At 62.8% G+C, this 126,970-nt stretch overlaps 16 non-coding genes across 16 annotated transcripts; all 16 read left to right on the top strand.

Annotated features, from left to right (window-relative positions):
• Positions 1-4,420: 4,420 nt before the first annotated feature.
• LOC131869363 (5S ribosomal RNA) lies at positions 4,421-4,539 on the top strand. The gene has a single exon (XR_009367747.1). It is a non-coding gene; the product is annotated as a 5S ribosomal RNA (ribosomal RNA).
• A 7,804-nt stretch (positions 4,540-12,343) lies between these two features.
• Positions 12,344-12,462, top strand: LOC131869362 (5S ribosomal RNA). The gene has a single exon (XR_009367746.1). It is a non-coding gene; the product is annotated as a 5S ribosomal RNA (ribosomal RNA).
• A 7,804-nt stretch (positions 12,463-20,266) lies between these two features.
• LOC131869360 (5S ribosomal RNA) lies at positions 20,267-20,385 on the top strand. The gene has a single exon (XR_009367744.1). It is a non-coding gene; the product is annotated as a 5S ribosomal RNA (ribosomal RNA).
• Positions 20,386-28,190: 7,805 nt separating this feature from the next.
• On the top strand, positions 28,191-28,309 carry LOC131869359 (5S ribosomal RNA). The gene has a single exon (XR_009367743.1). It is a non-coding gene; the product is annotated as a 5S ribosomal RNA (ribosomal RNA).
• A 7,806-nt stretch (positions 28,310-36,115) lies between these two features.
• On the top strand, positions 36,116-36,234 carry LOC131869358 (5S ribosomal RNA). The gene has a single exon (XR_009367742.1). It is a non-coding gene; the product is annotated as a 5S ribosomal RNA (ribosomal RNA).
• A 7,804-nt stretch (positions 36,235-44,038) lies between these two features.
• On the top strand, positions 44,039-44,157 carry LOC131869357 (5S ribosomal RNA). The gene has a single exon (XR_009367741.1). It is a non-coding gene; the product is annotated as a 5S ribosomal RNA (ribosomal RNA).
• Positions 44,158-51,961: 7,804 nt separating this feature from the next.
• Positions 51,962-52,080, top strand: LOC131869356 (5S ribosomal RNA). The gene has a single exon (XR_009367740.1). It is a non-coding gene; the product is annotated as a 5S ribosomal RNA (ribosomal RNA).
• A 7,730-nt stretch (positions 52,081-59,810) lies between these two features.
• Positions 59,811-59,929, top strand: LOC131869355 (5S ribosomal RNA). Its single transcript, XR_009367739.1, has one exon. It is a non-coding gene; the product is annotated as a 5S ribosomal RNA (ribosomal RNA).
• A 7,804-nt stretch (positions 59,930-67,733) lies between these two features.
• On the top strand, positions 67,734-67,852 carry LOC131869354 (5S ribosomal RNA). Its single transcript, XR_009367738.1, has one exon. It is a non-coding gene; the product is annotated as a 5S ribosomal RNA (ribosomal RNA).
• Positions 67,853-75,656: 7,804 nt separating this feature from the next.
• LOC131869353 (5S ribosomal RNA) lies at positions 75,657-75,775 on the top strand. Its single transcript, XR_009367737.1, has one exon. It is a non-coding gene; the product is annotated as a 5S ribosomal RNA (ribosomal RNA).
• A 7,804-nt stretch (positions 75,776-83,579) lies between these two features.
• Positions 83,580-83,698, top strand: LOC131869352 (5S ribosomal RNA). The gene has a single exon (XR_009367736.1). It is a non-coding gene; the product is annotated as a 5S ribosomal RNA (ribosomal RNA).
• Positions 83,699-91,428: 7,730 nt separating this feature from the next.
• Positions 91,429-91,547, top strand: LOC131869351 (5S ribosomal RNA). The gene has a single exon (XR_009367735.1). It is a non-coding gene; the product is annotated as a 5S ribosomal RNA (ribosomal RNA).
• Positions 91,548-99,351: 7,804 nt separating this feature from the next.
• On the top strand, positions 99,352-99,470 carry LOC131869382 (5S ribosomal RNA). Its single transcript, XR_009367765.1, has one exon. It is a non-coding gene; the product is annotated as a 5S ribosomal RNA (ribosomal RNA).
• Positions 99,471-107,275: 7,805 nt separating this feature from the next.
• Positions 107,276-107,394, top strand: LOC131869381 (5S ribosomal RNA). The gene has a single exon (XR_009367764.1). It is a non-coding gene; the product is annotated as a 5S ribosomal RNA (ribosomal RNA).
• A 7,807-nt stretch (positions 107,395-115,201) lies between these two features.
• Positions 115,202-115,320, top strand: LOC131869373 (5S ribosomal RNA). The gene has a single exon (XR_009367756.1). It is a non-coding gene; the product is annotated as a 5S ribosomal RNA (ribosomal RNA).
• A 7,839-nt stretch (positions 115,321-123,159) lies between these two features.
• LOC131869361 (5S ribosomal RNA) lies at positions 123,160-123,278 on the top strand. The gene has a single exon (XR_009367745.1). It is a non-coding gene; the product is annotated as a 5S ribosomal RNA (ribosomal RNA).
• The last annotated feature ends 3,692 nt before the right edge of the window (positions 123,279-126,970 follow it).

Here is a 126,970-nt window from a genome sequence, read left to right as displayed (position 1 = left end):
GGAGCACACTTCGGAGCGCTCCTTGGTGCGCACCATGGTGCCCACCAGGGCGCGCAACCCAGCCAAGGTCTGCACACTAAGGTGCCCACCCCGGCGAAGGTGCACGCGAGGTGCGCACCCGGGGCAAACCGGGCTCCGACTTCGTGCACGCCATGGTGCCCACCGCGGCGAAGGTGCACGCGAGGTGCGCACCCGGGGCAAACCGGGCTCCGACTTCGTGCACGCCGCACCTTGGAGCACACTTCGGAGCGCTCCTTGGTGCGCACCATGGTGCCCACCAGGGCGCGCAACCCAGCCAAGGTGTGCGCACCAAGGTGCACGCGAGGTGCGCACCCGGGGCAAACCGGGGTCCGACTTCGTGCACGCCGCACCTTGGAGCACACATCGGAGCGCTCCCAGGTTCGCACCAGCGTTGCGCACCTTTGATGCGCTGCCTTCACTAATTTCCAGAAAAGGCAAAAAAAAACGATATTTTAAAATTTCCGTTCTGAAAGATAGTGAAAAAAACGGAACGCGGGTGCCATCTTGAGCCCTTCCTGGTGCGCAGCCCAGGCAAGTTGTGCGCACCAAGGTGCCCACCCTGGCGGAGGTGCGCGCCCGGGGCAAACCGGGCTCCGACTTCGTGCACTGCATGGTGCCCACCAAGGCGCGCAACCCAGCCAAGGTGCCCACCGCAGCGAAGGTGCACGCGAGGTGCACACCCGGGGCAAACCGGGCTCCGACTTCGTGCACGCCGCACCTTGGAGCACACTTCAGAGCGCTCCTTGGTGCGCACCAGGGCGCGCAACCCAGCCGAGGTGCCCACCCCGGCGAAGGTGCACGCGAGGTGCGCACCCGGGGCAAACCGGGCTCCGACTTCGTGCACGCCATGGTGCCCACCGCGGCGAAGGTGCGCACCCGGGGCAAACCGGGCTCCGACTTCGTGCACGCCGCACCTTGGAGCACACTTCGGAGCGCTCCTTGGTGCGCACCATGGTGCCCACCAGGCCGCGCAACCCAGCCAAGGTGTGCGCACCAAGGTGCACGCGAGGTGCGCACCCGGGGCAAACCGGGGTCCGACTTCGTGCACGCCGCACCTTGGAGCACACATCGGGGCGCTCCCGGGTTCGCACCGGCGTTGCGCACCGTGGTGGGCACCTCGGAGCACACCAAGGTGGGCAGCGAGGTGCGCACCTTTGATGCGATGCCTTCACTAATTTCCATAAAAGGCAAAAAAAAAACGAGATTTTAAAATTTCCGTTTTGAAAGATAGTGAGAAAAAGGGAATGCTGGTGCCATCTTGAGCCCGCCCTGGTGCGCAGCCCAGCCAAGGTTTGCGCACCAAGGTGCCCACCCTGGCGAAGGTGCGCGCCCGGGCAATTAACCCAACTTCCAACTTCGCGCGCGCCAGGGTGGGAGCGCACCCAACAACCGGGCCTGGGAAGAGCCAATGCGAGAAACCCCACCAAACTCTCTGACAAAAAAAGAGGGGGCGCTCCAGTAACCCCGCTTCGGAGCGCACCCTGGGCAAACCCAGCCAAGGTGCCCACCCCGGCCAAGGTGCAGGCGAGGTGCGCACCCGGGGCAAACCGGGCTCCGACAACGTGCACGCCGCACCTTGGAGCACACTTCGTAGCGCTCCCGGGTGCGCACCTCAGAGCACACCAAGGTGGGCAGCGAGGTGCGCACCTTTGATGCGCTGCCTTCACTAATTTCCAGAAAAGGCAAAAAAAAAAGGAGATTTTAAAATTTCCGTTTTGAAAGATAGTGAAAAAAACGGAACGCGCGTGCCATCTTGAGCCCGCCCTGGTGCGCAGCCCAGGTAAGGTGCCACCCTGGCAAAGGTGCGCACCCGGGCAATTAACCCTACTTCCGACTTCGTGCGCGCCAGGGTGGCAACCGGGCCTCGGAAGAGCCAATGCGAGAAACCCCACCAAACGCTCCGACAAAAAAAGAGGCGGCGCTCCAATAACCCCGCTTCGGAGCGCAGCCGGGGCAAACCAAGCCAAGGTGCCCACCCCGACGAAGGTGCACGCGAGGTGCGCACCCGGGGCAAACCGGGCTCCGACAACGTGCACGCAGCACCTTGGAGCACACTTCGAAGCACTCCCGGGTGCCCACCGGCGTTGCGCACCGTGGTGGGCAGCGAGGTGCGCACCTTTGATGCGCTGCCTTCACTAATTTCCAGAAAAAGGCAAAAAAAAATGAGATTTTAAAATTTCCGTTTTGAAAGATAGTGAAAAAAAAGGAACGCGGGTGCCATCTTGAGCCCGCCCTGGTGCGCAGCCCAGGCAAGGCATGCGCACCAAGGTGCCCACCCGAGGTGCACACCCGGGGCAAACCGGGCTCCGACTTCGTGCAGGCCGCACCTTGGAGCACACTTCGGAGCGCTCCTTGGTGCGCACCATGGTGCCCACCAGGGCGCACCCGAGGCAAACCGGGCTCCGACTTCGTGCACGCCGCACCTTGGAGCACACATCGGAGCGCTCCCAGGTTCGCACCAGCGTTGCGCACCTTTGATGCGCTGCCTTCACTAATTTCCAGAAAAGGCAAAAAAAAACGATATTTTAAAATTTCCGTTCTGAAAGATAGTGAAAAAAACGGAACGCGGGTGCCATCTTGAGCCCTTCCTGATGCGCAGCCCAGGCAAGTTGTGCGCACCAAGGTGCCCACCCTGGCGGAGGTGCGCGCCCGGGGCAAACCGGGCTCCGACTTCGTGCACTGCATGGTGCCCACCAAGGCGCGCAACCCAGCCAAGGTGCCCACCGCAGCGAAGGTTCACGCGAGGTGCGCACCCGAGGTGCACACCCGGGGCAAACCGGGCTCCGACTTCGTGCACGCCGCACCTTGGAGCACACTTCAGAGCGCTCCTTGGTACGCACCAGGGCGCGCAACCCAGCCAAGGTGCTCACCCCGGCGAAGGTGCACGCGAGGTGCGCACCCGGGGCAAACCGGGCTCGGACTTCGTGCACGCCGCACCTTGGAGCACACATCGGAGCGCTCCCGGGTTCGCACCAGCATTGCGCACCTTTGATGCGCTGCCTTCACTAATTTCCAGAAAAGGCAAAAAAAAGAAAAAAATGAGATTTTAAAATTTCCGTTTTGAAAGATAGTGAAAAAAACGGAACGCGGGTGCCATCTTGAGCCCGCCCTGGTGTGCAGCCCAGGCAAGTTGTGCGCACCAAGGCACCCACCCTGGCCAAGGTGGGTCACGGGGTGGGTCCTAGGGTGGGTAACGGGGTGGGTACTAAGGTGCGTGCCAAGGTGGGTCATAGGGTGGGTGCCAAGGTGGGCACCAGGGTGGGTGTGCACCAACCCTAGCCAGGGTAGGTCACGGGGTGGTTGTCGGGGTGGGCGTCAAGGAGCCAAGGTGGGTGGCAAGTAGCCAAGTTGCGTGCCAAGGTGGGTGTCGGGGTGGGTGCCAAGGATCCAAGGTGGGTGCCAAGGAACCAAGGTGGGTGTCTGGGTGGGTGCCGAGGTGGGAGCCAGGGTGGGTCCCAAGGTGAGTGCAAAGGTGGGTGCCAGGGTCAAGGTGAGTGCCAATGTGGGTTCCAAGGTGCCAGGGTCAGGGTGAGTGCCAATGTGGGTTCAAAGGTGCTAAGTTGGGTGCGAGGTTGGGTGCGAGGGTGGGTGGGTGCCAAGGTGTGCTAGGTGGAAGCCCGGGTGGGTCGGCATCCCATGGGTGTCGAGTTGGGTGCCTGATGGGTGCTTCTTGTCAAGTTTTAGTCGTCGGGACTCATTTCGAGCCTTAGAGGTCGTTTCTTGTCCGGTTGCCCTGTCTTCGACCTGGGAACCCAATTTTGGTCCTCGGGTCCCATTTTTTTTTGTCTCGCATCCCACTTTTGGCCTGTGGCCTTTTCGGGGTCGATTCTCGTTTTGGGCATCAGAGCATGTTTCTTCTCCTAAAACCCAATATTTGTTTATTAAGTCTCGGAACACATTTTTGTTCTCGTGGACCCATCATGGGTCTTGGAACGCATTTGTGGTCCTTGGGTCCCATTTTGCATCCCGAAACTTGTGTTTTGGTGCTTGATCCCTATTTTGGGTGCCCACCTTGCACCAAGTGCGCACCCGGGGCAAACCGAGCGCCTTGGTGCACCGGGGCAAGATCGAGCGTGCACCCGAGGCGCCCCGAACATGCACCAAGGTGCACTCGGCCCACATGTGAGCGCAGGTCGTTGCGCCCGAGGTGGTGTGTGGGCACCGCGTTGCAGACGGGACACTGCACGCACACGACGCCCCCTCCAGGTGCACGCACGTAGGCCGGGCCGGGTGCACACCCGACGCCCTAGCAAGGTGCGCGCACCCGGGCAGGGCTCACACTTGGCGAACGGGGCGCACTTCGCGAGGGAGGGTGTGCACCTCGACGGGGGTGGGTGGCCGGGGTGGATTCGCACGTGGGTCGCGGTTTGCTAAGTACACACTGCGACAAGCTCATAACGGGTGCGATCATACCAGCGTTAGTGCACCGGATCCCATCAGAACTCCGCAGTTAAGCGCGCTTGGGCCGGAGTAGTACTGGGATGGGTGACCTCCCGGGAAGTCCCGGTGTTGCACCCTTTTTTAGTTTTTCGCCGGGCGTCGCAATGCTATTTGAATAAACCTTTTGCCCGTTTGCGTTCTCGTCGGGGCCGGGCCGGGCCGGGGTGCGCTGCCCGCACTACCGCGCGCGCGGGGGCGACACCGAGCGCGCACCCGAGGCGCCCCGAGCACACAGGCCACGGTGCAACCCGGGCGTTGTGCGCGCACCCCGGTGCGCCCGAGGTGCTGCGCGCGCACCCAGGTGAAATCGGTGTGCACCTCGGCCAGTGCGCGCTCGGTCGAGTCGCGCACGTTGGCCAAGGTGCACGGTGATGTTTCTTACTCTAAGGTTCCGCACCAGACGCCCGGGACAGGTGAGCGAAGCTGGGCGGGGCCGGGTGCGCGGCCGGGGCAGGTGCACGCAGCTGGAGAGAGCTTTGGAGCACACTTCGGAGCGCACCAATGATGCGCTCCATTCAAAAGTTTCCTGAAAAGGCAAAAAAAGTTGAGATTATAGAATTTCCCACTTGAGAGATTGTAAAAAAAAAAAATTTAAAATGAAGGAAACGCGGGTGCCAAGGTGTGCGCAGCCCAGCCAAGGTGTGCGCACCAAGGCGCCCACCCTGGCGAAGGTGCACGCAAGGTGCGCACCCGAGGCAAACCGGACAATTAACCCAACTTTCGACTTCGCGCGCACCTTGGAGCGCACTTCGGAGCGCTCCTTGGTGCGCACCAATCTTGGGCACCTCGGAGTGCACCATGGCGCCCACCAAGGTGCGCACCCGGGGCAAACCGAGCTCCGACTTCGTGCGCACCTTGGAGCGCACGAAAGGTGCGCACCATGGCGCCCACCAAGGTGCGCAGCCCAGCCAAGGCGTGCGCATCAAGGTGCGCACCCTGGCGAAGGTGCGCACCCGGGGCAAACCGAGCTCCGACTTCGTGCGCACCTTGGAGCGCACAAAAGGTGCGCAACCCAGCCAAGGTGTGCGCACCCCGGTCAAACCGAGCTCCGAATCGTGCGCACCAGAGGTGCACGCCATCGTGCGCACCTTGGAGCACACTTCGGAGCCCTCCTTGGTGCGCGCCGATGTTGCGCACCTCGGAGCGCACCCGGGGAAAACAATGCAATTAACCCGACTTTCGACTTCGTGGGCACCTCGGAGCGCTCTCGGGTTCGCACCTCGGAGCACACCGAGGTGCGCACCTTTGATGCGCTGCCTTCACCAATTTCCAGAAAAGGCAAGAAAACATTGAGAAGGTGTGCGCACCGAGGTGCCCACCCTGGCGAAGGTGCACGCGAGGTGCGCACCCGGGGCAAACCGGGCTCCGACTTCGTGCACGCCGCACCTTGGAGCACACTTCGGAGCGCTCCTTGGTGCGCACCAGGGCGCGCAACCCAGCCGAGGTGCCCACCCCGGCGAAGGTGCACGCGAGGTGCGCACCCGGGGCAAACCGGGCTCCGACTTCGTGCACGCCATGGTGCCCACCGCGGCGAAGGTGCACGCGAGGTGCGCACCCGGGGCAAACCGGGCTCCGACTTCGTGCACGCCGCACCTTGGAGCACACTTCGGAGCGCTCCTTGGTGCGCACCATGGTGCCCACCAGGGCGCGCAACCCCGCCGAAGGTGCACGCGAGGTGCGCACCCGGGGCAAACCGGGCTCCGACTTCGTGCACGCCGCACCTTGGAGCACACTTCGGAGCGCTCCTTGGTGCGCACCATGGTGCCCACCAGGGCGCGCAACCCCGCCGAAGGTGCACGCGAGGTGCGCACCCGGGGCAAACCGGGCTCCGACTTCGTGCACGCCATGGTGCGCACCGCGGCGAAGGTGCGCACCCGGGGCAAACCGGGCTCCGACTTCGTGCACGCCGCACCTTGGAGCACACTTCGGAGCGCTCCTTGGTGCGCACCAGGGCACGCAACCCAGCCGAGGTGCCCACCCCGGCGAAGGTGCACGCGAGGTGCGTACCCGGGGCAAACCGGGCTCCGACTTCGTGCACGCCGCACCTTGGAGCACACTTCGGAGCGCTCCTTGGTGCGCACCATGGTGCCCACCAGGCCGCGCAACCCAGCCAAGGTGTGCGCACCAAGGTGCACGCGAGGTGCGCACCCGGGGCAAACCGGGGTCCGACTTCGTGCACGCCGCACCTTGGAGCACACATCGGGGCGCTCCCGGGTTCGCACCGGCGTTGCGCACCGTGGTGGGCACCTCGGAGCACACCAAGGTGGGCAGCGAGGTGCGCACCTTTGATGCGATGCCTTCACTAATTTCCATAAAAGGCAAAAAAAAAACGAGATTTTAAAATTTCCGTTTTGAAAGATAGTGAGAAAAAGGGAATGCTGGTGCCATCTTGAGCCCGCCCTGGTGCGCAGCCCAGCCAAGGTGTGCGCACCAAGGTGCCCACCCTGGCGAAGGTGCGCGCCCGGGCAATTAACCCAACTTCCAACTTCGCGCGCGCCAGGGTGGGAGCGCACCCAACAACCGGGCCTGGGAAGAGCCAATGCGAGAAACCCCACCAAACGCTCTGACAAAAAAAGAGGGGGCGCTCCAGTAACCCCGCTTCGGAGCGCACCCTGGGCAAACCCAGCCAAGGTGCCCACCCCGGCCAAGGTGCAGGCGAGGTGCGCACCCGGGGCAAACCGGGCTCCGACAACGTGCACGCCGCACCTTGGAGCACACTTCGTAGCGCTCCCGGGTGCGCACCTCAGAGCACACCAAGGTGGGCAGCGAGGTGCGCACCTTTGATGCGCTGCCTTCACTAATTTCCAGAAAAGGCAAAAAAAAAAGGAGATTTTAAAATTTCCGTTTTGAAAGATAGTGAAAAAAACGGAACGCGCGTGCCATCTTGAGCCCGCCCTGGTGCGCAGCCCAGGTAAGGTGCCCACCCTGGCAAAGGTGCGCACCCGGGCAATTAACCCTACTTCCGACTTCGTGCGCGCCAGGGTGGCAACCGGGCCTCGGAAGAGCCAATGCGAGAAACCCCACCAAACGCTCCGACAAAAAAAGAGGCGGCGCTCCAATAACCCCGCTTCGGAGCGCAGCCGGGGCAAACCCAGCCAAGGTGCCCACCCCGACGAAGGTGCACGCGAGGTGCGCACCCGGGGCAAACCGGGCTCCGACAACGTGCACGCAGCACCTTGGAGCACACTTCGAAGCACTCCCGGGTGCCCACCGGCGTTGCGCACCGTGGTGGGCAGCGAGGTGCGCACCTTTGATGCGCTGCCTTCACTAATTTCCAGAAAAAGGCAAAAAAAAATGAGATTTTAAAATTTCCGTTTTGAAAGATAGTGAAAAAAAAGGAACGCGGGTGCCATCTTGAGCCCGCCCTGGTGCGCAGCCCAGGCAAGGCATGCGCACCAAGGTGCCCACCCGAGGTGCACACCCGGGGCAAACCGGGCTCCGACTTCGTGCAGGCCGCACCTTGGAGCACACTTCGGAGCGCTCCTTGGTGCGCACCATGGTGCCCACCAGGGCGCGCAACCCAGCCAAGGTCTGCACACTAAGGTGCCCACCCCGGCGAAGGTGCACGCGAGGTGCGCACCCGGGGCAAACCGGGCTCCGACTTCGTGCACGCCATGGTGCCCACCGCGGCGAAGGTGCACGCGAGGTGCGCACCCGGGGCAAACCGGGCTCCGACTTCGTGCACGCCGCACCTTGGAGCACACTTCGGAGCGCTCCTTGGTGCGCACCATGGTGCCCACCAGGGCGCGCAACCCAGCCAAGGTGTGCGCACCAAGGTGCACGCGAGGTGCGCACCCGGGGCAAACCGGGGTCCGACTTCGTGCACGCCGCACCTTGGAGCACACATCGGAGCGCTCCCAGGTTCGCACCAGCGTTGCGCACCTTTGATGCGCTGCCTTCACTAATTTCCAGAAAAGGCAAAAAAAAACGATATTTTAAAATTTCCGTTCTGAAAGATAGTGAAAAAAACGGAACGCGGGTGCCATCTTGAGCCCTTCCTGGTGCGCAGCCCAGGCAAGTTGTGCGCACCAAGGTGCCCACCCTGGCGGAGGTGCGCGCCCGGGGCAAACCGGGCTCCGACTTCGTGCACTGCATGGTGCCCACCAAGGCGCGCAACCCAGCCAAGGTGCCCACCGCAGCGAAGGTGCACGCGAGGTGCACACCCGGGGCAAACCGGGCTCCGACTTCGTGCACGCCGCACCTTGGAGCACACTTCAGAGCGCTCCTTGGTGCGCACCAGGGCGCGCAACCCAGCCGAGGTGCCCACCCCGGCGAAGGTGCACGCGAGGTGCGCACCCGGGGCAAACCGGGCTCCGACTTCGTGCACGCCATGGTGCCCACCGCGGCGAAGGTGCGCACCCGGGGCAAACCGGGCTCCGACTTCGTGCACGCCGCACCTTGGAGCACACTTCGGAGCGCTCCTTGGTGCGCACCATGGTGCCCACCAGGCCGCGCAACCCAGCCAAGGTGTGCGCACCAAGGTGCACGCGAGGTGCGCACCCGGGGCAAACCGGGGTCCGACTTCGTGCACGCCGCACCTTGGAGCACACATCGGGGCGCTCCCGGGTTCGCACCGGCGTTGCGCACCGTGGTGGGCACCTCGGAGCACACCAAGGTGGGCAGCGAGGTGCGCACCTTTGATGCGATGCCTTCACTAATTTCCATAAAAGGCAAAAAAAAAACGAGATTTTAAAATTTCCGTTTTGAAAGATAGTGAGAAAAAGGGAATGCTGGTGCCATCTTGAGCCCGCCCTGGTGCGCAGCCCAGCCAAGGTTTGCGCACCAAGGTGCCCACCCTGGCGAAGGTGCGCGCCCGGGCAATTAACCCAACTTCCAACTTCGCGCGCGCCAGGGTGGGAGCGCACCCAACAACCGGGCCTGGGAAGAGCCAATGCGAGAAACCCCACCAAACTCTCTGACAAAAAAAGAGGGGGCGCTCCAGTAACCCCGCTTCGGAGCGCACCCTGGGCAAACCCAGCCAAGGTGCCCACCCCGGCCAAGGTGCAGGCGAGGTGCGCACCCGGGGCAAACCGGGCTCCGACAACGTGCACGCCGCACCTTGGAGCACACTTCGTAGCGCTCCCGGGTGCGCACCTCAGAGCACACCAAGGTGGGCAGCGAGGTGCGCACCTTTGATGCGCTGCCTTCACTAATTTCCAGAAAAGGCAAAAAAAAAAGGAGATTTTAAAATTTCCGTTTTGAAAGATAGTGAAAAAAACGGAACGCGCGTGCCATCTTGAGCCCGCCCTGGTGCGCAGCCCAGGTAAGGTGCCACCCTGGCAAAGGTGCGCACCCGGGCAATTAACCCTACTTCCGACTTCGTGCGCGCCAGGGTGGCAACCGGGCCTCGGAAGAGCCAATGCGAGAAACCCCACCAAACGCTCCGACAAAAAAAGAGGCGGCGCTCCAATAACCCCGCTTCGGAGCGCAGCCGGGGCAAACCAAGCCAAGGTGCCCACCCCGACGAAGGTGCACGCGAGGTGCGCACCCGGGGCAAACCGGGCTCCGACAACGTGCACGCAGCACCTTGGAGCACACTTCGAAGCACTCCCGGGTGCCCACCGGCGTTGCGCACCGTGGTGGGCAGCGAGGTGCGCACCTTTGATGCGCTGCCTTCACTAATTTCCAGAAAAAGGCAAAAAAAAATGAGATTTTAAAATTTCCGTTTTGAAAGATAGTGAAAAAAAAGGAACGCGGGTGCCATCTTGAGCCCGCCCTGGTGCGCAGCCCAGGCAAGGCATGCGCACCAAGGTGCCCACCCGAGGTGCACACCCGGGGCAAACCGGGCTCCGACTTCGTGCAGGCCGCACCTTGGAGCACACTTCGGAGCGCTCCTTGGTGCGCACCATGGTGCCCACCAGGGCGCACCCGAGGCAAACCGGGCTCCGACTTCGTGCACGCCGCACCTTGGAGCACACATCGGAGCGCTCCCAGGTTCGCACCAGCGTTGCGCACCTTTGATGCGCTGCCTTCACTAATTTCCAGAAAAGGCAAAAAAAAACGATATTTTAAAATTTCCGTTCTGAAAGATAGTGAAAAAAACGGAACGCGGGTGCCATCTTGAGCCCTTCCTGATGCGCAGCCCAGGCAAGTTGTGCGCACCAAGGTGCCCACCCTGGCGGAGGTGCGCGCCCGGGGCAAACCGGGCTCCGACTTCGTGCACTGCATGGTGCCCACCAAGGCGCGCAACCCAGCCAAGGTGCCCACCGCAGCGAAGGTGCACGCGAGGTGCGCACCCGAGGTGCACACCCGGGGCAAACCGGGCTCCGACTTCGTGCACGCCGCACCTTGGAGCACACTTCAGAGCGCTCCTTGGTACGCACCAGGGCGCGCAACCCAGCCAAGGTGCTCACCCCGGCGAAGGTGCACGCGAGGTGCGCACCCGGGGCAAACCGGGCTCGGACTTCGTGCACGCCGCACCTTGGAGCACACATCGGAGCGCTCCCGGGTTCGCACCAGCATTGCGCACCTTTGATGCGCTGCCTTCACTAATTTCCAGAAAAGGCAAAAAAAAGAAAAAAATGAGATTTTAAAATTTCCGTTTTGAAAGATAGTGAAAAAAACGGAACGCGGGTGCCATCTTGAGCCCGCCCTGGTGTGCAGCCCAGGCAAGTTGTGCGCACCAAGGCACCCACCCTGGCCAAGGTGGGTCACGGGGTGGGTCCTAGGGTGGGTAACGGGGTGGGTACTAAGGTGCGTGCCAAGGTGGGTCATAGGGTGGGTGCCAAGGTGGGCACCAGGGTGGGTGTGCACCAACCCTAGCCAGGGTAGGTCACGGGGTGGTTGTCGGGGTGGGCGTCAAGGAGCCAAGGTGGGTGGCAAGTAGCCAAGTTGCGTGCCAAGGTGGGTGTCGGGGTGGGTGCCAAGGATCCAAGGTGGGTGCCAAGGAACCAAGGTGGGTGTCTGGGTGGGTGCCGAGGTGGGAGCCAGGGTGGGTCCCAAGGTGAGTGCAAAGGTGGGTGCCAGGGTCAAGGTGAGTGCCAATGTGGGTTCCAAGGTGCCAGGGTCAGGGTGAGTGCCAATGTGGGTTCAAAGGTGCTAAGTTGGGTGCGAGGTTGGGTGCGAGGGTGGGTGGGTGCCAAGGTGTGCTAGGTGGAAGCCCGGGTGGGTCGGCATCCCATGGGTGTCGAGTTGGGTGCCTGATGGGTGCTTCTTGTCAAGTTTTAGTCGTCGGGACTCATTTCGAGCCTTAGAGGTCGTTTCTTGTCCGGTTGCCCTGTCTTCGACCTGGGAACCCAATTTTGGTCCTCGGGTCCCATTTTTTTTTGTCTCGCATCCCACTTTTGGCCTGTGGCCTTTTCGGGGTCGATTCTCGTTTTGGGCATCAGAGCATGTTTCTTCTCCTAAAACCCAATATTTGTTTATTAAGTCTCGGAACACATTTTTGTTCTCGTGGACCCATCATGGGTCTTGGAACGCATTTGTGGTCCTTGGGTCCCATTTTGCATCCCGAAACTTGTGTTTTGGTGCTTGATCCCTATTTTGGGTGCCCACCTTGCACCAAGTGCGCACCCGGGGCAAACCGAGCGCCTTGGTGCACCGGGGCAAGATCGAGCGTGCACCCGAGGCGCCCCGAACATGCACCAAGGTGCACTCGGCCCACATGTGAGCGCAGGTCGTTGCGCCCGAGGTGGTGTGTGGGCACCGCGTTGCAGACGGGACACTGCACGCACACGACGCCCCCTCCAGGTGCACGCACGTAGGCCGGGCCGGGTGCACACCCGACGCCCTAGCAAGGTGCGCGCACCCGGGCAGGGCTCACACTTGGCGAACGGGGCGCACTTCGCGAGGGAGGGTGTGCACCTCGACGGGGGTGGGTGGCCGGGGTGGATTCGCACGTGGGTCGCGGTTTGCTAAGTACACACTGCGACAAGCTCATAACGGGTGCGATCATACCAGCGTTAGTGCACCGGATCCCATCAGAACTCCGCAGTTAAGCGCGCTTGGGCCGGAGTAGTACTGGGATGGGTGACCTCCCGGGAAGTCCCGGTGTTGCACCCTTTTTTAGTTTTTCGCCGGGCGTCGCAATGCTATTTGAATAAACCTTTTGCCCGTTTGCGTTCTCGTCGGGGCCGGGCCGGGCCGGGGTGCGCTGCCCGCACTACCGCGCGCGCGGGGGCGACACCGAGCGCGCACCCGAGGCGCCCCGAGCACACAGGCCACGGTGCAACCCGGGCGTTGTGCGCGCACCCCGGTGCGCCCGAGGTGCTGCGCGCGCACCCAGGTGAAATCGGTGTGCACCTCGGCCAGTGCGCGCTCGGTCGAGTCGCGCACGTTGGCCAAGGTGCACGGTGATGTTTCTTACTCTAAGGTTCCGCACCAGACGCCCGGGACAGGTGAGCGAAGCTGGGCGGGGCCGGGTGCGCGGCCGGGGCAGGTGCACGCAGCTGGAGAGAGCTTTGGAGCACACTTCGGAGCGCACCAATGATGCGCTCCATTCAAAAGTTTCCTGAAAAGGCAAAAAAAGTTGAGATTATAGAATTTCCCACTTGAGAGATTGTAAAAAAAAAAAATTTAAAATGAAGGAAACGCGGGTGCCAAGGTGTGCGCAGCCCAGCCAAGGTGTGCGCACCAAGGCGCCCACCCTGGCGAAGGTGCACGCAAGGTGCGCACCCGAGGCAAACCGGACAATTAACCCAACTTTCGACTTCGCGCGCACCTTGGAGCGCACTTCGGAGCGCTCCTTGGTGCGCACCAATCTTGGGCACCTCGGAGTGCACCATGGCGCCCACCAAGGTGCGCACCCGGGGCAAACCGAGCTCCGACTTCGTGCGCACCTTGGAGCGCACGAAAGGTGCGCACCATGGCGCCCACCAAGGTGCGCAGCCCAGCCAAGGCGTGCGCATCAAGGTGCGCACCCTGGCGAAGGTGCGCACCCGGGGCAAACCGAGCTCCGACTTCGTGCGCACCTTGGAGCGCACAAAAGGTGCGCAACCCAGCCAAGGTGTGCGCACCCCGGTCAAACCGAGCTCCGAATCGTGCGCACCAGAGGTGCACGCCATCGTGCGCACCTTGGAGCACACTTCGGAGCCCTCCTTGGTGCGCGCCGATGTTGCGCACCTCGGAGCGCACCCGGGGAAAACAATGCAATTAACCCGACTTTCGACTTCGTGGGCACCTCGGAGCGCTCTCGGGTTCGCACCTCGGAGCACACCGAGGTGCGCACCTTTGATGCGCTGCCTTCACCAATTTCCAGAAAAGGCAAGAAAACATTGAGAAGGTGTGCGCACCGAGGTGCCCACCCTGGCGAAGGTGCACGCGAGGTGCGCACCCGGGGCAAACCGGGCTCCGACTTCGTGCACGCCGCACCTTGGAGCACACTTCGGAGCGCTCCTTGGTGCGCACCAGGGCGCGCAACCCAGCCGAGGTGCCCACCCCGGCGAAGGTGCACGCGAGGTGCGCACCCGGGGCAAACCGGGCTCCGACTTCGTGCACGCCATGGTGCCCACCGCGGCGAAGGTGCACGCGAGGTGCGCACCCGGGGCAAACCGGGCTCCGACTTCGTGCACGCCGCACCTTGGAGCACACTTCGGAGCGCTCCTTGGTGCGCACCATGGTGCCCACCAGGGCGCGCAACCCCGCCGAAGGTGCACGCGAGGTGCGCACCCGGGGCAAACCGGGCTCCGACTTCGTGCACGCCGCACCTTGGAGCACACTTCGGAGCGCTCCTTGGTGCGCACCATGGTGCCCACCAGGGCGCGCAACCCCGCCGAAGGTGCACGCGAGGTGCGCACCCGGGGCAAACCGGGCTCCGACTTCGTGCACGCCATGGTGCGCACCGCGGCGAAGGTGCGCACCCGGGGCAAACCGGGCTCCGACTTCGTGCACGCCGCACCTTGGAGCACACTTCGGAGCGCTCCTTGGTGCGCACCAGGGCGCGCAACCCAGCCGAGGTGCCCACCCCGGCGAAGGTGCACGCGAGGTGCGTACCCGGGGCAAACCGGGCTCCGACTTCGTGCACGCCGCACCTTGGAGCACACTTCGGAGCGCTCCTTGGTGCGCACCATGGTGCCCACCAGGCCGCGCAACCCAGCCAAGGTGTGCGCACCAAGGTGCACGCGAGGTGCGCACCCGGGGCAAACCGGGGTCCGACTTCGTGCACGCCGCACCTTGGAGCACACATCGGGGCGCTCCCGGGTTCGCACCGGCGTTGCGCACCGTGGTGGGCACCTCGGAGCACACCAAGGTGGGCAGCGAGGTGCGCACCTTTGATGCGATGCCTTCACTAATTTCCATAAAAGGCAAAAAAAAAACGAGATTTTAAAATTTCCGTTTTGAAAGATAGTGAGAAAAAGGGAATGCTGGTGCCATCTTGAGCCCGCCCTGGTGCGCAGCCCAGCCAAGGTGTGCGCACCAAGGTGCCCACCCTGGCGAAGGTGCGCGCCCGGGCAATTAACCCAACTTCCAACTTCGCGCGCGCCAGGGTGGGAGCGCACCCAACAACCGGGCCTGGGAAGAGCCAATGCGAGAAACCCCACCAAACGCTCTGACAAAAAAAGAGGGGGCGCTCCAGTAACCCCGCTTCGGAGCGCACCCTGGGCAAACCCAGCCAAGGTGCCCACCCCGGCCAAGGTGCAGGCGAGGTGCGCACCCGGGGCAAACCGGGCTCCGACAACGTGCACGCCGCACCTTGGAGCACACTTCGTAGCGCTCCCGGGTGCGCACCTCAGAGCACACCAAGGTGGGCAGCGAGGTGCGCACCTTTGATGCGCTGCCTTCACTAATTTCCAGAAAAGGCAAAAAAAAAAGGAGATTTTAAAATTTCCGTTTTGAAAGATAGTGAAAAAAACGGAACGCGCGTGCCATCTTGAGCCCGCCCTGGTGCGCAGCCCAGGTAAGGTGCCCACCCTGGCAAAGGTGCGCACCCGGGCAATTAACCCTACTTCCGACTTCGTGCGCGCCAGGGTGGCAACCGGGCCTCGGAAGAGCCAATGCGAGAAACCCCACCAAACGCTCCGACAAAAAAAGAGGCGGCGCTCCAATAACCCCGCTTCGGAGCGCAGCCGGGGCAAACCCAGCCAAGGTGCCCACCCCGACGAAGGTGCACGCGAGGTGCGCACCCGGGGCAAACCGGGCTCCGACAACGTGCACGCAGCACCTTGGAGCACACTTCGAAGCACTCCCGGGTGCCCACCGGCGTTGCGCACCGTGGTGGGCAGCGAGGTGCGCACCTTTGATGCGCTGCCTTCACTAATTTCCAGAAAAAGGCAAAAAAAAATGAGATTTTAAAATTTCCGTTTTGAAAGATAGTGAAAAAAAAGGAACGCGGGTGCCATCTTGAGCCCGCCCTGGTGCGCAGCCCAGGCAAGGCATGCGCACCAAGGTGCCCACCCGAGGTGCACACCCGGGGCAAACCGGGCTCCGACTTCGTGCAGGCCGCACCTTGGAGCACACTTCGGAGCGCTCCTTGGTGCGCACCATGGTGCCCACCAGGGCGCGCAACCCAGCCAAGGTCTGCACACTAAGGTGCCCACCCCGGCGAAGGTGCACGCGAGGTGCGCACCCGGGGCAAACCGGGCTCCGACTTCGTGCACGCCATGGTGCCCACCGCGGCGAAGGTGCACGCGAGGTGCGCACCCGGGGCAAACCGGGCTCCGACTTCGTGCACGCCGCACCTTGGAGCACACTTCGGAGCGCTCCTTGGTGCGCACCATGGTGCCCACCAGGGCGCGCAACCCAGCCAAGGTGTGCGCACCAAGGTGCACGCGAGGTGCGCACCCGGGGCAAACCGGGGTCCGACTTCGTGCACGCCGCACCTTGGAGCACACATCGGAGCGCTCCCAGGTTCGCACCAGCGTTGCGCACCTTTGATGCGCTGCCTTCACTAATTTCCAGAAAAGGCAAAAAAAAACGATATTTTAAAATTTCCGTTCTGAAAGATAGTGAAAAAAACGGAACGCGGGTGCCATCTTGAGCCCTTCCTGGTGCGCAGCCCAGGCAAGTTGTGCGCACCAAGGTGCCCACCCTGGCGGAGGTGCGCGCCCGGGGCAAACCGGGCTCCGACTTCGTGCACTGCATGGTGCCCACCAAGGCGCGCAACCCAGCCAAGGTGCCCACCGCAGCGAAGGTGCACGCGAGGTGCACACCCGGGGCAAACCGGGCTCCGACTTCGTGCACGCCGCACCTTGGAGCACACTTCAGAGCGCTCCTTGGTGCGCACCAGGGCGCGCAACCCAGCCGAGGTGCCCACCCCGGCGAAGGTGCACGCGAGGTGCGCACCCGGGGCAAACCGGGCTCCGACTTCGTGCACGCCATGGTGCCCACCGCGGCGAAGGTGCGCACCCGGGGCAAACCGGGCTCCGACTTCGTGCACGCCGCACCTTGGAGCACACTTCGGAGCGCTCCTTGGTGCGCACCATGGTGCCCACCAGGCCGCGCAACCCAGCCAAGGTGTGCGCACCAAGGTGCACGCGAGGTGCGCACCCGGGGCAAACCGGGGTCCGACTTCGTGCACGCCGCACCTTGGAGCACACATCGGGGCGCTCCCGGGTTCGCACCGGCGTTGCGCACCGTGGTGGGCACCTCGGAGCACACCAAGGTGGGCAGCGAGGTGCGCACCTTTGATGCGATGCCTTCACTAATTTCCATAAAAGGCAAAAAAAAAACGAGATTTTAAAATTTCCGTTTTGAAAGATAGTGAGAAAAAGGGAATGCTGGTGCCATCTTGAGCCCGCCCTGGTGCGCAGCCCAGCCAAGGTTTGCGCACCAAGGTGCCCACCCTGGCGAAGGTGCGCGCCCGGGCAATTAACCCAACTTCCAACTTCGCGCGCGCCAGGGTGGGAGCGCACCCAACAACCGGGCCTGGGAAGAGCCAATGCGAGAAACCCCACCAAACTCTCTGACAAAAAAAGAGGGGGCGCTCCAGTAACCCCGCTTCGGAGCGCACCCTGGGCAAACCCAGCCAAGGTGCCCACCCCGGCCAAGGTGCAGGCGAGGTGCGCACCCGGGGCAAACCGGGCTCCGACAACGTGCACGCCGCACCTTGGAGCACACTTCGTAGCGCTCCCGGGTGCGCACCTCAGAGCACACCAAGGTGGGCAGCGAGGTGCGCACCTTTGATGCGCTGCCTTCACTAATTTCCAGAAAAGGCAAAAAAAAAAGGAGATTTTAAAATTTCCGTTTTGAAAGATAGTGAAAAAAACGGAACGCGCGTGCCATCTTGAGCCCGCCCTGGTGCGCAGCCCAGGTAAGGTGCCACCCTGGCAAAGGTGCGCACCCGGGCAATTAACCCTACTTCCGACTTCGTGCGCGCCAGGGTGGCAACCGGGCCTCGGAAGAGCCAATGCGAGAAACCCCACCAAACGCTCCGACAAAAAAAGAGGCGGCGCTCCAATAACCCCGCTTCGGAGCGCAGCCGGGGCAAACCAAGCCAAGGTGCCCACCCCGACGAAGGTGCACGCGAGGTGCGCACCCGGGGCAAACCGGGCTCCGACAACGTGCACGCAGCACCTTGGAGCACACTTCGAAGCACTCCCGGGTGCCCACCGGCGTTGCGCACCGTGGTGGGCAGCGAGGTGCGCACCTTTGATGCGCTGCCTTCACTAATTTCCAGAAAAAGGCAAAAAAAAATGAGATTTTAAAATTTCCGTTTTGAAAGATAGTGAAAAAAAAGGAACGCGGGTGCCATCTTGAGCCCGCCCTGGTGCGCAGCCCAGGCAAGGCATGCGCACCAAGGTGCCCACCCGAGGTGCACACCCGGGGCAAACCGGGCTCCGACTTCGTGCAGGCCGCACCTTGGAGCACACTTCGGAGCGCTCCTTGGTGCGCACCATGGTGCCCACCAGGGCGCACCCGAGGCAAACCGGGCTCCGACTTCGTGCACGCCGCACCTTGGAGCACACATCGGAGCGCTCCCAGGTTCGCACCAGCGTTGCGCACCTTTGATGCGCTGCCTTCACTAATTTCCAGAAAAGGCAAAAAAAAACGATATTTTAAAATTTCCGTTCTGAAAGATAGTGAAAAAAACGGAACGCGGGTGCCATCTTGAGCCCTTCCTGATGCGCAGCCCAGGCAAGTTGTGCGCACCAAGGTGCCCACCCTGGCGGAGGTGCGCGCCCGGGGCAAACCGGGCTCCGACTTCGTGCACTGCATGGTGCCCACCAAGGCGCGCAACCCAGCCAAGGTGCCCACCGCAGCGAAGGTTCACGCGAGGTGCGCACCCGAGGTGCACACCCGGGGCAAACCGGGCTCCGACTTCGTGCACGCCGCACCTTGGAGCACACTTCAGAGCGCTCCTTGGTACGCACCAGGGCGCGCAACCCAGCCAAGGTGCTCACCCCGGCGAAGGTGCACGCGAGGTGCGCACCCGGGGCAAACCGGGCTCGGACTTCGTGCACGCCGCACCTTGGAGCACACATCGGAGCGCTCCCGGGTTCGCACCAGCATTGCGCACCTTTGATGCGCTGCCTTCACTAATTTCCAGAAAAGGCAAAAAAAAGAAAAAAATGAGATTTTAAAATTTCCGTTTTGAAAGATAGTGAAAAAAACGGAACGCGGGTGCCATCTTGAGCCCGCCCTGGTGTGCAGCCCAGGCAAGTTGTGCGCACCAAGGCACCCACCCTGGCCAAGGTGGGTCACGGGGTGGGTCCTAGGGTGGGTAACGGGGTGGGTACTAAGGTGCGTGCCAAGGTGGGTCATAGGGTGGGTGCCAAGGTGGGCACCAGGGTGGGTGTGCACCAACCCTAGCCAGGGTAGGTCACGGGGTGGTTGTCGGGGTGGGCGTCAAGGAGCCAAGGTGGGTGGCAAGTAGCCAAGTTGCGTGCCAAGGTGGGTGTCGGGGTGGGTGCCAAGGATCCAAGGTGGGTGCCAAGGAACCAAGGTGGGTGTCTGGGTGGGTGCCGAGGTGGGAGCCAGGGTGGGTCCCAAGGTGAGTGCAAAGGTGGGTGCCAGGGTCAAGGTGAGTGCCAATGTGGGTTCCAAGGTGCCAGGGTCAGGGTGAGTGCCAATGTGGGTTCAAAGGTGCTAAGTTGGGTGCGAGGTTGGGTGCGAGGGTGGGTGGGTGCCAAGGTGTGCTAGGTGGAAGCCCGGGTGGGTCGGCATCCCATGGGTGTCGAGTTGGGTGCCTGATGGGTGCTTCTTGTCAAGTTTTAGTCGTCGGGACTCATTTCGAGCCTTAGAGGTCGTTTCTTGTCCGGTTGCCCTGTCTTCGACTTGGGAACCCAATTTTGGTCCTCGGGTCCCATTTTTTTTTGTCTCGCATCCCACTTTTGGCCTGTGGCCTTTTCGGGGTCGATTCTCGTTTTGGGCATCAGAGCATGTTTCTTCTCCTAAAACCCAATATTTGTTTATTAAGTCTCGGAACACATTTTTGTTCTCGTGGACCCATCATGGGTCTTGGAACGCATTTGTGGTCCTTGGGTCCCATTTTGCATCCCGAAACTTGTGTTTTGGTGCTTGATCCCTATTTTGGGTGCCCACCTTGCACCAAGTGCGCACCCGGGGCAAACCGAGCGCCTTGGTGCACCGGGGCAAGATCGAGCGTGCACCCGAGGCGCCCCGAACATGCACCAAGGTGCACTCGGCCCACATGTGAGCGCAGGTCGTTGCGCCCGAGGTGGTGTGTGGGCACCGCGTTGCAGACGGGACACTGCACGCACACGACGCCCCCTCCAGGTGCACGCACGTAGGCCGGGCCGGGTGCACACCCGACGCCCTAGCAAGGTGCGCGCACCCGGGCAGGGCTCACACTTGGCGAACGGGGCGCACTTCGCGAGGGAGGGTGTGCACCTCGACGGGGGTGGGTGGCCGGGGTGGATTCGCACGTGGGTCGCGGTTTGCTAAGTACACACTGCGACAAGCTCATAACGGGTGCGATCATACCAGCGTTAGTGCACCGGATCCCATCAGAACTCCGCAGTTAAGCGCGCTTGGGCCGGAGTAGTACTGGGATGGGTGACCTCCCGGGAAGTCCCGGTGTTGCACCCTTTTTTAGTTTTTCGCCGGGCGTCGCAATGCTATTTGAATAAACCTTTTGCCCGTTTGCGTTCTCGTCGGGGCCGGGCCGGGCCGGGGTGCGCTGCCCGCACTACCGCGCGCGCGGGGGGCGACACCGAGCGCGCACCCGAGGCGCCCCGAGCACACAGGCCACGGTGCAACCCGGGCGTTGTGCGCGCACCCCGGTGCGCCCGAGGTGCTGCGCGCGCACCCAGGTGAAATCGGTGTGCACCTCGGCCAGTGCGCGCTCGGTCGAGTCGCGCACGTTGGCCAAGGTGCACGGTGATGTTTCTTACTCTAAGGTTCCGCACCAGACGCCCGGGACAGGTGAGCGAAGCTGGGCGGGGCCGGGTGCGCGGCCGGGGCAGGTGCACGCAGCTGGAGAGAGCTTTGGAGCACACTTCGGAGCGCACCAATGATGCGCTCCATTCAAAAGTTTCCTGAAAAGGCAAAAAAAGTTGAGATTATAGAATTTCCCACTTGAGAGATTGTAAAAAAAAAAAATTTAAAATGAAGGAAACGCGGGTGCCAAGGTGTGCGCAGCCCAGCCAAGGTGTGCGCACCAAGGCGCCCACCCTGGCGAAGGTGCACGCAAGGTGCGCACCCGAGGCAAACCGGACAATTAACCCAACTTTCGACTTCGCGCGCACCTTGGAGCGCACTTCGGAGCGCTCCTTGGTGCGCACCAATCTTGGGCACCTCGGAGTGCACCATGGCGCCCACCAAGGTGCGCACCCGGGGCAAACCGAGCTCCGACTTCGTGCGCACCTTGGAGCGCACGAAAGGTGCGCACCATGGCGCCCACCAAGGTGCGCAGCCCAGCCAAGGCGTGCGCATCAAGGTGCGCACCCTGGCGAAGGTGCGCACCCGGGGCAAACCGAGCTCCGACTTCGTGCGCACCTTGGAGCGCACAAAAGGTGCGCAACCCAGCCAAGGTGTGCGCACCCCGGTCAAACCGAGCTCCGAATCGTGCGCACCAGAGGTGCACGCCATCGTGCGCACCTTGGAGCACACTTCGGAGCCCTCCTTGGTGCGCGCCGATGTTGCGCACCTCGGAGCGCACCCGGGGAAAACAATGCAATTAACCCGACTTTCGACTTCGTGGGCACCTCGGAGCGCTCTCGGGTTCGCACCTCGGAGCACACCGAGGTGCGCACCTTTGATGCGCTGCCTTCACCAATTTCCAGAAAAGGCAAGAAAACATTGAGAAGGTGTGCGCACCGAGGTGCCCACCCTGGCGAAGGTGCACGCGAGGTGCGCACCCGGGGCAAACCGGGCTCCGACTTCGTGCACGCCGCACCTTGGAGCACACTTCGGAGCGCTCCTTGGTGCGCACCAGGGCGCGCAACCCAGCCGAGGTGCCCACCCCGGCGAAGGTGCACGCGAGGTGCGCACCCGGGGCAAACCGGGCTCCGACTTCGTGCACGCCATGGTGCCCACCGCGGCGAAGGTGCACGCGAGGTGCGCACCCGGGGCAAACCGGGCTCCGACTTCGTGCACGCCGCACCTTGGAGCACACTTCGGAGCGCTCCTTGGTGCGCACCATGGTGCCCACCAGGGCGCGCAACCCCGCCGAAGGTGCACGCGAGGTGCGCACCCGGGGCAAACCGGGCTCCGACTTCGTGCACGCCGCACCTTGGAGCACACTTCGGAGCGCTCCTTGGTGCGCACCATGGTGCCCACCAGGGCGCGCAACCCCGCCGAAGGTGCACGCGAGGTGCGCACCCGGGGCAAACCGGGCTCCGACTTCGTGCACGCCATGGTGCGCACCGCGGCGAAGGTGCGCACCCGGGGCAAACCGGGCTCCGACTTCGTGCACGCCGCACCTTGGAGCACACTTCGGAGCGCTCCTTGGTGCGCACCAGGGCGCGCAACCCAGCCGAGGTGCCCACCCCGGCGAAGGTGCACGCGAGGTGCGTACCCGGGGCAAACCGGGCTCCGACTTCGTGCACGCCGCACCTTGGAGCACACTTCGGAGCGCTCCTTGGTGCGCACCATGGTGCCCACCAGGCCGCGCAACCCAGCCAAGGTGTGCGCACCAAGGTGCACGCGAGGTGCGCACCCGGGGCAAACCGGGGTCCGACTTCGTGCACGCCGCACCTTGGAGCACACATCGGGGCGCTCCCGGGTTCGCACCGGCGTTGCGCACCGTGGTGGGCACCTCGGAGCACACCAAGGTGGGCAGCGAGGTGCGCACCTTTGATGCGATGCCTTCACTAATTTCCATAAAAGGCAAAAAAAAAACGAGATTTTAAAATTTCCGTTTTGAAAGATAGTGAGAAAAAGGGAATGCTGGTGCCATCTTGAGCCCGCCCTGGTGCGCAGCCCAGCCAAGGTGTGCGCACCAAGGTGCCCACCCTGGCGAAGGTGCGCGCCCGGGCAATTAACCCAACTTCCAACTTCGCGCGCGCCAGGGTGGGAGCGCACCCAACAACCGGGCCTGGGAAGAGCCAATGCGAGAAACCCCACCAAACGCTCTGACAAAAAAAGAGGGGGCGCTCCAGTAACCCCGCTTCGGAGCGCACCCTGGGCAAACCCAGCCAAGGTGCCCACCCCGGCCAAGGTGCAGGCGAGGTGCGCACCCGGGGCAAACCGGGCTCCGACAACGTGCACGCCGCACCTTGGAGCACACTTCGTAGCGCTCCCGGGTGCGCACCTCAGAGCACACCAAGGTGGGCAGCGAGGTGCGCACCTTTGATGCGCTGCCTTCACTAATTTCCAGAAAAGGCAAAAAAAAAAGGAGATTTTAAAATTTCCGTTTTGAAAGATAGTGAAAAAAACGGAACGCGCGTGCCATCTTGAGCCCGCCCTGGTGCGCAGCCCAGGTAAGGTGCCCACCCTGGCAAAGGTGCGCACCCGGGCAATTAACCCTACTTCCGACTTCGTGCGCGCCAGGGTGGCAACCGGGCCTCGGAAGAGCCAATGCGAGAAACCCCACCAAACGCTCCGACAAAAAAAGAGGCGGCGCTCCAATAACCCCGCTTCGGAGCGCAGCCGGGGCAAACCCAGCCAAGGTGCCCACCCCGACGAAGGTGCACGCGAGGTGCGCACCCGGGGCAAACCGGGCTCCGACAACGTGCACGCAGCACCTTGGAGCACACTTCGAAGCACTCCCGGGTGCCCACCGGCGTTGCGCACCGTGGTGGGCAGCGAGGTGCGCACCTTTGATGCGCTGCCTTCACTAATTTCCAGAAAAAGGCAAAAAAAAATGAGATTTTAAAATTTCCGTTTTGAAAGATAGTGAAAAAAAAGGAACGCGGGTGCCATCTTGAGCCCGCCCTGGTGCGCAGCCCAGGCAAGGCATGCGCACCAAGGTGCCCACCCGAGGTGCACACCCGGGGCAAACCGGGCTCCGACTTCGTGCAGGCCGCACCTTGGAGCACACTTCGGAGCGCTCCTTGGTGCGCACCATGGTGCCCACCAGGGCGCGCAACCCAGCCAAGGTCTGCACACTAAGGTGCCCACCCCGGCGAAGGTGCACGCGAGGTGCGCACCCGGGGCAAACCGGGCTCCGACTTCGTGCACGCCATGGTGCCCACCGCGGCGAAGGTGCACGCGAGGTGCGCACCCGGGGCAAACCGGGCTCCGACTTCGTGCACGCCGCACCTTGGAGCACACTTCGGAGCGCTCCTTGGTGCGCACCATGGTGCCCACCAGGGCGCGCAACCCAGCCAAGGTGTGCGCACCAAGGTGCACGCGAGGTGCGCACCCGGGGCAAACCGGGGTCCGACTTCGTGCACGCCGCACCTTGGAGCACACATCGGAGCGCTCCCAGGTTCGCACCAGCGTTGCGCACCTTTGATGCGCTGCCTTCACTAATTTCCAGAAAAGGCAAAAAAAAACGATATTTTAAAATTTCCGTTCTGAAAGATAGTGAAAAAAACGGAACGCGGGTGCCATCTTGAGCCCTTCCTGGTGCGCAGCCCAGGCAAGTTGTGCGCACCAAGGTGCCCACCCTGGCGGAGGTGCGCGCCCGGGGCAAACCGGGCTCCGACTTCGTGCACTGCATGGTGCCCACCAAGGCGCGCAACCCAGCCAAGGTGCCCACCGCAGCGAAGGTGCACGCGAGGTGCACACCCGGGGCAAACCGGGCTCCGACTTCGTGCACGCCGCACCTTGGAGCACACTTCAGAGCGCTCCTTGGTGCGCACCAGGGCGCGCAACCCAGCCGAGGTGCCCACCCCGGCGAAGGTGCACGCGAGGTGCGCACCCGGGGCAAACCGGGCTCCGACTTCGTGCACGCCATGGTGCCCACCGCGGCGAAGGTGCGCACCCGGGGCAAACCGGGCTCCGACTTCGTGCACGCCGCACCTTGGAGCACACTTCGGAGCGCTCCTTGGTGCGCACCATGGTGCCCACCAGGCCGCGCAACCCAGCCAAGGTGTGCGCACCAAGGTGCACGCGAGGTGCGCACCCGGGGCAAACCGGGGTCCGACTTCGTGCACGCCGCACCTTGGAGCACACATCGGGGCGCTCCCGGGTTCGCACCGGCGTTGCGCACCGTGGTGGGCACCTCGGAGCACACCAAGGTGGGCAGCGAGGTGCGCACCTTTGATGCGATGCCTTCACTAATTTCCATAAAAGGCAAAAAAAAAACGAGATTTTAAAATTTCCGTTTTGAAAGATAGTGAGAAAAAGGGAATGCTGGTGCCATCTTGAGCCCGCCCTGGTGCGCAGCCCAGCCAAGGTTTGCGCACCAAGGTGCCCACCCTGGCGAAGGTGCGCGCCCGGGCAATTAACCCAACTTCCAACTTCGCGCGCGCCAGGGTGGGAGCGCACCCAACAACCGGGCCTGGGAAGAGCCAATGCGAGAAACCCCACCAAACTCTCTGACAAAAAAAGAGGGGGCGCTCCAGTAACCCCGCTTCGGAGCGCACCCTGGGCAAACCCAGCCAAGGTGCCCACCCCGGCCAAGGTGCAGGCGAGGTGCGCACCCGGGGCAAACCGGGCTCCGACAACGTGCACGCCGCACCTTGGAGCACACTTCGTAGCGCTCCCGGGTGCGCACCTCAGAGCACACCAAGGTGGGCAGCGAGGTGCGCACCTTTGATGCGCTGCCTTCACTAATTTCCAGAAAAGGCAAAAAAAAAAGGAGATTTTAAAATTTCCGTTTTGAAAGATAGTGAAAAAAACGGAACGCGCGTGCCATCTTGAGCCCGCCCTGGTGCGCAGCCCAGGTAAGGTGCCACCCTGGCAAAGGTGCGCACCCGGGCAATTAACCCTACTTCCGACTTCGTGCGCGCCAGGGTGGCAACCGGGCCTCGGAAGAGCCAATGCGAGAAACCCCACCAAACGCTCCGACAAAAAAAGAGGCGGCGCTCCAATAACCCCGCTTCGGAGCGCAGCCGGGGCAAACCAAGCCAAGGTGCCCACCCCGACGAAGGTGCACGCGAGGTGCGCACCCGGGGCAAACCGGGCTCCGACAACGTGCACGCAGCACCTTGGAGCACACTTCGAAGCACTCCCGGGTGCCCACCGGCGTTGCGCACCGTGGTGGGCAGCGAGGTGCGCACCTTTGATGCGCTGCCTTCACTAATTTCCAGAAAAAGGCAAAAAAAAATGAGATTTTAAAATTTCCGTTTTGAAAGATAGTGAAAAAAAAGGAACGCGGGTGCCATCTTGAGCCCGCCCTGGTGCGCAGCCCAGGCAAGGCATGCGCACCAAGGTGCCCACCCGAGGTGCACACCCGGGGCAAACCGGGCTCCGACTTCGTGCAGGCCGCACCTTGGAGCACACTTCGGAGCGCTCCTTGGTGCGCACCATGGTGCCCACCAGGGCGCACCCGAGGCAAACCGGGCTCCGACTTCGTGCACGCCGCACCTTGGAGCACACATCGGAGCGCTCCCAGGTTCGCACCAGCGTTGCGCACCTTTGATGCGCTGCCTTCACTAATTTCCAGAAAAGGCAAAAAAAAACGATATTTTAAAATTTCCGTTCTGAAAGATAGTGAAAAAAACGGAACGCGGGTGCCATCTTGAGCCCTTCCTGATGCGCAGCCCAGGCAAGTTGTGCGCACCAAGGTGCCCACCCTGGCGGAGGTGCGCGCCCGGGGCAAACCGGGCTCCGACTTCGTGCACTGCATGGTGCCCACCAAGGCGCGCAACCCAGCCAAGGTGCCCACCGCAGCGAAGGTGCACGCGAGGTGCGCACCCGAGGTGCACACCCGGGGCAAACCGGGCTCCGACTTCGTGCACGCCGCACCTTGGAGCACACTTCAGAGCGCTCCTTGGTACGCACCAGGGCGCGCAACCCAGCCAAGGTGCTCACCCCGGCGAAGGTGCACGCGAGGTGCGCACCCGGGGCAAACCGGGCTCGGACTTCGTGCACGCCGCACCTTGGAGCACACATCGGAGCGCTCCCGGGTTCGCACCAGCATTGCGCACCTTTGATGCGCTGCCTTCACTAATTTCCAGAAAAGGCAAAAAAAAGAAAAAAATGAGATTTTAAAATTTCCGTTTTGAAAGATAGTGAAAAAAACGGAACGCGGGTGCCATCTTGAGCCCGCCCTGGTGTGCAGCCCAGGCAAGTTGTGCGCACCAAGGCACCCACCCTGGCCAAGGTGGGTCACGGGGTGGGTCCTAGGGTGGGTAACGGGGTGGGTACTAAGGTGCGTGCCAAGGTGGGTCATAGGGTGGGTGCCAAGGTGGGCACCAGGGTGGGTGTGCACCAACCCTAGCCAGGGTAGGTCACGGGGTGGTTGTCGGGGTGGGCGTCAAGGAGCCAAGGTGGGTGGCAAGTAGCCAAGTTGCGTGCCAAGGTGGGTGTCGGGGTGGGTGCCAAGGATCCAAGGTGGGTGCCAAGGAACCAAGGTGGGTGTCTGGGTGGGTGCCGAGGTGGGAGCCAGGGTGGGTCCCAAGGTGAGTGCAAAGGTGGGTGCCAGGGTCAAGGTGAGTGCCAATGTGGGTTCCAAGGTGCCAGGGTCAGGGTGAGTGCCAATGTGGGTTCAAAGGTGCTAAGTTGGGTGCGAGGTTGGGTGCGAGGGTGGGTGGGTGCCAAGGTGTGCTAGGTGGAAGCCCGGGTGGGTCGGCATCCCATGGGTGTCGAGTTGGGTGCCTGATGGGTGCTTCTTGTCAAGTTTTAGTCGTCGGGACTCATTTCGAGCCTTAGAGGTCGTTTCTTGTCCGGTTGCCCTGTCTTCGACCTGGGAACCCAATTTTGGTCCTCGGGTCCCATTTTTTTTTGTCTCGCATCCCACTTTTGGCCTGTGGCCTTTTCGGGGTCGATTCTCGTTTTGGGCATCAGAGCATGTTTCTTCTCCTAAAACCCAATATTTGTTTATTAAGTCTCGGAACACATTTTTGTTCTCGTGGACCCATCATGGGTCTTGGAACGCATTTGTGGTCCTTGGGTCCCATTTTGCATCCCGAAACTTGTGTTTTGGTGCTTGATCCCTATTTTGGGTGCCCACCTTGCACCAAGTGCGCACCCGGGGCAAACCGAGCGCCTTGGTGCACCGGGGCAAGATCGAGCGTGCACCCGAGGCGCCCCGAACATGCACCAAGGTGCACTCGGCCCACATGTGAGCGCAGGTCGTTGCGCCCGAGGTGGTGTGTGGGCACCGCGTTGCAGACGGGACACTGCACGCACACGACGCCCCCTCCAGGTGCACGCACGTAGGCCGGGCCGGGTGCACACCCGACGCCCTAGCAAGGTGCGCGCACCCGGGCAGGGCTCACACTTGGCGAACGGGGCGCACTTCGCGAGGGAGGGTGTGCACCTCGACGGGGGTGGGTGGCCGGGGTGGATTCGCACGTGGGTCGCGGTTTGCTAAGTACACACTGCGACAAGCTCATAACGGGTGCGATCATACCAGCGTTAGTGCACCGGATCCCATCAGAACTCCGCAGTTAAGCGCGCTTGGGCCGGAGTAGTACTGGGATGGGTGACCTCCCGGGAAGTCCCGGTGTTGCACCCTTTTTTAGTTTTTCGCCGGGCGTCGCAATGCTATTTGAATAAACCTTTTGCCCGTTTGCGTTCTCGTCGGGGCCGGGCCGGGCCGGGGTGCGCTGCCCGCACTACCGCGCGCGCGGGGGCGACACCGAGCGCGCACCCGAGGCGCCCCGAGCACACAGGCCACGGTGCAACCCGGGCGTTGTGCGCGCACCCCGGTGCGCCCGAGGTGCTGCGCGCGCACCCAGGTGAAATCGGTGTGCACCTCGGCCAGTGCGCGCTCGGTCGAGTCGCGCACGTTGGCCAAGGTGCACGGTGATGTTTCTTACTCTAAGGTTCCGCACCAGACGCCCGGGACAGGTGAGCGAAGCTGGGCGGGGCCGGGTGCGCGGCCGGGGCAGGTGCACGCAGCTGGAGAGAGCTTTGGAGCACACTTCGGAGCGCACCAATGATGCGCTCCATTCAAAAGTTTCCTGAAAAGGCAAAAAAAGTTGAGATTATAGAATTTCCCACTTGAGAGATTGTAAAAAAAAAAAATTTAAAATGAAGGAAACGCGGGTGCCAAGGTGTGCGCAGCCCAGCCAAGGTGTGCGCACCAAGGCGCCCACCCTGGCGAAGGTGCACGCAAGGTGCGCACCCGAGGCAAACCGGACAATTAACCCAACTTTCGACTTCGCGCGCACCTTGGAGCGCACTTCGGAGCGCTCCTTGGTGCGCACCAATCTTGGGCACCTCGGAGTGCACCATGGCGCCCACCAAGGTGCGCACCCGGGGCAAACCGAGCTCCGACTTCGTGCGCACCTTGGAGCGCACGAAAGGTGCGCACCATGGCGCCCACCAAGGTGCGCAGCCCAGCCAAGGCGTGCGCATCAAGGTGCGCACCCTGGCGAAGGTGCGCACCCGGGGCAAACCGAGCTCCGACTTCGTGCGCACCTTGGAGCGCACAAAAGGTGCGCAACCCAGCCAAGGTGTGCGCACCCCGGTCAAACCGAGCTCCGAATCGTGCGCACCAGAGGTGCACGCCATCGTGCGCACCTTGGAGCACACTTCGGAGCCCTCCTTGGTGCGCGCCGATGTTGCGCACCTCGGAGCGCACCCGGGGAAAACAATGCAATTAACCCGACTTTCGACTTCGTGGGCACCTCGGAGCGCTCTCGGGTTCGCACCTCGGAGCACACCGAGGTGCGCACCTTTGATGCGCTGCCTTCACCAATTTCCAGAAAAGGCAAGAAAACATTGAGAAGGTGTGCGCACCGAGGTGCCCACCCTGGCGAAGGTGCACGCGAGGTGCGCACCCGGGGCAAACCGGGCTCCGACTTCGTGCACGCCGCACCTTGGAGCACACTTCGGAGCGCTCCTTGGTGCGCACCAGGGCGCGCAACCCAGCCGAGGTGCCCACCCCGGCGAAGGTGCACGCGAGGTGCGCACCCGGGGCAAACCGGGCTCCGACTTCGTGCACGCCATGGTGCCCACCGCGGCGAAGGTGCACGCGAGGTGCGCACCCGGGGCAAACCGGGCTCCGACTTCGTGCACGCCGCACCTTGGAGCACACTTCGGAGCGCTCCTTGGTGCGCACCATGGTGCCCACCAGGGCGCGCAACCCCGCCGAAGGTGCACGCGAGGTGCGCACCCGGGGCAAACCGGGCTCCGACTTCGTGCACGCCGCACCTTGGAGCACACTTCGGAGCGCTCCTTGGTGCGCACCATGGTGCCCACCAGGGCGCGCAACCCCGCCGAAGGTGCACGCGAGGTGCGCACCCGGGGCAAACCGGGCTCCGACTTCGTGCACGCCATGGTGCGCACCGCGGCGAAGGTGCGCACCCGGGGCAAACCGGGCTCCGACTTCGTGCACGCCGCACCTTGGAGCACACTTCGGAGCGCTCCTTGGTGCGCACCAGGGCGCGCAACCCAGCCGAGGTGCCCACCCCGGCGAAGGTGCACGCGAGGTGCGTACCCGGGGCAAACCGGGCTCCGACTTCGTGCACGCCGCACCTTGGAGCACACTTCGGAGCGCTCCTTGGTGCGCACCATGGTGCCCACCAGGCCGCGCAACCCAGCCAAGGTGTGCGCACCAAGGTGCACGCGAGGTGCGCACCCGGGGCAAACCGGGGTCCGACTTCGTGCACGCCGCACCTTGGAGCACACATCGGGGCGCTCCCGGGTTCGCACCGGCGTTGCGCACCGTGGTGGGCACCTCGGAGCACACCAAGGTGGGCAGCGAGGTGCGCACCTTTGATGCGATGCCTTCACTAATTTCCATAAAAGGCAAAAAAAAAACGAGATTTTAAAATTTCCGTTTTGAAAGATAGTGAGAAAAAGGGAATGCTGGTGCCATCTTGAGCCCGCCCTGGTGCGCAGCCCAGCCAAGGTGTGCGCACCAAGGTGCCCACCCTGGCGAAGGTGCGCGCCCGGGCAATTAACCCAACTTCCAACTTCGCGCGCGCCAGGGTGGGAGCGCACCCAACAACCGGGCCTGGGAAGAGCCAATGCGAGAAACCCCACCAAACGCTCTGACAAAAAAAGAGGGGGCGCTCCAGTAACCCCGCTTCGGAGCGCACCCTGGGCAAACCCAGCCAAGGTGCCCACCCCGGCCAAGGTGCAGGCGAGGTGCGCACCCGGGGCAAACCGGGCTCCGACAACGTGCACGCCGCACCTTGGAGCACACTTCGTAGCGCTCCCGGGTGCGCACCTCAGAGCACACCAAGGTGGGCAGCGAGGTGCGCACCTTTGATGCGCTGCCTTCACTAATTTCCAGAAAAGGCAAAAAAAAAAGGAGATTTTAAAATTTCCGTTTTGAAAGATAGTGAAAAAAACGGAACGCGCGTGCCATCTTGAGCCCGCCCTGGTGCGCAGCCCAGGTAAGGTGCCCACCCTGGCAAAGGTGCGCACCCGGGCAATTAACCCTACTTCCGACTTCGTGTGCGCCAGGGTGGCAACCGGGCCTCGGAAGAGCCAATGCGAGAAACCCCACCAAACGCTCCGACAAAAAAAGAGGCGGCGCTCCAATAACCCCGCTTCGGAGCGCAGCCGGGGCAAACCCAGCCAAGGTGCCCACCCCGACGAAGGTGCACGCGAGGTGCGCACCCGGGGCAAACCGGGCTCCGACAACGTGCACGCAGCACCTTGGAGCACACTTCGAAGCACTCCCGGGTGCCCACCGGCGTTGCGCACCGTGGTGGGCAGCGAGGTGCGCACCTTTGATGCGCTGCCTTCACTAATTTCCAGAAAAAGGCAAAAAAAAATGAGATTTTAAAATTTCCGTTTTGAAAGATAGTGAAAAAAAAGGAACGCGGGTGCCATCTTGAGCCCGCCCTGGTGCGCAGCCCAGGCAAGGCATGCGCACCAAGGTGCCCACCCGAGGTGCACACCCGGGGCAAACCGGGCTCCGACTTCGTGCAGGCCGCACCTTGGAGCACACTTCGGAGCGCTCCTTGGTGCGCACCATGGTGCCCACCAGGGCGCGCAACCCAGCCAAGGTCTGCACACTAAGGTGCCCACCCCGGCGAAGGTGCACGCGAGGTGCGCACCCGGGGCAAACCGGGCTCCGACTTCGTGCACGCCATGGTGCCCACCGCGGCGAAGGTGCACGCGAGGTGCGCACCCGGGGCAAACCGGGCTCCGACTTCGTGCACGCCGCACCTTGGAGCACACTTCGGAGCGCTCCTTGGTGCGCACCATGGTGCCCACCAGGGCGCGCAACCCAGCCAAGGTGTGCGCACCAAGGTGCACGCGAGGTGCGCACCCGGGGCAAACCGGGGTCCGACTTCGTGCACGCCGCACCTTGGAGCACACATCGGAGCGCTCCCAGGTTCGCACCAGCGTTGCGCACCTTTGATGCGCTGCCTTCACTAATTTCCAGAAAAGGCAAAAAAAAACGATATTTTAAAATTTCCGTTCTGAAAGATAGTGAAAAAAACGGAACGCGGGTGCCATCTTGAGCCCTTCCTGGTGCGCAGCCCAGGCAAGTTGTGCGCACCAAGGTGCCCACCCTGGCGGAGGTGCGCGCCCGGGGCAAACCGGGCTCCGACTTCGTGCACTGCATGGTGCCCACCAAGGCGCGCAACCCAGCCAAGGTGCCCACCGCAGCGAAGGTGCACGCGAGGTGCACACCCGGGGCAAACCGGGCTCCGACTTCGTGCACGCCGCACCTTGGAGCACACTTCAGAGCGCTCCTTGGTGCGCACCAGGGCGCGCAACCCAGCCGAGGTGCCCACCCCGGCGAAGGTGCACGCGAGGTGCGCACCCGGGGCAAACCGGGCTCCGACTTCGTGCACGCCATGGTGCCCACCGCGGCGAAGGTGCGCACCCGGGGCAAACCGGGCTCCGACTTCGTGCACGCCGCACCTTGGAGCACACTTCGGAGCGCTCCTTGGTGCGCACCATGGTGCCCACCAGGCCGCGCAACCCAGCCAAGGTGTGCGCACCAAGGTGCACGCGAGGTGCGCACCCGGGGCAAACCGGGGTCCGACTTCGTGCACGCCGCACCTTGGAGCACACATCGGGGCGCTCCCGGGTTCGCACCGGCGTTGCGCACCGTGGTGGGCACCTCGGAGCACACCAAGGTGGGCAGCGAGGTGCGCACCTTTGATGCGATGCCTTCACTAATTTCCATAAAAGGCAAAAAAAAAACGAGATTTTAAAATTTCCGTTTTGAAAGATAGTGAGAAAAAGGGAATGCTGGTGCCATCTTGAGCCCGCCCTGGTGCGCAGCCCAGCCAAGGTTTGCGCACCAAGGTGCCCACCCTGGCGAAGGTGCGCGCCCGGGCAATTAACCCAACTTCCAACTTCGCGCGCGCCAGGGTGGGAGCGCACCCAACAACCGGGCCTGGGAAGAGCCAATGCGAGAAACCCCACCAAACTCTCTGACAAAAAAAGAGGGGGCGCTCCAGTAACCCCGCTTCGGAGCGCACCCTGGGCAAACCCAGCCAAGGTGCCCACCCCGGCCAAGGTGCAGGCGAGGTGCGCACCCGGGGCAAACCGGGCTCCGACAACGTGCACGCCGCACCTTGGAGCACACTTCGTAGCGCTCCCGGGTGCGCACCTCAGAGCACACCAAGGTGGGCAGCGAGGTGCGCACCTTTGATGCGCTGCCTTCACTAATTTCCAGAAAAGGCAAAAAAAAAAGGAGATTTTAAAATTTCCGTTTTGAAAGATAGTGAAAAAAACGGAACGCGCGTGCCATCTTGAGCCCGCCCTGGTGCGCAGCCCAGGTAAGGTGCCACCCTGGCAAAGGTGCGCACCCGGGCAATTAACCCTACTTCCGACTTCGTGCGCGCCAGGGTGGCAACCGGGCCTCGGAAGAGCCAATGCGAGAAACCCCACCAAACGCTCCGACAAAAAAAGAGGCGGCGCTCCAATAACCCCGCTTCGGAGCGCAGCCGGGGCAAACCAAGCCAAGGTGCCCACCCCGACGAAGGTGCACGCGAGGTGCGCACCCGGGGCAAACCGGGCTCCGACAACGTGCACGCAGCACCTTGGAGCACACTTCGAAGCACTCCCGGGTGCCCACCGGCGTTGCGCACCGTGGTGGGCAGCGAGGTGCGCACCTTTGATGCGCTGCCTTCACTAATTTCCAGAAAAAGGCAAAAAAAAATGAGATTTTAAAATTTCCGTTTTGAAAGATAGTGAAAAAAAAGGAACGCGGGTGCCATCTTGAGCCCGCCCTGGTGCGCAGCCCAGGCAAGGCATGCGCACCAAGGTGCCCACCCGAGGTGCACACCCGGGGCAAACCGGGCTCCGACTTCGTGCAGGCCGCACCTTGGAGCACACTTCGGAGCGCTCCTTGGTGCGCACCATGGTGCCCACCAGGGCGCACCCGAGGCAAACCGGGCTCCGACTTCGTGCACGCCGCACCTTGGAGCACACATCGGAGCGCTCCCAGGTTCGCACCAGCGTTGCGCACCTTTGATGCGCTGCCTTCACTAATTTCCAGAAAAGGCAAAAAAAAACGATATTTTAAAATTTCCGTTCTGAAAGATAGTGAAAAAAACGGAACGCGGGTGCCATCTTGAGCCCTTCCTGATGCGCAGCCCAGGCAAGTTGTGCGCACCAAGGTGCCCACCCTGGCGGAGGTGCGCGCCCGGGGCAAACCGGGCTCCGACTTCGTGCACTGCATGGTGCCCACCAAGGCGCGCAACCCAGCCAAGGTGCCCACCGCAGCGAAGGTGCACGCGAGGTGCGCACCCGAGGTGCACACCCGGGGCAAACCGGGCTCCGACTTCGTGCACGCCGCACCTTGGAGCACACTTCAGAGCGCTCCTTGGTACGCACCAGGGCGCGCAACCCAGCCAAGGTGCTCACCCCGGCGAAGGTGCACGCGAGGTGCGCACCCGGGGCAAACCGGGCTCGGACTTCGTGCACGCCGCACCTTGGAGCACACATCGGAGCGCTCCCGGGTTCGCACCAGCATTGCGCACCTTTGATGCGCTGCCTTCACTAATTTCCAGAAAAGGCAAAAAAAAGAAAAAAATGAGATTTTAAAATTTCCGTTTTGAAAGATAGTGAAAAAAACGGAACGCGGGTGCCATCTTGAGCCCGCCCTGGTGTGCAGCCCAGGCAAGTTGTGCGCACCAAGGCACCCACCCTGGCCAAGGTGGGTCACGGGGTGGGTCCTAGGGTGGGTAACGGGGTGGGTACTAAGGTGCGTGCCAAGGTGGGTCATAGGGTGGGTGCCAAGGTGGGCACCAGGGTGGGTGTGCACCAACCCTAGCCAGGGTAGGTCACGGGGTGGTTGTCGGGGTGGGCGTCAAGGAGCCAAGGTGGGTGGCAAGTAGCCAAGTTGCGTGCCAAGGTGGGTGTCGGGGTGGGTGCCAAGGATCCAAGGTGGGTGCCAAGGAACCAAGGTGGGTGTCTGGGTGGGTGCCGAGGTGGGAGCCAGGGTGGGTCCCAAGGTGAGTGCAAAGGTGGGTGCCAGGGTCAAGGTGAGTGCCAATGTGGGTTCCAAGGTGCCAGGGTCAGGGTGAGTGCCAATGTGGGTTCAAAGGTGCTAAGTTGGGTGCGAGGTTGGGTGCGAGGGTGGGTGGGTGCCAAGGTGTGCTAGGTGGAAGCCCGGGTGGGTCGGCATCCCATGGGTGTCGAGTTGGGTGCCTGATGGGTGCTTCTTGTCAAGTTTTAGTCGTCGGGACTCATTTCGAGCCTTAGAGGTCGTTTCTTGTCCGGTTGCCCTGTCTTCGACCTGGGAACCCAATTTTGGTCCTCGGGTCCCATTTTTTTTTGTCTCGCATCCCACTTTTGGCCTGTGGCCTTTTCGGGGTCGATTCTCGTTTTGGGCATCAGAGCATGTTTCTTCTCCTAAAACCCAATATTTGTTTATTAAGTCTCGGAACACATTTTTGTTCTCGTGGACCCATCATGGGTCTTGGAACGCATTTGTGGTCCTTGGGTCCCATTTTGCATCCCGAAACTTGTGTTTTGGTGCTTGATCCCTATTTTGGGTGCCCACCTTGCACCAAGTGCGCACCCGGGGCAAACCGAGCGCCTTGGTGCACCGGGGCAAGATCGAGCGTGCACCCGAGGCGCCCCGAACATGCACCAAGGTGCACTCGGCCCACATGTGAGCGCAGGTCGTTGCGCCCGAGGTGGTGTGTGTGGGCACCGCGTTGCAGACGGGACACTGCACGCACACGACGCCCCCTCCAGGTGCACGCACGTAGGCCGGGCCGGGTGCACACCCGACGCCCTAGCAAGGTGCGCGCACCCGGGCAGGGCTCACACTTGGCGAACGGGGCGCACTTCGCGAGGGAGGGTGTGCACCTCGACGGGGGTGGGTGGCCGGGGTGGATTCGCACGTGGGTCGCGGTTTGCTAAGTACACACTGCGACAAGCTCATAACGGGTGCGATCATACCAGCGTTAGTGCACCGGATCCCATCAGAACTCCGCAGTTAAGCGCGCTTGGGCCGGAGTAGTACTGGGATGGGTGACCTCCCGGGAAGTCCCGGTGTTGCACCCTTTTTTAGTTTTTCGCCGGGCGTCGCAATGCTATTTGAATAAACCTTTTGCCCGTTTGCGTTCTCGTCGGGGCCGGGCCGGGCCGGGGTGCGCTGCCCGCACTACCGCGCGCGCGGGGGCGACACCGAGCGCGCACCCGAGGCGCCCCGAGCACACAGGCCACGGTGCAACCCGGGCGTTGTGCGCGCACCCCGGTGCGCCCGAGGTGCTGCGCGCGCACCCAGGTGAAATCGGTGTGCACCTCGGCCAGTGCGCGCTCGGTCGAGTCGCGCACGTTGGCCAAGGTGCACGGTGATGTTTCTTACTCTAAGGTTCCGCACCAGACGCCCGGGACAGGTGAGCGAAGCTGGGCGGGGCCGGGTGCGCGGCCGGGGCAGGTGCACGCAGCTGGAGAGAGCTTTGGAGCACACTTCGGAGCGCACCAATGATGCGCTCCATTCAAAAGTTTCCTGAAAAGGCAAAAAAAGTTGAGATTATAGAATTTCCCACTTGAGAGATTGTAAAAAAAAAAAATTTAAAATGAAGGAAACGCGGGTGCCAAGGTGTGCGCAGCCCAGCCAAGGTGTGCGCACCAAGGCGCCCACCCTGGCGAAGGTGCACGCAAGGTGCGCACCCGAGGCAAACCGGACAATTAACCCAACTTTCGACTTCGCGCGCACCTTGGAGCGCACTTCGGAGCGCTCCTTGGTGCGCACCAATCTTGGGCACCTCGGAGTGCACCATGGCGCCCACCAAGGTGCGCACCCGGGGCAAACCGAGCTCCGACTTCGTGCGCACCTTGGAGCGCACGAAAGGTGCGCACCATGGCGCCCACCAAGGTGCGCAGCCCAGCCAAGGCGTGCGCATCAAGGTGCGCACCCTGGCGAAGGTGCGCACCCGGGGCAAACCGAGCTCCGACTTCGTGCGCACCTTGGAGCGCACAAAAGGTGCGCAACCCAGCCAAGGTGTGCGCACCCCGGTCAAACCGAGCTCCGAATCGTGCGCACCAGAGGTGCACGCCATCGTGCGCACCTTGGAGCACACTTCGGAGCCCTCCTTGGTGCGCGCCGATGTTGCGCACCTCGGAGCGCACCCGGGGAAAACAATGCAATTAACCCGACTTTCGACTTCGTGGGCACCTCGGAGCGCTCTCGGGTTCGCACCTCGGAGCACACCGAGGTGCGCACCTTTGATGCGCTGCCTTCACCAATTTCCAGAAAAGGCAAGAAAACATTGAGAAGGTGTGCGCACCGAGGTGCCCACCCTGGCGAAGGTGCACGCGAGGTGCGCACCCGGGGCAAACCGGGCTCCGACTTCGTGCACGCCGCACCTTGGAGCACACTTCGGAGCGCTCCTTGGTGCGCACCAGGGCGCGCAACCCAGCCGAGGTGCCCACCCCGGCGAAGGTGCACGCGAGGTGCGCACCCGGGGCAAACCGGGCTCCGACTTCGTGCACGCCATGGTGCCCACCGCGGCGAAGGTGCACGCGAGGTGCGCACCCGGGGCAAACCGGGCTCCGACTTCGTGCACGCCGCACCTTGGAGCACACTTCGGAGCGCTCCTTGGTGCGCACCATGGTGCCCACCAGGGCGCGCAACCCCGCCGAAGGTGCACGCGAGGTGCGCACCCGGGGCAAACCGGGCTCCGACTTCGTGCACGCCGCACCTTGGAGCACACTTCGGAGCGCTCCTTGGTGCGCACCATGGTGCCCACCAGGGCGCGCAACCCCGCCGAAGGTGCACGCGAGGTGCGCACCCGGGGCAAACCGGGCTCCGACTTCGTGCACGCCATGGTGCGCACCGCGGCGAAGGTGCGCACCCGGGGCAAACCGGGCTCCGACTTCGTGCACGCCGCACCTTGGAGCACACTTCGGAGCGCTCCTTGGTGCGCACCAGGGCGCGCAACCCAGCCGAGGTGCCCACCCCGGCGAAGGTGCACGCGAGGTGCGTACCCGGGGCAAACCGGGCTCCGACTTCGTGCACGCCGCACCTTGGAGCACACTTCGGAGCGCTCCTTGGTGCGCACCATGGTGCCCACCAGGCCGCGCAACCCAGCCAAGGTGTGCGCACCAAGGTGCACGCGAGGTGCGCACCCGGGGCAAACCGGGGTCCGACTTCGTGCACGCCGCACCTTGGAGCACACATCGGGGCGCTCCCGGGTTCGCACCGGCGTTGCGCACCGTGGTGGGCACCTCGGAGCACACCAAGGTGGGCAGCGAGGTGCGCACCTTTGATGCGATGCCTTCACTAATTTCCATAAAAGGCAAAAAAAAAACGAGATTTTAAAATTTCCGTTTTGAAAGATAGTGAGAAAAAGGGAATGCTGGTGCCATCTTGAGCCCGCCCTGGTGCGCAGCCCAGCCAAGGTGTGCGCACCAAGGTGCCCACCCTGGCGAAGGTGCGCGCCCGGGCAATTAACCCAACTTCCAACTTCGCGCGCGCCAGGGTGGGAGCGCACCCAACAACCGGGCCTGGGAAGAGCCAATGCGAGAAACCCCACCAAACGCTCTGACAAAAAAAGAGGGGGCGCTCCAGTAACCCCGCTTCGGAGCGCACCCTGGGCAAACCCAGCCAAGGTGCCCACCCCGGCCAAGGTGCAGGCGAGGTGCGCACCCGGGGCAAACCGGGCTCCGACAACGTGCACGCCGCACCTTGGAGCACACTTCGTAGCGCTCCCGGGTGCGCACCTCAGAGCACACCAAGGTGGGCAGCGAGGTGCGCACCTTTGATGCGCTGCCTTCACTAATTTCCAGAAAAGGCAAAAAAAAAAGGAGATTTTAAAATTTCCGTTTTGAAAGATAGTGAAAAAAACGGAACGCGCGTGCCATCTTGAGCCCGCCCTGGTGCGCAGCCCAGGTAAGGTGCCCACCCTGGCAAAGGTGCGCACCCGGGCAATTAACCCTACTTCCGACTTCGTGCGCGCCAGGGTGGCAACCGGGCCTCGGAAGAGCCAATGCGAGAAACCCCACCAAACGCTCCGACAAAAAAAGAGGCGGCGCTCCAATAACCCCGCTTCGGAGCGCAGCCGGGGCAAACCCAGCCAAGGTGCCCACCCCGACGAAGGTGCACGCGAGGTGCGCACCCGGGGCAAACCGGGCTCCGACAACGTGCACGCAGCACCTTGGAGCACACTTCGAAGCACTCCCGGGTGCCCACCGGCGTTGCGCACCGTGGTGGGCAGCGAGGTGCGCACCTTTGATGCGCTGCCTTCACTAATTTCCAGAAAAAGGCAAAAAAAAATGAGATTTTAAAATTTCCGTTTTGAAAGATAGTGAAAAAAAAGGAACGCGGGTGCCATCTTGAGCCCGCCCTGGTGCGCAGCCCAGGCAAGGCATGCGCACCAAGGTGCCCACCCGAGGTGCACACCCGGGGCAAACCGGGCTCCGACTTCGTGCAGGCCGCACCTTGGAGCACACTTCGGAGCGCTCCTTGGTGCGCACCATGGTGCCCACCAGGGCGCGCAACCCAGCCAAGGTCTGCACACTAAGGTGCCCACCCCGGCGAAGGTGCACGCGAGGTGCGCACCCGGGGCAAACCGGGCTCCGACTTCGTGCACGCCATGGTGCCCACCGCGGCGAAGGTGCACGCGAGGTGCGCACCCGGGGCAAACCGGGCTCCGACTTCGTGCACGCCGCACCTTGGAGCACACTTCGGAGCGCTCCTTGGTGCGCACCATGGTGCCCACCAGGGCGCGCAACCCAGCCAAGGTGTGCGCACCAAGGTGCACGCGAGGTGCGCACCCGGGGCAAACCGGGGTCCGACTTCGTGCACGCCGCACCTTGGAGCACACATCGGAGCGCTCCCAGGTTCGCACCAGCGTTGCGCACCTTTGATGCGCTGCCTTCACTAATTTCCAGAAAAGGCAAAAAAAAACGATATTTTAAAATTTCCGTTCTGAAAGATAGTGAAAAAAACGGAACGCGGGTGCCATCTTGAGCCCTTCCTGGTGCGCAGCCCAGGCAAGTTGTGCGCACCAAGGTGCCCACCCTGGCGGAGGTGCGCGCCCGGGGCAAACCGGGCTCCGACTTCGTGCACTGCATGGTGCCCACCAAGGCGCGCAACCCAGCCAAGGTGCCCACCGCAGCGAAGGTGCACGCGAGGTGCACACCCGGGGCAAACCGGGCTCCGACTTCGTGCACGCCGCACCTTGGAGCACACTTCAGAGCGCTCCTTGGTGCGCACCAGGGCGCGCAACCCAGCCGAGGTGCCCACCCCGGCGAAGGTGCACGCGAGGTGCGCACCCGGGGCAAACCGGGCTCCGACTTCGTGCACGCCATGGTGCCCACCGCGGCGAAGGTGCGCACCCGGGGCAAACCGGGCTCCGACTTCGTGCACGCCGCACCTTGGAGCACACTTCGGAGCGCTCCTTGGTGCGCACCATGGTGCCCACCAGGCCGCGCAACCCAGCCAAGGTGTGCGCACCAAGGTGCACGCGAGGTGCGCACCCGGGGCAAACCGGGGTCCGACTTCGTGCACGCCGCACCTTGGAGCACACATCGGGGCGCTCCCGGGTTCGCACCGGCGTTGCGCACCGTGGTGGGCACCTCGGAGCACACCAAGGTGGGCAGCGAGGTGCGCACCTTTGATGCGATGCCTTCACTAATTTCCATAAAAGGCAAAAAAAAAACGAGATTTTAAAATTTCCGTTTTGAAAGATAGTGAGAAAAAGGGAATGCTGGTGCCATCTTGAGCCCGCCCTGGTGCGCAGCCCAGCCAAGGTTTGCGCACCAAGGTGCCCACCCTGGCGAAGGTGCGCGCCCGGGCAATTAACCCAACTTCCAACTTCGCGCGCGCCAGGGTGGGAGCGCACCCAACAACCGGGCCTGGGAAGAGCCAATGCGAGAAACCCCACCAAACTCTCTGACAAAAAAAGAGGGGGCGCTCCAGTAACCCCGCTTCGGAGCGCACCCTGGGCAAACCCAGCCAAGGTGCCCACCCCGGCCAAGGTGCAGGCGAGGTGCGCACCCGGGGCAAACCGGGCTCCGACAACGTGCACGCCGCACCTTGGAGCACACTTCGTAGCGCTCCCGGGTGCGCACCTCAGAGCACACCAAGGTGGGCAGCGAGGTGCGCACCTTTGATGCGCTGCCTTCACTAATTTCCAGAAAAGGCAAAAAAAAAAGGAGATTTTAAAATTTCCGTTTTGAAAGATAGTGAAAAAAACGGAACGCGCGTGCCATCTTGAGCCCGCCCTGGTGCGCAGCCCAGGTAAGGTGCCACCCTGGCAAAGGTGCGCACCCGGGCAATTAACCCTACTTCCGACTTCGTGCGCGCCAGGGTGGCAACCGGGCCTCGGAAGAGCCAATGCGAGAAACCCCACCAAACGCTCCGACAAAAAAAGAGGCGGCGCTCCAATAACCCCGCTTCGGAGCGCAGCCGGGGCAAACCAAGCCAAGGTGCCCACCCCGACGAAGGTGCACGCGAGGTGCGCACCCGGGGCAAACCGGGCTCCGACAACGTGCACGCAGCACCTTGGAGCACACTTCGAAGCACTCCCGGGTGCCCACCGGCGTTGCGCACCGTGGTGGGCAGCGAGGTGCGCACCTTTGATGCGCTGCCTTCACTAATTTCCAGAAAAAGGCAAAAAAAAATGAGATTTTAAAATTTCCGTTTTGAAAGATAGTGAAAAAAAAGGAACGCGGGTGCCATCTTGAGCCCGCCCTGGTGCGCAGCCCAGGCAAGGCATGCGCACCAAGGTGCCCACCCGAGGTGCACACCCGGGGCAAACCGGGCTCCGACTTCGTGCAGGCCGCACCTTGGAGCACACTTCGGAGCGCTCCTTGGTGCGCACCATGGTGCCCACCAGGGCGCACCCGAGGCAAACCGGGCTCCGACTTCGTGCACGCCGCACCTTGGAGCACACATCGGAGCGCTCCCAGGTTCGCACCAGCGTTGCGCACCTTTGATGCGCTGCCTTCACTAATTTCCAGAAAAGGCAAAAAAAAACGATATTTTAAAATTTCCGTTCTGAAAGATAGTGAAAAAAACGGAACGCGGGTGCCATCTTGAGCCCTTCCTGATGCGCAGCCCAGGCAAGTTGTGCGCACCAAGGTGCCCACCCTGGCGGAGGTGCGCGCCCGGGGCAAACCGGGCTCCGACTTCGTGCACTGCATGGTGCCCACCAAGGCGCGCAACCCAGCCAAGGTGCCCACCGCAGCGAAGGTGCACGCGAGGTGCGCACCCGAGGTGCACACCCGGGGCAAACCGGGCTCCGACTTCGTGCACGCCGCACCTTGGAGCACACTTCAGAGCGCTCCTTGGTACGCACCAGGGCGCGCAACCCAGCCAAGGTGCTCACCCCGGCGAAGGTGCACGCGAGGTGCGCACCCGGGGCAAACCGGGCTCGGACTTCGTGCACGCCGCACCTTGGAGCACACATCGGAGCGCTCCCGGGTTCGCACCAGCATTGCGCACCTTTGATGCGCTGCCTTCACTAATTTCCAGAAAAGGCAAAAAAAAGAAAAAAATGAGATTTTAAAATTTCCGTTTTGAAAGATAGTGAAAAAAACGGAACGCGGGTGCCATCTTGAGCCCGCCCTGGTGTGCAGCCCAGGCAAGTTGTGCGCACCAAGGCACCCACCCTGGCCAAGGTGGGTCACGGGGTGGGTCCTAGGGTGGGTAACGGGGTGGGTACTAAGGTGCGTGCCAAGGTGGGTCATAGGGTGGGTGCCAAGGTGGGCACCAGGGTGGGTGTGCACCAACCCTAGCCAGGGTAGGTCACGGGGTGGTTGTCGGGGTGGGCGTCAAGGAGCCAAGGTGGGTGGCAAGTAGCCAAGTTGCGTGCCAAGGTGGGTGTCGGGGTGGGTGCCAAGGATCCAAGGTGGGTGCCAAGGAACCAAGGTGGGTGTCTGGGTGGGTGCCGAGGTGGGAGCCAGGGTGGGTCCCAAGGTGAGTGCAAAGGTGGGTGCCAGGGTCAAGGTGAGTGCCAATGTGGGTTCCAAGGTGCCAGGGTCAGGGTGAGTGCCAATGTGGGTTCAAAGGTGCTAAGTTGGGTGCGAGGTTGGGTGCGAGGGTGGGTGGGTGCCAAGGTGTGCTAGGTGGAAGCCCGGGTGGGTCGGCATCCCATGGGTGTCGAGTTGGGTGCCTGATGGGTGCTTCTTGTCAAGTTTTAGTCGTCGGGACTCATTTCGAGCCTTAGAGGTCGTTTCTTGTCCGGTTGCCCTGTCTTCGACCTGGGAACCCAATTTTGGTCCTCGGGTCCCATTTTTTTTTGTCTCGCATCCCACTTTTGGCCTGTGGCCTTTTCGGGGTCGATTCTCGTTTTGGGCATCAGAGCATGTTTCTTCTCCTAAAACCCAATATTTGTTTATTAAGTCTCGGAACACATTTTTGTTCTCGTGGACCCATCATGGGTCTTGGAACGCATTTGTGGTCCTTGGGTCCCATTTTGCATCCCGAAACTTGTGTTTTGGTGCTTGATCCCTATTTTGGGTGCCCACCTTGCACCAAGTGCGCACCCGGGGCAAACCGAGCGCCTTGGTGCACCGGGGCAAGATCGAGCGTGCACCCGAGGCGCCCCGAACATGCACCAAGGTGCACTCGGCCCACATGTGAGCGCAGGTCGTTGCGCCCGAGGTGGTGTGTGGGCACCGCGTTGCAGACGGGACACTGCACGCACACGACGCCCCCTCCAGGTGCACGCACGTAGGCCGGGCCGGGTGCACACCCGACGCCCTAGCAAGGTGCGCGCACCCGGGCAGGGCTCACACTTGGCGAACGGGGCGCACTTCGCGAGGGAGGGTGTGCACCTCGACGGGGGTGGGTGGCCGGGGTGGATTCGCACGTGGGTCGCGGTTTGCTAAGTACACACTGCGACAAGCTCATAACGGGTGCGATCATACCAGCGTTAGTGCACCGGATCCCATCAGAACTCCGCAGTTAAGCGCGCTTGGGCCGGAGTAGTACTGGGATGGGTGACCTCCCGGGAAGTCCCGGTGTTGCACCCTTTTTTAGTTTTTCGCCGGGCGTCGCAATGCTATTTGAATAAACCTTTTGCCCGTTTGCGTTCTCGTCGGGGCCGGGCCGGGCCGGGGTGCGCTGCCCGCACTACCGCGCGCGCGGGGGCGACACCGAGCGCGCACCCGAGGCGCCCCGAGCACACAGGCCACGGTGCAACCCGGGCGTTGTGCGCGCACCCCGGTGCGCCCGAGGTGCTGCGCGCGCACCCAGGTGAAATCGGTGTGCACCTCGGCCAGTGCGCGCTCGGTCGAGTCGCGCACGTTGGCCAAGGTGCACGGTGATGTTTCTTACTCTAAGGTTCCGCACCAGACGCCCGGGACAGGTGAGCGAAGCTGGGCGGGGCCGGGTGCGCGGCCGGGGCAGGTGCACGCAGCTGGAGAGAGCTTTGGAGCACACTTCGGAGCGCACCAATGATGCGCTCCATTCAAAAGTTTCCTGAAAAGGCAAAAAAAGTTGAGATTATAGAATTTCCCACTTGAGAGATTGTAAAAAAAAAAAATTTAAAATGAAGGAAACGCGGGTGCCAAGGTGTGCGCAGCCCAGCCAAGGTGTGCGCACCAAGGCGCCCACCCTGGCGAAGGTGCACGCAAGGTGCGCACCCGAGGCAAACCGGACAATTAACCCAACTTTCGACTTCGCGCGCACCTTGGAGCGCACTTCGGAGCGCTCCTTGGTGCGCACCAATCTTGGGCACCTCGGAGTGCACCATGGCGCCCACCAAGGTGCGCACCCGGGGCAAACCGAGCTCCGACTTCGTGCGCACCTTGGAGCGCACGAAAGGTGCGCACCATGGCGCCCACCAAGGTGCGCAGCCCAGCCAAGGCGTGCGCATCAAGGTGCGCACCCTGGCGAAGGTGCGCACCCGGGGCAAACCGAGCTCCGACTTCGTGCGCACCTTGGAGCGCACAAAAGGTGCGCAACCCAGCCAAGGTGTGCGCACCCCGGTCAAACCGAGCTCCGAATCGTGCGCACCAGAGGTGCACGCCATCGTGCGCACCTTGGAGCACACTTCGGAGCCCTCCTTGGTGCGCGCCGATGTTGCGCACCTCGGAGCGCACCCGGGGAAAACAATGCAATTAACCCGACTTTCGACTTCGTGGGCACCTCGGAGCGCTCTCGGGTTCGCACCTCGGAGCACACCGAGGTGCGCACCTTTGATGCGCTGCCTTCACCAATTTCCAGAAAAGGCAAGAAAACATTGAGAAGGTGTGCGCACCGAGGTGCCCACCCTGGCGAAGGTGCACGCGAGGTGCGCACCCGGGGCAAACCGGGCTCCGACTTCGTGCACGCCGCACCTTGGAGCACACTTCGGAGCGCTCCTTGGTGCGCACCAGGGCGCGCAACCCAGCCGAGGTGCCCACCCCGGCGAAGGTGCACGCGAGGTGCGCACCCGGGGCAAACCGGGCTCCGACTTCGTGCACGCCATGGTGCCCACCGCGGCGAAGGTGCACGCGAGGTGCGCACCCGGGGCAAACCGGGCTCCGACTTCGTGCACGCCGCACCTTGGAGCACACTTCGGAGCGCTCCTTGGTGCGCACCATGGTGCCCACCAGGGCGCGCAACCCCGCCGAAGGTGCACGCGAGGTGCGCACCCGGGGCAAACCGGGCTCCGACTTCGTGCACGCCGCACCTTGGAGCACACTTCGGAGCGCTCCTTGGTGCGCACCATGGTGCCCACCAGGGCGCGCAACCCCGCCGAAGGTGCACGCGAGGTGCGCACCCGGGGCAAACCGGGCTCCGACTTCGTGCACGCCATGGTGCGCACCGCGGCGAAGGTGCGCACCCGGGGCAAACCGGGCTCCGACTTCGTGCACGCCGCACCTTGGAGCACACTTCGGAGCGCTCCTTGGTGCGCACCAGGGCGCGCAACCCAGCCGAGGTGCCCACCCCGGCGAAGGTGCACGCGAGGTGCGTACCCGGGGCAAACCGGGCTCCGACTTCGTGCACGCCGCACCTTGGAGCACACTTCGGAGCGCTCCTTGGTGCGCACCATGGTGCCCACCAGGCCGCGCAACCCAGCCAAGGTGTGCGCACCAAGGTGCACGCGAGGTGCGCACCCGGGGCAAACCGGGGTCCGACTTCGTGCACGCCGCACCTTGGAGCACACATCGGGGCGCTCCCGGGTTCGCACCGGCGTTGCGCACCGTGGTGGGCACCTCGGAGCACACCAAGGTGGGCAGCGAGGTGCGCACCTTTGATGCGATGCCTTCACTAATTTCCATAAAAGGCAAAAAAAAAACGAGATTTTAAAATTTCCGTTTTGAAAGATAGTGAGAAAAAGGGAATGCTGGTGCCATCTTGAGCCCGCCCTGGTGCGCAGCCCAGCCAAGGTGTGCGCACCAAGGTGCCCACCCTGGCGAAGGTGCGCGCCCGGGCAATTAACCCAACTTCCAACTTCGCGCGCGCCAGGGTGGGAGCGCACCCAACAACCGGGCCTGGGAAGAGCCAATGCGAGAAACCCCACCAAACGCTCTGACAAAAAAAGAGGGGGCGCTCCAGTAACCCCGCTTCGGAGCGCACCCTGGGCAAACCCAGCCAAGGTGCCCACCCCGGCCAAGGTGCAGGCGAGGTGCGCACCCGGGGCAAACCGGGCTCCGACAACGTGCACGCCGCACCTTGGAGCACACTTCGTAGCGCTCCCGGGTGCGCACCTCAGAGCACACCAAGGTGGGCAGCGAGGTGCGCACCTTTGATGCGCTGCCTTCACTAATTTCCAGAAAAGGCAAAAAAAAAAGGAGATTTTAAAATTTCCGTTTTGAAAGATAGTGAAAAAAACGGAACGCGCGTGCCATCTTGAGCCCGCCCTGGTGCGCAGCCCAGGTAAGGTGCCCACCCTGGCAAAGGTGCGCACCCGGGCAATTAACCCTACTTCCGACTTCGTGCGCGCCAGGGTGGCAACCGGGCCTCGGAAGAGCCAATGTGAGAAACCCCACCAAACGCTCCGACAAAAAAAGAGGCGGCGCTCCAATAACCCCGCTTCGGAGCGCAGCCGGGGCAAACCCAGCCAAGGTGCCCACCCCGACGAAGGTGCACGCGAGGTGCGCACCCGGGGCAAACCGGGCTCCGACAACGTGCACGCAGCACCTTGGAGCACACTTCGAAGCACTCCCGGGTGCCCACCGGCGTTGCGCACCGTGGTGGGCAGCGAGGTGCGCACCTTTGATGCGCTGCCTTCACTAATTTCCAGAAAAAGGCAAAAAAAAATGAGATTTTAAAATTTCCGTTTTGAAAGATAGTGAAAAAAAAGGAACGCGGGTGCCATCTTGAGCCCGCCCTGGTGCGCAGCCCAGGCAAGGCATGCGCACCAAGGTGCCCACCCGAGGTGCACACCCGGGGCAAACCGGGCTCCGACTTCGTGCAGGCCGCACCTTGGAGCACACTTCGGAGCGCTCCTTGGTGCGCACCATGGTGCCCACCAGGGCGCGCAACCCAGCCAAGGTCTGCACACTAAGGTGCCCACCCCGGCGAAGGTGCACGCGAGGTGCGCACCCGGGGCAAACCGGGCTCCGACTTCGTGCACGCCATGGTGCCCACCGCGGCGAAGGTGCACGCGAGGTGCGCACCCGGGGCAAACCGGGCTCCGACTTCGTGCACGCCGCACCTTGGAGCACACTTCGGAGCGCTCCTTGGTGCGCACCATGGTGCCCACCAGGGCGCGCAACCCAGCCAAGGTGTGCGCACCAAGGTGCACGCGAGGTGCGCACCCGGGGCAAACCGGGGTCCGACTTCGTGCACGCCGCACCTTGGAGCACACATCGGAGCGCTCCCAGGTTCGCACCAGCGTTGCGCACCTTTGATGCGCTGCCTTCACTAATTTCCAGAAAAGGCAAAAAAAAACGATATTTTAAAATTTCCGTTCTGAAAGATAGTGAAAAAAACGGAACGCGGGTGCCATCTTGAGCCCTTCCTGGTGCGCAGCCCAGGCAAGTTGTGCGCACCAAGGTGCCCACCCTGGCGGAGGTGCGCGCCCGGGGCAAACCGGGCTCCGACTTCGTGCACTGCATGGTGCCCACCAAGGCGCGCAACCCAGCCAAGGTGCCCACCGCAGCGAAGGTGCACGCGAGGTGCACACCCGGGGCAAACCGGGCTCCGACTTCGTGCACGCCGCACCTTGGAGCACACTTCAGAGCGCTCCTTGGTGCGCACCAGGGCGCGCAACCCAGCCGAGGTGCCCACCCCGGCGAAGGTGCACGCGAGGTGCGCACCCGGGGCAAACCGGGCTCCGACTTCGTGCACGCCATGGTGCCCACCGCGGCGAAGGTGCGCACCCGGGGCAAACCGGGCTCCGACTTCGTGCACGCCGCACCTTGGAGCACACTTCGGAGCGCTCCTTGGTGCGCACCATGGTGCCCACCAGGCCGCGCAACCCAGCCAAGGTGTGCGCACCAAGGTGCACGCGAGGTGCGCACCCGGGGCAAACCGGGGTCCGACTTCGTGCACGCCGCACCTTGGAGCACACATCGGGGCGCTCCCGGGTTCGCACCGGCGTTGCGCACCGTGGTGGGCACCTCGGAGCACACCAAGGTGGGCAGCGAGGTGCGCACCTTTGATGCGATGCCTTCACTAATTTCCATAAAAGGCAAAAAAAAAACGAGATTTTAAAATTTCCGTTTTGAAAGATAGTGAGAAAAAGGGAATGCTGGTGCCATCTTGAGCCCGCCCTGGTGCGCAGCCCAGCCAAGGTTTGCGCACCAAGGTGCCCACCCTGGCGAAGGTGCGCGCCCGGGCAATTAACCCAACTTCCAACTTCGCGCGCGCCAGGGTGGGAGCGCACCCAACAACCGGGCCTGGGAAGAGCCAATGCGAGAAACCCCACCAAACTCTCTGACAAAAAAAGAGGGGGCGCTCCAGTAACCCCGCTTCGGAGCGCACCCTGGGCAAACCCAGCCAAGGTGCCCACCCCGGCCAAGGTGCAGGCGAGGTGCGCACCCGGGGCAAACCGGGCTCCGACAACGTGCACGCCGCACCTTGGAGCACACTTCGTAGCGCTCCCGGGTGCGCACCTCAGAGCACACCAAGGTGGGCAGCGAGGTGCGCACCTTTGATGCGCTGCCTTCACTAATTTCCAGAAAAGGCAAAAAAAAAAGGAGATTTTAAAATTTCCGTTTTGAAAGATAGTGAAAAAAACGGAACGCGCGTGCCATCTTGAGCCCGCCCTGGTGCGCAGCCCAGGTAAGGTGCCACCCTGGCAAAGGTGCGCACCCGGGCAATTAACCCTACTTCCGACTTCGTGCGCGCCAGGGTGGCAACCGGGCCTCGGAAGAGCCAATGCGAGAAACCCCACCAAACGCTCCGACAAAAAAAGAGGCGGCGCTCCAATAACCCCGCTTCGGAGCGCAGCCGGGGCAAACCAAGCCAAGGTGCCCACCCCGACGAAGGTGCACGCGAGGTGCGCACCCGGGGCAAACCGGGCTCCGACAACGTGCACGCAGCACCTTGGAGCACACTTCGAAGCACTCCCGGGTGCCCACCGGCGTTGCGCACCGTGGTGGGCAGCGAGGTGCGCACCTTTGATGCGCTGCCTTCACTAATTTCCAGAAAAAGGCAAAAAAAAATGAGATTTTAAAATTTCCGTTTTGAAAGATAGTGAAAAAAAAGGAACGCGGGTGCCATCTTGAGCCCGCCCTGGTGCGCAGCCCAGGCAAGGCATGCGCACCAAGGTGCCCACCCGAGGTGCACACCCGGGGCAAACCGGGCTCCGACTTCGTGCAGGCCGCACCTTGGAGCACACTTCGGAGCGCTCCTTGGTGCGCACCATGGTGCCCACCAGGGCGCACCCGAGGCAAACCGGGCTCCGACTTCGTGCACGCCGCACCTTGGAGCACACATCGGAGCGCTCCCAGGTTCGCACCAGCGTTGCGCACCTTTGATGCGCTGCCTTCACTAATTTCCAGAAAAGGCAAAAAAAAACGATATTTTAAAATTTCCGTTCTGAAAGATAGTGAAAAAAACGGAACGCGGGTGCCATCTTGAGCCCTTCCTGATGCGCAGCCCAGGCAAGTTGTGCGCACCAAGGTGCCCACCCTGGCGGAGGTGCGCGCCCGGGGCAAACCGGGCTCCGACTTCGTGCACTGCATGGTGCCCACCAAGGCGCGCAACCCAGCCAAGGTGCCCACCGCAGCGAAGGTGCACGCGAGGTGCGCACCCGAGGTGCACACCCGGGGCAAACCGGGCTCCGACTTCGTGCACGCCGCACCTTGGAGCACACTTCAGAGCGCTCCTTGGTACGCACCAGGGCGCGCAACCCAGCCAAGGTGCTCACCCCGGCGAAGGTGCACGCGAGGTGCGCACCCGGGGCAAACCGGGCTCGGACTTCGTGCACGCCGCACCTTGGAGCACACATCGGAGCGCTCCCGGGTTCGCACCAGCATTGCGCACCTTTGATGCGCTGCCTTCACTAATTTCCAGAAAAGGCAAAAAAAAGAAAAAAATGAGATTTTAAAATTTCCGTTTTGAAAGATAGTGAAAAAAACGGAACGCGGGTGCCATCTTGAGCCCGCCCTGGTGTGCAGCCCAGGCAAGTTGTGCGCACCAAGGCACCCACCCTGGCCAAGGTGGGTCACGGGGTGGGTCCTAGGGTGGGTAACGGGGTGGGTACTAAGGTGCGTGCCAAGGTGGGTCATAGGGTGGGTGCCAAGGTGGGCACCAGGGTGGGTGTGCACCAACCCTAGCCAGGGTAGGTCACGGGGTGGTTGTCGGGGTGGGCGTCAAGGAGCCAAGGTGGGTGGCAAGTAGCCAAGTTGCGTGCCAAGGTGGGTGTCGGGGTGGGTGCCAAGGATCCAAGGTGGGTGCCAAGGAACCAAGGTGGGTGTCTGGGTGGGTGCCGAGGTGGGAGCCAGGGTGGGTCCCAAGGTGAGTGCAAAGGTGGGTGCCAGGGTCAAGGTGAGTGCCAATGTGGGTTCCAAGGTGCCAGGGTCAGGGTGAGTGCCAATGTGGGTTCAAAGGTGCTAAGTTGGGTGCGAGGTTGGGTGCGAGGGTGGGTGGGTGCCAAGGTGTGCTAGGTGGAAGCCCGGGTGGGTCGGCATCCCATGGGTGTCGAGTTGGGTGCCTGATGGGTGCTTCTTGTCAAGTTTTAGTCGTCGGGACTCATTTCGAGCCTTAGAGGTCGTTTCTTGTCCGGTTGCCCTGTCTTCGACCTGGGAACCCAATTTTGGTCCTCGGGTCCCATTTTTTTTTGTCTCGCATCCCACTTTTGGCCTGTGGCCTTTTCGGGGTCGATTCTCGTTTTGGGCATCAGAGCATGTTTCTTCTCCTAAAACCCAATATTTGTTTATTAAGTCTCGGAACACATTTTTGTTCTCGTGGACCCATCATGGGTCTTGGAACGCATTTGTGGTCCTTGGGTCCCATTTTGCATCCCGAAACTTGTGTTTTGGTGCTTGATCCCTATTTTGGGTGCCCACCTTGCACCAAGTGCGCACCCGGGGCAAACCGAGCGCCTTGGTGCACCGGGGCAAGATCGAGCGTGCACCCGAGGCGCCCCGAACATGCACCAAGGTGCACTCGGCCCACATGTGAGCGCAGGTCGTTGCGCCCGAGGTGGTGTGTGGGCACCGCGTTGCAGACGGGACACTGCACGCACACGACGCCCCCTCCAGGTGCACGCACGTAGGCCGGGCCGGGTGCACACCCGACGCCCTAGCAAGGTGCGCGCACCCGGGCAGGGCTCACACTTGGCGAACGGGGCGCACTTCGCGAGGGAGGGTGTGCACCTCGACGGGGGTGGGTGGCCGGGGTGGATTCGCACGTGGGTCGCGGTTTGCTAAGTACACACTGCGACAAGCTCATAACGGGTGCGATCATACCAGCGTTAGTGCACCGGATCCCATCAGAACTCCGCAGTTAAGCGCGCTTGGGCCGGAGTAGTACTGGGATGGGTGACCTCCCGGGAAGTCCCGGTGTTGCACCCTTTTTTAGTTTTTCGCCGGGCGTCGCAATGCTATTTGAATAAACCTTTTGCCCGTTTGCGTTCTCGTCGGGGCCGGGCCGGGCCGGGGTGCGCTGCCCGCACTACCGCGCGCGCGGGGGCGACACCGAGCGCGCACCCGAGGCGCCCCGAGCACACAGGCCACGGTGCAACCCGGGCGTTGTGCGCGCACCCCGGTGCGCCCGAGGTGCTGCGCGCGCACCCAGGTGAAATCGGTGTGCACCTCGGCCAGTGCGCGCTCGGTCGAGTCGCGCACGTTGGCCAAGGTGCACGGTGATGTTTCTTACTCTAAGGTTCCGCACCAGACGCCCGGGACAGGTGAGCGAAGCTGGGCGGGGCCGGGTGCGCGGCCGGGGCAGGTGCACGCAGCTGGAGAGAGCTTTGGAGCACACTTCGGAGCGCACCAATGATGCGCTCCATTCAAAAGTTTCCTGAAAAGGCAAAAAAAGTTGAGATTATAGAATTTCCCACTTGAGAGATTGTAAAAAAAAAAAATTTAAAATGAAGGAAACGCGGGTGCCAAGGTGTGCGCAGCCCAGCCAAGGTGTGCGCACCAAGGCGCCCACCCTGGCGAAGGTGCACGCAAGGTGCGCACCCGAGGCAAACCGGACAATTAACCCAACTTTCGACTTCGCGCGCACCTTGGAGCGCACTTCGGAGCGCTCCTTGGTGCGCACCAATCTTGGGCACCTCGGAGTGCACCATGGCGCCCACCAAGGTGCGCACCCGGGGCAAACCGAGCTCCGACTTCGTGCGCACCTTGGAGCGCACGAAAGGTGCGCACCATGGCGCCCACCAAGGTGCGCAGCCCAGCCAAGGCGTGCGCATCAAGGTGCGCACCCTGGCGAAGGTGCGCACCCGGGGCAAACCGAGCTCCGACTTCGTGCGCACCTTGGAGCGCACAAAAGGTGCGCAACCCAGCCAAGGTGTGCGCACCCCGGTCAAACCGAGCTCCGAATCGTGCGCACCAGAGGTGCACGCCATCGTGCGCACCTTGGAGCACACTTCGGAGCCCTCCTTGGTGCGCGCCGATGTTGCGCACCTCGGAGCGCACCCGGGGAAAACAATGCAATTAACCCGACTTTCGACTTCGTGGGCACCTCGGAGCGCTCTCGGGTTCGCACCTCGGAGCACACCGAGGTGCGCACCTTTGATGCGCTGCCTTCACCAATTTCCAGAAAAGGCAAGAAAACATTGAGAAGGTGTGCGCACCGAGGTGCCCACCCTGGCGAAGGTGCACGCGAGGTGCGCACCCGGGGCAAACCGGGCTCCGACTTCGTGCACGCCGCACCTTGGAGCACACTTCGGAGCGCTCCTTGGTGCGCACCAGGGCGCGCAACCCAGCCGAGGTGCCCACCCCGGCGAAGGTGCACGCGAGGTGCGCACCCGGGGCAAACCGGGCTCCGACTTCGTGCACGCCATGGTGCCCACCGCGGCGAAGGTGCACGCGAGGTGCGCACCCGGGGCAAACCGGGCTCCGACTTCGTGCACGCCGCACCTTGGAGCACACTTCGGAGCGCTCCTTGGTGCGCACCATGGTGCCCACCAGGGCGCGCAACCCCGCCGAAGGTGCACGCGAGGTGCGCACCCGGGGCAAACCGGGCTCCGACTTCGTGCACGCCGCACCTTGGAGCACACTTCGGAGCGCTCCTTGGTGCGCACCATGGTGCCCACCAGGGCGCGCAACCCCGCCGAAGGTGCACGCGAGGTGCGCACCCGGGGCAAACCGGGCTCCGACTTCGTGCACGCCATGGTGCGCACCGCGGCGAAGGTGCGCACCCGGGGCAAACCGGGCTCCGACTTCGTGCACGCCGCACCTTGGAGCACACTTCGGAGCGCTCCTTGGTGCGCACCAGGGCGCGCAACCCAGCCGAGGTGCCCACCCCGGCGAAGGTGCACGCGAGGTGCGTACCCGGGGCAAACCGGGCTCCGACTTCGTGCACGCCGCACCTTGGAGCACACTTCGGAGCGCTCCTTGGTGCGCACCATGGTGCCCACCAGGCCGCGCAACCCAGCCAAGGTGTGCGCACCAAGGTGCACGCGAGGTGCGCACCCGGGGCAAACCGGGGTCCGACTTCGTGCACGCCGCACCTTGGAGCACACATCGGGGCGCTCCCGGGTTCGCACCGGCGTTGCGCACCGTGGTGGGCACCTCGGAGCACACCAAGGTGGGCAGCGAGGTGCGCACCTTTGATGCGATGCCTTCACTAATTTCCATAAAAGGCAAAAAAAAAACGAGATTTTAAAATTTCCGTTTTGAAAGATAGTGAGAAAAAGGGAATGCTGGTGCCATCTTGAGCCCGCCCTGGTGCGCAGCCCAGCCAAGGTGTGCGCACCAAGGTGCCCACCCTGGCGAAGGTGCGCGCCCGGGCAATTAACCCAACTTCCAACTTCGCGCGCGCCAGGGTGGGAGCGCACCCAACAACCGGGCCTGGGAAGAGCCAATGCGAGAAACCCCACCAAACGCTCTGACAAAAAAAGAGGGGGCGCTCCAGTAACCCCGCTTCGGAGCGCACCCTGGGCAAACCCAGCCAAGGTGCCCACCCCGGCCAAGGTGCAGGCGAGGTGCGCACCCGGGGCAAACCGGGCTCCGACAACGTGCACGCCGCACCTTGGAGCACACTTCGTAGCGCTCCCGGGTGCGCACCTCAGAGCACACCAAGGTGGGCAGCGAGGTGCGCACCTTTGATGCGCTGCCTTCACTAATTTCCAGAAAAGGCAAAAAAAAAAGGAGATTTTAAAATTTCCGTTTTGAAAGATAGTGAAAAAAACGGAACGCGCGTGCCATCTTGAGCCCGCCCTGGTGCGCAGCCCAGGTAAGGTGCCCACCCTGGCAAAGGTGCGCACCCGGGCAATTAACCCTACTTCCGACTTCGTGCGCGCCAGGGTGGCAACCGGGCCTCGGAAGAGCCAATGCGAGAAACCCCACCAAACGCTCCGACAAAAAAAGAGGCGGCGCTCCAATAACCCCGCTTCGGAGCGCAGCCGGGGCAAACCCAGCCAAGGTGCCCACCCCGACGAAGGTGCACGCGAGGTGCGCACCCGGGGCAAACCGGGCTCCGACAACGTGCACGCAGCACCTTGGAGCACACTTCGAAGCACTCCCGGGTGCCCACCGGCGTTGCGCACCGTGGTGGGCAGCGAGGTGCGCACCTTTGATGCGCTGCCTTCACTAATTTCCAGAAAAAGGCAAAAAAAAATGAGATTTTAAAATTTCCGTTTTGAAAGATAGTGAAAAAAAAGGAACGCGGGTGCCATCTTGAGCCCGCCCTGGTGCGCAGCCCAGGCAAGGCATGCGCACCAAGGTGCCCACCCGAGGTGCACACCCGGGGCAAACCGGGCTCCGACTTCGTGCAGGCCGCACCTTGGAGCACACTTCGGAGCGCTCCTTGGTGCGCACCATGGTGCCCACCAGGGCGCGCAACCCAGCCAAGGTCTGCACACTAAGGTGCCCACCGCGGCGAAGGTGCACGCGAGGTGCGCACCCGGGGCAAACCGGGCTCCGACTTCGTGCACGCCGCACCTTGGAGCACACTTCGGAGCGCTCCTTGGTGCGCACCATGGTGCCCACCAGGGCGCGCAACCCAGCCAAGGTGTGCGCACCAAGGTGCACGCGAGGTGCGCACCCGGGGCAAACCGGGGTCCGACTTCGTGCACGCCGCACCTTGGAGCACACATCGGAGCGCTCCCAGGTTCGCACCAGCGTTGCGCACCTTTGATGCGCTGCCTTCACTAATTTCCAGAAAAGGCAAAAAAAAACGATATTTTAAAATTTCCGTTCTGAAAGATAGTGAAAAAAACGGAACGCGGGTGCCATCTTGAGCCCTTCCTGGTGCGCAGCCCAGGCAAGTTGTGCGCACCAAGGTGCCCACCCTGGCGGAGGTGCGCGCCCGGGGCAAACCGGGCTCCGACTTCGTGCACTGCATGGTGCCCACCAAGGCGCGCAACCCAGCCAAGGTGCCCACCGCAGCGAAGGTGCACGCGAGGTGCACACCCGGGGCAAACCGGGCTCCGACTTCGTGCACGCCGCACCTTGGAGCACACTTCAGAGCGCTCCTTGGTGCGCACCAGGGCGCGCAACCCAGCCGAGGTGCCCACCCCGGCGAAGGTGCACGCGAGGTGCGCACCCGGGGCAAACCGGGCTCCGACTTCGTGCACGCCATGGTGCCCACCGCGGCGAAGGTGCGCACCCGGGGCAAACCGGGCTCCGACTTCGTGCACGCCGCACCTTGGAGCACACTTCGGAGCGCTCCTTGGTGCGCACCATGGTGCCCACCAGGCCGCGCAACCCAGCCAAGGTGTGCGCACCAAGGTGCACGCGAGGTGCGCACCCGGGGCAAACCGGGGTCCGACTTCGTGCACGCCGCACCTTGGAGCACACATCGGGGCGCTCCCGGGTTCGCACCGGCGTTGCGCACCGTGGTGGGCACCTCGGAGCACACCAAGGTGGGCAGCGAGGTGCGCACCTTTGATGCGATGCCTTCACTAATTTCCATAAAAGGCAAAAAAAAAACGAGATTTTAAAATTTCCGTTTTGAAAGATAGTGAGAAAAAGGGAATGCTGGTGCCATCTTGAGCCCGCCCTGGTGCGCAGCCCAGCCAAGGTTTGCGCACCAAGGTGCCCACCCTGGCGAAGGTGCGCGCCCGGGCAATTAACCCAACTTCCAACTTCGCGCGCGCCAGGGTGGGAGCGCACCCAACAACCGGGCCTGGGAAGAGCCAATGCGAGAAACCCCACCAAACTCTCTGACAAAAAAAGAGGGGGCGCTCCAGTAACCCCGCTTCGGAGCGCACCCTGGGCAAACCCAGCCAAGGTGCCCACCCCGGCCAAGGTGCAGGCGAGGTGCGCACCCGGGGCAAACCGGGCTCCGACAACGTGCACGCCGCACCTTGGAGCACACTTCGTAGCGCTCCCGGGTGCGCACCTCAGAGCACACCAAGGTGGGCAGCGAGGTGCGCACCTTTGATGCGCTGCCTTCACTAATTTCCAGAAAAGGCAAAAAAAAAAGGAGATTTTAAAATTTCCGTTTTGAAAGATAGTGAAAAAAACGGAACGCGCGTGCCATCTTGAGCCCGCCCTGGTGCGCAGCCCAGGTAAGGTGCCACCCTGGCAAAGGTGCGCACCCGGGCAATTAACCCTACTTCCGACTTCGTGCGCGCCAGGGTGGCAACCGGGCCTCGGAAGAGCCAATGCGAGAAACCCCACCAAACGCTCCGACAAAAAAAGAGGCGGCGCTCCAATAACCCCGCTTCGGAGCGCAGCCGGGGCAAACCAAGCCAAGGTGCCCACCCCGACGAAGGTGCACGCGAGGTGCGCACCCGGGGCAAACCGGGCTCCGACAACGTGCACGCAGCACCTTGGAGCACACTTCGAAGCACTCCCGGGTGCCCACCGGCGTTGCGCACCGTGGTGGGCAGCGAGGTGCGCACCTTTGATGCGCTGCCTTCACTAATTTCCAGAAAAAGGCAAAAAAAAATGAGATTTTAAAATTTCCGTTTTGAAAGATAGTGAAAAAAAAGGAACGCGGGTGCCATCTTGAGCCCGCCCTGGTGCGCAGCCCAGGCAAGGCATGCGCACCAAGGTGCCCACCCGAGGTGCACACCCGGGGCAAACCGGGCTCCGACTTCGTGCAGGCCGCACCTTGGAGCACACTTCGGAGCGCTCCTTGGTGCGCACCATGGTGCCCACCAGGGCGCACCCGAGGCAAACCGGGCTCCGACTTCGTGCACGCCGCACCTTGGAGCACACATCGGAGCGCTCCCAGGTTCGCACCAGCGTTGCGCACCTTTGATGCGCTGCCTTCACTAATTTCCAGAAAAGGCAAAAAAAAACGATATTTTAAAATTTCCGTTCTGAAAGATAGTGAAAAAAACGGAACGCGGGTGCCATCTTGAGCCCTTCCTGATGCGCAGCCCAGGCAAGTTGTGCGCACCAAGGTGCCCACCCTGGCGGAGGTGCGCGCCCGGGGCAAACCGGGCTCCGACTTCGTGCACTGCATGGTGCCCACCAAGGCGCGCAACCCAGCCAAGGTGCCCACCGCAGCGAAGGTGCACGCGAGGTGCGCACCCGAGGTGCACACCCGGGGCAAACCGGGCTCCGACTTCGTGCACGCCGCACCTTGGAGCACACTTCAGAGCGCTCCTTGGTACGCACCAGGGCGCGCAACCCAGCCAAGGTGCTCACCCCGGCGAAGGTGCACGCGAGGTGCGCACCCGGGGCAAACCGGGCTCGGACTTCGTGCACGCCGCACCTTGGAGCACACATCGGAGCGCTCCCGGGTTCGCACCAGCATTGCGCACCTTTGATGCGCTGCCTTCACTAATTTCCAGAAAAGGCAAAAAAAAGAAAAAAATGAGATTTTAAAATTTCCGTTTTGAAAGATAGTGAAAAAAACGGAACGCGGGTGCCATCTTGAGCCCGCCCTGGTGTGCAGCCCAGGCAAGTTGTGCGCACCAAGGCACCCACCCTGGCCAAGGTGGGTCACGGGGTGGGTCCTAGGGTGGGTAACGGGGTGGGTACTAAGGTGCGTGCCAAGGTGGGTCATAGGGTGGGTGCCAAGGTGGGCACCAGGGTGGGTGTGCACCAACCCTAGCCAGGGTAGGTCACGGGGTGGTTGTCGGGGTGGGCGTCAAGGAGCCAAGGTGGGTGGCAAGTAGCCAAGTTGCGTGCCAAGGTGGGTGTCGGGGTGGGTGCCAAGGATCCAAGGTGGGTGCCAAGGAACCAAGGTGGGTGTCTGGGTGGGTGCCGAGGTGGGAGCCAGGGTGGGTCCCAAGGTGAGTGCAAAGGTGGGTGCCAGGGTCAAGGTGAGTGCCAATGTGGGTTCCAAGGTGCCAGGGTCAGGGTGAGTGCCAATGTGGGTTCAAAGGTGCTAAGTTGGGTGCGAGGTTGGGTGCGAGGGTGGGTGGGTGCCAAGGTGTGCTAGGTGGAAGCCCGGGTGGGTCGGCATCCCATGGGTGTCGAGTTGGGTGCCTGATGGGTGCTTCTTGTCAAGTTTTAGTCGTCGGGACTCATTTCGAGCCTTAGAGGTCGTTTCTTGTCCGGTTGCCCTGTCTTCGACCTGGGAACCCAATTTTGGTCCTCGGGTCCCATTTTTTTTTGTCTCGCATCCCACTTTTGGCCTGTGGCCTTTTCGGGGTCGATTCTCGTTTTGGGCATCAGAGCATGTTTCTTCTCCTAAAACCCAATATTTGTTTATTAAGTCTCGGAACACATTTTTGTTCTCGTGGACCCATCATGGGTCTTGGAACGCATTTGTGGTCCTTGGGTCCCATTTTGCATCCCGAAACTTGTGTTTTGGTGCTTGATCCCTATTTTGGGTGCCCACCTTGCACCAAGTGCGCACCCGGGGCAAACCGAGCGCCTTGGTGCACCGGGGCAAGATCGAGCGTGCACCCGAGGCGCCCCGAACATGCACCAAGGTGCACTCGGCCCACATGTGAGCGCAGGTCGTTGCGCCCGAGGTGGTGTGTGGGCACCGCGTTGCAGACGGGACACTGCACGCACACGACGCCCCCTCCAGGTGCACGCACGTAGGCCGGGCCGGGTGCACACCCGACGCCCTAGCAAGGTGCGCGCACCCGGGCAGGGCTCACACTTGGCGAACGGGGCGCACTTCGCGAGGGAGGGTGTGCACCTCGACGGGGGTGGGTGGCCGGGGTGGATTCGCACGTGGGTCGCGGTTTGCTAAGTACACACTGCGACAAGCTCATAACGGGTGCGATCATACCAGCGTTAGTGCACCGGATCCCATCAGAACTCCGCAGTTAAGCGCGCTTGGGCCGGAGTAGTACTGGGATGGGTGACCTCCCGGGAAGTCCCGGTGTTGCACCCTTTTTTAGTTTTTCGCCGGGCGTCGCAATGCTATTTGAATAAACCTTTTGCCCGTTTGCGTTCTCGTCGGGGCCGGGCCGGGCCGGGGTGCGCTGCCCGCACTACCGCGCGCGCGGGGGCGACACCGAGCGCGCACCCGAGGCGCCCCGAGCACACAGGCCACGGTGCAACCCGGGCGTTGTGCGCGCACCCCGGTGCGCCCGAGGTGCTGCGCGCGCACCCAGGTGAAATCGGTGTGCACCTCGGCCAGTGCGCGCTCGGTCGAGTCGCGCACGTTGGCCAAGGTGCACGGTGATGTTTCTTACTCTAAGGTTCCGCACCAGACGCCCGGGACAGGTGAGCGAAGCTGGGCGGGGCCGGGTGCGCGGCCGGGGCAGGTGCACGCAGCTGGAGAGAGCTTTGGAGCACACTTCGGAGCGCACCAATGATGCGCTCCATTCAAAAGTTTCCTGAAAAGGCAAAAAAAGTTGAGATTATAGAATTTCCCACTTGAGAGATTGTAAAAAAAAAAAATTTAAAATGAAGGAAACGCGGGTGCCAAGGTGTGCGCAGCCCAGCCAAGGTGTGCGCACCAAGGCGCCCACCCTGGCGAAGGTGCACGCAAGGTGCGCACCCGAGGCAAACCGGACAATTAACCCAACTTTCGACTTCGCGCGCACCTTGGAGCGCACTTCGGAGCGCTCCTTGGTGCGCACCAATCTTGGGCACCTCGGAGTGCACCATGGCGCCCACCAAGGTGCGCACCCGGGGCAAACCGAGCTCCGACTTCGTGCGCACCTTGGAGCGCACGAAAGGTGCGCACCATGGCGCCCACCAAGGTGCGCAGCCCAGCCAAGGCGTGCGCATCAAGGTGCGCACCCTGGCGAAGGTGCGCACCCGGGGCAAACCGAGCTCCGACTTCGTGCGCACCTTGGAGCGCACAAAAGGTGCGCAACCCAGCCAAGGTGTGCGCACCCCGGTCAAACCGAGCTCCGAATCGTGCGCACCAGAGGTGCACGCCATCGTGCGCACCTTGGAGCACACTTCGGAGCCCTCCTTGGTGCGCGCCGATGTTGCGCACCTCGGAGCGCACCCGGGGAAAACAATGCAATTAACCCGACTTTCGACTTCGTGGGCACCTCGGAGCGCTCTCGGGTTCGCACCTCGGAGCACACCGAGGTGCGCACCTTTGATGCGCTGCCTTCACCAATTTCCAGAAAAGGCAAGAAAACATTGAGAAGGTGTGCGCACCGAGGTGCCCACCCTGGCGAAGGTGCACGCGAGGTGCGCACCCGGGGCAAACCGGGCTCCGACTTCGTGCACGCCGCACCTTGGAGCACACTTCGGAGCGCTCCTTGGTGCGCACCAGGGCGCGCAACCCAGCCGAGGTGCCCACCCCGGCGAAGGTGCACGCGAGGTGCGCACCCGGGGCAAACCGGGCTCCGACTTCGTGCACGCCATGGTGCCCACCGCGGCGAAGGTGCACGCGAGGTGCGCACCCGGGGCAAACCGGGCTCCGACTTCGTGCACGCCGCACCTTGGAGCACACTTCGGAGCGCTCCTTGGTGCGCACCATGGTGCCCACCAGGGCGCGCAACCCCGCCGAAGGTGCACGCGAGGTGCGCACCCGGGGCAAACCGGGCTCCGACTTCGTGCACGCCGCACCTTGGAGCACACTTCGGAGCGCTCCTTGGTGCGCACCATGGTGCCCACCAGGGCGCGCAACCCCGCCGAAGGTGCACGCGAGGTGCGCACCCGGGGCAAACCGGGCTCCGACTTCGTGCACGCCATGGTGCGCACCGCGGCGAAGGTGCGCACCCGGGGCAAACCGGGCTCCGACTTCGTGCACGCCGCACCTTGGAGCACACTTCGGAGCGCTCCTTGGTGCGCACCAGGGCGCGCAACCCAGCCGAGGTGCCCACCCCGGCGAAGGTGCACGCGAGGTGCGTACCCGGGGCAAACCGGGCTCCGACTTCGTGCACGCCGCACCTTGGAGCACACTTCGGAGCGCTCCTTGGTGCGCACCATGGTGCCCACCAGGCCGCGCAACCCAGCCAAGGTGTGCGCACCAAGGTGCACGCGAGGTGCGCACCCGGGGCAAACCGGGGTCCGACTTCGTGCACGCCGCACCTTGGAGCACACATCGGGGCGCTCCCGGGTTCGCACCGGCGTTGCGCACCGTGGTGGGCACCTCGGAGCACACCAAGGTGGGCAGCGAGGTGCGCACCTTTGATGCGATGCCTTCACTAATTTCCATAAAAGGCAAAAAAAAAACGAGATTTTAAAATTTCCGTTTTGAAAGATAGTGAGAAAAAGGGAATGCTGGTGCCATCTTGAGCCCGCCCTGGTGCGCAGCCCAGCCAAGGTGTGCGCACCAAGGTGCCCACCCTGGCGAAGGTGCGCGCCCGGGCAATTAACCCAACTTCCAACTTCGCGCGCGCCAGGGTGGGAGCGCACCCAACAACCGGGCCTGGGAAGAGCCAATGCGAGAAACCCCACCAAACGCTCTGACAAAAAAAGAGGGGGCGCTCCAGTAACCCCGCTTCGGAGCGCACCCTGGGCAAACCCAGCCAAGGTGCCCACCCCGGCCAAGGTGCAGGCGAGGTGCGCACCCGGGGCAAACCGGGCTCCGACAACGTGCACGCCGCACCTTGGAGCACACTTCGTAGCGCTCCCGGGTGCGCACCTCAGAGCACACCAAGGTGGGCAGCGAGGTGCGCACCTTTGATGCGCTGCCTTCACTAATTTCCAGAAAAGGCAAAAAAAAAAGGAGATTTTAAAATTTCCGTTTTGAAAGATAGTGAAAAAAACGGAACGCGCGTGCCATCTTGAGCCCGCCCTGGTGCGCAGCCCAGGTAAGGTGCCCACCCTGGCAAAGGTGCGCACCCGGGCAATTAACCCTACTTCCGACTTCGTGCGCGCCAGGGTGGCAACCGGGCCTCGGAAGAGCCAATGCGAGAAACCCCACCAAACGCTCCGACAAAAAAAGAGGCGGCGCTCCAATAACCCCGCTTCGGAGCGCAGCCGGGGCAAACCCAGCCAAGGTGCCCACCCCGACGAAGGTGCACGCGAGGTGCGCACCCGGGGCAAACCGGGCTCCGACAACGTGCACGCAGCACCTTGGAGCACACTTCGAAGCACTCCCGGGTGCCCACCGGCGTTGCGCACCGTGGTGGGCAGCGAGGTGCGCACCTTTGATGCGCTGCCTTCACTAATTTCCAGAAAAAGGCAAAAAAAAATGAGATTTTAAAATTTCCGTTTTGAAAGATAGTGAAAAAAAAGGAACGCGGGTGCCATCTTGAGCCCGCCCTGGTGCGCAGCCCAGGCAAGGCATGCGCACCAAGGTGCCCACCCGAGGTGCACACCCGGGGCAAACCGGGCTCCGACTTCGTGCAGGCCGCACCTTGGAGCACACTTCGGAGCGCTCCTTGGTGCGCACCATGGTGCCCACCAGGGCGCGCAACCCAGCCAAGGTCTGCACACTAAGGTGCCCACCCCGGCGAAGGTGCACGCGAGGTGCGCACCCGGGGCAAACCGGGCTCCGACTTCGTGCACGCCATGGTGCCCACCGCGGCGAAGGTGCACGCGAGGTGCGCACCCGGGGCAAACCGGGCTCCGACTTCGTGCACGCCGCACCTTGGAGCACACTTCGGAGCGCTCCTTGGTGCGCACCATGGTGCCCACCAGGGCGCGCAACCCAGCCAAGGTGTGCGCACCAAGGTGCACGCGAGGTGCGCACCCGGGGCAAACCGGGGTCCGACTTCGTGCACGCCGCACCTTGGAGCACACATCGGAGCGCTCCCAGGTTCGCACCAGCGTTGCGCACCTTTGATGCGCTGCCTTCACTAATTTCCAGAAAAGGCAAAAAAAAACGATATTTTAAAATTTCCGTTCTGAAAGATAGTGAAAAAAACGGAACGCGGGTGCCATCTTGAGCCCTTCCTGGTGCGCAGCCCAGGCAAGTTGTGCGCACCAAGGTGCCCACCCTGGCGGAGGTGCGCGCCCGGGGCAAACCGGGCTCCGACTTCGTGCACTGCATGGTGCCCACCAAGGCGCGCAACCCAGCCAAGGTGCCCACCGCAGCGAAGGTGCACGCGAGGTGCACACCCGGGGCAAACCGGGCTCCGACTTCGTGCACGCCGCACCTTGGAGCACACTTCAGAGCGCTCCTTGGTGCGCACCAGGGCGCGCAACCCAGCCGAGGTGCCCACCCCGGCGAAGGTGCACGCGAGGTGCGCACCCGGGGCAAACCGGGCTCCGACTTCGTGCACGCCATGGTGCCCACCGCGGCGAAGGTGCGCACCCGGGGCAAACCGGGCTCCGACTTCGTGCACGCCGCACCTTGGAGCACACTTCGGAGCGCTCCTTGGTGCGCACCATGGTGCCCACCAGGCCGCGCAACCCAGCCAAGGTGTGCGCACCAAGGTGCACGCGAGGTGCGCACCCGGGGCAAACCGGGGTCCGACTTCGTGCACGCCGCACCTTGGAGCACACATCGGGGCGCTCCCGGGTTCGCACCGGCGTTGCGCACCGTGGTGGGCACCTCGGAGCACACCAAGGTGGGCAGCGAGGTGCGCACCTTTGATGCGATGCCTTCACTAATTTCCATAAAAGGCAAAAAAAAAACGAGATTTTAAAATTTCCGTTTTGAAAGATAGTGAGAAAAAGGGAATGCTGGTGCCATCTTGAGCCCGCCCTGGTGCGCAGCCCAGCCAAGGTTTGCGCACCAAGGTGCCCACCCTGGCGAAGGTGCGCGCCCGGGCAATTAACCCAACTTCCAACTTCGCGCGCGCCAGGGTGGGAGCGCACCCAACAACCGGGCCTGGGAAGAGCCAATGCGAGAAACCCCACCAAACTCTCTGACAAAAAAAGAGGGGGCGCTCCAGTAACCCCGCTTCGGAGCGCACCCTGGGCAAACCCAGCCAAGGTGCCCACCCCGGCCAAGGTGCAGGCGAGGTGCGCACCCGGGGCAAACCGGGCTCCGACAACGTGCACGCCGCACCTTGGAGCACACTTCGTAGCGCTCCCGGGTGCGCACCTCAGAGCACACCAAGGTGGGCAGCGAGGTGCGCACCTTTGATGCGCTGCCTTCACTAATTTCCAGAAAAGGCAAAAAAAAAAGGAGATTTTAAAATTTCCGTTTTGAAAGATAGTGAAAAAAACGGAACGCGCGTGCCATCTTGAGCCCGCCCTGGTGCGCAGCCCAGGTAAGGTGCCACCCTGGCAAAGGTGCGCACCCGGGCAATTAACCCTACTTCCGACTTCGTGCGCGCCAGGGTGGCAACCGGGCCTCGGAAGAGCCAATGCGAGAAACCCCACCAAACGCTCCGACAAAAAAAGAGGCGGCGCTCCAATAACCCCGCTTCGGAGCGCAGCCGGGGCAAACCAAGCCAAGGTGCCCACCCCGACGAAGGTGCACGCGAGGTGCGCACCCGGGGCAAACCGGGCTCCGACAACGTGCACGCAGCACCTTGGAGCACACTTCGAAGCACTCCCGGGTGCCCACCGGCGTTGCGCACCGTGGTGGGCAGCGAGGTGCGCACCTTTGATGCGCTGCCTTCACTAATTTCCAGAAAAAGGCAAAAAAAAATGAGATTTTAAAATTTCCGTTTTGAAAGATAGTGAAAAAAAAGGAACGCGGGTGCCATCTTGAGCCCGCCCTGGTGCGCAGCCCAGGCAAGGCATGCGCACCAAGGTGCCCACCCGAGGTGCACACCCGGGGCAAACCGGGCTCCGACTTCGTGCAGGCCGCACCTTGGAGCACACTTCGGAGCGCTCCTTGGTGCGCACCATGGTGCCCACCAGGGCGCACCCGAGGCAAACCGGGCTCCGACTTCGTGCACGCCGCACCTTGGAGCACACATCGGAGCGCTCCCAGGTTCGCACCAGCGTTGCGCACCTTTGATGCGCTGCCTTCACTAATTTCCAGAAAAGGCAAAAAAAAACGATATTTTAAAATTTCCGTTCTGAAAGATAGTGAAAAAAACGGAACGCGGGTGCCATCTTGAGCCCTTCCTGATGCGCAGCCCAGGCAAGTTGTGCGCACCAAGGTGCCCACCCTGGCGGAGGTGCGCGCCCGGGGCAAACCGGGCTCCGACTTCGTGCACTGCATGGTGCCCACCAAGGCGCGCAACCCAGCCAAGGTGCCCACCGCAGCGAAGGTGCACGCGAGGTGCGCACCCGAGGTGCACACCCGGGGCAAACCGGGCTCCGACTTCGTGCACGCCGCACCTTGGAGCACACTTCAGAGCGCTCCTTGGTACGCACCAGGGCGCGCAACCCAGCCAAGGTGCTCACCCCGGCGAAGGTGCACGCAAGGTGCGCACCCGGGGCAAACCGGGCTCGGACTTCGTGCACGCCGCACCTTGGAGCACACATCGGAGCGCTCCCGGGTTCGCACCAGCATTGCGCACCTTTGATGCGCTGCCTTCACTAATTTCCAGAAAAGGCAAAAAAAAGAAAAAAATGAGATTTTAAAATTTCCGTTTTGAAAGATAGTGAAAAAAACGGAACGCGGGTGCCATCTTGAGCCCGCCCTGGTGTGCAGCCCAGGCAAGTTGTGCGCACCAAGGCACCCACCCTGGCCAAGGTGGGTCACGGGGTGGGTCCTAGGGTGGGTAACGGGGTGGGTACTAAGGTGCGTGCCAAGGTGGGTCATAGGGTGGGTGCCAAGGTGGGCACCAGGGTGGGTGTGCACCAACCCTAGCCAGGGTAGGTCACGGGGTGGTTGTCGGGGTGGGCGTCAAGGAGCCAAGGTGGGTGGCAAGTAGCCAAGTTGCGTGCCAAGGTGGGTGTCGGGGTGGGTGCCAAGGATCCAAGGTGGGTGCCAAGGAACCAAGGTGGGTGTCTGGGTGGGTGCCGAGGTGGGAGCCAGGGTGGGTCCCAAGGTGAGTGCAAAGGTGGGTGCCAGGGTCAAGGTGAGTGCCAATGTGGGTTCCAAGGTGCCAGGGTCAGGGTGAGTGCCAATGTGGGTTCAAAGGTGCTAAGTTGGGTGCGAGGTTGGGTGCGAGGGTGGGTGGGTGCCAAGGTGTGCTAGGTGGAAGCCCGGGTGGGTCGGCATCCCATGGGTGTCGAGTTGGGTGCCTGATGGGTGCTTCTTGTCAAGTTTTAGTCGTCGGGACTCATTTCGAGCCTTAGAGGTCGTTTCTTGTCCGGTTGCCCTGTCTTCGACCTGGGAACCCAATTTTGGTCCTCGGGTCCCATTTTTTTTTGTCTCGCATCCCACTTTTGGCCTGTGGCCTTTTCGGGGTCGATTCTCGTTTTGGGCATCAGAGCATGTTTCTTCTCCTAAAACCCAATATTTGTTTATTAAGTCTCGGAACACATTTTTGTTCTCGTGGACCCATCATGGGTCTTGGAACGCATTTGTGGTCCTTGGGTCCCATTTTGCATCCCGAAACTTGTGTTTTGGTGCTTGATCCCTATTTTGGGTGCCCACCTTGCACCAAGTGCGCACCCGGGGCAAACCGAGCGCCTTGGTGCACCGGGGCAAGATCGAGCGTGCACCCGAGGCGCCCCGAACATGCACCAAGGTGCACTCGGCCCACATGTGAGCGCAGGTCGTTGCGCCCGAGGTGGTGTGTGGGCACCGCGTTGCAGACGGGACACTGCACGCACACGACGCCCCCTCCAGGTGCACGCACGTAGGCCGGGCCGGGTGCACACCCGACGCCCTAGCAAGGTGCGCGCACCCGGGCAGGGCTCACACTTGGCGAACGGGGCGCACTTCGCGAGGGAGGGTGTGCACCTCGACGGGGGTGGGTGGCCGGGGTGGATTCGCACGTGGGTCGCGGTTTGCTAAGTACACACTGCGACAAGCTCATAACGGGTGCGATCATACCAGCGTTAGTGCACCGGATCCCATCAGAACTCCGCAGTTAAGCGCGCTTGGGCCGGAGTAGTACTGGGATGGGTGACCTCCCGGGAAGTCCCGGTGTTGCACCCTTTTTTAGTTTTTCGCCGGGCGTCGCAATGCTATTTGAATAAACCTTTTGCCCGTTTGCGTTCTCGTCGGGGCCGGGCCGGGCCGGGGTGCGCTGCCCGCACTACCGCGCGCGCGGGGGCGACACCGAGCGCGCACCCGAGGCGCCCCGAGCACACAGGCCACGGTGCAACCCGGGCGTTGTGCGCGCACCCCGGTGCGCCCGAGGTGCTGCGCGCGCACCCAGGTGAAATCGGTGTGCACCTCGGCCAGTGCGCGCTCGGTCGAGTCGCGCACGTTGGCCAAGGTGCACGGTGATGTTTCTTACTCTAAGGTTCCGCACCAGACGCCCGGGACAGGTGAGCGAAGCTGGGCGGGGCCGGGTGCGCGGCCGGGGCAGGTGCACGCAGCTGGAGAGAGCTTTGGAGCACACTTCGGAGCGCACCAATGATGCGCTCCATTCAAAAGTTTCCTGAAAAGGCAAAAAAAGTTGAGATTATAGAATTTCCCACTTGAGAGATTGTAAAAAAAAAAAATTTAAAATGAAGGAAACGCGGGTGCCAAGGTGTGCGCAGCCCAGCCAAGGTGTGCGCACCAAGGCGCCCACCCTGGCGAAGGTGCACGCAAGGTGCGCACCCGAGGCAAACCGGACAATTAACCCAACTTTCGACTTCGCGCGCACCTTGGAGCGCACTTCGGAGCGCTCCTTGGTGCGCACCAATCTTGGGCACCTCGGAGTGCACCATGGCGCCCACCAAGGTGCGCACCCGGGGCAAACCGAGCTCCGACTTCGTGCGCACCTTGGAGCGCACGAAAGGTGCGCACCATGGCGCCCACCAAGGTGCGCAGCCCAGCCAAGGCGTGCGCATCAAGGTGCGCACCCTGGCGAAGGTGCGCACCCGGGGCAAACCGAGCTCCGACTTCGTGCGCACCTTGGAGCGCACAAAAGGTGCGCAACCCAGCCAAGGTGTGCGCACCCCGGTCAAACCGAGCTCCGAATCGTGCGCACCAGAGGTGCACGCCATCGTGCGCACCTTGGAGCACACTTCGGAGCCCTCCTTGGTGCGCGCCGATGTTGCGCACCTCGGAGCGCACCCGGGGAAAACAATGCAATTAACCCGACTTTCGACTTCGTGGGCACCTCGGAGCGCTCTCGGGTTCGCACCTCGGAGCACACCGAGGTGCGCACCTTTGATGCGCTGCCTTCACCAATTTCCAGAAAAGGCAAGAAAACATTGAGAAGGTGTGCGCACCGAGGTGCCCACCCTGGCGAAGGTGCACGCGAGGTGCGCACCCGGGGCAAACCGGGCTCCGACTTCGTGCACGCCGCACCTTGGAGCACACTTCGGAGCGCTCCTTGGTGCGCACCAGGGCGCGCAACCCAGCCGAGGTGCCCACCCCGGCGAAGGTGCACGCGAGGTGCGCACCCGGGGCAAACCGGGCTCCGACTTCGTGCACGCCATGGTGCCCACCGCGGCGAAGGTGCACGCGAGGTGCGCACCCGGGGCAAACCGGGCTCCGACTTCGTGCACGCCGCACCTTGGAGCACACTTCGGAGCGCTCCTTGGTGCGCACCATGGTGCCCACCAGGGCGCGCAACCCCGCCGAAGGTGCACGCGAGGTGCGCACCCGGGGCAAACCGGGCTCCGACTTCGTGCACGCCGCACCTTGGAGCACACTTCGGAGCGCTCCTTGGTGCGCACCATGGTGCCCACCAGGGCGCGCAACCCCGCCGAAGGTGCACGCGAGGTGCGCACCCGGGGCAAACCGGGCTCCGACTTCGTGCACGCCATGGTGCGCACCGCGGCGAAGGTGCGCACCCGGGGCAAACCGGGCTCCGACTTCGTGCACGCCGCACCTTGGAGCACACTTCGGAGCGCTCCTTGGTGCGCACCAGGGCGCGCAACCCAGCCGAGGTGCCCACCCCGGCGAAGGTGCACGCGAGGTGCGTACCCGGGGCAAACCGGGCTCCGACTTCGTGCACGCCGCACCTTGGAGCACACTTCGGAGCGCTCCTTGGTGCGCACCATGGTGCCCACCAGGCCGCGCAACCCAGCCAAGGTGTGCGCACCAAGGTGCACGCGAGGTGCGCACCCGGGGCAAACCGGGGTCCGACTTCGTGCACGCCGCACCTTGGAGCACACATCGGGGCGCTCCCGGGTTCGCACCGGCGTTGCGCACCGTGGTGGGCACCTCGGAGCACACCAAGGTGGGCAGCGAGGTGCGCACCTTTGATGCGATGCCTTCACTAATTTCCATAAAAGGCAAAAAAAAAACGAGATTTTAAAATTTCCGTTTTGAAAGATAGTGAGAAAAAGGGAATGCTGGTGCCATCTTGAGCCCGCCCTGGTGCGCAGCCCAGCCAAGGTGTGCGCACCAAGGTGCCCACCCTGGCGAAGGTGCGCGCCCGGGCAATTAACCCAACTTCCAACTTCGCGCGCGCCAGGGTGGGAGCGCACCCAACAACCGGGCCTGGGAAGAGCCAATGCGAGAAACCCCACCAAACGCTCTGACAAAAAAAGAGGGGGCGCTCCAGTAACCCCGCTTCGGAGCGCACCCTGGGCAAACCCAGCCAAGGTGCCCACCCCGGCCAAGGTGCAGGCGAGGTGCGCACCCGGGGCAAACCGGGCTCCGACAACGTGCACGCCGCACCTTGGAGCACACTTCGTAGCGCTCCCGGGTGCGCACCTCAGAGCACACCAAGGTGGGCAGCGAGGTGCGCACCTTTGATGCGCTGCCTTCACTAATTTCCAGAAAAGGCAAAAAAAAAAGGAGATTTTAAAATTTCCGTTTTGAAAGATAGTGAAAAAAACGGAACGCGCGTGCCATCTTGAGCCCGCCCTGGTGCGCAGCCCAGGTAAGGTGCCCACCCTGGCAAAGGTGCGCACCCGGGCAATTAACCCTACTTCCGACTTCGTGCGCGCCAGGGTGGCAACCGGGCCTCGGAAGAGCCAATGCGAGAAACCCCACCAAACGCTCCGACAAAAAAAGAGGCGGCGCTCCAATAACCCCGCTTCGGAGCGCAGCCGGGGCAAACCCAGCCAAGGTGCCCACCCCGACGAAGGTGCACGCGAGGTGCGCACCCGGGGCAAACCGGGCTCCGACAACGTGCACGCAGCACCTTGGAGCACACTTCGAAGCACTCCCGGGTGCCCACCGGCGTTGCGCACCGTGGTGGGCAGCGAGGTGCGCACCTTTGATGCGCTGCCTTCACTAATTTCCAGAAAAAGGCAAAAAAAAATGAGATTTTAAAATTTCCGTTTTGAAAGATAGTGAAAAAAAAGGAACGCGGGTGCCATCTTGAGCCCGCCCTGGTGCGCAGCCCAGGCAAGGCATGCGCACCAAGGTGCCCACCCGAGGTGCACACCCGGGGCAAACCGGGCTCCGACTTCGTGCAGGCCGCACCTTGGAGCACACTTCGGAGCGCTCCTTGGTGCGCACCATGGTGCCCACCAGGGCGCGCAACCCAGCCAAGGTCTGCACACTAAGGTGCCCACCCCGGCGAAGGTGCACGCGAGGTGCGCACCCGGGGCAAACCGGGCTCCGACTTCGTGCACGCCATGGTGCCCACCGCGGCGAAGGTGCACGCGAGGTGCGCACCCGGGGCAAACCGGGCTCCGACTTCGTGCACGCCGCACCTTGGAGCACACTTCGGAGCGCTCCTTGGTGCGCACCATGGTGCCCACCAGGGCGCGCAACCCAGCCAAGGTGTGCGCACCAAGGTGCACGCGAGGTGCGCACCCGGGGCAAACCGGGGTCCGACTTCGTGCACGCCGCACCTTGGAGCACACATCGGAGCGCTCCCAGGTTCGCACCAGCGTTGCGCACCTTTGATGCGCTGCCTTCACTAATTTCCAGAAAAGGCAAAAAAAAACGATATTTTAAAATTTCCGTTCTGAAAGATAGTGAAAAAAACGGAACGCGGGTGCCATCTTGAGCCCTTCCTGGTGCGCAGCCCAGGCAAGTTGTGCGCACCAAGGTGCCCACCCTGGCGGAGGTGCGCGCCCGGGGCAAACCGGGCTCCGACTTCGTGCACTGCATGGTGCCCACCAAGGCGCGCAACCCAGCCAAGGTGCCCACCGCAGCGAAGGTGCACGCGAGGTGCACACCCGGGGCAAACCGGGCTCCGACTTCGTGCACGCCGCACCTTGGAGCACACTTCAGAGCGCTCCTTGGTGCGCACCAGGGCGCGCAACCCAGCCGAGGTGCCCACCCCGGCGAAGGTGCACGCGAGGTGCGCACCCGGGGCAAACCGGGCTCCGACTTCGTGCACGCCATGGTGCCCACCGCGGCGAAGGTGCGCACCCGGGGCAAACCGGGCTCCGACTTCGTGCACGCCGCACCTTGGAGCACACTTCGGAGCGCTCCTTGGTGCGCACCATGGTGCCCACCAGGCCGCGCAACCCAGCCAAGGTGTGCGCACCAAGGTGCACGCGAGGTGCGCACCCGGGGCAAACCGGGGTCCGACTTCGTGCACGCCGCACCTTGGAGCACACATCGGGGCGCTCCCGGGTTCGCACCGGCGTTGCGCACCGTGGTGGGCACCTCGGAGCACACCAAGGTGGGCAGCGAGGTGCGCACCTTTGATGCGATGCCTTCACTAATTTCCATAAAAGGCAAAAAAAAAACGAGATTTTAAAATTTCCGTTTTGAAAGATAGTGAGAAAAAGGGAATGCTGGTGCCATCTTGAGCCCGCCCTGGTGCGCAGCCCAGCCAAGGTTTGCGCACCAAGGTGCCCACCCTGGCGAAGGTGCGCGCCCGGGCAATTAACCCAACTTCCAACTTCGCGCGCGCCAGGGTGGGAGCGCACCCAACAACCGGGCCTGGGAAGAGCCAATGCGAGAAACCCCACCAAACTCTCTGACAAAAAAAGAGGGGGCGCTCCAGTAACCCCGCTTCGGAGCGCACCCTGGGCAAACCCAGCCAAGGTGCCCACCCCGGCCAAGGTGCAGGCGAGGTGCGCACCCGGGGCAAACCGGGCTCCGACAACGTGCACGCCGCACCTTGGAGCACACTTCGTAGCGCTCCCGGGTGCGCACCTCAGAGCACACCAAGGTGGGCAGCGAGGTGCGCACCTTTGATGCGCTGCCTTCACTAATTTCCAGAAAAGGCAAAAAAAAAAGGAGATTTTAAAATTTCCGTTTTGAAAGATAGTGAAAAAAACGGAACGCGCGTGCCATCTTGAGCCCGCCCTGGTGCGCAGCCCAGGTAAGGTGCCACCCTGGCAAAGGTGCGCACCCGGGCAATTAACCCTACTTCCGACTTCGTGCGCGCCAGGGTGGCAACCGGGCCTCGGAAGAGCCAATGCGAGAAACCCCACCAAACGCTCCGACAAAAAAAGAGGCGGCGCTCCAATAACCCCGCTTCGGAGCGCAGCCGGGGCAAACCAAGCCAAGGTGCCCACCCCGACGAAGGTGCACGCGAGGTGCGCACCCGGGGCAAACCGGGCTCCGACAACGTGCACGCAGCACCTTGGAGCACACTTCGAAGCACTCCCGGGTGCCCACCGGCGTTGCGCACCGTGGTGGGCAGCGAGGTGCGCACCTTTGATGCGCTGCCTTCACTAATTTCCAGAAAAAGGCAAAAAAAAATGAGATTTTAAAATTTCCGTTTTGAAAGATAGTGAAAAAAAAGGAACGCGGGTGCCATCTTGAGCCCGCCCTGGTGCGCAGCCCAGGCAAGGCATGCGCACCAAGGTGCCCACCCGAGGTGCACACCCGGGGCAAACCGGGCTCCGACTTCGTGCAGGCCGCACCTTGGAGCACACTTCGGAGCGCTCCTTGGTGCGCACCATGGTGCCCACCAGGGCGCACCCGAGGCAAACCGGGCTCCGACTTCGTGCACGCCGCACCTTGGAGCACACATCGGAGCGCTCCCAGGTTCGCACCAGCGTTGCGCACCTTTGATGCGCTGCCTTCACTAATTTCCAGAAAAGGCAAAAAAAAACGATATTTTAAAATTTCCGTTCTGAAAGATAGTGAAAAAAACGGAACGCGGGTGCCATCTTGAGCCCTTCCTGATGCGCAGCCCAGGCAAGTTGTGCGCACCAAGGTGCCCACCCTGGCGGAGGTGCGCGCCCGGGGCAAACCGGGCTCCGACTTCGTGCACTGCATGGTGCCCACCAAGGCGCGCAACCCAGCCAAGGTGCCCACCGCAGCGAAGGTGCACGCGAGGTGCGCACCCGAGGTGCACACCCGGGGCAAACCGGGCTCCGACTTCGTGCACGCCGCACCTTGGAGCACACTTCAGAGCGCTCCTTGGTACGCACCAGGGCGCGCAACCCAGCCAAGGTGCTCACCCCGGCGAAGGTGCACGCGAGGTGCGCACCCGGGGCAAACCGGGCTCGGACTTCGTGCACGCCGCACCTTGGAGCACACATCGGAGCGCTCCCGGGTTCGCACCAGCATTGCGCACCTTTGATGCGCTGCCTTCACTAATTTCCAGAAAAGGCAAAAAAAAGAAAAAAATGAGATTTTAAAATTTCCGTTTTGAAAGATAGTGAAAAAAACGGAACGCGGGTGCCATCTTGAGCCCGCCCTGGTGTGCAGCCCAGGCAAGTTGTGCGCACCAAGGCACCCACCCTGGCCAAGGTGGGTCACGGGGTGGGTCCTAGGGTGGGTAACGGGGTGGGTACTAAGGTGCGTGCCAAGGTGGGTCATAGGGTGGGTGCCAAGGTGGGCACCAGGGTGGGTGTGCACCAACCCTAGCCAGGGTAGGTCACGGGGTGGTTGTCGGGGTGGGCGTCAAGGAGCCAAGGTGGGTGGCAAGTAGCCAAGTTGCGTGCCAAGGTGGGTGTCGGGGTGGGTGCCAAGGATCCAAGGTGGGTGCCAAGGAACCAAGGTGGGTGTCTGGGTGGGTGCCGAGGTGGGAGCCAGGGTGGGTCCCAAGGTGAGTGCAAAGGTGGGTGCCAGGGTCAAGGTGAGTGCCAATGTGGGTTCCAAGGTGCCAGGGTCAGGGTGAGTGCCAATGTGGGTTCAAAGGTGCTAAGTTGGGTGCGAGGTTGGGTGCGAGGGTGGGTGGGTGCCAAGGTGTGCTAGGTGGAAGCCCGGGTGGGTCGGCATCCCATGGGTGTCGAGTTGGGTGCCTGATGGGTGCTTCTTGTCAAGTTTTAGTCGTCGGGACTCATTTCGAGCCTTAGAGGTCGTTTCTTGTCCGGTTGCCCTGTCTTCGACCTGGGAACCCAATTTTGGTCCTCGGGTCCCATTTTTTTTTGTCTCGCATCCCACTTTTGGCCTGTGGCCTTTTCGGGGTCGATTCTCGTTTTGGGCATCAGAGCATGTTTCTTCTCCTAAAACCCAATATTTGTTTATTAAGTCTCGGAACACATTTTTGTTCTCGTGGACCCATCATGGGTCTTGGAACGCATTTGTGGTCCTTGGGTCCCATTTTGCATCCCGAAACTTGTGTTTTGGTGCTTGATCCCTATTTTGGGTGCCCACCTTGCACCAAGTGCGCACCCGGGGCAAACCGAGCGCCTTGGTGCACCGGGGCAAGATCGAGCGTGCACCCGAGGCGCCCCGAACATGCACCAAGGTGCACTCGGCCCACATGTGAGCGCAGGTCGTTGCGCCCGAGGTGGTGTGTGGGCACCGCGTTGCAGACGGGACACTGCACGCACACGACGCCCCCTCCAGGTGCACGCACGTAGGCCGGGCCGGGTGCACACCCGACGCCCTAGCAAGGTGCGCGCACCCGGGCAGGGCTCACACTTGGCGAACGGGGCGCACTTCGCGAGGGAGGGTGTGCACCTCGACGGGGGTGGGTGGCCGGGGTGGATTCGCACGTGGGTCGCGGTTTGCTAAGTACACACTGCGACAAGCTCATAACGGGTGCGATCATACCAGCGTTAGTGCACCGGATCCCATCAGAACTCCGCAGTTAAGCGCGCTTGGGCCGGAGTAGTACTGGGATGGGTGACCTCCCGGGAAGTCCCGGTGTTGCACCCTTTTTTAGTTTTTCGCCGGGCGTCGCAATGCTATTTGAATAAACCTTTTGCCCGTTTGCGTTCTCGTCGGGGCCGGGCCGGGCCGGGGTGCGCTGCCCGCACTACCGCGCGCGCGGGGGCGACACCGAGCGCGCACCCGAGGCGCCCCGAGCACACAGGCCACGGTGCAACCCGGGCGTTGTGCGCGCACCCCGGTGCGCCCGAGGTGCTGCGCGCGCACCCAGGTGAAATCGGTGTGCACCTCGGCCAGTGCGCGCTCGGTCGAGTCGCGCACGTTGGCCAAGGTGCACGGTGATGTTTCTTACTCTAAGGTTCCGCACCAGACGCCCGGGACAGGTGAGCGAAGCTGGGCGGGGCCGGGTGCGCGGCCGGGGCAGGTGCACGCAGCTGGAGAGAGCTTTGGAGCACACTTCGGAGCGCACCAATGATGCGCTCCATTCAAAAGTTTCCTGAAAAGGCAAAAAAAGTTGAGATTATAGAATTTCCCACTTGAGAGATTGTAAAAAAAAAAAATTTAAAATGAAGGAAACGCGGGTGCCAAGGTGTGCGCAGCCCAGCCAAGGTGTGCGCACCAAGGCGCCCACCCTGGCGAAGGTGCACGCAAGGTGCGCACCCGAGGCAAACCGGACAATTAACCCAACTTTCGACTTCGCGCGCACCTTGGAGCGCACTTCGGAGCGCTCCTTGGTGCGCACCAATCTTGGGCACCTCGGAGTGCACCATGGCGCCCACCAAGGTGCGCACCCGGGGCAAACCGAGCTCCGACTTCGTGCGCACCTTGGAGCGCACGAAAGGTGCGCACCATGGCGCCCACCAAGGTGCGCAGCCCAGCCAAGGCGTGCGCATCAAGGTGCGCACCCTGGCGAAGGTGCGCACCCGGGGCAAACCGAGCTCCGACTTCGTGCGCACCTTGGAGCGCACAAAAGGTGCGCAACCCAGCCAAGGTGTGCGCACCCCGGTCAAACCGAGCTCCGAATCGTGCGCACCAGAGGTGCACGCCATCGTGCGCACCTTGGAGCACACTTCGGAGCCCTCCTTGGTGCGCGCCGATGTTGCGCACCTCGGAGCGCACCCGGGGAAAACAATGCAATTAACCCGACTTTCGACTTCGTGGGCACCTCGGAGCGCTCTCGGGTTCGCACCTCGGAGCACACCGAGGTGCGCACCTTTGATGCGCTGCCTTCACCAATTTCCAGAAAAGGCAAGAAAACATTGAGAAGGTGTGCGCACCGAGGTGCCCACCCTGGCGAAGGTGCACGCGAGGTGCGCACCCGGGGCAAACCGGGCTCCGACTTCGTGCACGCCGCACCTTGGAGCACACTTCGGAGCGCTCCTTGGTGCGCACCAGGGCGCGCAACCCAGCCGAGGTGCCCACCCCGGCGAAGGTGCACGCGAGGTGCGCACCCGGGGCAAACCGGGCTCCGACTTCGTGCACGCCATGGTGCCCACCGCGGCGAAGGTGCACGCGAGGTGCGCACCCGGGGCAAACCGGGCTCCGACTTCGTGCACGCCGCACCTTGGAGCACACTTCGGAGCGCTCCTTGGTGCGCACCATGGTGCCCACCAGGGCGCGCAACCCCGCCGAAGGTGCACGCGAGGTGCGCACCCGGGGCAAACCGGGCTCCGACTTCGTGCACGCCGCACCTTGGAGCACACTTCGGAGCGCTCCTTGGTGCGCACCATGGTGCCCACCAGGGCGCGCAACCCCGCCGAAGGTGCACGCGAGGTGCGCACCCGGGGCAAACCGGGCTCCGACTTCGTGCACGCCATGGTGCGCACCGCGGCGAAGGTGCGCACCCGGGGCAAACCGGGCTCCGACTTCGTGCACGCCGCACCTTGGAGCACACTTCGGAGCGCTCCTTGGTGCGCACCAGGGCGCGCAACCCAGCCGAGGTGCCCACCCCGGCGAAGGTGCACGCGAGGTGCGTACCCGGGGCAAACCGGGCTCCGACTTCGTGCACGCCGCACCTTGGAGCACACTTCGGAGCGCTCCTTGGTGCGCACCATGGTGCCCACCAGGCCGCGCAACCCAGCCAAGGTGTGCGCACCAAGGTGCACGCGAGGTGCGCACCCGGGGCAAACCGGGGTCCGACTTCGTGCACGCCGCACCTTGGAGCACACATCGGGGCGCTCCCGGGTTCGCACCGGCGTTGCGCACCGTGGTGGGCACCTCGGAGCACACCAAGGTGGGCAGCGAGGTGCGCACCTTTGATGCGATGCCTTCACTAATTTCCATAAAAGGCAAAAAAAAAACGAGATTTTAAAATTTCCGTTTTGAAAGATAGTGAGAAAAAGGGAATGCTGGTGCCATCTTGAGCCCGCCCTGGTGCGCAGCCCAGCCAAGGTGTGCGCACCAAGGTGCCCACCCTGGCGAAGGTGCGCGCCCGGGCAATTAACCCAACTTCCAACTTCGCGCGCGCCAGGGTGGGAGCGCACCCAACAACCGGGCCTGGGAAGAGCCAATGCGAGAAACCCCACCAAACGCTCTGACAAAAAAAGAGGGGGCGCTCCAGTAACCCCGCTTCGGAGCGCACCCTGGGCAAACCCAGCCAAGGTGCCCACCCCGGCCAAGGTGCAGGCGAGGTGCGCACCCGGGGCAAACCGGGCTCCGACAACGTGCACGCCGCACCTTGGAGCACACTTCGTAGCGCTCCCGGGTGCGCACCTCAGAGCACACCAAGGTGGGCAGCGAGGTGCGCACCTTTGATGCGCTGCCTTCACTAATTTCCAGAAAAGGCAAAAAAAAAAGGAGATTTTAAAATTTCCGTTTTGAAAGATAGTGAAAAAAACGGAACGCGCGTGCCATCTTGAGCCCGCCCTGGTGCGCAGCCCAGGTAAGGTGCCCACCCTGGCAAAGGTGCGCACCCGGGCAATTAACCCTACTTCCGACTTCGTGCGCGCCAGGGTGGCAACCGGGCCTCGGAAGAGCCAATGTGAGAAACCCCACCAAACGCTCCGACAAAAAAAGAGGCGGCGCTCCAATAACCCCGCTTCGGAGCGCAGCCGGGGCAAACCCAGCCAAGGTGCCCACCCCGACGAAGGTGCACGCGAGGTGCGCACCCGGGGCAAACCGGGCTCCGACAACGTGCACGCAGCACCTTGGAGCACACTTCGAAGCACTCCCGGGTGCCCACCGGCGTTGCGCACCGTGGTGGGCAGCGAGGTGCGCACCTTTGATGCGCTGCCTTCACTAATTTCCAGAAAAAGGCAAAAAAAAATGAGATTTTAAAATTTCCGTTTTGAAAGATAGTGAAAAAAAAGGAACGCGGGTGCCATCTTGAGCCCGCCCTGGTGCGCAGCCCAGGCAAGGCATGCGCACCAAGGTGCCCACCCGAGGTGCACACCCGGGGCAAACCGGGCTCCGACTTCGTGCAGGCCGCACCTTGGAGCACACTTCGGAGCGCTCCTTGGTGCGCACCATGGTGCCCACCAGGGCGCGCAACCCAGCCAAGGTCTGCACACTAAGGTGCCCACCCCGGCGAAGGTGCACGCGAGGTGCGCACCCGGGGCAAACCGGGCTCCGACTTCGTGCACGCCATGGTGCCCACCGCGGCGAAGGTGCACGCGAGGTGCGCACCCGGGGCAAACCGGGCTCCGACTTCGTGCACGCCGCACCTTGGAGCACACTTCGGAGCGCTCCTTGGTGCGCACCATGGTGCCCACCAGGGCGCGCAACCCAGCCAAGGTGTGCGCACCAAGGTGCACGCGAGGTGCGCACCCGGGGCAAACCGGGGTCCGACTTCGTGCACGCCGCACCTTGGAGCACACATCGGAGCGCTCCCAGGTTCGCACCAGCGTTGCGCACCTTTGATGCGCTGCCTTCACTAATTTCCAGAAAAGGCAAAAAAAAACGATATTTTAAAATTTCCGTTCTGAAAGATAGTGAAAAAAACGGAACGCGGGTGCCATCTTGAGCCCTTCCTGGTGCGCAGCCCAGGCAAGTTGTGCGCACCAAGGTGCCCACCCTGGCGGAGGTGCGCGCCCGGGGCAAACCGGGCTCCGACTTCGTGCACTGCATGGTGCCCACCAAGGCGCGCAACCCAGCCAAGGTGCCCACCGCAGCGAAGGTGCACGCGAGGTGCACACCCGGGGCAAACCGGGCTCCGACTTCGTGCACGCCGCACCTTGGAGCACACTTCAGAGCGCTCCTTGGTGCGCACCAGGGCGCGCAACCCAGCCGAGGTGCCCACCCCGGCGAAGGTGCACGCGAGGTGCGCACCCGGGGCAAACCGGGCTCCGACTTCGTGCACGCCATGGTGCCCACCGCGGCGAAGGTGCGCACCCGGGGCAAACCGGGCTCCGACTTCGTGCACGCCGCACCTTGGAGCACACTTCGGAGCGCTCCTTGGTGCGCACCATGGTGCCCACCAGGCCGCGCAACCCAGCCAAGGTGTGCGCACCAAGGTGCACGCGAGGTGCGCACCCGGGGCAAACCGGGGTCCGACTTCGTGCACGCCGCACCTTGGAGCACACATCGGGGCGCTCCCGGGTTCGCACCGGCGTTGCGCACCGTGGTGGGCACCTCGGAGCACACCAAGGTGGGCAGCGAGGTGCGCACCTTTGATGCGATGCCTTCACTAATTTCCATAAAAGGCAAAAAAAAAACGAGATTTTAAAATTTCCGTTTTGAAAGATAGTGAGAAAAAGGGAATGCTGGTGCCATCTTGAGCCCGCCCTGGTGCGCAGCCCAGCCAAGGTTTGCGCACCAAGGTGCCCACCCTGGCGAAGGTGCGCGCCCGGGCAATTAACCCAACTTCCAACTTCGCGCGCGCCAGGGTGGGAGCGCACCCAACAACCGGGCCTGGGAAGAGCCAATGCGAGAAACCCCACCAAACTCTCTGACAAAAAAAGAGGGGGCGCTCCAGTAACCCCGCTTCGGAGCGCACCCTGGGCAAACCCAGCCAAGGTGCCCACCCCGGCCAAGGTGCAGGCGAGGTGCGCACCCGGGGCAAACCGGGCTCCGACAACGTGCACGCCGCACCTTGGAGCACACTTCGTAGCGCTCCCGGGTGCGCACCTCAGAGCACACCAAGGTGGGCAGCGAGGTGCGCACCTTTGATGCGCTGCCTTCACTAATTTCCAGAAAAGGCAAAAAAAAAAGGAGATTTTAAAATTTCCGTTTTGAAAGATAGTGAAAAAAACGGAACGCGCGTGCCATCTTGAGCCCGCCCTGGTGCGCAGCCCAGGTAAGGTGCCACCCTGGCAAAGGTGCGCACCCGGGCAATTAACCCTACTTCCGACTTCGTGCGCGCCAGGGTGGCAACCGGGCCTCGGAAGAGCCAATGCGAGAAACCCCACCAAACGCTCCGACAAAAAAAGAGGCGGCGCTCCAATAACCCCGCTTCGGAGCGCAGCCGGGGCAAACCAAGCCAAGGTGCCCACCCCGACGAAGGTGCACGCGAGGTGCGCACCCGGGGCAAACCGGGCTCCGACAACGTGCACGCAGCACCTTGGAGCACACTTCGAAGCACTCCCGGGTGCCCACCGGCGTTGCGCACCGTGGTGGGCAGCGAGGTGCGCACCTTTGATGCGCTGCCTTCACTAATTTCCAGAAAAAGGCAAAAAAAAATGAGATTTTAAAATTTCCGTTTTGAAAGATAGTGAAAAAAAAGGAACGCGGGTGCCATCTTGAGCCCGCCCTGGTGCGCAGCCCAGGCAAGGCATGCGCACCAAGGTGCCCACCCGAGGTGCACACCCGGGGCAAACCGGGCTCCGACTTCGTGCAGGCCGCACCTTGGAGCACACTTCGGAGCGCTCCTTGGTGCGCACCATGGTGCCCACCAGGGCGCACCCGAGGCAAACCGGGCTCCGACTTCGTGCACGCCGCACCTTGGAGCACACATCGGAGCGCTCCCAGGTTCGCACCAGCGTTGCGCACCTTTGATGCGCTGCCTTCACTAATTTCCAGAAAAGGCAAAAAAAAACGATATTTTAAAATTTCCGTTCTGAAAGATAGTGAAAAAAACGGAACGCGGGTGCCATCTTGAGCCCTTCCTGATGCGCAGCCCAGGCAAGTTGTGCGCACCAAGGTGCCCACCCTGGCGGAGGTGCGCGCCCGGGGCAAACCGGGCTCCGACTTCGTGCACTGCATGGTGCCCACCAAGGCGCGCAACCCAGCCAAGGTGCCCACCGCAGCGAAGGTGCACGCGAGGTGCGCACCCGAGGTGCACACCCGGGGCAAACCGGGCTCCGACTTCGTGCACGCCGCACCTTGGAGCACACTTCAGAGCGCTCCTTGGTACGCACCAGGGCGCGCAACCCAGCCAAGGTGCTCACCCCGGCGAAGGTGCACGCGAGGTGCGCACCCGGGGCAAACCGGGCTCGGACTTCGTGCACGCCGCACCTTGGAGCACACATCGGAGCGCTCCCGGGTTCGCACCAGCATTGCGCACCTTTGATGCGCTGCCTTCACTAATTTCCAGAAAAGGCAAAAAAAAGAAAAAAATGAGATTTTAAAATTTCCGTTTTGAAAGATAGTGAAAAAAACGGAACGCGGGTGCCATCTTGAGCCCGCCCTGGTGTGCAGCCCAGGCAAGTTGTGCGCACCAAGGCACCCACCCTGGCCAAGGTGGGTCACGGGGTGGGTCCTAGGGTGGGTAACGGGGTGGGTACTAAGGTGCGTGCCAAGGTGGGTCATAGGGTGGGTGCCAAGGTGGGCACCAGGGTGGGTGTGCACCAACCCTAGCCAGGGTAGGTCACGGGGTGGTTGTCGGGGTGGGCGTCAAGGAGCCAAGGTGGGTGGCAAGTAGCCAAGTTGCGTGCCAAGGTGGGTGTCGGGGTGGGTGCCAAGGATCCAAGGTGGGTGCCAAGGAACCAAGGTGGGTGTCTGGGTGGGTGCCGAGGTGGGAGCCAGGGTGGGTCCCAAGGTGAGTGCAAAGGTGGGTGCCAGGGTCAAGGTGAGTGCCAATGTGGGTTCCAAGGTGCCAGGGTCAGGGTGAGTGCCAATGTGGGTTCAAAGGTGCTAAGTTGGGTGCGAGGTTGGGTGCGAGGGTGGGTGGGTGCCAAGGTGTGCTAGGTGGAAGCCCGGGTGGGTCGGCATCCCATGGGTGTCGAGTTGGGTGCCTGATGGGTGCTTCTTGTCAAGTTTTAGTCGTCGGGACTCATTTCGAGCCTTAGAGGTCGTTTCTTGTCCGGTTGCCCTGTCTTCGACCTGGGAACCCAATTTTGGTCCTCGGGTCCCATTTTTTTTTGTCTCGCATCCCACTTTTGGCCTGTGGCCTTTTCGGGGTCGATTCTCGTTTTGGGCATCAGAGCATGTTTCTTCTCCTAAAACCCAATATTTGTTTATTAAGTCTCGGAACACATTTTTGTTCTCGTGGACCCATCATGGGTCTTGGAACGCATTTGTGGTCCTTGGGTCCCATTTTGCATCCCGAAACTTGTGTTTTGGTGCTTGATCCCTATTTTGGGTGCCCACCTTGCACCAAGTGCGCACCCGGGGCAAACCGAGCGCCTTGGTGCACCGGGGCAAGATCGAGCGTGCACCCGAGGCGCCCCGAACATGCACCAAGGTGCACTCGGCCCACATGTGAGCGCAGGTCGTTGCGCCCGAGGTGGTGTGTGGGCACCGCGTTGCAGACGGGACACTGCACGCACACGACGCCCCCTCCAGGTGCACGCACGTAGGCCGGGCCGGGTGCACACCCGACGCCCTAGCAAGGTGCGCGCACCCGGGCAGGGCTCACACTTGGCGAACGGGGCGCACTTCGCGAGGGAGGGTGTGCACCTCGACGGGGGTGGGTGGCCGGGGTGGATTCGCACGTGGGTCGCGGTTTGCTAAGTACACACTGCGACAAGCTCATAACGGGTGCGATCATACCAGCGTTAGTGCACCGGATCCCATCAGAACTCCGCAGTTAAGCGCGCTTGGGCCGGAGTAGTACTGGGATGGGTGACCTCCCGGGAAGTCCCGGTGTTGCACCCTTTTTTAGTTTTTCGCCGGGCGTCGCAATGCTATTTGAATAAACCTTTTGCCCGTTTGCGTTCTCGTCGGGGCCGGGCCGGGCCGGGGTGCGCTGCCCGCACTACCGCGCGCGCGGGGGCGACACCGAGCGCGCACCCGAGGCGCCCCGAGCACACAGGCCACGGTGCAACCCGGGCGTTGTGCGCGCACCCCGGTGCGCCCGAGGTGCTGCGCGCGCACCCAGGTGAAATCGGTGTGCACCTCGGCCAGTGCGCGCTCGGTCGAGTCGCGCACGTTGGCCAAGGTGCACGGTGATGTTTCTTACTCTAAGGTTCCGCACCAGACGCCCGGGACAGGTGAGCGAAGCTGGGCGGGGCCGGGTGCGCGGCCGGGGCAGGTGCACGCAGCTGGAGAGAGCTTTGGAGCACACTTCGGAGCGCACCAATGATGCGCTCCATTCAAAAGTTTCCTGAAAAGGCAAAAAAAGTTGAGATTATAGAATTTCCCACTTGAGAGATTGTAAAAAAAAAAAATTTAAAATGAAGGAAACGCGGGTGCCAAGGTGTGCGCAGCCCAGCCAAGGTGTGCGCACCAAGGCGCCCACCCTGGCGAAGGTGCACGCAAGGTGCGCACCCGAGGCAAACCGGACAATTAACCCAACTTTCGACTTCGCGCGCACCTTGGAGCGCACTTCGGAGCGCTCCTTGGTGCGCACCAATCTTGGGCACCTCGGAGTGCACCATGGCGCCCACCAAGGTGCGCACCCGGGGCAAACCGAGCTCCGACTTCGTGCGCACCTTGGAGCGCACGAAAGGTGCGCACCATGGCGCCCACCAAGGTGCGCAGCCCAGCCAAGGCGTGCGCATCAAGGTGCGCACCCTGGCGAAGGTGCGCACCCGGGGCAAACCGAGCTCCGACTTCGTGCGCACCTTGGAGCGCACAAAAGGTGCGCAACCCAGCCAAGGTGTGCGCACCCCGGTCAAACCGAGCTCCGAATCGTGCGCACCAGAGGTGCACGCCATCGTGCGCACCTTGGAGCACACTTCGGAGCCCTCCTTGGTGCGCGCCGATGTTGCGCACCTCGGAGCGCACCCGGGGAAAACAATGCAATTAACCCGACTTTCGACTTCGTGGGCACCTCGGAGCGCTCTCGGGTTCGCACCTCGGAGCACACCGAGGTGCGCACCTTTGATGCGCTGCCTTCACCAATTTCCAGAAAAGGCAAGAAAACATTGAGAAGGTGTGCGCACCGAGGTGCCCACCCTGGCGAAGGTGCACGCGAGGTGCGCACCCGGGGCAAACCGGGCTCCGACTTCGTGCACGCCGCACCTTGGAGCACACTTCGGAGCGCTCCTTGGTGCGCACCAGGGCGCGCAACCCAGCCGAGGTGCCCACCCCGGCGAAGGTGCACGCGAGGTGCGCACCCGGGGCAAACCGGGCTCCGACTTCGTGCACGCCATGGTGCCCACCGCGGCGAAGGTGCACGCGAGGTGCGCACCCGGGGCAAACCGGGCTCCGACTTCGTGCACGCCGCACCTTGGAGCACACTTCGGAGCGCTCCTTGGTGCGCACCATGGTGCCCACCAGGGCGCGCAACCCCGCCGAAGGTGCACGCGAGGTGCGCACCCGGGGCAAACCGGGCTCCGACTTCGTGCACGCCGCACCTTGGAGCACACTTCGGAGCGCTCCTTGGTGCGCACCATGGTGCCCACCAGGGCGCGCAACCCCGCCGAAGGTGCACGCGAGGTGCGCACCCGGGGCAAACCGGGCTCCGACTTCGTGCACGCCATGGTGCGCACCGCGGCGAAGGTGCGCACCCGGGGCAAACCGGGCTCCGACTTCGTGCACGCCGCACCTTGGAGCACACTTCGGAGCGCTCCTTGGTGCGCACCAGGGCGCGCAACCCAGCCGAGGTGCCCACCCCGGCGAAGGTGCACGCGAGGTGCGTACCCGGGGCAAACCGGGCTCCGACTTCGTGCACGCCGCACCTTGGAGCACACTTCGGAGCGCTCCTTGGTGCGCACCATGGTGCCCACCAGGCCGCGCAACCCAGCCAAGGTGTGCGCACCAAGGTGCACGCGAGGTGCGCACCCGGGGCAAACCGGGGTCCGACTTCGTGCACGCCGCACCTTGGAGCACACATCGGGGCGCTCCCGGGTTCGCACCGGCGTTGCGCACCGTGGTGGGCACCTCGGAGCACACCAAGGTGGGCAGCGAGGTGCGCACCTTTGATGCGATGCCTTCACTAATTTCCATAAAAGGCAAAAAAAAAACGAGATTTTAAAATTTCCGTTTTGAAAGATAGTGAGAAAAAGGGAATGCTGGTGCCATCTTGAGCCCGCCCTGGTGCGCAGCCCAGCCAAGGTGTGCGCACCAAGGTGCCCACCCTGGCGAAGGTGCGCGCCCGGGCAATTAACCCAACTTCCAACTTCGCGCGCGCCAGGGTGGGAGCGCACCCAACAACCGGGCCTGGGAAGAGCCAATGCGAGAAACCCCACCAAACGCTCTGACAAAAAAAGAGGGGGCGCTCCAGTAACCCCGCTTCGGAGCGCACCCTGGGCAAACCCAGCCAAGGTGCCCACCCCGGCCAAGGTGCAGGCGAGGTGCGCACCCGGGGCAAACCGGGCTCCGACAACGTGCACGCCGCACCTTGGAGCACACTTCGTAGCGCTCCCGGGTGCGCACCTCAGAGCACACCAAGGTGGGCAGCGAGGTGCGCACCTTTGATGCGCTGCCTTCACTAATTTCCAGAAAAGGCAAAAAAAAAAGGAGATTTTAAAATTTCCGTTTTGAAAGATAGTGAAAAAAACGGAACGCGCGTGCCATCTTGAGCCCGCCCTGGTGCGCAGCCCAGGTAAGGTGCCCACCCTGGCAAAGGTGCGCACCCGGGCAATTAACCCTACTTCCGACTTCGTGCGCGCCAGGGTGGCAACCGGGCCTCGGAAGAGCCAATGCGAGAAACCCCACCAAACGCTCCGACAAAAAAAGAGGCGGCGCTCCAATAACCCCGCTTCGGAGCGCAGCCGGGGCAAACCCAGCCAAGGTGCCCACCCCGACGAAGGTGCACGCGAGGTGCGCACCCGGGGCAAACCGGGCTCCGACAACGTGCACGCAGCACCTTGGAGCACACTTCGAAGCACTCCCGGGTGCCCACCGGCGTTGCGCACCGTGGTGGGCAGCGAGGTGCGCACCTTTGATGCGCTGCCTTCACTAATTTCCAGAAAAAGGCAAAAAAAAATGAGATTTTAAAATTTCCGTTTTGAAAGATAGTGAAAAAAAAGGAACGCGGGTGCCATCTTGAGCCCGCCCTGGTGCGCAGCCCAGGCAAGGCATGCGCACCAAGGTGCCCACCCGAGGTGCACACCCGGGGCAAACCGGGCTCCGACTTCGTGCAGGCCGCACCTTGGAGCACACTTCGGAGCGCTCCTTGGTGCGCACCATGGTGCCCACCAGGGCGCGCAACCCAGCCAAGGTCTGCACACTAAGGTGCCCACCGCGGCGAAGGTGCACGCGAGGTGCGCACCCGGGGCAAACCGGGCTCCGACTTCGTGCACGCCGCACCTTGGAGCACACTTCGGAGCGCTCCTTGGTGCGCACCATGGTGCCCACCAGGGCGCGCAACCCAGCCAAGGTGTGCGCACCAAGGTGCACGCGAGGTGCGCACCCGGGGCAAACCGGGGTCCGACTTCGTGCACGCCGCACCTTGGAGCACACATCGGAGCGCTCCCAGGTTCGCACCAGCGTTGCGCACCTTTGATGCGCTGCCTTCACTAATTTCCAGAAAAGGCAAAAAAAAACGATATTTTAAAATTTCCGTTCTGAAAGATAGTGAAAAAAACGGAACGCGGGTGCCATCTTGAGCCCTTCCTGGTGCGCAGCCCAGGCAAGTTGTGCGCACCAAGGTGCCCACCCTGGCGGAGGTGCGCGCCCGGGGCAAACCGGGCTCCGACTTCGTGCACTGCATGGTGCCCACCAAGGCGCGCAACCCAGCCAAGGTGCCCACCGCAGCGAAGGTGCACGCGAGGTGCACACCCGGGGCAAACCGGGCTCCGACTTCGTGCACGCCGCACCTTGGAGCACACTTCAGAGCGCTCCTTGGTGCGCACCAGGGCGCGCAACCCAGCCGAGGTGCCCACCCCGGCGAAGGTGCACGCGAGGTGCGCACCCGGGGCAAACCGGGCTCCGACTTCGTGCACGCCATGGTGCCCACCGCGGCGAAGGTGCGCACCCGGGGCAAACCGGGCTCCGACTTCGTGCACGCCGCACCTTGGAGCACACTTCGGAGCGCTCCTTGGTGCGCACCATGGTGCCCACCAGGCCGCGCAACCCAGCCAAGGTGTGCGCACCAAGGTGCACGCGAGGTGCGCACCCGGGGCAAACCGGGGTCCGACTTCGTGCACGCCGCACCTTGGAGCACACATCGGGGCGCTCCCGGGTTCGCACCGGCGTTGCGCACCGTGGTGGGCACCTCGGAGCACACCAAGGTGGGCAGCGAGGTGCGCACCTTTGATGCGATGCCTTCACTAATTTCCATAAAAGGCAAAAAAAAAACGAGATTTTAAAATTTCCGTTTTGAAAGATAGTGAGAAAAAGGGAATGCTGGTGCCATCTTGAGCCCGCCCTGGTGCGCAGCCCAGCCAAGGTTTGCGCACCAAGGTGCCCACCCTGGCGAAGGTGCGCGCCCGGGCAATTAACCCAACTTCCAACTTCGCGCGCGCCAGGGTGGGAGCGCACCCAACAACCGGGCCTGGGAAGAGCCAATGCGAGAAACCCCACCAAACTCTCTGACAAAAAAAGAGGGGGCGCTCCAGTAACCCCGCTTCGGAGCGCACCCTGGGCAAACCCAGCCAAGGTGCCCACCCCGGCCAAGGTGCAGGCGAGGTGCGCACCCGGGGCAAACCGGGCTCCGACAACGTGCACGCCGCACCTTGGAGCACACTTCGTAGCGCTCCCGGGTGCGCACCTCAGAGCACACCAAGGTGGGCAGCGAGGTGCGCACCTTTGATGCGCTGCCTTCACTAATTTCCAGAAAAGGCAAAAAAAAAAGGAGATTTTAAAATTTCCGTTTTGAAAGATAGTGAAAAAAACGGAACGCGCGTGCCATCTTGAGCCCGCCCTGGTGCGCAGCCCAGGTAAGGTGCCACCCTGGCAAAGGTGCGCACCCGGGCAATTAACCCTACTTCCGACTTCGTGCGCGCCAGGGTGGCAACCGGGCCTCGGAAGAGCCAATGCGAGAAACCCCACCAAACGCTCCGACAAAAAAAGAGGCGGCGCTCCAATAACCCCGCTTCGGAGCGCAGCCGGGGCAAACCAAGCCAAGGTGCCCACCCCGACGAAGGTGCACGCGAGGTGCGCACCCGGGGCAAACCGGGCTCCGACAACGTGCACGCAGCACCTTGGAGCACACTTCGAAGCACTCCCGGGTGCCCACCGGCGTTGCGCACCGTGGTGGGCAGCGAGGTGCGCACCTTTGATGCGCTGCCTTCACTAATTTCCAGAAAAAGGCAAAAAAAAATGAGATTTTAAAATTTCCGTTTTGAAAGATAGTGAAAAAAAAGGAACGCGGGTGCCATCTTGAGCCCGCCCTGGTGCGCAGCCCAGGCAAGGCATGCGCACCAAGGTGCCCACCCGAGGTGCACACCCGGGGCAAACCGGGCTCCGACTTCGTGCAGGCCGCACCTTGGAGCACACTTCGGAGCGCTCCTTGGTGCGCACCATGGTGCCCACCAGGGCGCACCCGAGGCAAACCGGGCTCCGACTTCGTGCACGCCGCACCTTGGAGCACACATCGGAGCGCTCCCAGGTTCGCACCAGCGTTGCGCACCTTTGATGCGCTGCCTTCACTAATTTCCAGAAAAGGCAAAAAAAAACGATATTTTAAAATTTCCGTTCTGAAAGATAGTGAAAAAAACGGAACGCGGGTGCCATCTTGAGCCCTTCCTGATGCGCAGCCCAGGCAAGTTGTGCGCACCAAGGTGCCCACCCTGGCGGAGGTGCGCGCCCGGGGCAAACCGGGCTCCGACTTCGTGCACTGCATGGTGCCCACCAAGGCGCGCAACCCAGCCAAGGTGCCCACCGCAGCGAAGGTGCACGCGAGGTGCGCACCCGAGGTGCACACCCGGGGCAAACCGGGCTCCGACTTCGTGCACGCCGCACCTTGGAGCACACTTCAGAGCGCTCCTTGGTACGCACCAGGGCGCGCAACCCAGCCAAGGTGCTCACCCCGGCGAAGGTGCACGCGAGGTGCGCACCCGGGGCAAACCGGGCTCGGACTTCGTGCACGCCGCACCTTGGAGCACACATCGGAGCGCTCCCGGGTTCGCACCAGCATTGCGCACCTTTGATGCGCTGCCTTCACTAATTTCCAGAAAAGGCAAAAAAAAGAAAAAAATGAGATTTTAAAATTTCCGTTTTGAAAGATAGTGAAAAAAACGGAACGCGGGTGCCATCTTGAGCCCGCCCTGGTGTGCAGCCCAGGCAAGTTGTGCGCACCAAGGCACCCACCCTGGCCAAGGTGGGTCACGGGGTGGGTCCTAGGGTGGGTAACGGGGTGGGTACTAAGGTGCGTGCCAAGGTGGGTCATAGGGTGGGTGCCAAGGTGGGCACCAGGGTGGGTGTGCACCAACCCTAGCCAGGGTAGGTCACGGGGTGGTTGTCGGGGTGGGCGTCAAGGAGCCAAGGTGGGTGGCAAGTAGCCAAGTTGCGTGCCAAGGTGGGTGTCGGGGTGGGTGCCAAGGATCCAAGGTGGGTGCCAAGGAACCAAGGTGGGTGTCTGGGTGGGTGCCGAGGTGGGAGCCAGGGTGGGTCCCAAGGTGAGTGCAAAGGTGGGTGCCAGGGTCAAGGTGAGTGCCAATGTGGGTTCCAAGGTGCCAGGGTCAGGGTGAGTGCCAATGTGGGTTCAAAGGTGCTAAGTTGGGTGCGAGGTTGGGTGCGAGGGTGGGTGGGTGCCAAGGTGTGCTAGGTGGAAGCCCGGGTGGGTCGGCATCCCATGGGTGTCGAGTTGGGTGCCTGATGGGTGCTTCTTGTCAAGTTTTAGTCGTCGGGACTCATTTCGAGCCTTAGAGGTCGTTTCTTGTCCGGTTGCCCTGTCTTCGACCTGGGAACCCAATTTTGGTCCTCGGGTCCCATTTTTTTTTGTCTCGCATCCCACTTTTGGCCTGTGGCCTTTTCGGGGTCGATTCTCGTTTTGGGCATCAGAGCATGTTTCTTCTCCTAAAACCCAATATTTGTTTATTAAGTCTCGGAACACATTTTTGTTCTCGTGGACCCATCATGGGTCTTGGAACGCATTTGTGGTCCTTGGGTCCCATTTTGCATCCCGAAACTTGTGTTTTGGTGCTTGATCCCTATTTTGGGTGCCCACCTTGCACCAAGTGCGCACCCGGGGCAAACCGAGCGCCTTGGTGCACCGGGGCAAGATCGAGCGTGCACCCGAGGCGCCCCGAACATGCACCAAGGTGCACTCGGCCCACATGTGAGCGCAGGTCGTTGCGCCCGAGGTGGTGTGTGGGCACCGCGTTGCAGACGGGACACTGCACGCACACGACGCCCCCTCCAGGTGCACGCACGTAGGCCGGGCCGGGTGCACACCCGACGCCCTAGCAAGGTGCGCGCACCCGGGCAGGGCTCACACTTGGCGAACGGGGCGCACTTCGCGAGGGAGGGTGTGCACCTCGACGGGGGTGGGTGGCCGGGGTGGATTCGCACGTGGGTCGCGGTTTGCTAAGTACACACTGCGACAAGCTCATAACGGGTGCGATCATACCAGCGTTAGTGCACCGGATCCCATCAGAACTCCGCAGTTAAGCGCGCTTGGGCCGGAGTAGTACTGGGATGGGTGACCTCCCGGGAAGTCCCGGTGTTGCACCCTTTTTTAGTTTTTTGCCGGGCGTCGCAATGCTATTTGAATAAACCTTTTGCCCGTTTGCGTTCTCGTCGGGGCCGGGCCGGGCCGGGGTGCGCTGCCCGCACTACCGCGCGCGCGGGGGCGACACCGAGCGCGCACCCGAGGCGCCCCGAGCACACAGGCCACGGTGCAACCCGGGCGTTGTGCGCGCACCCCGGTGCGCCCGAGGTGCTGCGCGCGCACCCAGGTGAAATCGGTGTGCACCTCGGCCAGTGCGCGCTCGGTCGAGTCGCGCACGTTGGCCAAGGTGCACGGTGATGTTTCTTACTCTAAGGTTCCGCACCAGACGCCCGGGACAGGTGAGCGAAGCTGGGCGGGGCCGGGTGCGCGGCCGGGGCAGGTGCACGCAGCTGGAGAGAGCTTTGGAGCACACTTCGGAGCGCACCAATGATGCGCTCCATTCAAAAGTTTCCTGAAAAGGCAAAAAAAGTTGAGATTATAGAATTTCCCACTTGAGAGATTGTAAAAAAAAAAAATTTAAAATGAAGGAAACGCGGGTGCCAAGGTGTGCGCAGCCCAGCCAAGGTGTGCGCACCAAGGCGCCCACCCTGGCGAAGGTGCACGCAAGGTGCGCACCCGAGGCAAACCGGACAATTAACCCAACTTTCGACTTCGCGCGCACCTTGGAGCGCACTTCGGAGCGCTCCTTGGTGCGCACCAATCTTGGGCACCTCGGAGTGCACCATGGCGCCCACCAAGGTGCGCACCCGGGGCAAACCGAGCTCCGACTTCGTGCGCACCTTGGAGCGCACGAAAGGTGCGCACCATGGCGCCCACCAAGGTGCGCAGCCCAGCCAAGGCGTGCGCATCAAGGTGCGCACCCTGGCGAAGGTGCGCACCCGGGGCAAACCGAGCTCCGACTTCGTGCGCACCTTGGAGCGCACAAAAGGTGCGCAACCCAGCCAAGGTGTGCGCACCCCGGTCAAACCGAGCTCCGAATCGTGCGCACCAGAGGTGCACGCCATCGTGCGCACCTTGGAGCACACTTCGGAGCCCTCCTTGGTGCGCGCCGATGTTGCGCACCTCGGAGCGCACCCGGGGAAAACAATGCAATTAACCCGACTTTCGACTTCGTGGGCACCTCGGAGCGCTCTCGGGTTCGCACCTCGGAGCACACCGAGGTGCGCACCTTTGATGCGCTGCCTTCACCAATTTCCAGAAAAGGCAAGAAAACATTGAGAAGGTGTGCGCACCGAGGTGCCCACCCTGGCGAAGGTGCACGCGAGGTGCGCACCCGGGGCAAACCGGGCTCCGACTTCGTGCACGCCGCACCTTGGAGCACACTTCGGAGCGCTCCTTGGTGCGCACCAGGGCGCGCAACCCAGCCGAGGTGCCCACCCCGGCGAAGGTGCACGCGAGGTGCGCACCCGGGGCAAACCGGGCTCCGACTTCGTGCACGCCATGGTGCCCACCGCGGCGAAGGTGCACGCGAGGTGCGCACCCGGGGCAAACCGGGCTCCGACTTCGTGCACGCCGCACCTTGGAGCACACTTCGGAGCGCTCCTTGGTGCGCACCATGGTGCCCACCAGGGCGCGCAACCCCGCCGAAGGTGCACGCGAGGTGCGCACCCGGGGCAAACCGGGCTCCGACTTCGTGCACGCCGCACCTTGGAGCACACTTCGGAGCGCTCCTTGGTGCGCACCATGGTGCCCACCAGGGCGCGCAACCCCGCCGAAGGTGCACGCGAGGTGCGCACCCGGGGCAAACCGGGCTCCGACTTCGTGCACGCCATGGTGCGCACCGCGGCGAAGGTGCGCACCCGGGGCAAACCGGGCTCCGACTTCGTGCACGCCGCACCTTGGAGCACACTTCGGAGCGCTCCTTGGTGCGCACCAGGGCGCGCAACCCAGCCGAGGTGCCCACCCCGGCGAAGGTGCACGCGAGGTGCGTACCCGGGGCAAACCGGGCTCCGACTTCGTGCACGCCGCACCTTGGAGCACACTTCGGAGCGCTCCTTGGTGCGCACCATGGTGCCCACCAGGCCGCGCAACCCAGCCAAGGTGTGCGCACCAAGGTGCACGCGAGGTGCGCACCCGGGGCAAACCGGGGTCCGACTTCGTGCACGCCGCACCTTGGAGCACACATCGGGGCGCTCCCGGGTTCGCACCGGCGTTGCGCACCGTGGTGGGCACCTCGGAGCACACCAAGGTGGGCAGCGAGGTGCGCACCTTTGATGCGATGCCTTCACTAATTTCCATAAAAGGCAAAAAAAAAACGAGATTTTAAAATTTCCGTTTTGAAAGATAGTGAGAAAAAGGGAATGCTGGTGCCATCTTGAGCCCGCCCTGGTGCGCAGCCCAGCCAAGGTGTGCGCACCAAGGTGCCCACCCTGGCGAAGGTGCGCGCCCGGGCAATTAACCCAACTTCCAACTTCGCGCGCGCCAGGGTGGGAGCGCACCCAACAACCGGGCCTGGGAAGAGCCAATGCGAGAAACCCCACCAAACGCTCTGACAAAAAAAGAGGGGGCGCTCCAGTAACCCCGCTTCGGAGCGCACCCTGGGCAAACCCAGCCAAGGTGCCCACCCCGGCCAAGGTGCAGGCGAGGTGCGCACCCGGGGCAAACCGGGCTCCGACAACGTGCACGCCGCACCTTGGAGCACACTTCGTAGCGCTCCCGGGTGCGCACCTCAGAGCACACCAAGGTGGGCAGCGAGGTGCGCACCTTTGATGCGCTGCCTTCACTAATTTCCAGAAAAGGCAAAAAAAAAAGGAGATTTTAAAATTTCCGTTTTGAAAGATAGTGAAAAAAACGGAACGCGCGTGCCATCTTGAGCCCGCCCTGGTGCGCAGCCCAGGTAAGGTGCCCACCCTGGCAAAGGTGCGCACCCGGGCAATTAACCCTACTTCCGACTTCGTGCGCGCCAGGGTGGCAACCGGGCCTCGGAAGAGCCAATGCGAGAAACCCCACCAAACGCTCCGACAAAAAAAGAGGCGGCGCTCCAATAACCCCGCTTCGGAGCGCAGCCGGGGCAAACCCAGCCAAGGTGCCCACCCCGACGAAGGTGCACGCGAGGTGCGCACCCGGGGCAAACCGGGCTCCGACAACGTGCACGCAGCACCTTGGAGCACACTTCGAAGCACTCCCGGGTGCCCACCGGCGTTGCGCACCGTGGTGGGCAGCGAGGTGCGCACCTTTGATGCGCTGCCTTCACTAATTTCCAGAAAAAGGCAAAAAAAAATGAGATTTTAAAATTTCCGTTTTGAAAGATAGTGAAAAAAAAGGAACGCGGGTGCCATCTTGAGCCCGCCCTGGTGCGCAGCCCAGGCAAGGCATGCGCACCAAGGTGCCCACCCGAGGTGCACACCCGGGGCAAACCGGGCTCCGACTTCGTGCAGGCCGCACCTTGGAGCACACTTCGGAGCGCTCCTTGGTGCGCACCATGGTGCCCACCAGGGCGCGCAACCCAGCCAAGGTCTGCACACTAAGGTGCCCACCCCGGCGAAGGTGCACGCGAGGTGCGCACCCGGGGCAAACCGGGCTCCGACTTCGTGCACGCCATGGTGCCCACCGCGGCGAAGGTGCACGCGAGGTGCGCACCCGGGGCAAACCGGGCTCCGACTTCGTGCACGCCGCACCTTGGAGCACACTTCGGAGCGCTCCTTGGTGCGCACCATGGTGCCCACCAGGGCGCGCAACCCAGCCAAGGTGTGCGCACCAAGGTGCACGCGAGGTGCGCACCCGGGGCAAACCGGGGTCCGACTTCGTGCACGCCGCACCTTGGAGCACACATCGGAGCGCTCCCAGGTTCGCACCAGCGTTGCGCACCTTTGATGCGCTGCCTTCACTAATTTCCAGAAAAGGCAAAAAAAAACGATATTTTAAAATTTCCGTTCTGAAAGATAGTGAAAAAAACGGAACGCGGGTGCCATCTTGAGCCCTTCCTGGTGCGCAGCCCAGGCAAGTTGTGCGCACCAAGGTGCCCACCCTGGCGGAGGTGCGCGCCCGGGGCAAACCGGGCTCCGACTTCGTGCACTGCATGGTGCCCACCAAGGCGCGCAACCCAGCCAAGGTGCCCACCGCAGCGAAGGTGCACGCGAGGTGCACACCCGGGGCAAACCGGGCTCCGACTTCGTGCACGCCGCACCTTGGAGCACACTTCAGAGCGCTCCTTGGTGCGCACCAGGGCGCGCAACCCAGCCGAGGTGCCCACCCCGGCGAAGGTGCACGCGAGGTGCGCACCCGGGGCAAACCGGGCTCCGACTTCGTGCACGCCATGGTGCCCACCGCGGCGAAGGTGCGCACCCGGGGCAAACCGGGCTCCGACTTCGTGCACGCCGCACCTTGGAGCACACTTCGGAGCGCTCCTTGGTGCGCACCATGGTGCCCACCAGGCCGCGCAACCCAGCCAAGGTGTGCGCACCAAGGTGCACGCGAGGTGCGCACCCGGGGCAAACCGGGGTCCGACTTCGTGCACGCCGCACCTTGGAGCACACATCGGGGCGCTCCCGGGTTCGCACCGGCGTTGCGCACCGTGGTGGGCACCTCGGAGCACACCAAGGTGGGCAGCGAGGTGCGCACCTTTGATGCGATGCCTTCACTAATTTCCATAAAAGGCAAAAAAAAAACGAGATTTTAAAATTTCCGTTTTGAAAGATAGTGAGAAAAAGGGAATGCTGGTGCCATCTTGAGCCCGCCCTGGTGCGCAGCCCAGCCAAGGTTTGCGCACCAAGGTGCCCACCCTGGCGAAGGTGCGCGCCCGGGCAATTAACCCAACTTCCAACTTCGCGCGCGCCAGGGTGGGAGCGCACCCAACAACCGGGCCTGGGAAGAGCCAATGCGAGAAACCCCACCAAACTCTCTGACAAAAAAAGAGGGGGCGCTCCAGTAACCCCGCTTCGGAGCGCACCCTGGGCAAACCCAGCCAAGGTGCCCACCCCGGCCAAGGTGCAGGCGAGGTGCGCACCCGGGGCAAACCGGGCTCCGACAACGTGCACGCCGCACCTTGGAGCACACTTCGTAGCGCTCCCGGGTGCGCACCTCAGAGCACACCAAGGTGGGCAGCGAGGTGCGCACCTTTGATGCGCTGCCTTCACTAATTTCCAGAAAAGGCAAAAAAAAAAGGAGATTTTAAAATTTCCGTTTTGAAAGATAGTGAAAAAAACGGAACGCGCGTGCCATCTTGAGCCCGCCCTGGTGCGCAGCCCAGGTAAGGTGCCACCCTGGCAAAGGTGCGCACCCGGGCAATTAACCCTACTTCCGACTTCGTGCGCGCCAGGGTGGCAACCGGGCCTCGGAAGAGCCAATGCGAGAAACCCCACCAAACGCTCCGACAAAAAAAGAGGCGGCGCTCCAATAACCCCGCTTCGGAGCGCAGCCGGGGCAAACCAAGCCAAGGTGCCCACCCCGACGAAGGTGCACGCGAGGTGCGCACCCGGGGCAAACCGGGCTCCGACAACGTGCACGCAGCACCTTGGAGCACACTTCGAAGCACTCCCGGGTGCCCACCGGCGTTGCGCACCGTGGTGGGCAGCGAGGTGCGCACCTTTGATGCGCTGCCTTCACTAATTTCCAGAAAAAGGCAAAAAAAAATGAGATTTTAAAATTTCCGTTTTGAAAGATAGTGAAAAAAAAGGAACGCGGGTGCCATCTTGAGCCCGCCCTGGTGCGCAGCCCAGGCAAGGCATGCGCACCAAGGTGCCCACCCGAGGTGCACACCCGGGGCAAACCGGGCTCCGACTTCGTGCAGGCCGCACCTTGGAGCACACTTCGGAGCGCTCCTTGGTGCGCACCATGGTGCCCACCAGGGCGCACCCGAGGCAAACCGGGCTCCGACTTCGTGCACGCCGCACCTTGGAGCACACATCGGAGCGCTCCCAGGTTCGCACCAGCGTTGCGCACCTTTGATGCGCTGCCTTCACTAATTTCCAGAAAAGGCAAAAAAAAACGATATTTTAAAATTTCCGTTCTGAAAGATAGTGAAAAAAACGGAACGCGGGTGCCATCTTGAGCCCTTCCTGATGCGCAGCCCAGGCAAGTTGTGCGCACCAAGGTGCCCACCCTGGCGGAGGTGCGCGCCCGGGGCAAACCGGGCTCCGACTTCGTGCACTGCATGGTGCCCACCAAGGCGCGCAACCCAGCCAAGGTGCCCACCGCAGCGAAGGTGCACGCGAGGTGCGCACCCGAGGTGCACACCCGGGGCAAACCGGGCTCCGACTTCGTGCACGCCGCACCTTGGAGCACACTTCAGAGCGCTCCTTGGTACGCACCAGGGCGCGCAACCCAGCCAAGGTGCTCACCCCGGCGAAGGTGCACGCGAGGTGCGCACCCGGGGCAAACCGGGCTCGGACTTCGTGCACGCCGCACCTTGGAGCACACATCGGAGCGCTCCCGGGTTCGCACCAGCATTGCGCACCTTTGATGCGCTGCCTTCACTAATTTCCAGAAAAGGCAAAAAAAAGAAAAAAATGAGATTTTAAAATTTCCGTTTTGAAAGATAGTGAAAAAAACGGAACGCGGGTGCCATCTTGAGCCCGCCCTGGTGTGCAGCCCAGGCAAGTTGTGCGCACCAAGGCACCCACCCTGGCCAAGGTGGGTCACGGGGTGGGTCCTAGGGTGGGTAACGGGGTGGGTACTAAGGTGCGTGCCAAGGTGGGTCATAGGGTGGGTGCCAAGGTGGGCACCAGGGTGGGTGTGCACCAACCCTAGCCAGGGTAGGTCACGGGGTGGTTGTCGGGGTGGGCGTCAAGGAGCCAAGGTGGGTGGCAAGTAGCCAAGTTGCGTGCCAAGGTGGGTGTCGGGGTGGGTGCCAAGGATCCAAGGTGGGTGCCAAGGAACCAAGGTGGGTGTCTGGGTGGGTGCCGAGGTGGGAGCCAGGGTGGGTCCCAAGGTGAGTGCAAAGGTGGGTGCCAGGGTCAAGGTGAGTGCCAATGTGGGTTCCAAGGTGCCAGGGTCAGGGTGAGTGCCAATGTGGGTTCAAAGGTGCTAAGTTGGGTGCGAGGTTGGGTGCGAGGGTGGGTGGGTGCCAAGGTGTGCTAGGTGGAAGCCCGGGTGGGTCGGCATCCCATGGGTGTCGAGTTGGGTGCCTGATGGGTGCTTCTTGTCAAGTTTTAGTCGTCGGGACTCATTTCGAGCCTTAGAGGTCGTTTCTTGTCCGGTTGCCCTGTCTTCGACCTGGGAACCCAATTTTGGTCCTCGGGTCCCATTTTTTTTTGTCTCGCATCCCACTTTTGGCCTGTGGCCTTTTCGGGGTCGATTCTCGTTTTGGGCATCAGAGCATGTTTCTTCTCCTAAAACCCAATATTTGTTTATTAAGTCTCGGAACACATTTTTGTTCTCGTGGACCCATCATGGGTCTTGGAACGCATTTGTGGTCCTTGGGTCCCATTTTGCATCCCGAAACTTGTGTTTTGGTGCTTGATCCCTATTTTGGGTGCCCACCTTGCACCAAGTGCGCACCCGGGGCAAACCGAGCGCCTTGGTGCACCGGGGCAAGATCGAGCGTGCACCCGAGGCGCCCCGAACATGCACCAAGGTGCACTCGGCCCACATGTGAGCGCAGGTCGTTGCGCCCGAGGTGGTGTGTGGGCACCGCGTTGCAGACGGGACACTGCACGCACACGACGCCCCCTCCAGGTGCACGCACGTAGGCCGGGCCGGGTGCACACCCGACGCCCTAGCAAGGTGCGCGCACCCGGGCAGGGCTCACACTTGGCGAACGGGGCGCACTTCGCGAGGGAGGGTGTGCACCTCGACGGGGGTGGGTGGCCGGGGTGGATTCGCACGTGGGTCGCGGTTTGCTAAGTACACACTGCGACAAGCTCATAACGGGTGCGATCATACCAGCGTTAGTGCACCGGATCCCATCAGAACTCCGCAGTTAAGCGCGCTTGGGCCGGAGTAGTACTGGGATGGGTGACCTCCCGGGAAGTCCCGGTGTTGCACCCTTTTTTAGTTTTTCGCCGGGCGTCGCAATGCTATTTGAATAAACCTTTTGCCCGTTTGCGTTCTCGTCGGGGCCGGGCCGGGCCGGGGTGCGCTGCCCGCACTACCGCGCGCGCGGGGGCGACACCGAGCGCGCACCCGAGGCGCCCCGAGCACACAGGCCACGGTGCAACCCGGGCGTTGTGCGCGCACCCCGGTGCGCCCGAGGTGCTGCGCGCGCACCCAGGTGAAATCGGTGTGCACCTCGGCCAGTGCGCGCTCGGTCGAGTCGCGCACGTTGGCCAAGGTGCACGGTGATGTTTCTTACTCTAAGGTTCCGCACCAGACGCCCGGGACAGGTGAGCGAAGCTGGGCGGGGCCGGGTGCGCGGCCGGGGCAGGTGCACGCAGCTGGAGAGAGCTTTGGAGCACACTTCGGAGCGCACCAATGATGCGCTCCATTCAAAAGTTTCCTGAAAAGGCAAAAAAAGTTGAGATTATAGAATTTCCCACTTGAGAGATTGTAAAAAAAAAAAATTTAAAATGAAGGAAACGCGGGTGCCAAGGTGTGCGCAGCCCAGCCAAGGTGTGCGCACCAAGGCGCCCACCCTGGCGAAGGTGCACGCAAGGTGCGCACCCGAGGCAAACCGGACAATTAACCCAACTTTCGACTTCGCGCGCACCTTGGAGCGCACTTCGGAGCGCTCCTTGGTGCGCACCAATCTTGGGCACCTCGGAGTGCACCATGGCGCCCACCAAGGTGCGCACCCGGGGCAAACCGAGCTCCGACTTCGTGCGCACCTTGGAGCGCACGAAAGGTGCGCACCATGGCGCCCACCAAGGTGCGCAGCCCAGCCAAGGCGTGCGCATCAAGGTGCGCACCCTGGCGAAGGTGCGCACCCGGGGCAAACCGAGCTCCGACTTCGTGCGCACCTTGGAGCGCACAAAAGGTGCGCAACCCAGCCAAGGTGTGCGCACCCCGGTCAAACCGAGCTCCGAATCGTGCGCACCAGAGGTGCACGCCATCGTGCGCACCTTGGAGCACACTTCGGAGCCCTCCTTGGTGCGCGCCGATGTTGCGCACCTCGGAGCGCACCCGGGGAAAACAATGCAATTAACCCGACTTTCGACTTCGTGGGCACCTCGGAGCGCTCTCGGGTTCGCACCTCGGAGCACACCGAGGTGCGCACCTTTGATGCGCTGCCTTCACCAATTTCCAGAAAAGGCAAGAAAACATTGAGAAGGTGTGCGCACCGAGGTGCCCACCCTGGCGAAGGTGCACGCGAGGTGCGCACCCGGGGCAAACCGGGCTCCGACTTCGTGCACGCCGCACCTTGGAGCACACTTCGGAGCGCTCCTTGGTGCGCACCAGGGCGCGCAACCCAGCCGAGGTGCCCACCCCGGCGAAGGTGCACGCGAGGTGCGCACCCGGGGCAAACCGGGCTCCGACTTCGTGCACGCCATGGTGCCCACCGCGGCGAAGGTGCACGCGAGGTGCGCACCCGGGGCAAACCGGGCTCCGACTTCGTGCACGCCGCACCTTGGAGCACACTTCGGAGCGCTCCTTGGTGCGCACCATGGTGCCCACCAGGGCGCGCAACCCCGCCGAAGGTGCACGCGAGGTGCGCACCCGGGGCAAACCGGGCTCCGACTTCGTGCACGCCGCACCTTGGAGCACACTTCGGAGCGCTCCTTGGTGCGCACCATGGTGCCCACCAGGGCGCGCAACCCCGCCGAAGGTGCACGCGAGGTGCGCACCCGGGGCAAACCGGGCTCCGACTTCGTGCACGCCATGGTGCGCACCGCGGCGAAGGTGCGCACCCGGGGCAAACCGGGCTCCGACTTCGTGCACGCCGCACCTTGGAGCACACTTCGGAGCGCTCCTTGGTGCGCACCAGGGCGCGCAACCCAGCCGAGGTGCCCACCCCGGCGAAGGTGCACGCGAGGTGCGTACCCGGGGCAAACCGGGCTCCGACTTCGTGCACGCCGCACCTTGGAGCACACTTCGGAGCGCTCCTTGGTGCGCACCATGGTGCCCACCAGGCCGCGCAACCCAGCCAAGGTGTGCGCACCAAGGTGCACGCGAGGTGCGCACCCGGGGCAAACCGGGGTCCGACTTCGTGCACGCCGCACCTTGGAGCACACATCGGGGCGCTCCCGGGTTCGCACCGGCGTTGCGCACCGTGGTGGGCACCTCGGAGCACACCAAGGTGGGCAGCGAGGTGCGCACCTTTGATGCGATGCCTTCACTAATTTCCATAAAAGGCAAAAAAAAAACGAGATTTTAAAATTTCCGTTTTGAAAGATAGTGAGAAAAAGGGAATGCTGGTGCCATCTTGAGCCCGCCCTGGTGCGCAGCCCAGCCAAGGTGTGCGCACCAAGGTGCCCACCCTGGCGAAGGTGCGCGCCCGGGCAATTAACCCAACTTCCAACTTCGCGCGCGCCAGGGTGGGAGCGCACCCAACAACCGGGCCTGGGAAGAGCCAATGCGAGAAACCCCACCAAACGCTCTGACAAAAAAAGAGGGGGCGCTCCAGTAACCCCGCTTCGGAGCGCACCCTGGGCAAACCCAGCCAAGGTGCCCACCCCGGCCAAGGTGCAGGCGAGGTGCGCACCCGGGGCAAACCGGGCTCCGACAACGTGCACGCCGCACCTTGGAGCACACTTCGTAGCGCTCCCGGGTGCGCACCTCAGAGCACACCAAGGTGGGCAGCGAGGTGCGCACCTTTGATGCGCTGCCTTCACTAATTTCCAGAAAAGGCAAAAAAAAAAGGAGATTTTAAAATTTCCGTTTTGAAAGATAGTGAAAAAAACGGAACGCGCGTGCCATCTTGAGCCCGCCCTGGTGCGCAGCCCAGGTAAGGTGCCCACCCTGGCAAAGGTGCGCACCCGGGCAATTAACCCTACTTCCGACTTCGTGCGCGCCAGGGTGGCAACCGGGCCTCGGAAGAGCCAATGCGAGAAACCCCACCAAACGCTCCGACAAAAAAAGAGGCGGCGCTCCAATAACCCCGCTTCGGAGCGCAGCCGGGGCAAACCCAGCCAAGGTGCCCACCCCGACGAAGGTGCACGCGAGGTGCGCACCCGGGGCAAACCGGGCTCCGACAACGTGCACGCAGCACCTTGGAGCACACTTCGAAGCACTCCCGGGTGCCCACCGGCGTTGCGCACCGTGGTGGGCAGCGAGGTGCGCACCTTTGATGCGCTGCCTTCACTAATTTCCAGAAAAAGGCAAAAAAAAATGAGATTTTAAAATTTCCGTTTTGAAAGATAGTGAAAAAAAAGGAACGCGGGTGCCATCTTGAGCCCGCCCTGGTGCGCAGCCCAGGCAAGGCATGCGCACCAAGGTGCCCACCCGAGGTGCACACCCGGGGCAAACCGGGCTCCGACTTCGTGCAGGCCGCACCTTGGAGCACACTTCGGAGCGCTCCTTGGTGCGCACCATGGTGCCCACCAGGGCGCGCAACCCAGCCAAGGTCTGCACACTAAGGTGCCCACCCCGGCGAAGGTGCACGCGAGGTGCGCACCCGGGGCAAACCGGGCTCCGACTTCGTGCACGCCATGGTGCCCACCGCGGCGAAGGTGCACGCGAGGTGCGCACCCGGGGCAAACCGGGCTCCGACTTCGTGCACGCCGCACCTTGGAGCACACTTCGGAGCGCTCCTTGGTGCGCACCATGGTGCCCACCAGGGCGCGCAACCCAGCCAAGGTGTGCGCACCAAGGTGCACGCGAGGTGCGCACCCGGGGCAAACCGGGGTCCGACTTCGTGCACGCCGCACCTTGGAGCACACATCGGAGCGCTCCCAGGTTCGCACCAGCGTTGCGCACCTTTGATGCGCTGCCTTCACTAATTTCCAGAAAAGGCAAAAAAAAACGATATTTTAAAATTTCCGTTCTGAAAGATAGTGAAAAAAACGGAACGCGGGTGCCATCTTGAGCCCTTCCTGGTGCGCAGCCCAGGCAAGTTGTGCGCACCAAGGTGCCCACCCTGGCGGAGGTGCGCGCCCGGGGCAAACCGGGCTCCGACTTCGTGCACTGCATGGTGCCCACCAAGGCGCGCAACCCAGCCAAGGTGCCCACCGCAGCGAAGGTGCACGCGAGGTGCACACCCGGGGCAAACCGGGCTCCGACTTCGTGCACGCCGCACCTTGGAGCACACTTCAGAGCGCTCCTTGGTGCGCACCAGGGCGCGCAACCCAGCCGAGGTGCCCACCCCGGCGAAGGTGCACGCGAGGTGCGCACCCGGGGCAAACCGGGCTCCGACTTCGTGCACGCCATGGTGCCCACCGCGGCGAAGGTGCGCACCCGGGGCAAACCGGGCTCCGACTTCGTGCACGCCGCACCTTGGAGCACACTTCGGAGCGCTCCTTGGTGCGCACCATGGTGCCCACCAGGCCGCGCAACCCAGCCAAGGTGTGCGCACCAAGGTGCACGCGAGGTGCGCACCCGGGGCAAACCGGGGTCCGACTTCGTGCACGCCGCACCTTGGAGCACACATCGGGGCGCTCCCGGGTTCGCACCGGCGTTGCGCACCGTGGTGGGCACCTCGGAGCACACCAAGGTGGGCAGCGAGGTGCGCACCTTTGATGCGATGCCTTCACTAATTTCCATAAAAGGCAAAAAAAAAACGAGATTTTAAAATTTCCGTTTTGAAAGATAGTGAGAAAAAGGGAATGCTGGTGCCATCTTGAGCCCGCCCTGGTGCGCAGCCCAGCCAAGGTTTGCGCACCAAGGTGCCCACCCTGGCGAAGGTGCGCGCCCGGGCAATTAACCCAACTTCCAACTTCGCGCGCGCCAGGGTGGGAGCGCACCCAACAACCGGGCCTGGGAAGAGCCAATGCGAGAAACCCCACCAAACTCTCTGACAAAAAAAGAGGGGGCGCTCCAGTAACCCCGCTTCGGAGCGCACCCTGGGCAAACCCAGCCAAGGTGCCCACCCCGGCCAAGGTGCAGGCGAGGTGCGCACCCGGGGCAAACCGGGCTCCGACAACGTGCACGCCGCACCTTGGAGCACACTTCGTAGCGCTCCCGGGTGCGCACCTCAGAGCACACCAAGGTGGGCAGCGAGGTGCGCACCTTTGATGCGCTGCCTTCACTAATTTCCAGAAAAGGCAAAAAAAAAAGGAGATTTTAAAATTTCCGTTTTGAAAGATAGTGAAAAAAACGGAACGCGCGTGCCATCTTGAGCCCGCCCTGGTGCGCAGCCCAGGTAAGGTGCCACCCTGGCAAAGGTGCGCACCCGGGCAATTAACCCTACTTCCGACTTCGTGCGCGCCAGGGTGGCAACCGGGCCTCGGAAGAGCCAATGCGAGAAACCCCACCAAACGCTCCGACAAAAAAAGAGGCGGCGCTCCAATAACCCCGCTTCGGAGCGCAGCCGGGGCAAACCAAGCCAAGGTGCCCACCCCGACGAAGGTGCACGCGAGGTGCGCACCCGGGGCAAACCGGGCTCCGACAACGTGCACGCAGCACCTTGGAGCACACTTCGAAGCACTCCCGGGTGCCCACCGGCGTTGCGCACCGTGGTGGGCAGCGAGGTGCGCACCTTTGATGCGCTGCCTTCACTAATTTCCAGAAAAAGGCAAAAAAAAATGAGATTTTAAAATTTCCGTTTTGAAAGATAGTGAAAAAAAAGGAACGCGGGTGCCATCTTGAGCCCGCCCTGGTGCGCAGCCCAGGCAAGGCATGCGCACCAAGGTGCCCACCCGAGGTGCACACCCGGGGCAAACCGGGCTCCGACTTCGTGCAGGCCGCACCTTGGAGCACACTTCGGAGCGCTCCTTGGTGCGCACCATGGTGCCCACCAGGGCGCACCCGAGGCAAACCGGGCTCCGACTTCGTGCACGCCGCACCTTGGAGCACACATCGGAGCGCTCCCAGGTTCGCACCAGCGTTGCGCACCTTTGATGCGCTGCCTTCACTAATTTCCAGAAAAGGCAAAAAAAAAACGATATTTTAAAATTTCCGTTCTGAAAGATAGTGAAAAAAACGGAACGCGGGTGCCATCTTGAGCCCTTCCTGATGCGCAGCCCAGGCAAGTTGTGCGCACCAAGGTGCCCACCCTGGCGGAGGTGCGCGCCCGGGGCAAACCGGGCTCCGACTTCGTGCACTGCATGGTGCCCACCAAGGCGCGCAACCCAGCCAAGGTGCCCACCGCAGCGAAGGTGCACGCGAGGTGCGCACCCGAGGTGCACACCCGGGGCAAACCGGGCTCCGACTTCGTGCACGCCGCACCTTGGAGCACACTTCAGAGCGCTCCTTGGTACGCACCAGGGCGCGCAACCCAGCCAAGGTGCTCACCCCGGCGAAGGTGCACGCGAGGTGCGCACCCGGGGCAAACCGGGCTCGGACTTCGTGCACGCCGCACCTTGGAGCACACATCGGAGCGCTCCCGGGTTCGCACCAGCATTGCGCACCTTTGATGCGCTGCCTTCACTAATTTCCAGAAAAGGCAAAAAAAAGAAAAAAATGAGATTTTAAAATTTCCGTTTTGAAAGATAGTGAAAAAAACGGAACGCGGGTGCCATCTTGAGCCCGCCCTGGTGTGCAGCCCAGGCAAGTTGTGCGCACCAAGGCACCCACCCTGGCCAAGGTGGGTCACGGGGTGGGTCCTAGGGTGGGTAACGGGGTGGGTACTAAGGTGCGTGCCAAGGTGGGTCATAGGGTGGGTGCCAAGGTGGGCACCAGGGTGGGTGTGCACCAACCCTAGCCAGGGTAGGTCACGGGGTGGTTGTCGGGGTGGGCGTCAAGGAGCCAAGGTGGGTGGCAAGTAGCCAAGTTGCGTGCCAAGGTGGGTGTCGGGGTGGGTGCCAAGGATCCAAGGTGGGTGCCAAGGAACCAAGGTGGGTGTCTGGGTGGGTGCCGAGGTGGGAGCCAGGGTGGGTCCCAAGGTGAGTGCAAAGGTGGGTGCCAGGGTCAAGGTGAGTGCCAATGTGGGTTCCAAGGTGCCAGGGTCAGGGTGAGTGCCAATGTGGGTTCAAAGGTGCTAAGTTGGGTGCGAGGTTGGGTGCGAGGGTGGGTGGGTGCCAAGGTGTGCTAGGTGGAAGCCCGGGTGGGTCGGCATCCCATGGGTGTCGAGTTGGGTGCCTGATGGGTGCTTCTTGTCAAGTTTTAGTCGTCGGGACTCATTTCGAGCCTTAGAGGTCGTTTCTTGTCCGGTTGCCCTGTCTTCGACCTGGGAACCCAATTTTGGTCCTCGGGTCCCATTTTTTTTTGTCTCGCATCCCACTTTTGGCCTGTGGCCTTTTCGGGGTCGATTCTCGTTTTGGGCATCAGAGCATGTTTCTTCTCCTAAAACCCAATATTTGTTTATTAAGTCTCGGAACACATTTTTGTTCTCGTGGACCCATCATGGGTCTTGGAACGCATTTGTGGTCCTTGGGTCCCATTTTGCATCCCGAAACTTGTGTTTTGGTGCTTGATCCCTATTTTGGGTGCCCACCTTGCACCAAGTGCGCACCCGGGGCAAACCGAGCGCCTTGGTGCACCGGGGCAAGATCGAGCGTGCACCCGAGGCGCCCCGAACATGCACCAAGGTGCACTCGGCCCACATGTGAGCGCAGGTCGTTGCGCCCGAGGTGGTGTGTGGGCACCGCGTTGCAGACGGGACACTGCACGCACACGACGCCCCCTCCAGGTGCACGCACGTAGGCCGGGCCGGGTGCACACCCGACGCCCTAGCAAGGTGCGCGCACCCGGGCAGGGCTCACACTTGGCGAACGGGGCGCACTTCGCGAGGGAGGGTGTGCACCTCGACGGGGGTGGGTGGCCGGGGTGGATTCGCACGTGGGTCGCGGTTTGCTAAGTACACACTGCGACAAGCTCATAACGGGTGCGATCATACCAGCGTTAGTGCACCGGATCCCATCAGAACTCCGCAGTTAAGCGCGCTTGGGCCGGAGTAGTACTGGGATGGGTGACCTCCCGGGAAGTCCCGGTGTTGCACCCTTTTTTAGTTTTTCGCCGGGCGTCGCAATGCTATTTGAATAAACCTTTTGCCCGTTTGCGTTCTCGTCGGGGCCGGGCCGGGCCGGGGTGCGCTGCCCGCACTACCGCGCGCGCGGGGGCGACACCGAGCGCGCACCCGAGGCGCCCCGAGCACACAGGCCACGGTGCAACCCGGGCGTTGTGCGCGCACCCCGGTGCGCCCGAGGTGCTGCGCGCGCACCCAGGTGAAATCGGTGTGCACCTCGGCCAGTGCGCGCTCGGTCGAGTCGCGCACGTTGGCCAAGGTGCACGGTGATGTTTCTTACTCTAAGGTTCCGCACCAGACGCCCGGGACAGGTGAGCGAAGCTGGGCGGGGCCGGGTGCGCGGCCGGGGCAGGTGCACGCAGCTGGAGAGAGCTTTGGAGCACACTTCGGAGCGCACCAATGATGCGCTCCATTCAAAAGTTTCCTGAAAAGGCAAAAAAAGTTGAGATTATAGAATTTCCCACTTGAGAGATTGTAAAAAAAAAAAATTTAAAATGAAGGAAACGCGGGTGCCAAGGTGTGCGCAGCCCAGCCAAGGTGTGCGCACCAAGGCGCCCACCCTGGCGAAGGTGCACGCAAGGTGCGCACCCGAGGCAAACCGGACAATTAACCCAACTTTCGACTTCGCGCGCACCTTGGAGCGCACTTCGGAGCGCTCCTTGGTGCGCACCAATCTTGGGCACCTCGGAGTGCACCATGGCGCCCACCAAGGTGCGCACCCGGGGCAAACCGAGCTCCGACTTCGTGCGCACCTTGGAGCGCACGAAAGGTGCGCACCATGGCGCCCACCAAGGTGCGCAGCCCAGCCAAGGCGTGCGCATCAAGGTGCGCACCCTGGCGAAGGTGCGCACCCGGGGCAAACCGAGCTCCGACTTCGTGCGCACCTTGGAGCGCACAAAAGGTGCGCAACCCAGCCAAGGTGTGCGCACCCCGGTCAAACCGAGCTCCGAATCGTGCGCACCAGAGGTGCACGCCATCGTGCGCACCTTGGAGCACACTTCGGAGCCCTCCTTGGTGCGCGCCGATGTTGCGCACCTCGGAGCGCACCCGGGGAAAACAATGCAATTAACCCGACTTTCGACTTCGTGGGCACCTCGGAGCGCTCTCGGGTTCGCACCTCGGAGCACACCGAGGTGCGCACCTTTGATGCGCTGCCTTCACCAATTTCCAGAAAAGGCAAGAAAACATTGAGAAGGTGTGCGCACCGAGGTGCCCACCCTGGCGAAGGTGCACGCGAGGTGCGCACCCGGGGCAAACCGGGCTCCGACTTCGTGCACGCCGCACCTTGGAGCACACTTCGGAGCGCTCCTTGGTGCGCACCAGGGCGCGCAACCCAGCCGAGGTGCCCACCCCGGCGAAGGTGCACGCGAGGTGCGCACCCGGGGCAAACCGGGCTCCGACTTCGTGCACGCCATGGTGCCCACCGCGGCGAAGGTGCACGCGAGGTGCGCACCCGGGGCAAACCGGGCTCCGACTTCGTGCACGCCGCACCTTGGAGCACACTTCGGAGCGCTCCTTGGTGCGCACCATGGTGCCCACCAGGGCGCGCAACCCCGCCGAAGGTGCACGCGAGGTGCGCACCCGGGGCAAACCGGGCTCCGACTTCGTGCACGCCGCACCTTGGAGCACACTTCGGAGCGCTCCTTGGTGCGCACCATGGTGCCCACCAGGGCGCGCAACCCCGCCGAAGGTGCACGCGAGGTGCGCACCCGGGGCAAACCGGGCTCCGACTTCGTGCACGCCATGGTGCGCACCGCGGCGAAGGTGCGCACCCGGGGCAAACCGGGCTCCGACTTCGTGCACGCCGCACCTTGGAGCACACTTCGGAGCGCTCCTTGGTGCGCACCAGGGCGCGCAACCCAGCCGAGGTGCCCACCCCGGCGAAGGTGCACGCGAGGTGCGTACCCGGGGCAAACCGGGCTCCGACTTCGTGCACGCCGCACCTTGGAGCACACTTCGGAGCGCTCCTTGGTGCGCACCATGGTGCCCACCAGGCCGCGCAACCCAGCCAAGGTGTGCGCACCAAGGTGCACGCGAGGTGCGCACCCGGGGCAAACCGGGGTCCGACTTCGTGCACGCCGCACCTTGGAGCACACATCGGGGCGCTCCCGGGTTCGCACCGGCGTTGCGCACCGTGGTGGGCACCTCGGAGCACACCAAGGTGGGCAGCGAGGTGCGCACCTTTGATGCGATGCCTTCACTAATTTCCATAAAAGGCAAAAAAAAAACGAGATTTTAAAATTTCCGTTTTGAAAGATAGTGAGAAAAAGGGAATGCTGGTGCCATCTTGAGCCCGCCCTGGTGCGCAGCCCAGCCAAGGTGTGCGCACCAAGGTGCCCACCCTGGCGAAGGTGCGCGCCCGGGCAATTAACCCAACTTCCAACTTCGCGCGCGCCAGGGTGGGAGCGCACCCAACAACCGGGCCTGGGAAGAGCCAATGCGAGAAACCCCACCAAACGCTCTGACAAAAAAAGAGGGGGCGCTCCAGTAACCCCGCTTCGGAGCGCACCCTGGGCAAACCCAGCCAAGGTGCCCACCCCGGCCAAGGTGCAGGCGAGGTGCGCACCCGGGGCAAACCGGGCTCCGACAACGTGCACGCCGCACCTTGGAGCACACTTCGTAGCGCTCCCGGGTGCGCACCTCAGAGCACACCAAGGTGGGCAGCGAGGTGCGCACCTTTGATGCGCTGCCTTCACTAATTTCCAGAAAAGGCAAAAAAAAAAGGAGATTTTAAAATTTCCGTTTTGAAAGATAGTGAAAAAAACGGAACGCGCGTGCCATCTTGAGCCCGCCCTGGTGCGCAGCCCAGGTAAGGTGCCCACCCTGGCAAAGGTGCGCACCCGGGCAATTAACCCTACTTCCGACTTCGTGCGCGCCAGGGTGGCAACCGGGCCTCGGAAGAGCCAATGCGAGAAACCCCACCAAACGCTCCGACAAAAAAAGAGGCGGCGCTCCAATAACCCCGCTTCGGAGCGCAGCCGGGGCAAACCCAGCCAAGGTGCCCACCCCGACGAAGGTGCACGCGAGGTGCGCACCCGGGGCAAACCGGGCTCCGACAACGTGCACGCAGCACCTTGGAGCACACTTCGAAGCACTCCCGGGTGCCCACCGGCGTTGCGCACCGTGGTGGGCAGCGAGGTGCGCACCTTTGATGCGCTGCCTTCACTAATTTCCAGAAAAAGGCAAAAAAAAATGAGATTTTAAAATTTCCGTTTTGAAAGATAGTGAAAAAAAAGGAACGCGGGTGCCATCTTGAGCCCGCCCTGGTGCGCAGCCCAGGCAAGGCATGCGCACCAAGGTGCCCACCCGAGGTGCACACCCGGGGCAAACCGGGCTCCGACTTCGTGCAGGCCGCACCTTGGAGCACACTTCGGAGCGCTCCTTGGTGCGCACCATGGTGCCCACCAGGGCGCGCAACCCAGCCAAGGTCTGCACACTAAGGTGCCCACCCCGGCGAAGGTGCACGCGAGGTGCGCACCCGGGGCAAACCGGGCTCCGACTTCGTGCACGCCATGGTGCCCACCGCGGCGAAGGTGCACGCGAGGTGCGCACCCGGGGCAAACCGGGCTCCGACTTCGTGCACGCCGCACCTTGGAGCACACTTCGGAGCGCTCCTTGGTGCGCACCATGGTGCCCACCAGGGCGCGCAACCCAGCCAAGGTGTGCGCACCAAGGTGCACGCGAGGTGCGCACCCGGGGCAAACCGGGGTCCGACTTCGTGCACGCCGCACCTTGGAGCACACATCGGAGCGCTCCCAGGTTCGCACCAGCGTTGCGCACCTTTGATGCGCTGCCTTCACTAATTTCCAGAAAAGGCAAAAAAAAACGATATTTTAAAATTTCCGTTCTGAAAGATAGTGAAAAAAACGGAACGCGGGTGCCATCTTGAGCCCTTCCTGGTGCGCAGCCCAGGCAAGTTGTGCGCACCAAGGTGCCCACCCTGGCGGAGGTGCGCGCCCGGGGCAAACCGGGCTCCGACTTCGTGCACTGCATGGTGCCCACCAAGGCGCGCAACCCAGCCAAGGTGCCCACCGCAGCGAAGGTGCACGCGAGGTGCACACCCGGGGCAAACCGGGCTCCGACTTCGTGCACGCCGCACCTTGGAGCACACTTCAGAGCGCTCCTTGGTGCGCACCAGGGCGCGCAACCCAGCCGAGGTGCCCACCCCGGCGAAGGTGCACGCGAGGGTGCGCACCCGGGGCAAACCGGGCTCCGACTTCGTGCACGCCATGGTGCCCACCGCGGCGAAGGTGCGCACCCGGGGCAAACCGGGCTCCGACTTCGTGCACGCCGCACCTTGGAGCACACTTCGGAGCGCTCCTTGGTGCGCACCATGGTGCCCACCAGGCCGCGCAACCCAGCCAAGGTGTGCGCACCAAGGTGCACGCGAGGTGCGCACCCGGGGCAAACCGGGGTCCGACTTCGTGCACGCCGCACCTTGGAGCACACATCGGGGCGCTCCCGGGTTCGCACCGGCGTTGCGCACCGTGGTGGGCACCTCGGAGCACACCAAGGTGGGCAGCGAGGTGCGCACCTTTGATGCGATGCCTTCACTAATTTCCATAAAAGGCAAAAAAAAAACGAGATTTTAAAATTTCCGTTTTGAAAGATAGTGAGAAAAAGGGAATGCTGGTGCCATCTTGAGCCCGCCCTGGTGCGCAGCCCAGCCAAGGTTTGCGCACCAAGGTGCCCACCCTGGCGAAGGTGCGCGCCCGGGCAATTAACCCAACTTCCAACTTCGCGCGCGCCAGGGTGGGAGCGCACCCAACAACCGGGCCTGGGAAGAGCCAATGCGAGAAACCCCACCAAACTCTCTGACAAAAAAAGAGGGGGCGCTCCAGTAACCCCGCTTCGGAGCGCACCCTGGGCAAACCCAGCCAAGGTGCCCACCCCGGCCAAGGTGCAGGCGAGGTGCGCACCCGGGGCAAACCGGGCTCCGACAACGTGCACGCCGCACCTTGGAGCACACTTCGTAGCGCTCCCGGGTGCGCACCTCAGAGCACACCAAGGTGGGCAGCGAGGTGCGCACCTTTGATGCGCTGCCTTCACTAATTTCCAGAAAAGGCAAAAAAAAAAGGAGATTTTAAAATTTCCGTTTTGAAAGATAGTGAAAAAAACGGAACGCGCGTGCCATCTTGAGCCCGCCCTGGTGCGCAGCCCAGGTAAGGTGCCACCCTGGCAAAGGTGCGCACCCGGGCAATTAACCCTACTTCCGACTTCGTGCGCGCCAGGGTGGCAACCGGGCCTCGGAAGAGCCAATGCGAGAAACCCCACCAAACGCTCCGACAAAAAAAGAGGCGGCGCTCCAATAACCCCGCTTCGGAGCGCAGCCGGGGCAAACCAAGCCAAGGTGCCCACCCCGACGAAGGTGCACGCGAGGTGCGCACCCGGGGCAAACCGGGCTCCGACAACGTGCACGCAGCACCTTGGAGCACACTTCGAAGCACTCCCGGGTGCCCACCGGCGTTGCGCACCGTGGTGGGCAGCGAGGTGCGCACCTTTGATGCGCTGCCTTCACTAATTTCCAGAAAAAGGCAAAAAAAAATGAGATTTTAAAATTTCCGTTTTGAAAGATAGTGAAAAAAAAGGAACGCGGGTGCCATCTTGAGCCCGCCCTGGTGCGCAGCCCAGGCAAGGCATGCGCACCAAGGTGCCCACCCGAGGTGCACACCCGGGGCAAACCGGGCTCCGACTTCGTGCAGGCCGCACCTTGGAGCACACTTCGGAGCGCTCCTTGGTGCGCACCATGGTGCCCACCAGGGCGCACCCGAGGCAAACCGGGCTCCGACTTCGTGCACGCCGCACCTTGGAGCACACATCGGAGCGCTCCCAGGTTCGCACCAGCGTTGCGCACCTTTGATGCGCTGCCTTCACTAATTTCCAGAAAAGGCAAAAAAAAACGATATTTTAAAATTTCCGTTCTGAAAGATAGTGAAAAAAACGGAACGCGGGTGCCATCTTGAGCCCTTCCTGATGCGCAGCCCAGGCAAGTTGTGCGCACCAAGGTGCCCACCCTGGCGGAGGTGCGCGCCCGGGGCAAACCGGGCTCCGACTTCGTGCACTGCATGGTGCCCACCAAGGCGCGCAACCCAGCCAAGGTGCCCACCGCAGCGAAGGTGCACGCGAGGTGCGCACCCGAGGTGCACACCCGGGGCAAACCGGGCTCCGACTTCGTGCACGCCGCACCTTGGAGCACACTTCAGAGCGCTCCTTGGTACGCACCAGGGCGCGCAACCCAGCCAAGGTGCTCACCCCGGCGAAGGTGCACGCGAGGTGCGCACCCGGGGCAAACCGGGCTCGGACTTCGTGCACGCCGCACCTTGGAGCACACATCGGAGCGCTCCCGGGTTCGCACCAGCATTGCGCACCTTTGATGCGCTGCCTTCACTAATTTCCAGAAAAGGCAAAAAAAAGAAAAAAATGAGATTTTAAAATTTCCGTTTTGAAAGATAGTGAAAAAAACGGAACGCGGGTGCCATCTTGAGCCCGCCCTGGTGTGCAGCCCAGGCAAGTTGTGCGCACCAAGGCACCCACCCTGGCCAAGGTGGGTCACGGGGTGGGTCCTAGGGTGGGTAACGGGGTGGGTACTAAGGTGCGTGCCAAGGTGGGTCATAGGGTGGGTGCCAAGGTGGGCACCAGGGTGGGGTGTGCACCAACCCTAGCCAGGGTAGGTCACGGGGTGGTTGTCGGGGTGGGCGTCAAGGAGCCAAGGTGGGTGGCAAGTAGCCAAGTTGCGTGCCAAGGTGGGTGTCGGGGTGGGTGCCAAGGATCCAAGGTGGGTGCCAAGGAACCAAGGTGGGTGTCTGGGTGGGTGCCGAGGTGGGAGCCAGGGTGGGTCCCAAGGTGAGTGCAAAGGTGGGTGCCAGGGTCAAGGTGAGTGCCAATGTGGGTTCCAAGGTGCCAGGGTCAGGGTGAGTGCCAATGTGGGTTCAAAGGTGCTAAGTTGGGTGCGAGGTTGGGTGCGAGGGTGGGTGGGTGCCAAGGTGTGCTAGGTGGAAGCCCGGGTGGGTCGGCATCCCATGGGTGTCGAGTTGGGTGCCTGATGGGTGCTTCTTGTCAAGTTTTAGTCGTCGGGACTCATTTCGAGCCTTAGAGGTCGTTTCTTGTCCGGTTGCCCTGTCTTCGACCTGGGAACCCAATTTTGGTCCTCGGGTCCCATTTTTTTTTGTCTCGCATCCCACTTTTGGCCTGTGGCCTTTTCGGGGTCGATTCTCGTTTTGGGCATCAGAGCATGTTTCTTCTCCTAAAACCCAATATTTGTTTATTAAGTCTCGGAACACATTTTTGTTCTCGTGGACCCATCATGGGTCTTGGAACGCATTTGTGGTCCTTGGGTCCCATTTTGCATCCCGAAACTTGTGTTTTGGTGCTTGATCCCTATTTTGGGTGCCCACCTTGCACCAAGTGCGCACCCGGGGCAAACCGAGCGCCTTGGTGCACCGGGGGCAAGATCGAGCGTGCACCCGAGGCGCCCCGAACATGCACCAAGGTGCACTCGGCCCACATGTGAGCGCAGGTCGTTGCGCCCGAGGTGGTGTGTGGGCACCGCGTTGCAGACGGGACACTGCACGCACACGACGCCCCCTCCAGGTGCACGCACGTAGGCCGGGCCGGGTGCACACCCGACGCCCTAGCAAGGTGCGCGCACCCGGGCAGGGCTCACACTTGGCGAACGGGGCGCACTTCGCGAGGGAGGGTGTGCACCTCGACGGGGGTGGGTGGCCGGGGTGGATTCGCACGTGGGTCGCGGTTTGCTAAGTACACACTGCGACAAGCTCATAACGGGTGCGATCATACCAGCGTTAGTGCACCGGATCCCATCAGAACTCCGCAGTTAAGCGCGCTTGGGCCGGAGTAGTACTGGGATGGGTGACCTCCCGGGAAGTCCCGGTGTTGCACCCTTTTTTAGTTTTTCGCCGGGCGTCGCAATGCTATTTGAATAAACCTTTTGCCCGTTTGCGTTCTCGTCGGGGCCGGGCCGGGCCGGGGTGCGCTGCCCGCACTACCGCGCGCGCGGGGGCGACACCGAGCGCGCACCCGAGGCGCCCCGAGCACACAGGCCACGGTGCAACCCGGGCGTTGTGCGCGCACCCCGGTGCGCCCGAGGTGCTGCGCGCGCACCCAGGTGAAATCGGTGTGCACCTCGGCCAGTGCGCGCTCGGTCGAGTCGCGCACGTTGGCCAAGGTGCACGGTGATGTTTCTTACTCTAAGGTTCCGCACCAGACGCCCGGGACAGGTGAGCGAAGCTGGGCGGGGCCGGGTGCGCGGCCGGGGCAGGTGCACGCAGCTGGAGAGAGCTTTGGAGCACACTTCGGAGCGCACCAATGATGCGCTCCATTCAAAAGTTTCCTGAAAAGGCAAAAAAAGTTGAGATTATAGAATTTCCCACTTGAGAGATTGTAAAAAAAAAAAATTTAAAATGAAGGAAACGCGGGGTGCCAAGGTGTGCGCAGCCCAGCCAAGGTGTGCGCACCAAGGCGCCCACCCTGGCGAAGGTGCACGCAAGGTGCGCACCCGAGGCAAACCGGACAATTAACCCAACTTTCGACTTCGCGCGCACCTTGGAGCGCACTTCGGAGCGCTCCTTGGTGCGCACCAATCTTGGGCACCTCGGAGTGCACCATGGCGCCCACCAAGGTGCGCACCCGGGGCAAACCGAGCTCCGACTTCGTGCGCACCTTGGAGCGCACGAAAGGTGCGCACCATGGCGCCCACCAAGGTGCGCAGCCCAGCCAAGGCTGTGCGCATCAAGGTGCGCACCCTGGCGAAGGTGCGCACCCGGGGCAAACCGAGCTCCGACTTCGTGCGCACCTTGGAGCGCACAAAAGGTGCGCAACCCAGCCAAGGTGTGCGCACCCCGGTCAAACCGAGCTCCGAATCGTGCGCACCAGAGGTGCACGCCATCGTGCGCACCTTGGAGCACACTTCGGAGCCCTCCTTGGTGCGCGCCGATGTTGCGCACCTCGGAGCGCACCCGGGGAAAACAATGCAATTAACCCGACTTTCGACTTCGTGGGCACCTCGGAGCGCTCTCGGGTTCGCACCTCGGAGCACACCGAGGTGCGCACCTTTGATGCGCTGCCTTCACCAATTTCCAGAAAAGGCAAGAAAACATTGAGAAGGTGTGCGCACCGAGGTGCCCACCCTGGCGAAGGTGCACGCGAGGTGCGCACCCGGGGCAAACCGGGCTCCGACTTCGTGCACGCCGCACCTTGGAGCACACTTCGGAGCGCTCCTGGTGCGCACCAGGGCGCGCACCCAGCCGAGGTGCCCACCCCGGCGAAGGTGCACGCGAGGTGCGCACCCGGGGCAAACCGGGCTCCGACTTCGTGCACGCCATGGTGCCACCGCGGCGAAGGTGCACGCGAGGTGGCGCACCCGGGGCAAACCGGGCCTCCGACATCGTGCACGCCGCACCTTGGAGCACACTTCGAGCGCTCCTTGGTGCGCACCATGGTGCCCACCAGGGCGCGCAACCCCCGCCGAAGGTGCACGCGAGGTGCGCACCCGGGGCAAACCGGGCTCCGACTTCGTGCACGCCGCACCCTTGGAGCACACTTCGGAGCGCTCCTTGGTGCGCACCATGGTGCCCACCAGGGCGCGCAACCCCGCCGAAGGTGCACGCGAGGTGCGCACCCGGGGCAAACCGGGCTCCGACTTCGTGCACGCCATGGTGCGCACCGCGGCGAAGGTGCGCACCCGGGGCAAACCGGGCTCCGACTCGTGCACGCCGCACCTTGGAGCACACTTCGGAGCGCTCCTTGGTGCGCACCAGGGCGCGCAACCCAGCCGAGGTGCCCACCCCGGCGAAGGTGCACGCGAGGTGCGTACCCGGGGCAAACCGGGCTCCGACTTCGTGCACGCCGCACTTGGAGCACACTTCGGAGCGCTCCTTGGTGCGCACCATGGTGCCCACCAGGCCGCGCAACCCAGCCAAGGTGTGCGCACCAAGGTGCACGCGAGGTGCGCACCCGGGCAAACCGGGTCCGACTTCGTGCACGCCGCACCTTGGAGCACACATCGGGGGCGCTCCCGGGTTCGCACCGGCGTTGCGCACCGTGGTGGGCACCTCGGAGCACACCAAGGTGGGCAGCGAGGTGCGCACCTTTGATGCGATGCCTTCACTAATTTCCATAAAGGCAAAAAAAAAACGAGATTTTAAAATTTCCGTTTTGAAGATAGTGAGAAAAAGGGAATGCTGGTGCCATCTTGAGCCCGCCCTGGTGCGCAGCCCAGCCAAGGTGTGCGCACCAAGGTGCCCACCCTGGCGAAGGTGCGCGCCCGGGCAATTAACCCAACTTCCAACTTCGCGCGCGCCAGGGTGGGAGCGCACCCAACAACCGGGCCTGGAAGAGCCAATGCGAGAACCCCACCAAACGCTCTGACAAAAAAAGAGGGGGCGCTCCAGTAACCCCGCTTCGGAGGCGCACCCTGGGCAAACCCAGCCAAGGTGCCCACCCCGGCCAAGGTGCAGGCGAGGTGCGCACCCGGGGCAACCGGGCTCCGACAACGTGCACGCCGCACCTTGGAGCACACTTCGTAGCGCTCCCGGGTCGCGCACCTCAGAGCACACCAAGGTGGGCAGCGAGGTGCGCACCTTTGATGCGCTGCCTTCACTAATTTCCAGAAAAGGCAAAAAAAAAAGGAGATTTTAAAATTTCCGTTTTGAAAGATAGTGAAAAAAACGGAACGCGCGTGCCATCTTGAGCCCGCCCTGTGCGCAGCCCCAGGTAAGGTGCCACCCTGGCAAAGGTGCGCACCCGGGCAATTAACCCTACTTCCGACTTCGTGCGCGCCAGGGTGGCAACCGGGCCTCGGAAGAGCCAATGCGAGAAACCCCACCAAACGCTCCGACAAAAAAAGAGGCGGCGCTCCAATAACCCCGCTTCGGAGCGCAGCCGGGGCAAACCCAGCCAAGGTGCCCACCCCGACGCAGGTGCACGCGAGGTGCGCACCCGGGCAAACCGGGCTCCGACAACGTGCACGCAGCACCTTGGAGCACACTTCGAAGCACTCCCGGGTGCCCACCGGCGTTGCGCACCGTGGTGGGCAGCGAGGTGCGCACCTTTGATGCGCTGCCTTCACTAATTTCCAGAAAAAGGCAAAAAAAAAATGAGATTTTAAAATTTCCGTTTGAAAGATAGTGAAAAAAAAGGAACGCGGGTGCCATCTTGAGCCCGCCCTGGTGCGCACAGCCCAGGCAAGGCATGCGCACCAAGGTGCCCACCCGAGGTGCACACCCGGGGCAAACCGGGCTCCGACTTCGTGCAGGCCGCACCTTGGAGCACACTTCGGAGCGCTCCTTGGTGCGCACCATGGTGCCCACCAGGGCGCGCAACCCAGCCAAGGTCTGCACACCAAGGTGCCCACCCCGGCGAAGGTGCACGCGAGGTGCGCACCCGGGGCAAACCGGGCTCCGACTTCGTGCACGCCATGGTGCCCACCGCGGCGAAGGTGCACGCGAGGTGCGCACCCGGGGCAAACCGGGCTCCGACTTCGTGCACGCCGCACCTTGGAGCACACTTCGGAGCGCTCCTTGGTGCGCACCATGGTGCCCACCAGGGCGCGCAACCCAGCCAAGGTGTGCGCACCAAGGTGCACGCGAGGTGCGCACCCGGGGCAAACCGGGGTCCGACTTCGTGCACGCCGCACCTTGGAGCACACATCGGAGCGCTCCCAGGTTCGCACCAGCGTTGCGCACCTTTGATGCGCTGCCTTCACTAATTTCCAGAAAAGGCAAAAAAAAACGATATTTTAAAATTTCCGTTCTGAAAGATAGTGAAAAAAACGGAACGCGGGTGCCATCTTGAGCCCTTCCTGGTGCGCAGCCCAGGCAAGTTGTGCGCACCAAGGTGCCCACCCTGGCGGAGGTGCGCGCCCGGGGCAAACCGGGCTCCGACTTCGTGCACTGCATGGTGCCCACCAAGGCGCGCAACCCAGCCAAGGTGCCCACCGCAGCGAAGGTGCACGCGAGGTGCACACCCGGGGCAAACCGGGCTCCGACTTCGTGCACGCCGCACCTTGGAGCACACTTCAGAGCGCTCCTTGGTGCGCACCAGGGCGCGCAACCCAGCCGAGGTGCCCACCCCGGCGAAGGTGCACGCGAGGTGCGCACCCGGGGCAAACCGGGCTCCGACTTCGTGCACGCCATGGTGCCCACCGCGGCGAAGGTGCGCACCCGGGGCAAACCGGGCTCCGACTTCGTGCACGCCGCACCTTGGAGCACACTTCGGAGCGCTCCTTGGTGCGCACCATGGTGCCCACCAGGCCGCGCAACCCAGCCAAGGTGTGCGCACCAAGGTGCACGCGAGGTGCGCACCCGGGGCAAACCGGGGTCCGACTTCGTGCACGCCGCACCTTGGAGCACACATCGGGGCGCTCCCGGGTTCGCACCGGCGTTGCGCACCGTGGTGGGCACCTCGGAGCACACCAAGGTGGGCAGCGAGGTGCGCACCTTTGATGCGATGCCTTCACTAATTTCCATAAAAGGCAAAAAAAAAACGAGATTTTAAAATTTCCGTTTTGAAAGATAGTGAGAAAAAGGGAATGCTGGTGCCATCTTGAGCCCGCCCTGGTGCGCAGCCCAGCCAAGGTTTGCGCACCAAGGTGCCCACCCTGGCGAAGGTGCGCGCCCGGGCAATTAACCCAACTTCCAACTTCGCGCGCGCCAGGGTGGGAGCGCACCCAACAACCGGGCCTGGGAAGAGCCAATGCGAGAAACCCCACCAAACTCTCTGACAAAAAAAGAGGGGGCGCTCCAGTAACCCCGCTTCGGAGCGCACCCTGGGCAAACCCAGCCAAGGTGCCCACCCCGGCCAAGGTGCAGGCGAGGTGCGCACCCGGGGCAAACCGGGCTCCGACAACGTGCACGCCGCACCTTGGAGCACACTTCGTAGCGCTCCCGGGTGCGCACCTCAGAGCACACCAAGGTGGGCAGCGAGGTGCGCACCTTTGATGCGCTGCCTTCACTAATTTCCAGAAAAGGCAAAAAAAATGCGCTGCCTTCACTAATTTCCAGAAAAGGCAAAAAAAAAAGGAGATTTTAAAATTTCCGTTTTGAAAGATAGTGAAAAAAACGGAACGCGCGTGCCATCTTGAGCCCGCCCTGGTGCGCAGCCCAGGTAAGGTGCCACCCTGGCAAAGGTGCGCACCCGGGCAATTAACCCTACTTCCGACTTCGTGCGCGCCAGGGTGGCAACCGGGCCTCGGAAGAGCCAATGCGAGAAACCCCACCAAACGCTCCGACAAAAAAAGAGGCGGCGCTCCAATAACCCCGCTTCGGAGCGCAGCCGGGGCAAACCAAGCCAAGGTGCCCACCCCGACGAAGGTGCACGCGAGGTGCGCACCCGGGGCAAACCGGGCTCCGACAACGTGCACGCAGCACCTTGGAGCACACTTCGAAGCACTCCCGGGTGCCCACCGGCGTTGCGCACCGTGGTGGGCAGCGAGGTGCGCACCTTTGATGCGCTGCCTTCACTAATTTCCAGAAAAAGGCAAAAAAAAATGAGATTTTAAAATTTCCGTTTTGAAAGATAGTGAAAAAAAAGGAACGCGGGTGCCATCTTGAGCCCGCCCTGGTGCGCAGCCCAGGCAAGGCATGCGCACCAAGGTGCCCACCCGAGGTGCACACCCGGGGCAAACCGGGCTCCGACTTCGTGCAGGCCGCACCTTGGAGCACACTTCGGAGCGCTCCTTGGTGCGCACCATGGTGCCCACCAGGGCGCACCCGAGGCAAACCGGGCTCCGACTTCGTGCACGCCGCACCTTGGAGCACACATCGGAGCGCTCCCAGGTTCGCACCAGCGTTGCGCACCTTTGATGCGCTGCCTTCACTAATTTCCAGAAAAGGCAAAAAAAAACGATATTTTAAAATTTCCGTTCTGAAAGATAGTGAAAAAAACGAAACGCGGGTGCCATCTTGAGCCCTTCCTGATGCGCAGCCCAGGCAAGTTGTGCGCACCAAGGTGCCCACCCTGGCGGAGGTGCGCGCCCGGGGCAAACCGGGCTCCGACTTCGTGCACTGCATGGTGCCCACCAAGGCGCGCAACCCAGCCAAGGTGCCCACCGCAGCGAAGGTGCACGCGAGGTGCGCACCCGAGGTGCACACCCGGGGCAAACCGGGCTCCGACTTCGTGCACGCCGCACCTTGGAGCACACTTCAGAGCGCTCCTTGGTACGCACCAGGGCGCGCAACCCAGCCAAGGTGCTCACCCCGGCGAAGGTGCACGCGAGGTGCGCACCCGGGGCAAACCGGGCTCGGACTTCGTGCACGCCGCACCTTGGAGCACACATCGGAGCGCTCCCGGGTTCGCACCAGCATTGCGCACCTTTGATGCGCTGCCTTCACTAATTTCCAGAAAAGGCAAAAAAAAGAAAAAAATGAGATTTTAAAATTTCCGTTTTGAAAGATAGTGAAAAAAACGGAACGCGGGTGCCATCTTGAGCCCGCCCTGGTGTGCAGCCCAGGCAAGTTGTGCGCACCAAGGCACCCACCCTGGCCAAGGTGGGTCACGGGGTGGGTCCTAGGGTGGGTAACGGGGTGGGTACTAAGGTGCGTGCCAAGGTGGGTCATAGGGTGGGTGCCAAGGTGGGCACCAGGGTGGGTGTGCACCAACCCTAGCCAGGGTAGGTCACGGGGTGGTTGTCGGGGTGGGCGTCAAGGAGCCAAGGTGGGTGGCAAGTAGCCAAGTTGCGTGCCAAGGTGGGTGTCGGGGTGGGTGCCAAGGATCCAAGGTGGGTGCCAAGGAACCAAGGTGGGTGTCTGGGTGGGTGCCGAGGTGGGAGCCAGGGTGGGTCCCAAGGTGAGTGCAAAGGTGGGTGCCAGGGTCAAGGTGAGTGCCAATGTGGGTTCCAAGGTGCCAGGGTCAGGGTGAGTGCCAATGTGGGTTCAAAGGTGCTAAGTTGGGTGCGAGGTTGGGTGCGAGGGTGGGTGGGTGCCAAGGTGTGCTAGGTGGAAGCCCGGGTGGGTCGGCATCCCATGGGTGTCGAGTTGGGTGCCTGATGGGTGCTTCTTGTCAAGTTTTAGTCGTCGGGACTCATTTCGAGCCTTAGAGGTCGTTTCTTGTCCGGTTGCCCTGTCTTCGACCTGGGAACCCAATTTTGGTCCTCGGGTCCCATTTTTTTTTGTCTCGCATCCCACTTTTGGCCTGTGGCCTTTTCGGGGTCGATTCTCGTTTTGGGCATCAGAGCATGTTTCTTCTCCTAAAACCCAATATTTGTTTATTAAGTCTCGGAACACATTTTTGTTCTCGTGGACCCATCATGGGTCTTGGAACGCATTTGTGGTCCTTGGGTCCCATTTTGCATCCCGAAACTTGTGTTTTGGTGCTTGATCCCTATTTTGGGTGCCCACCTTGCACCAAGTGCGCACCCGGGGCAAACCGAGCGCCTTGGTGCACCGGGGCAAGATCGAGCGTGCACCCGAGGCGCCCCGAACATGCACCAAGGTGCACTCGGCCCACATGTGAGCGCAGGTCGTTGCGCCCGAGGTGGTGTGTGGGCACCGCGTTGCAGACGGGACACTGCACGCACACGACGCCCCCTACAGGTGCACGCACGTAGGCCGGGCCGGGTGCACACCCGACGCCCTAGCAAGGTGCGCGCACCCGGGCAGGGCTCACACTTGGCGAACGGGGCGCACTTCGCGAGGGAGGGTGTGCACCTCGACGGGGGTGGGTGGCCGGGGTGGATTCGCACGTGGGTCGCGGTTTGCTAAGTACACACTGCGACAAGCTCATAACGGGTGCGATCATACCAGCGTTAGTGCACCGGATCCCATCAGAACTCCGCAGTTAAGCGCGCTTGGGCCGGAGTAGTACTGGGATGGGTGACCTCCCGGGAAGTCCCGGTGTTGCACCCTTTTTTAGTTTTTCGCCGGGCATCGCAATGCTATTTGAATAAACCTTTTGCCCGTTTGCGTTCTCGTCGGGGCCGGGCCGGGCCGGGGTGCGCTGCCCGCACTACCGCGCGCGCGGGGGCGACACCGAGCGCGCACCCGAGGCGCCCCGAGCACACAGGCCACGGTGCAACCCGGGCGTTGTGCGCGCACCCCGGTGCGCCCGAGGTGCTGCGCGCGCACCCAGGTGAAATCGGTGTGCACCTCGGCCAGTGCGCGCTCGGTCGAGTCGCGCACGTTGGCCAAGGTGCACGGTGATGTTTCTTACTCTAAGGTTCCGCACCAGACGCCCGGGACAGGTGAGCGAAGCTGGGCGGGGCCGGGTGCGCGGCCGGGGCAGGTGCACGCAGCTGGAGAGAGCTTTGGAGCACACTTCGGAGCGCACCAATGATGCGCTCCATTCAAAAGTTTCCTGAAAAGGCAAAAAAAGTTGAGATTATAGAATTTCCCACTTGAGAGATTGTAAAAAAAAAAAATTTAAAATGAAGGAAACGCGGGTGCCAAGGTGTGCGCAGCCCAGCCAAGGTGTGCGCACCAAGGCGCCCACCCTGGCGAAGGTGCACGCAAGGTGCGCACCCGAGGCAAACCGGACAATTAACCCAACTTTCGACTTCGCGCGCACCTTGGAGCGCACTTCGGAGCGCTCCTTGGTGCGCACCAATCTTGGGCACCTCGGAGTGCACCATGGCGCCCACCAAGGTGCGCACCCGGGGCAAACCGAGCTCCGACTTCGTGCGCACCTTGGAGCGCACGAAAGGTGCGCACCATGGCGCCCACCAAGGTGCGCAGCCCAGCCAAGGCGTGCGCATCAAGGTGCGCACCCTGGCGAAGGTGCGCACCCGGGGCAAACCGAGCTCCGACTTCGTGCGCACCTTGGAGCGCACAAAAGGTGCGCAACCCAGCCAAGGTGTGCGCACCCCGGTCAAACCGAGCTCCGAATCGTGCGCACCAGAGGTGCACGCCATCGTGCGCACCTTGGAGCACACTTCGGAGCCCTCCTTGGTGCGCGCCGATGTTGCGCACCTCGGAGCGCACCCGGGGAAAACAATGCAATTAACCCGACTTTCGACTTCGTGGGCACCTCGGAGCGCTCTCGGGTTCGCACCTCGGAGCACACCGAGGTGCGCACCTTTGATGCGCTGCCTTCACCAATTTCCAGAAAAGGCAAGAAAACATTGAGAAGGTGTGCGCACCGAGGTGCCCACCCTGGCGAAGGTGCACGCGAGGTGCGCACCCGGGGCAAACCGGGCTCCGACTTCGTGCACGCCGCACCTTGGAGCACACTTCGGAGCGCTCCTTGGTGCGCACCAGGGCGCGCAACCCAGCCGAGGTGCCCACCCCGGCGAAGGTGCACGCGAGGTGCGCACCCGGGGCAAACCGGGCTCCGACTTCGTGCACGCCATGGTGCCCACCGCGGCGAAGGTGCACGCGAGGTGCGCACCCGGGGCAAACCGGGCTCCGACTTCGTGCACGCCGCACCTTGGAGCACACTTCGGAGCGCTCCTTGGTGCGCACCATGGTGCCCACCAGGGCGCGCAACCCCGCCGAAGGTGCACGCGAGGTGCGCACCCGGGGCAAACCGGGCTCCGACTTCGTGCACGCCGCACCTTGGAGCACACTTCGGAGCGCTCCTTGGTGCGCACCATGGTGCCCACCAGGGCGCGCAACCCCGCCGAAGGTGCACGCGAGGTGCGCACCCGGGGCAAACCGGGCTCCGACTTCGTGCACGCCGCACCTTGGAGCACACTTCGGAGCGCTCCTTGGTGCGCACCAGGGCGCGCAACCCAGCCGAGGTGCCCACCCCGGCGAAGGTGCGTACCCGGGGCAAACCGGGCTCCGACTTCGTGCACGCCGCACCTTGGAGCACACTTCGGAGCGCTCCTTGGTGCGCACCATGGTGCCCACCAGGCCGCGCAACCCAGCCAAGGTGTGCGCACCAAGGTGCACGCGAGGTGCGCACCCGGGGCAAACCGGGGTCCGACTTCGTGCACGCCGCACCTTGGAGCACACATCGGGGCGCTCCCGGGTTCGCACCGGCGTTGCGCACCGTGGTGGGCACCTCGGAGCACACCAAGGTGGGCAGCGAGGTGCGCACCTTTGATGCGATGCCTTCACTAATTTCCATAAAAGGCAAAAAAAAAACGAGATTTTAAAATTTCCGTTTTGAAAGATAGTGAGAAAAAGGGAATGCTGGTGCCATCTTGAGCCCGCCCTGGTGCGCAGCCCAGCCAAGGTGTGCGCACCAAGGTGCCCACCCTGGCGAAGGTGCGCGCCCGGGCAATTAACCCAACTTCCAACTTCGCGCGCGCCAGGGTGGGAGCGCACCCAACAACCGGGCCTGGGAAGAGCCAATGCGAGAAACCCCACCAAACGCTCTGACAAAAAAAGAGGGGGCGCTCCAGTAACCCCGCTTCGGAGCGCACCCTGGGCAAACCCAGCCAAGGTGCCCACCCCGGCCAAGGTGCAGGCGAGGTGCGCACCCGGGGCAAACCGGGCTCCGACAACGTGCACGCCGCACCTTGGAGCACACTTCGTAGCGCTCCCGGGTGCGCACCTCAGAGCACACCAAGGTGGGCAGCGAGGTGCGCACCTTTGATGCGCTGCCTTCACTAATTTCCAGAAAAGGCAAAAAAAAAAGGAGATTTTAAAATTTCCGTTTTGAAAGATAGTGAAAAAAACGGAACGCGCGTGCCATCTTGAGCCCGCCCTGGTGCGCAGCCCAGGTAAGGTGCCCACCCTGGCAAAGGTGCGCACCCGGGCAATTAACCCTACTTCCGACTTCGTGCGCGCCAGGGTGGCAACCGGGCCTCGGAAGAGCCAATGCGAGAAACCCCACCAAACGCTCCGACAAAAAAAGAGGCGGCGCTCCAATAACCCCGCTTCGGAGCGCAGCCGGGGCAAACCCAGCCAAGGTGCCCACCCCGACGAAGGTGCACGCGAGGTGCGCACCCGGGGCAAACCGGGCTCCGACAACGTGCACGCAGCACCTTGGAGCACACTTCGAAGCACTCCCGGGTGCCCACCGGCGTTGCGCACCGTGGTGGGCAGCGAGGTGCGCACCTTTGATGCGCTGCCTTCACTAATTTCCAGAAAAAGGCAAAAAAAAATGAGATTTTAAAATTTCCGTTTTGAAAGATAGTGAAAAAAAAGGAACGCGGGTGCCATCTTGAGCCCGCCCTGGTGCGCAGCCCAGGCAAGGCATGCGCACCAAGGTGCCCACCCGAGGTGCACACCCGGGGCAAACCGGGCTCCGACTTCGTGCAGGCCGCACCTTGGAGCACACTTCGGAGCGCTCCTTGGTGCGCACCATGGTGCCCACCAGGGCGCGCAACCCAGCCAAGGTCTGCACACCAAGGTGCCCACCCCGGCGAAGGTGCACGCGAGGTGCGCACCCGGGGCAAACCGGGCTCCGACTTCGTGCACGCCATGGTGCCCACCGCGGCGAAGGTGCACGCGAGGTGCGCACCCGGGGCAAACCGGGCTCCGACTTCGTGCACGCCGCACCTTGGAGCACACTTCGGAGCGCTCCTTGGTGCGCACCATGGTGCCCACCAGGGCGCGCAACCCAGCCAAGGTGTGCGCACCAAGGTGCACGCGAGGTGCGCACCCGGGGCAAACCGGGGTCCGACTTCGTGCACGCCGCACCTTGGAGCACA

This window comes from Cryptomeria japonica, unplaced genomic scaffold (assembly GCF_030272615.1).
Source record: "Cryptomeria japonica unplaced genomic scaffold, Sugi_1.0 HiC_scaffold_245, whole genome shotgun sequence".
NCBI classification, from domain to species: Eukaryota; Viridiplantae; Streptophyta; class Pinopsida; order Cupressales; family Cupressaceae; genus Cryptomeria; species Cryptomeria japonica.
The sequence above is the reverse complement of the archived record's forward strand: the minus strand, read 5'-3'. Positions and strand labels throughout refer to the sequence as shown.